Source organism: Bubalus kerabau, chromosome 19 (genome assembly GCF_029407905.1).
Source record: "Bubalus kerabau isolate K-KA32 ecotype Philippines breed swamp buffalo chromosome 19, PCC_UOA_SB_1v2, whole genome shotgun sequence".
Classification (NCBI taxonomy): domain Eukaryota; kingdom Metazoa; phylum Chordata; class Mammalia; order Artiodactyla; family Bovidae; genus Bubalus; species Bubalus kerabau.
This window is the reverse complement of record NC_073642.1, coordinates 14,912,856-15,050,745: the sequence shown is the minus strand read 5'-3', so window position 1 is coordinate 15,050,745 and position 137,890 is coordinate 14,912,856. Positions and strand designations below refer to the sequence as shown.

General features: G+C 45.2%; 6 long non-coding RNA genes and 1 pseudogene across 8 annotated transcripts; 3 read left to right on the top strand and 4 right to left on the bottom strand.

Moving 5' to 3' along the window:
* Window positions 1–72,379: 72,379 nt before the first annotated feature.
* LOC129634555 (uncharacterized) lies at window positions 72,380–121,273 on the bottom strand. Its single transcript, XR_008705744.1, has 3 exons — window positions 121,112–121,273; window positions 75,886–75,982; window positions 72,380–72,687 (listed from the first exon to the last, which is right to left on the bottom strand). It is a non-coding gene; the product is annotated as an uncharacterized LOC129634555 (long non-coding RNA).
* On the top strand, window positions 102,428–104,094 carry LOC129634551 (uncharacterized). Of its 3 annotated transcripts, none has more exons than XR_008705740.1 (2): window positions 102,428–103,343; window positions 103,821–104,094. It is a non-coding gene; the product is annotated as an uncharacterized LOC129634551 (long non-coding RNA). The 3 variants fall into 3 exon arrangements; XR_008705738.1 differs by having other exon boundaries at window positions 103,817–104,094; XR_008705739.1 differs by having other exon boundaries at window positions 102,428–103,719.
* Window positions 104,075–110,810, bottom strand: LOC129634554 (uncharacterized). Its single transcript, XR_008705743.1, has 3 exons — window positions 109,207–110,810; window positions 105,863–105,930; window positions 104,075–104,211 (listed from the first exon to the last, which is right to left on the bottom strand). It is a non-coding gene; the product is annotated as an uncharacterized LOC129634554 (long non-coding RNA).
* On the top strand, window positions 110,866–115,350 carry LOC129634550 (uncharacterized). The gene is made up of 3 exons (XR_008705737.1): window positions 110,866–111,174; window positions 112,528–112,835; window positions 114,051–115,350. It is a non-coding gene; the product is annotated as an uncharacterized LOC129634550 (long non-coding RNA).
* A 3,367-nt stretch (window positions 121,274–124,640) lies between the features above and the next one.
* On the bottom strand, window positions 124,641–125,977 carry LOC129634493 (BTB/POZ domain-containing protein KCTD2-like; annotated as a pseudogene).
* A 1,682-nt stretch (window positions 125,978–127,659) lies between these two features.
* LOC129634553 (uncharacterized) lies at window positions 127,660–134,298 on the top strand. Its single transcript, XR_008705742.1, has 3 exons — window positions 127,660–127,965; window positions 129,660–129,771; window positions 133,738–134,298. It is a non-coding gene; the product is annotated as an uncharacterized LOC129634553 (long non-coding RNA).
* A 492-nt stretch (window positions 134,299–134,790) lies between these two features.
* On the bottom strand, window positions 134,791–137,496 carry LOC129634552 (uncharacterized). The gene is made up of 3 exons (XR_008705741.1): window positions 137,264–137,496; window positions 135,535–137,138; window positions 134,791–135,172 (listed from the first exon to the last, which is right to left on the bottom strand). It is a non-coding gene; the product is annotated as an uncharacterized LOC129634552 (long non-coding RNA).
* Between the last annotated feature and the right edge of the window lie 394 nt (window positions 137,497–137,890).

Here is a 137,890-nt window from a genome sequence, read left to right as displayed (position 1 = left end):
TCATGGCTTCGCTATTTCAGACATTTTGCACCTCTGCTTCTGAACTGGATTGTGCTGCGTGCTAAGTAGCGTCAGTCGTGTCTGATTCTTTGGGACCCTATGGACTGTTGCCCACCAGGCTCCTCTGTCCATGGGTTTCTCCAGGCAAGAATACTGGAGTGGGTTGCCAGAGGATCTCCTCCAGAGGATTATCTTCTCAACCCAGGGATCCAACCCAGTTCTTCCGCATTGCAGGTGGACTCTTTACCATCTGAGCCACCAGGGAAGCCCAGTGTGCATTCCTGCCTTTGTACCTTTGCTGTAGAGTAGTCTTCCTGCAGTCCATGGGGTTGCGAAGAGTCGGACATGACTGAGCGACTTCACTTTCACTTTTCACTTTCATACACTGGAGAAGGAAATGGCAACCCACTCCAGTGTTCTTGCCTGGAGAATCCCAGGGACGGGGGAGCCTGGTGGGCTGCCGTCTATGGGGTCGCACAGAGTCGGACACGACTGAAGCGACTTAGCAGCAGCAGCAGCAGCAGCCGCAGTCTTCCTCCTAGGTTGAAGTTTCAGCCCCCAGGGAGTAATTGGCTTGCTGCCTCTGGTTTGTAAGCTAGATGATATTTCGGTAGAGAAAGATAGTTGTGGATGTTCCCGTGTGAGGCCCAAAGGTGGGACCTGATGGAGGTCACAGAGGGCCTTCCTGGATCGCTAGGACCTATCCTGCAGGCCTCCACCTTTCAGCATGAGGCTGGATCCTGGCCAGAAGCTGGTGATATGACCAGCTTCTCTGGTGATATGACAAGTATTCAGTGACCTTACACAGCTCACTCCTGGTCCTATTTTATAAAAAATCAACAGGTAAATAAAATACAGTACAATGTATCAGTTTGCTATTGCTGCCTAACAAATTATCCCCAAATTTCTCAGCTTAAAACACACACACATATTTTATCAGGGTTTCTGTGGTTTAGGAATCTGAGCATAGCTTAGGGTCCTCTGCTTCAGGGTCTCTCACAAAGGTGCAGTCAGTGCTGGTGGCTAGAGTCTCATCTGAAGGTTCAACTGGGGAAGGATCTGCATCCAAGCTCAGTCAGTGGTTTTTGGCCAGATTCAGCTCTTTATGGACTACTGGACTGAAAGCCTCAGTTCCCCACTGGCTATTGGCCAGAGGCTGTCCACCGTTCTTACCATGTGGGCCTTTCCAGCATGGCGGCTTGCCTCATCAAAATGTGCATGTCTAGGACTTTTTTGGTCCAGTGGTCGAGAGCCCACCTGCCAGTGCAGGAGCCACAGGTTCCATCCCTGGTCTGGGAAGATCCCATGTGCCGCAGAGCACCTACACCCATGTGCCACAACTACTGAGCCCAAGCTCTAGAGCCTGCAAGCCACAACTGCTGAGCCCACATGCCCTAGAAACCATTCTCTGCCATAAGAGAAACCATTGCAATGAGAAGCCAGAGCACCAGAACTAGAGAGCAGCCTCCAGTCACTGCAGCTGGAAAAAGCTGGTGTGCGGAACAAAGACCCAGCATAGCCATAAATAAATAATTTTGTTTTAATATGTAAGTCTAGAAGGCAATGGAGAAACTCTGTTAGCAAGACTGAAATCATTGTCTTAGGAAACCTGACAACAGAAGCAACATCCCAACACCTTTGCTGTATTCTGTCGGTTGGAAGCAAGTTACAGATCTCATCACAAGGGGAAGGGGTTATACAAGGGTGAGAGTATCAGGAAGAAAGGATCATTGGGGACATCTAAGAAGCTGCCAGGAGACCCGGGTTCAAAATCTGGGCTGGGAAGATCCCCTGGAGAAGGGAATGGCTACCCACTCCAGTATTCTTGCCTGGAGAATTCCATGGACAGAGGAGCCTGGTGGGCTACAGTCCATGGGGTTGCAAAGAGTCAAACATGGCTGAAGACTAACACACACACACACATACACACACACACACACACACACACAAGCTGCCTGTCACTTATAATGTGATACATTTTGATTTACTGGGATGAACAACAAGCAGGCTATCAGAAGTTAACACCCAGGAGGTACTATTTGAAATGCATGCTGAATAGTCCAGCATGCCTCAGTGGTGAGAAATTTGGACAGATCACAAGCTTTAGGTCTCTTCCAACTCTCTAAAATACCACTTTCTGTCAAAAAATGGTGTGTTGATAGAGAGCCAGCATTTTATCGTATCATCGTGATAGAATTCAGAAAAGAAATTTCTTAAAGAACCACTGCTGACGTCCATGATTTTGCAGGACTGCCCTCTAAGGCATAAACCTCAGATATCACAGGCTTAGATTTTTGTCCTTATCAGAAATCCCTCCATGGAGAGTTAAAGAAGTCCTGGGTTTTGGAGCCTCTATTCAGGGTAAGAGGTTTGACCACTGAATGGCCTTGGCTGAAAACTTACCCACAGAATCCAAGTCTTTAATGTCTAAAGTGAGGATGGCCATACTGAGCTCAGAAAGGTCACTGGAAATGTCCCTAAGAAGGAAGAAAACATTTGTCTCCTTATCCTTCTTTTACCACAATTCATGGACTGGGGTAGACTCGCTTGATTGTTTAACACCAAGAATTACATAACTTAACACCAAGAATGTACATAACCTACCACCAAGAATGTACAACACCAAGAATGTACATAAATGTTAGATTATTTTAGTAAAGTGAAACTTTAGAACCTTTCCTTCTTCCTGATTACTCGCTGTGCAAATCATCACAACGAAGAACTTACTTATAAACTGCCCTAGAGTTCTCAAACATTTTTGAATCAACTGTTGACTTAAAAAATATTAACAACCTAAAAGTTGAGAGTTATGTTTTATTCAGTGGGAATTTTTAGGACCTCAAGCCCAGGAGACAGCATCTGAAGTGACCCTGGGAGAACTGCTCTGCTGCTGCTGCTAAGTCACTTCAGTTGTGTCCAACTCTGTGTGACCCCAGAGACGGCAGCCCACCAGGCTCCCCCGTCCCTGGGATTCTCAAGGCAAGAACACTGGAGTGGGTTGCCATTTCCTTCTCCAATGCATGAAAGTGAAAAGTGAAAGTGAAGTCGCTCAGTTGTATCCGACTCTTAGCGACCCCATGGACTGCAGCCTACCAGGCTCCTCCATCCACGGGATTTTCCAGGCAAGAGTACTGGAGTGGGGTGCCATTGCCTTCTCCTAACTGCTCTGAAGAGGTAAGGGAAGGAGCCAGGTTATATAGAGGTTTTGCCATGACGTGCAGGTAGTCTGAACGTCACAAGATGATGATTAAAGAAAACCAGATATCCCAAGTTAAGGAATTTAGCACTTCTCTATGTATGGGAAGATGCAAGAGTCTAGGCTCGCTGAAATCATTCCTTTCCTATGCACCTCGTCTCTCTGGGGCCAGTATCCTATGTTTTTTCCGTCCTGGGCTTCCTTGGGGCTCACTGTAAGGAGTGACTGCAGACTGATGCCTGCCAGGTAGCACGTTTTCTTCTCCTTCCTGGCTGTCCTTAGGGCTCAGCAGCTCATATTGCTGCTGCTGCTGCTGCTGCTAAGTCGCTTCAGTCGTGTCCAACTCTGTGCGACCCCATAGACGGCAGCCCACCAGGCTCCCCCGTCCCTGGGATTCTCCAGGCAAGAACACTGGAGTGGGTTGCCATTCCCTTCTCCAATGCATGAAAGTGAAAAGTGAAAGGGAAGTCGCTCAGTCGTGTCTGACTCTAGCGACCCCATGGACTGCAGCCCACCAGGCTCCTCCGTCCACGGGATTTTCCAGGCAAAAGTACTGGAGTGGGGTGCCATTGCCTTCGATTGGAGGGCTGCAATTGCTGATGACTGTGACATCCTTATTTACCAATATGGCAGGAAATGCTTCATTTCTCACAACTAACCACAAACAATAATCTTTTTAACACGGAACACTGGTGAGTGGCAACAGAAAGCAACTTGGGCTGATTTCAGGAAAAGAGTTTATTGGAAGCATGTTGGATTGCCTCTAGAATCAACGGCAAGCTAAAGCAGAAGTTCTAAAGGTGTGGTCTGGGGCTCCTGGGGTCCCTGAGACCCTTCCAGGAAAAATGCAAAGTCAAAATGAATTCTGTAATAACAGCAAGATGTTATTTAGCTTTTTCATTGATGGTGCAAAAGCTATAGTGATGAAAACTGATGCTTTAGAGTGTATTAAGACAAACTATACTTAAAGCTCAACATTCAGAAGACGAAGATTATGGCATCCGGTCCCATCACTTCATGGGAAATAGATGGGGAAACAGTGGAAACAGTGTCAGACTATTTTTCTGGGCTCCAAAATCACTGCAGATTTTGGACTGCAGTGACTGCAGCCATGAAATTAAAAGATGTTTACTTCTTGGAAGGAAAGTTATGACCAACCTAGATAGCATATTCAAAAGCAGAGACATTACTTTGCCAACAAAAGTTCGTCTAGTCAAGGCTATGGTTTTTCCTGTGGTCATGTATGGATGTGAGAGTTGGACTGTGAAGAAGGCTGAGCGCCGAAGAATTGATGCTTTTGAACTGTGGTGTTGGAGAAGACTCTTGAGAGTCCCTTGGACTGCAAGGAGGTCCAACCAGTCCATTCTGACGGAGATCAGCCCTGGGATTTCTTTGGAAGGAATGATGCTAAAGCTGAAACTCCAGTACTTTGGCCACCTCATGCGAAGAGTTGACTCATTGGAAAAGACTCTGATGCTGGGAGGGATTGGGGGCAGGAGGAGAAGGGGACGCCAGAGGATGAGATGGCTGGATGGCATCACTGACTCGATGGACGTGAGTTTGAGTGAACTCCGGGAGTTGGTGATGGACAGGGAGGCCTGGTGTGCTGCGATTCATGGGGTCACAAAGAGTCAGACACGACTGAGCGATCTGATCTGATCTGATCTGATACTCATAGTAATTGCATTCTTTATGACCATGCACAGCAGGAAAAAAAAAGAGTCACTTTCACTTTACAATGTCCTTGATAGAGTCATGAAATGATTAAACCTTGACCCTTGAGAAGGAAACATTTTACTGTTAGATGTGATGAAATGAGAAGTATGCATAAACCACTATTTCTGCATTATGAGCCATGATGACTGTCTTGAGATAAAGCATGTGTGCGATTCTTAGAGCTGCAAACTGAACCAGCCACTTTTTTCATGGAATGTCATTGTTAATCAAAAGAGTGCCTGACAAACTTCAGACCTGGTCCTTGGCAGTGCCTGCTAAGTCGCTTCAGTCATGTCTGACTCTTTGCAACCTACAGACGAGCCTTCCAGACTCCTCTGTCCATGGGATTCTCCAGGCAAGAATACCGAAACAGGTTGCTATTACCTCCTCCAGGGAATCTTCCTGACTCAGGGATCAAATCTGCATCTCTTATGCTTCCTACATTGGTGGGTGGGTTTCTTTACCACTAGCGCCACCTGGGAAGAACCAGGTCTTTGGGGAGCACTTTCTCAAAAAATGAACAAGAATGAGTCTGTCGTTTCAATGATAGTTACTGATAGTATTGTAAGCAATGATAAAATTCAAACCTTCAAGCTAAAATCTGAATTTTGAGGAAAACCTTGTCAATTAGGACTTTCTGCTGTGAGCTGAGCAGCTTCCTAATACTGCAAGACTTTTCTGATGAGCTTGGTGGTGTTTTTGATATTATATAATATAAATACGTCAAAATTTGGAAGATGTGCTTAAATCAGCAAGCCAGTTCTTTTCTACATGGCCAAAGCACAGTGTTACAAAATTATGTCTGGCTGAAAGTTCCATTCAAAGTGCAAGATAGACCAATGGATTTCAATGAAACAGAGTACAAAATTTCCTTGATATGGTTCCAGACTTCACAGTGCAACTAATCTTTAAGAAACTTCTTTAAGAAACTACTGCTCACAAATTTTGGTGTGAAATTAAAGGAGTATATCCATACTATCTGAAAAGATTATAAAAATCCCCTTCCCTTTTCTAACTGCATATTAGGGCAAGGCTGAATTTTTTTTTTTTCATTTTTCAACCAAAACAACAAATTGTAACACAATGAATTCAAAAGTGAATGTGAAAACCTACCTATTTTCTACTGTCAGACATTAAGGAGTTTTACCAAAAAATGTTAAAACAATGCTACTCTTCTGTGTTTTTAAAGAAAATATAGTTATTTTCATAACAATGTGTCAATGTTACCTTATTTATTATTTTGTTTCTATTTGAATTAATATTTTTAGGATGTTGTTGTTGTTCAGTCACTAAGTTGTGTCCAACTCTTTGTGACCCCATCAACCGCAGCATGCCAGGCTCCTATGTCCTTCACTATCTCCCAGAGTTTGCTCAAAGCCATGTCCATTGAGTTGGTGATGCTAGCTAAACATCTCATCCTCTGCTTTTGCCTTCAGTCTTTCCCAGCATCAGGGTCTTTTCCAATAAGTCAGCTCTTCACATCAGGTGGCCAAAGCGCTAGAGCTTCAGCTACAGCATCAGTCATTCCAGTGAATATTCAGGACTGATTTCCTTTAGGATTGACTGGTTTGATCTCCTTGCAGTCCAACGGACTCTCAAGAGTCTTCTCTAGCATCACAATTTGAAAGCATCAGTTCTTCAACGCTCAGCCTTCTTTATGGTACAACTCTCACATCCGTACATGACTACTGGAAAAACCATATTTTTGACTATACATACCTTTGTCAGATATGCAGATGACACCACTCTTATGGCAGAAAGCAAAGAACTAAAGAGCCTCTTGGCGAAAGTGAAAAAGGAGAGTGAAAAAGTTGGCTTAAAACTCAACAATCAGAAAACGAAGATCATGGCATCTGGTCCCATCACGTCATGGAAAATAGATGGGGAAATAATGGAAACAGTGACAGACTTTATTTTTCTGGGCTCCAAAATCACTGCAGATGATGACTGCAGCCATGAAATTAAAAGATGCTTGCTCCTTGGAAGGAAAGTTATGACCAACCTAGACAGTGTATTAAAAAGCAGAGACATTACTTTGCCAAAAAAGGTCCATCTAGTCAAAGCTATGGTTTTTCCAGTAGTCATGTATGGATGTGAGTTGGACTATAAAGCTGAGCACCAAAGAATTGATGCTTTTGAACTGTGGTGTTGGAGAAGACTCTTGAGAGTCCCTTTGACTTCAAGGAGATCCAACCAGTCCATCCTAAAGGAGATCAGTCCTGAATATTCATTGGAAGGACTGATGCTGAAGCTGAAACTCCAACACTTTGGCCACCTGATGCAAAGAACTGACTCATTAGAAAAGACCCTGATGCTGGGAAAGATTGAAGGCGGGAAGAGAAGGGGACAACAGAGGATGAGATGGTTGGATGGCATCACTGACTCAATGGACATGAGTTTGAGTAGGCTCCGGGAGTTGATGATGGACAGGAAGGCCTGGCGTGCTGCAGTCCATGGGGTCGCAAAGAGTCATACACAACTGAGAGACTGAACTGAACTGAATGAACCTTTGTCAACAAAGTGATGTCTCTGCTTTTTAATATGCTGCCTATGTTTGTCATAGCTTTCCTTCCAAGGATGAAGTGCCTTTTAATTTCATGGCTGCAGTCACCATTTACAGTGATTTTAGAGCGCAAGAAAAGAAAATCTGTCACTGCTTCCACTTTTACCCCTTCTATTTGCCATGAAGTGATGGAACCAGATGCCATGATCTTAGTTTTTTCTTTAGTGCTGAGTTTCAAGCCAGCATTTCCACTCTCCTCTTCCACTCTCATCAAGAAACTCTGTAGTTCCTCCTCACTTTCTGCCATTATAGTGGTATCATCTGCATATCTGAGGTTATTGATATTTCTCCCAGCAATCTTGATTCCAGCTTGTGCTTCATGCAGCCTGGCGTTTCTCATGAAGTACTCTGCACATAAGTTAAATGAGCAGGTGACAATATACAGCCTTGATGTACTCCTTTCCCAGTTTTGAACCAGTCTGTTGTTCCAGGTCCAGTTGTAACTGTTGCTTCTTGTCCTGCATACAGTTCTCTCCGGAGGCAGGTCAGATGGTCTGGCATTCCCATTTCTTGAAGAATTTTCCACAGTTTGTTGGGACCCACACAAAGGCCTTAGTGTAGTCAATGAAGCAGAAGTAGATGTTTTTCTGGAATTGTCTTGCTTTCTCTATGACCCAATGAGTGTTGGCAATTTGATCTCTGGTTCCTCTGCCTTTTAGGAACCCAGCTTCTACATCTGAAAGTTCTTGGTTCACATACTGCTGAAGCCTAGCTTGAAGGATCTTGAGCATTACCTTGCTAGCATGTGAAATGAGATCTCTTGCAGTGTGAAGTCAAGTGGGCCTTAGAAAGCACTACTATGAGCAAAGCTAGAGGAAGTGATGGTATTCCGGCTGAGCTGTTTAAAATCCTAAAAGATTATGCTGTTAAAGTGCTGCACTTAATATGCCAGCAAATTTGGAAAACTCAGCAGTGGCCACAGGACTGGAAAAGATCAGAGAAACTATAAGAGAAGTAATTTAGTCCCATAAACCTGTTATGCCTCCATTTCCTCACCAATAAAATACATATAATAAGAGAAACTGGCTTATGAGAGGATTTTCAGAACTAAATGAGTTAACACTTAAAATATGCTTAACACAGTATCAAAGAAATGGCACATGGTCAGCAAATGTTAATTATTAAGATATCAGAACAATGAAGAAGGAACGTGGCAATAACTGAAAATACTTACCTATAAAATTGATTTTCCAACCTTCAAGTCTCACCAATATGCAAGGGAGAGAGTTTCCAATACCCTGCATGGGACACCTCCAGGGACAGCTGCTGCAGAGCAAAGCTCACTACCTGAGTTAATCATCTAGATTCCTTGGATTCAGAGCAGGAACAACCATGGTCAATCGGCACCTACTCTTGGTTTCACATGTCAGCCCTGAGGAAATGGATCTCAAGCAAGTAACCTAATCCTTCAAAAGGTCTACGTTCTCTTTTCCCTGGGATGAACAGGGCTTCCCAGCTGGTGCTAGCGGTAAAGAACCCACCTACCAATACAGAAGACATAAGGGACATGAGTTCGATCCCCGGATCAAGAAGAATCCCATGGATAGAGGAGCCTGCAGGCTGTAGTCCATGGGATCGCAAAGAGTCGGACATGACTGAAGCGACTTAGCATGCATGTGACAGCTGACTTAAAATGTAAGGATGCTCAAGAAAAATGATTAGAAGGAAATATATCAACATGTAAACAGAAACTATCCTCAAGTGTGTGGTCAGTGTGAAAGTGAAAGTGTTGGTCGCTCAGTTCTGTCTGACTCTTTGTGACTCCATGGACTGTAGCCTACCAGGCTCCTCTGTCCATGGGATTCTCCAGGCAAGAATACTGGAGTGGTTGCCATTCACTTCTCCAGGGGATCTTCCCAACTCAGGGATCAAACCTGATCTCCTGCATTGCTGGCGGATTCTTTACCATCTGAGCCATGGGGCATTTATATTTTCTTCCTTTCCTTACCAGAAATATCCTAGTCTCTGCAGTAACCTTGTATTAATTTTGCATTTATTTTTTAACTTGTAGTATATATTTTGAATCTGAACTATTTTGTTGCCTAAAATGGAAGATGATATGAATCCTCTTCTTAATATAACTCTGAGGGAAAGGTCTATAAAGGTGACCAAAGATCAGACATCAGAGTGTGAGTAAAGGAAATGGGAAAGGTGGACTCAAGAACCCCAGAGCAGTCTCTCTCCGTTTCTGCCTCACACCCACACTTGACACTCTTTATCAGAAATAATTTTTAAGGACAGACTTAATGGGAGTAAAGAAGTTCCAGGTAATAGTGGCCAGTATTCACTGAGCTTTACTTGCATAATCACACTTAACCTTCCAACTCTATATTACAGATTGGAAATGGGGGCTCCCAGCAGTTTCTCAGTCTAGGGACTTGAGAAGGATACACGAGCTTGGGCAATGGGAAGAAGGACTGGCTTGGAGAGGGGTCCCTATAGGCTTTGGGGGGTATTTCTACTCCAGTTTGCAGAAGCAGGTGACCAACCATCTTCCCAAAGGGCACCTGAGGCAAAGAAGTGCAGGCAACTCAGCAAGAGATCCGGAGGGGGCAGGGGGGCGACCCCACAGTGACTCGGCCCATCTTCCATCTTTTCCTCATTATGTCTCCTGGAGGGCTTCTTGCCAGAGTGGCAGTTATTTCACGGGCTGGGCACCGTGGGGAGGGAAGAAGCACGTGACACGTGGCCTCTGGTCTTAATGAAAGCCACTCTGATTTGCAGACAAAATCTACTGCCTGGTAATCGAATCACTTGTAAACAAAGTTTCCAGACCCAAGACAAAAGGGTCAGGGAGAGTAGGGAATGGATTTTACGTGTACCATACAATCATTACTGGAGAGGTTCTGACAGGGAACTGATGTTTACACAGTGCCTGCTGTATGCCAGGCTCCACCTCACACATGGCATTTCTTCAGTCCTACCAGCAACCCTCTGTGGTCTGTTTCCCTCCCCCTAGGCCTGAGAAATGCCCTGTTCTCGGCACAGTGCTCTGAATCTCAGAATGCATTGAAAAGAATAGTGCTGGCTTAGACAGAGAAACTTCTGGAAACCTGTTCCAAACCTCCTTTGTACTGGCCCTGATCACTGCAACAAAACATACTCCTGAAATACCAGGGAAATGCTACATTCAAGACAAATTCTAAAATGGGCTCCTTTAAAGCTAAAAAGAAATGATACAAATGAACTTATTTACAAAGCAGAAACAGACTCACCGACTAAAGAACAAACTTACGGTTACCAGAAAGAAATAATGTCATATGCAGCAGAATGGGTGCACCCAGGGATTGTCATACTGAGTGAAGGAAATCAGACAGAGAAGCAAAAACATCATACGACATCCCTTATATGCAGCATCTAAAAAGACGTGATACAAACGAACTTATTTACAAAATAGAAAGAGACTCACAGACCTAGTGAAGGTACCTATGGTGACCAGGAGGCGAGGAAGAGAGCAAGGGATAGTTAGGAAGTTTGGGATGGACATGTACACACTGCTATGTTTAAAATGGGTAACCAACAAGGACCTCCTGTATAGCACAGGGAAGTCCGCTCCATGTTATGTGGCAGTCTGGGTGGGACGGGAGTTTGGGGGAGAATGGACACATGCACTTGCCTGGCTGAGCCCCTCTGCTGTGCACCTAAAACTATCACAACATTGTTAATTGGCTACACTTCAGTATAAAATAAAAAGTTAAAAAAGAAATGAAATAAAATGGGGTTCTTCATACACAGTTTCTGCCATCCACATAATAAAGGGAGTTGTATTTCTTCCCCTTTTCAGTGTTTGCACCGTTTCCTCCCATTTCTCCTAGGTCGGCTGGGAAGTCTGGAGGAAGCCCCCCGAGGGAAGGCCGGGGGCAGGTGGCCAGACTGAAGGGACGCCTCACTTCTCGGTCACTGGTCACATAGTCCATGACCAAGTGGCCAGGCAGGCGGAGGGGGTCCCGCAGAGCTGGTTCCCGGCAGGCTGTCCCCTTCCCTTTCTGTGTGCCAGGCAAGTGAGTGTCCTTGTAACCTCACACGTGCTGGAGCTCTGGCCCCGAGACACAGGCTCTGATGAGAAGAGGGAAGACCAGAAGAGGACAGAGCCAACCCGATCTGACTCAGGAGGGCGATCAGCCACCAGTGAGGCTGCTCTGGAGGTTCCCACGGTGCGGGGCTTTCTGTTTTAAGTTTATGTATTTAGCAGTGCTGGGTCTTCATTGCTGTGCAGGTGTTTCTCTAGTTGCAGTGCTCAGGCTTCTCTTTGCAGTGGATTCTGTTGCTGTGGAGCACGGGCTCGTGGCTTGTGGGCTTCAGTAGCTGTTGGTCCCAGGCTCTAGAGCACAGACTCAATAGTTGTGGCGGACCAGCTTAGTTGCTCTGCAGCAGGTGGGATCTTCCCAGACCAGGGATCAAACTTGTGTCTCCTACATTGGCAGGTGGATTCTTCACCACTGAGCCACCAGGGAAGCCCAGGACTTTCCATTTTGAAACCAAGTAACTATATAGTGATGGATGGAAGCTAAATTTTTGGTGGTGAGCACACTGTAGGGATGAGGTAGCAATATAATGTTGTACATGTGAAACTTATAAGCTAATGTTACCTCAATGAAAAACAGTTCTGATGTAGAATGAAAGTTAAAAAAATAAAAAATAAACCAGTTGGTCCTGGACAAACCAGGAAGCGCTGGTCACCTTACCCACCCTCTCCCTGTCCACGGGCTGTGATCTCTACCCACGAGCACACCCATCCTGTGTGTTCCCAGCGGCAGGCTCTGATAACAGCTAATGTTTATCGTTTGCTCATTGTCGGGCGCTTTCCATATCCGTCCCCTTTACTCCTCATCACAGGCCTAGGGAGAAGATATCATTAGCACCTCCTTTCACTGATGAAGAAACTGAGGCTGACAGAGGGTGAACAACTTGAATTCACAGTTCCATAAAACCAGCTTGCTGACCACACTTGAGTGTAGGAAGGATTTCCCTACTCTGCTTTCTGAAGTTTGGCCGAGCGAAACGGAGGGAAAGAGGGAGGAAATGGAGGAAGGAAGAGAGGGAGGGAAGGGGAGGGGAGGTGCGGGGGAGGGGAGGTGGAAAGGGAAGAGGGGGGAGGGGAGGGGCAGGGGGAGGGCAGGTTGGGGGGAGGGCAGGTAGGGGGAGGGGAGGGGCAGGGGGAGGGCAGGTTGGGGGGAGGGCAGGTAGGGGGAGGGGCGGGGCAGGGGGAGGGCAGGTTGGGGGGAGGGCAGGTAGGGGGAGGGGTAAGATGGGAGGCGGCCAGGGAAGCAGGAGGGAAGAAGGGAAGGAGGCTGAGAGAGCACGAGTGAGGTGGAGAAGCACTGACGGTTCTCGGGATCACACACCGCATCTCAGCCGCCAGCAGCATCCTCAGCGCGCTCCGGCTCAGCTCGCCTGCGCATTTTACTCCCCGAGAGAACTGAGGGTATTATCATATGATATTCATGCCTATTTTCATAAATAATTCGCCTTTTTCTTTTCTTTTTTTTCTTTTTTTGCACGAAAGTAAAACAGCCTGAAGCTAGAACATTTAAAAGGAACGCTGGTGCCTTATTCATAAAATAATAATGTGCTGGTTTGCCAGTTTGTAAAAAGTCCCGAAGCTAAAATACGCCGAATTCTAGGTCTATTTTTAGCCTGGAAAAGGCCTCCCTGTGTCTTTCTCAGTTCACACTTGATAAGGGCAGTTGTTCTGCTGTCTCTGAAACGGGGCTTTCCCAAATCGGTTGCATTTGCACAGGGAACTCTTAAAGATAACTTGGTGGATAAACATATTTATGAAATTCGAACACCCGGGACACAAATGCTTTTTTTAACCATACAAAAATAAATTGTAAACAAAAGGATAATGGTCAACCACACCTATGGGAAATGGGGCCACAGAGTTCACCGTTTTCATGACATTTTTCCCCAAGCCTGGCAGGGAGATTTCTTTTGCAGAGGAATAGCAATTCCAGGGCTGGAAATGCTTAAAAATAACGCTTAGAGGATAAGAATTGTGCCTCCGTGTTATTATGGTTTCCTCCTTTCTCAACATTATGCGCTAGTTGTTTACAACAGCTTTGTCACCTGTGATGATTTTTTAAATAGTAAGGTCACTCTTGTCAAATTACATACCTCTAGAAAATCCCATGGATGGAGGAGCCTAATAGGCTGCAGTTCATGGGGTCTCGAAGAGTCGGACACGACTGAGCAACTTGACTTTCACTTTTCACTTTCATGCATTGGAGAAGGAAATGGCAACCCACTCCAGTGTTCTTGCCTGGAGAATCCCAGGGGCGGGGGAGCCTGGTGGGCTGCCGTCTATGGGGTCACACAGAGTCGGACACGACTGAAGCGACTTAGCAGCAGCAGCAGAAGGACACACAACAGACTCATAATGTCAGCTATGCCTGTGACATTGGGTGACCAACCAGTTGGCTAAGGACTTTCAAGGCTAAATCAGAAAGCCTCAGACAGACCAGGGCTTGCTCTCCCCGCCTTTGCAGAGGGAGCCTGACTCACTGGGACAAGTCCAGGAGGAAACGGTGACTCCATATCCCTTCCTGTGTGGGTGCACTTAGTCGCTCAGTCGTGTCTGACTCTGCAAGTCCATGGACTGTAGCCCACCAGGCTCCTCTGTTCACGGAGATTCTCCAGGCAAGAATATTGGAGTGGGTTGCCATGCCCTCCTCCAGGAGATCTTCCCAAACCAAGGATCCAACCCAGGTCTCCCACACTGCAGGAAGATTCTTTACCATCTGAGCCCCCAGGGAAGCCTTTCATCTCTTTGGAATATTAAACCCTGTGAGTTTTCTACCTGTTCAAAAAAAATTACATTAAAAATATTCTGTCGGATGAATGGATAAAGAAGATGTGAGATATATATGTGTGTGTGTATACACGTATACAATGGAATATGTATGAATGTTGTTATTGTTCTTGTTCAGCCAGTCAGTTCAGTCACTCAGTTGTATCTGAGTCTTTGTGACCCCATGGACTGCAGTACGACAGGCCTCCCTGTCCATCACCAATTCCTGGAGTTTACTCAAACTCATGTCCATTGATATTTTGGTGATGCCATCCAACCATCTCATCCTCTGTTGTCGTTGTCCCCTTCTCTTCCTGCCTTCGATCTTTCCCAACATCAGGGTCTTTTGAAAAGAGTCGGCTCTTCGCATCGGGTGGCCAAAGTATTGGGAGTTTCAGCTTCAGCATCAGTCCTTCCAATGAGTATTTAGGACTGATTTCCTTTAGGATGGACTGGTTGGATCTCCTTGTAGTCCAAGGGACTCTCAAGAGTCTTCTCCAACAATTCTTCTGCACTCAGCTTTCTTTATAGTCCAACTCTCACATCCATACATGACTACTGATAAAACCATAGCCTTGACTAGACGAACCTTTGTTGACAAAGTGATGTCTCTGCTTTTTAATATGCTGTCTAGGTTGGTCATAACTTTTCTTCCAAGGAGCAAGAGTTTTTTAATTTCATGGCTGCAGTCACCATCTGCAGTGATTTTGGAGCCCAAAAAATAACGTCTGTCACTGTTTCCACTGTTTCCCCACCTATTTGCCATGAAGTGATGGGACCAGATGCCATTATCTCAGTTTTCTGAATATGGAGTTTTAAACCAACTTTTTCACTCTCCTCTTTCAGTTTCATCAAGAGGCTCTTTAGTTTTTCTTCACTTTCTGCCATAAGGGTGGTGTCATCTGCATATCTGAGGTTATTGATATTTCTCCCAGCAATCTTGATTCCAGCTTGTGCTTCATCTAGCCCAGCATTTCTCATGATGTACTCTGCATATAAGTTAAATAAGCAGGGTGACAATATACAGCCTTGGTGTACTCCTTTTCCTGTTTGGAAACAGTCTGTTGTTCCATGTCCAGTTTGAACTGTTGCTTCCTTACCTGCATACAGATTTCTGAAGAGGCAGGTCAGGTGGTGTGGTATTCCCATTTCTTGAAGAATTTTCCATGGTTCATTGTGATCCACACAGTCAAAGGCTTTGGCATAGTCAGTAAAGTAGAAATAGATGTTTTTCTGGAACTCTTTTGCTTTTTCCATGATCCAGTGGATGTTGGCAATTTGATCTCTGGTTCCTCTGCCTTTTCTAAAACCAGCTTGATATTGTTCTTGTTGTTTAGTTGCTAAGTCATGTCTGACTCTTTTGCAACCCCAAGGACTGTAGCCTGGCAGACTCCTCTGTCCATGGGATTTCCCAGGCAGGAATACTGGAGTGGGTTGTCATTTCCTTCTCTAGGGGATCTTCCCAAACCAAGGAGTGAGCCCCAGTCTCCTGCATTGGCTGACAGATTTTGTTTTACCCCCGAGCCACCAGGGAAGCCCACCATGGAATATTACTCAGCCATAAAAAATAATGAAATAATGCCATTTGCAGCAATGTGGATACACTTAGAGATTATCATACTAAGTGAAGTAAGTCAGATCAAGACAAATATCATGTGTCACTTACATGTGGAATCTAAGAAAATGATACAAATGAACTATTTACAAAATAGAAACAGCCTCAGAGACACAGAAAACAATCTTATGGGGAAAAAAAACAAAAACTATCTGATAGTTACCAAAGGGGAATGGGACAAAATTAGGAGTTTGGGATTAAAAGATGCATACCGTTATATGTAAAACAGATAAACATCAAGGTCCTACTGATTGCACAGGGCACTAAATTTAATATCTTATAATAACCTACAATGGAAAATAATCTGAAAATTTTATATATATAAAAACATTGCTGTACACCTGAAACTAACACAATGTAAATCAGCTATACTTAAATTTAAAAAATATATTCTGTCTATATCAGGTGAGAGGATTATTTACTTAAGTTAATAGATCTCTAAGAATGACAGTCTATTAGATCCACATGAGATTAACATCAGTACATTTAAGTTCTGCTTTGTTACTTATTTCATTTGTTTCTAAAATATGCCCTCCAGGGCTTCCCTGATGGCTCAGAGTTAAAGAATCTGCCTGCCAGTGCAGGAGACACAGGTTCAATCCCTGATCTGGGAAGATCCCACATGCCACAGAGCAACTCAGCCCGCGGGCCACAGCAATTGCCCGCAACTACTGAAGCCCGTGTGCCCTAGAGCCTGCGCTTCTGCAACAAGAGAAGCCACCTAAATGAGAAGCCTGCACGCTACAACTAGAGAGCCGCCCCAGCTCACCGCAACTCCGGAAAAGCCAGCGCGGCAATGATGACGCTAAGTCACGTCAGTCGTGTCCGACTCTGTGCGACCCCGTGGACGGCAGCCCACCAGGCTCCCCCGTCCCTGGGATTCCCCAGGCAAGAACACTGGAGTGGGTTGCCATTTCCTTCTCCAATGCATGCAAGTGAAAAGTGAAAGTGAATCGCTCAGTCATGTCCGACTCTTAGCGACCCCGTGGACTGCAGCCTACCAGGCTCCTCTGTCCATGGGATTTCCCAGGCAAGAGTACTGGAGTGGGGTGCCATTGCCTTCTCCAAATGATGACGCAGCACAGCCTAAATAAATAAATAAACAAAATCATAAACTGTGCCCTCCAAAGGACTTTACGATTACTCTTTATTCAAGAACTCAAAATTTTGCAAACTTCTTTAACTGCTCATTCTCACACCAGGAGGTAATTAGAGCTCCTATTGTTGTTCCACTTCAAAGATGAGAAAAAGGGAAAGGGGCCGGAAGGAGGTTATCTAAGCTGTCCAGGGCAGGACGTGAGTGTGTGAGGGTCTCTGATCCCCCGGGGCAGGCCTCCCCTTTGCTGGTCCACTTTGCATCTGGTTAGTGTTGTCAAACCATGGAAACAGCCGGCTGTTGCCAAAGAGAAATGTTTCTATCAACGTTTCTCAAGTGTCCCTGAGGAGCCCCCGCCAACAACCAGTGATGACATAATGTTGGCTGATGAAGCCCTCCCGGCCAATCAGGCTGCGGAAACAGTGCCACCCACGGAGGAACTTTTTATGGGATTTCATAGGAAACAGTCCTGAGGCGCACACGGGGCCAGCTCCCGGCTCTGAGCGGAGCGCGGACTGTCCGCAGCTCCTTCTGCAGTTCTGGTATTTGTCTCCTACACATCAAAGTCACGTTCACTCGTTTTCTTCTCAAAATGGAGATTTTGAGAGGCAAAGACCAGCTGGGCAGAACTAAACAGAATCCAGGCTGATTTCCTCGGAAAAGCTGAAAGGGCGGGGCAAGCGGGCGGGGCGGGGCGCAGTTCACCCTCCCCATGGTGGTCGTTAAAACACAGCGAATGGCACGCCGAGTGCAGCCTAGCCTGGTGGAAACACACCAGCTGTTGTCTCTGCGGCGCAGGGCCACCCCCGTGTCCAGAGACATCCCCTCCAGGTCTGCCCCGCTGTGACCCCACAACTGGAATCCTCAGCGTCTCGGTGAAGGCCAGAGTTCAGGCTGAACTGGGCTTCCCTGGTGGCTCAGCAAAAAAGAGTCTGCCTGCCAGTGCAGGACACACAGGTTCGATCCCTGGGATGGGAAGATCCCCTGGAGGAGGGCATGGCAACCCAATCCAGTATTCTTGCCTGGACATTCCCATGGACAGAGGAGCCTGGCGGGCTAAGTCCATGGGGTCACAAAGAGTTGGACACAGCTGAGTGACTAACCGCCCCCCACCCCCACCCCACACACACACACAGGTAATCAATAGGCATTAGATGGAGTTGCTGCTGTACTCGGCATTCTTTCCTGGCCTCGGTTCTCACCTGTATCATAACCATCTTCCAGTTGTAACCCCCACCCTGCTCTCATAACCAGCTTCATCTTTTTGAGTGCAGAATCAAGCATAATTCTCCCTTGCTGAAAACCCTTTTGATTTGTTTTATTAATTGTATTGGGGTATACTTGTTTTACAAAGTTGTGTTAGTTTCTACTTTCCAGCAAAGTGAATCAGCTGTCCGTATATACATATATCCCCTCTATTTTTGAAAGGCAGCTGTGTTCACCACTATACCACCAATGCCCACCATCTCCTGTTTTTTGGATTTCCTTCTCAGGTAACCCTACTCAGTGCTGAAAACTCTTAAGGTGAACTCTTTGCCTCTAGAATCCCAGTTCCTTAATACTGCCCCAATTCCCCCATCGCCAGCTTCATCAACCCCACACCCACACACCCCAAACTCTAACTTTACTAAATTACTTGCTATCCCTCCCCTCCAAGGCTGAGCTCCTTCCTGGTTCTTCCACCAGGAACACTCTTCCCTGGCCCCCTTGCCTCCATTTTTGACCTAAAGAACTCCTAAGCCTTCTACAGAGAGACATAACGTTCTTTGTGAAGTTCCTGATCTCTTCTCTACGAGCTCCCACCATCCCATACCAGCCCCAGCCCACACACAGTGCTCCGTAACATCCAGGGTGACCAAATGTCCTCATTCGCCCAGGACTGAAGAGTTGTCCAGAATTAAGGATTTTAGTGCTAAAACCAAAGAATCTTGGGCCAACAGGGGTATTTGGTCACCCAATAGCATTGATCACATGGTTTGGGAATTAGCTGTCTTTTGATAAGATTGGAGAGCAGAAATTTTCCCTTGTTCATCTTCACATCCACAGTATCTACCCTAGAGTCAGGCACATATAGGGCTTCCCAGGTGGTTCAGTGGTAAAAGAATCCACCTGCCAATGCAAGAGATGTGGGTTTGATCCCTGGATCAGGAAGATCCCCTGGAGGAGGAAATGGCAACCCACTCTATTATTCTTGCCTGGAGAATCCCACGGACAGAGGAGCCTGGTGGACTGCAGTCCATGGGTTCGGAAAGAGTTGGACATGACTGAAGCGACTAAACAGCAACAAGAGGCACATATATGGTCCAGTCAATAAATATTTGTTAAATGCGTTGAGATAGCAGTTAGTTGCATCAACAGAAGAACTAAAGGCAGTGGTTCACATCCAGTCCCCCTACAAGACCTTGGGCATGTAATTGCTTTCATTTACATATTTATGTATTTGCCCTTGAAAGATTTGAGGCAAATTCCTTGGTCTTAATGAGCCTGCATTTGTAAAAGGGAGATAATAATATCCATTTCACAGAGGTGTCGCGAAGGTTCAACGGATGTCAAGTGGTTAACACAACCCCTGGCATATAACAAGTTTTAATAAATGCTAGCTGCTATTACTATATATTATTATTATTATTTAAATAGTGAGCAGTGCAGTCAATAAGGGTTGGCTCCCTTCCCCCCGTTAAAGAAACGAATACAGGGGGCCTTAAATGTAATTATGCCGTAGAAAAAGCTTCCCTTCAAACACTGATCGGCCACCTTGCCCACACATTAGAATCCCCCAGGGACCTTTTACAAAGCCTGATGCCCAACCCCGACCAATTAATTCAGATCTCCAGTGATGGATGCATGCATCAGCTCCTTTAAAGGGCTCCCCCAGTGATGCTCACAGGCGCCCAGGTTGAGAACCTCTGCCTTAGGGCACTGGGTTAGCTGCTTTTTAATTCTTAATTGCTGCCCTGGGTCTTTCCAAACAATTCCCCTCCCACCCCAATCTAGATGTTGGAACAACAAGTTCTTAATTCCCTTTGTCCCCCCAGCTTTGTCATCATGGCAAGAACTGGAGAATTCTCAGCCCACCTGAGGGGAACCTTATTGCCTCTCCTCTTCATCATTCCAGGCTGGGACCCTCATTCCTAAAGCCCTTACCCCCGCGGCTCCCTGCCTTTCAGAACCTTCACTGTATTCTCTCTGGAATTTGGAGAAATGAGAAATAGATCACTTCATCTGTGTCTCCCTTAAGGGTACAGATGTTTCATTTTCTAGCCAGTGTTTCTCAAACTGGGGGCTACAGACACCATAGGGATCCACCTGGATCTGCGTGACAACTTCCTGTCTGCATTTTCGGTTTGCCAATATACGACTATTGTACATTATGTAGTCGCCACCTATTGTGCTTGTGTTTTGTAGCACAAAGGCGCTCAGTGCACATATGTGGATTTTGAAGGAGTCCAAACAGAAGGACCAAAGCACAAAGCAGGAGAAGCCAATAGATTCAAAGTGACCAGAACGTAGCCATTCGTGTCAAAATAACTGCAGAAACAGCTTGTGTGTCCTGTCTACACATAACAGTTTGCATGCATCCGTGTGCTTGCACAGTTGTGCCCAGCTCTTTGTGACCCCATGGACTGTAGCCCACCAGGCTCCTCTCTCCCTGGGATTTCCCAGGGCAAGAATACTGGGGTGGGCTGCCATTTCCTCCTCCAGGAGATCTTCCCAACTCAGGGATCAAACCTGAGTCTCCCGTTTCCGGCATTGGCAGGCAGATTCTTTACCAACTGCACCAACTGGGAAGCCCTAACAGTTTGCAGGAAGTAGTAAATATACACTTGAGACATTTTCTTCTGTCTCTCCAAAAACAGTAGGAAGGGAGACCCCATTTAAAGTACATTCTAATAAGGCTAACCATATCATTTTGCAAATGTGAGTGAACATGAGTATCTACCAAGGTTTGGGGGACTTCCCTGGTGGTCCAGTGGTTAAAACTCCATACTTCCAATGCACAGGCACAGTGGGCACAGGCTTGATCTCTGGTCAGGGAATTAAAATCCCACATCCTACGCAGTGTGGCCAATAAGTTAAAAAAAAAATAGTAAAGTGAAATAAAATCAGCACTTGGAAATTACTCACTGGCCAAATTTTGGTCATATAGTGCCTGATGGCCCAGCATTAGCAAATACAGTCGTGATGTTATAGATACCATTTGTGCCCCTTCTCTATGAGAAGAAACATCTTTGATTAGTATTATTAAAGTGAAAATACAGAAACAGATTCTCAAACAAGACCCCAATCGACATTTTTCCATTATTAAACCAGCCATACTGACATATTTTTAGTGGCACGTCACAATCGTCATAAATCCCATCAAAATAACGCTGTTTATTTAGATGTCATTCCCATGTATGTCTTTGGCTCTTTTTCTAATTTTTTTCCTTTTGGTAGGTGTTTAAGACCAACAAGCATAAACAGTGTATACCTCGTTTTACTAAATCCCTAATTAAGAGATTATATAGTGCTTCCCTTGTAGCTCTGTCGGTAAAGAATCTGCCTGCAGCGCAGGAGACCCGGGTTCGATCCCTGGGGTGGGAAGATCCCCTGGAGAAGGAAATGGCAACCCACTGAAGTATCCTTGCCTGGAGAATCTCATGGGCAGAGGAGCCTGGTGGGCTTCAGTCCATGGGGTCGCAAAGAGTCGGGCACGACTGCACGACTAACACTAATAGTGCCTGACAGCCTAGGAAGTCAAGAGGAACCTGGAGTAACAGGCAATTTTGGCCTTGGAGTACAAAATGAAGCAGGGCAAAGGCTAACAGAGTTTCACCAAGAGAACGCACTGGTAACAGCAAACACCCTCTTTCAACAACACAAGAGAAGACTACACATGGACATCACCAGATGGTCAATACCAAAATCAGATTGACTGTATTCTTGCAGCCAAAGATGGAGAAGCAACAAAAACAAGACTGGGAGCTGACAGTGGCTCAGATAATGAACTCCTTATTGCAAAATTCAGACTTAAAATGAAGAAAGTAGGAAAAACCACTAGACCATTCAGGTATGACCTAAATCAAACCCCTTACGATTATACAGTGGAAGTGACAAATAGATTTAAGGGATTAGATCTGATAGTGTGCTTGAAGAACTATGGACGGAGGTTCATGACATTGTATAGGAGGCAGAGATCAAGACCATCCCCAAGAAAAAGAAATGCAAAAAGGCAAGATGGTTGTCTAAGGAGGCCTTACAAAAAGCTGAGAAAAAGAAGAGAAGCTAAAGGCAAGTAAAAGGAAAGATATACTCATCTGAATGCAGAGTTCCAAAGAATAGCAAGGAGAGATAAGAAAGCCCTCCTCAGAGATCAATGCAAAGAAATAGAGGAAAACAATAGAATGGGAAAGACTAGAGATCTCTTCAAGAAAATTAGAGATACCAAGGGAACATTTCATGCAAAGATGGGCACAATAAAGGACAGAAATGGTATGGACCTAACAGAAGCAAAAGATATTAAGAAGAGGTGGCAAGAATACACAGAAGAACTGTACAAAAAAGATCTTCATAAGCCAGATAACCATGATTGTGTGATCGCTCACCTAGAGCCAGACATCCTGGAATGCGAAGTCAAGTGGGCCTTACAAAGCATCACTATGAACAAAGCTAGTGGAGGTGATGGAATTCCAGTTGAGCTATTTCAAATCCTAAAAGATGATGCTGTGAAAGTCCTGCACTCAATGTGCCAGCAAATTTAGAAAACTCAGCAGTGGCCACAAGACTGGAAAATGTCAGTTTTCATTCCAGTCCCAAAGAAAGGCAATGCCAAAGAATGTTCAAACTACCACACAATTGCACTCCAGCTCACACGTTAGCAATGTAATTCTCAAAATTCTCCAAGCCAGGCTTCAACAGTATGTGAACCATGAAATTCCAGATGTTCAAGCTGGATTTAGAAAAGACAGAGGAACCAGAGATCAAATTGCCAATATCCACTGTATCATCTAAAAAGCAAGAGAGTTCCAGAAAAACATATACTTCTGCTTTATTGGCCACACCAGAGTCTTTGACTGTGTGATTCACAACAAACTGTGGAAAATTCTTCAAGAGATGTGAATACCAGACCCCCTAACCTGCCTCCTGAGAAATCTGTATGCAGGTCAAGAAGCAACAGTTAGAACTGGACATGAACAACAGACTGGTTCCAAATTGGAAAAGTAGTAAGTCAAGGCTGTATATTGTCACCCTGCTTATTCAGCTTATAAGAGTACATCATGCAAAATACTGGGCTGGATGAAGCACAAGCTGGAATCAAGATTGCTGGGAGAAACATCAATAACCTCAGATACGCAGATGACACCACCCTTATGGCAGAAAGTGAAAAACTAAAGAGCCTCTTGATGCAAATGAAAGAGGAGAGTGAAAAAGTTGGCTTAAAGCTCAACATTCAGAAAACTAAGATCATGGCATCTGGTCCCATCCCTTCATGGCAAATAGATGGGGAAACAATGGAAACAGTGACAGACTTTATTTGGGGGGCTCCAAAATCACTGTAGATGGTGACTGCAGCCATGAAATTAAAAGATGCTTGCTCTTTGGAAGAAAAGCTATGACCAACCTAGACAGCACATTAAAAAGCTGAGACATTACTTTGCCAACAAAGGTCCATCTAGTCAAAGCTATGGTTTTTCCTGTAGTCATGTATGGATGTGAGAGTTGGACTATAAAGAAAGCTGAGTGCCAAAGAATTGATGCTTTTGAACTGTGGTGTCAGAGAAGACTCTTGAGAGTCCCTTGGGCTGCAAGGAGATCCAACCAGTCCATTCTGAAGGAGATCTGCCCTGGGATTTCTTTGGAAGGAATGATGCTAAAGCTGAAACTCCAGTACTTTGGCCACCTCATGTGAAGAGTTGACTCATTGGAAATGAGGAAATGCTGGAAGGGATTGGGGGAAGGAGGAAGAGGGGACGCCAGAGGATGAGATGGCTGGATGGCATCACTGACTCGATGGACATGAGTTTGAGTGAACTCCGGAAGATGGTGATGGACAGGGAGGCCTGGCGTGCTGCGATTCATGGGGTCGCAAAGAGCTGGACATGACTGAGTGACTGAACTGAACACACGTATATCTTAAAGTAACACCTCTGTCCCCTCATAGGAGTGAGAGTCTGGGCAAGTTTCTTGATGGTCTGACTCTGTTTCCCCAGTTGATAAACCTTCCTCATGGAGTTGAGATGATCATAATAATAAATCCAAAGTTCCTGGCACACAGTAGGTGCTCACAGAATAGACTATAGTTCTACTAATTCCTCTAATCAAGACACAGGTCACCCATGTCCTTGGAATTCCATTCCCACCGTTACAGAAGGCTGTAGCATTTAAAATATGTAGGAGGGACTTCTCTGGCGGTCCAGTGGTTAAAACTTCAACCTCCAATGAAGGGGGTGTAGGTTCTATTCCTAGTTGGGACCTAAGGTATACTACCACATGCCTCCAGGCCAAAACACCAAAACATAAACATCAGAAGCAATATTGTAACAAATTCAATAAATATATGTAGGATATCTAGAGAGATGGTCATTTTCATTTGACTCCAGAATGAATGATTTACAAGACTAGTAGAAAGGATTTCAGCCCACTAACAAGTCTAAAGCATTGTTCATGGAAAGTACTAGCCAAGGAGAACCAGAGTGATTAGCAATAGCAGTGCCGATGCATAGATTCCCCCAACTTTCCACTCAAACTTCATACTGTCAACAATCTCACTGAGGACACATTTTTAAAATAAGCTCTCATGATCAAGCTCTCATGATGGTGGTGGAGAATCTGAAGTAAGTTGAATTTCCATTATTCATAGAATGGATAAAGAAAATGGACTCTACAGCCAATATCTTGTGATAAACCATAATGGAAAAAAATATGAAAAGTATATATATATATATGTATAACTGAATCACTTTGCTATACAGTAGAAATTAACACAACATTGTAAATCAACCATACTTCAATAAAATAAAATTTTTTAATTTTAAAAAATTTACAAAATGAATTTCATTTGTTTGAAACTGATGGGCAGTTATTGAAAGTGAAAAACAGTAGTGTAAATATCAGTGTTTTATTTAACCCACCTACTCTGGTGAGGAAAAAACAATGACCTGTTATTTATCATACATGAAGTTTTTATTTGTTTATTATTTGGCTGTATCAGGTCTTAGTTGTGGCATGTGGGATCTTTTTGTTTCGGTACAAGGGCTTCTCTAGTTATGAAGTATGGGCTCTAGAGCCCGTGGGCTTAGTTACCTTTCAGCAAGTGGAATCTTAGTTCCCTGACCAAGGATTGAACCTGTGTCCCCTGCTTGGAAGGAAGATTCTTAACCACTGGACCATCAAGGAAGTCCCTATCACATGCAGTTTTAAATTGTATATAGTAGCATTGGTCTACTACCAATGCTTGGGCTTTCCCATGTGGCTCGGTGGTAAAGAATCCACCTGCCAACGCAGGAGAACTGGGTCTGACCCTGGGGGTCGGGAAGATCCCATGGAGAAGGGAACAGCTACCCACTCCAGTCTTCTTGCCTGGAGAATCCCATGGACAGAGGAGCCTGGTGGGCTAGTCCATGGAGTTGCAAAGAGACAGACACAACTGAGCACACACACATGATAAATGCTTAAAGAATTATAAGTGATATAAATCATTAATAAACTCTAAATTTTATTCAATACTTTTTTTAAAAAAAGACACAAATCATTTGGCAATGTTCTTTATTAAATTCAGTTTTTAATTACATTAAGTAAGGGTAGTAGCTTCTCTAATTGTTGATACATGCCTGCACTGGCAAGATGCATGTGGAAATACTGAAAAGTGGATTGCCAACAGTAATTATAAACACTCTAAGGATGTGATTTCACAGTGCTGATTCTCAGGAATTTTTTTTAATATAGCAAATATTGGTTCTTCTCTTTTTTGTTTTTTAAATTATGAAAGTACAATAACACATTTACAGGAGACTTGGAAAATACAAACAAAATTACATATAGTTCCACTGTGCATCATGCTAAGTCACTTCAGTCGTGTCCAGCTCTCTGTGACCCCATGGACCATAGCCCGCCAGGCTCCTCTGTCCATGGGGTTCTCTAGGCAAGAACACTGGAGTGGGTTGCCATACCCTCCTCCAGGGTATATTCCCAACCCAGGGGTCAAACCTGTGTCTCTTATGTCTCCTGCACTGACAGATGGATTCTTTACCATGAGCACCACCTGGGAAACCCAGGAAGCCCATAGTTCCACTATATATTACAATTATTTTTTAAGCAGATAAATTAAGATTTTTAGTTGGAGTTTCAATATCAAACTCTCAAAAATTAACAGAGTTGAACAACAGACAAGTTTAAGGATATATAGACCTGAAAATCACCATGAACCAATTCAACATAATTAAGATTTACACAATTTTCACACAACAGAAGGATACAAATTCTATTCAAGTTCTCATAGACTGTAAACTAGAGGGAAAAAATTTTTTTCTTGCTCTATTTGGGTGGAAGTATGTTTGCAGTGACAAGTTAGTAATAAAAACCATCCTTGAAAACTATTCTATTCTATTCTTTGATGGGTCTTTTCTCACAGCTGATGGCTAGGATTTTAAATAACAGTAGCCCAACTTGGATAGATTTTCTCTTCCGCACAGAACTGGGTGATTTTGCAACCCCCTTAGTGATGTCATGCTGAACAGAACAACAATAAACATGATTGGTCCCAGGGTGCCCGCTCCTCACGGCGCCTGATGGATGGGTACAGCCGTGGAAAGGGAACTTGATCCCCTTCACAGACTGTACTGATTCCCTCATCTCAGCGTTCCCCCATTCCCACCCCGGGATCCTGAGCTGGAGGATTGTTTCATATATGAACTGCACCACAGTGTCTTTAGAGTGGAACTGTAGAATTATAGCTTTAGAAATTACCTTCCACATCAACTCTCTGTATTCCTACCACCTACACCAGCTCCACAAACATAGAACAGAGGAGGCATAGACAGAATCATTAGGGATTTCAAAGCTTCTGGGAAGTACGAGCTATAAGGCTACCTCCATAAGGGGACTTAGCATTAGTTCAGTTCAGTTCAGTCGCTCAGTCGTGTCCGACTCTTTGAGACCCCATGAATCGCAGCACGCCAGGCCTCCCTGTCCATCACAAACTCCCGGAGTTCACTCAGACTCACGTCCATCGAGTCAGTGATGTCATCCAGCCATCTCATCCTCTGTCGTCCCCTTCTCCTTCTGCCCCCAATCCCTCCCAGCATCAGAGTCTTTTCCAATGAGTCAGCTCTTTGCATGTGGTGGCCAAAGTACTGGAGTTTCAGCTTTAGCATCATTCCTTCCAAAGAACACCCAGGGCTGATCTCCTTCAGAATGGACTGGTTGGATCTCCTTGCAGTCCAAGGGACTCTCAAGAGTCTTCTCCAACACCACAGTTCAAAAGCATCAATTCTTCGGTGCTCAGCCTTCTTCACAGTCTAACTCTCACATCCATACATGACCACAGGAAAAACCATAGCTTTGACTAGACAGACCTTTGTTGGCAAAGTAATATCTCTGCTTTTCAATATGCTATCTAGGTTGGTCATAACTTTCCTTCCAAGGAGTAAGTGTCTTTTAATTTCATGGCTGCAATCACCATCTGCAGTGATATTGGAGCCCCAAAAAATAAAGTCTGACACTGTTTCCACTGTTCCCCCATCTATTTCCCATGAAGTGATGGGACCAGATGCCATGCTCTTAGTTTTCTGAATGTTGAGCTTTAAGCCAACTTTTTCACTTAGCATTATTCTATCATTAATTCCCTTGCGAGGTAATAAAATCCATATACGCGCTGGCCTCGGCCCTAGTTCCTAGCACATGGCTCTGGAAACTCTGGTGATTTTCTGGGTGATAGGAGTGTCTTTTGTTCTAAAGAAGTGACTCTGAGTGAGCTCCTGGGTGACTCCTGGAGGGGGCTGGTCACTGGAAAAACCAAGCCTTGATTAGAAGCTTGGAATTTTCAGCCATACTCCCCAAGTCTCTTGAGGAGGAAGGAGGATAAAAAATAGAGTTCACAGTCGATCATGTCTCCATAAAAATACCAAAGGTGTAGGATTTGAAGAGACTCCAGGTGGGTATACACATCCATACCAGGAGGGTGACACAAGCCATTCCCATAGGAATAGAAGCACCTACGCTCAGGACCCTCCCAGATCTCACCCTGTATATCTCTTCATCTGACTGTTCCTCTGTATTTTTTGTTTCCCTGAGTTCTGTGAGCTACTCTGGCAAATTAATTGAACACAAGGAGGGGATCATAAGAAACTCTGATTTACAGACAAGACAGGCAGAAATTTTGGCTGACCTGGGACCTGTGACTCATGATTGGCATCCCAAGTAGGGAGCAGTCTTGTGGGACCAGGTCCTTAACCTATGGGATCTGATGCTACCTCCTGGAAGATAGCATCGGTATTGAGTGACATGGAACACCCAGCTGGTGTCCCAGATTTGCTTGGTGGAGGTAAACCCCCACATCTGGTGTTAGCAGTGTTAGGAGTATGACAGTCATATGAGAGTAAAGGGGGACACACACAGGATGGGGCTGTTGCCACTACATCTCCCAGTGACGTCTGAGATGGCTAGCAGCAATAATAACAACAAAGTCACCAATAAGAGTTGTTGAGAAAGCACATCATAGCACTTACAAGCCTAATCTTAAGTCAGAAAATCTCTTTAAATCTCAGCCAGGTGGTGCTAGTGGTAAAGAACCTGCCTGCCAATGCAAGAGACATAAGAGACACGGGTTCAATCCCTGGGCCAGGAAGATCCCCTGGAGGAGGGCATGGCAACCCACTCCAGTATTCTTACCTGAAGAATCCATGGACAGAAGGGCCTGGATGGAGGAGTCCATAGGGTTGCAAACAGTCAGACACAACTGAAGTGACTTAGAACACACATGCCATTGTCTTAACTTCTCTGTGCTTAGGTCTCTTTGTCCATAATATAGGAATAGTAATCCCACTACCTCAAAAAGCCATGGTGGGGATTAAATGAGATAAGGCAGGTGACACGCAATATCAGTTATAAATTATCTTTAGCTGCAAACAACACAATTTAATTTTTCTCATGAAAAAAAATACCCAGAGTTCAGTGAGAGTTAGGGCTAGTTCAGCAGCCTAAGATGCTGGAATTGAGGCTTCTAGGACGCCTTCTCCCTGTAATCCCAAAAGGGCTGTTGTCCCACCGGCCATCACATCCAGATTCCTGGCAGGAAGTAGGGGAGTGGGGCTAAGCAAGCCCCACAGTGGAGTCATTCCAGTCCCTGTAAGCACCTTCCCGGAAGCTTCTCTGTTCCTTCTCACGTCCCACTCTCTCTTCGACTTCACCAGCCCAGCTCCTTACCGGAACAGCGCTTCCTAAACTTACTCATGACTTAACATTGCTCAATTTAGCAGACATCTTTCAGTCCTCATCTTTCCTGACCTCTTTCTCTCAGGAAAGCAAGATGCCCTGCTTGAAATTCATTCTTCCGGTGGCCTCCATGAATGACGCCGCGCTCTCTGCAACTCTCTCTCTCTGCATCTCTAGTCTCTCCTTCTGTCCCCTCTGCATGTTCATTTTCCTCCGCAGAGCCACTAAATGCTGGTGTCCTCAAAGCCGGGCCAGGCCCTGTTCTCTGCTCCCCTGACATCCCTCTTCGGGCATCTCAGCCACGTTGCAGTTTAACTCCCACTTATGTGCTAATTTGCCCAAGTTTCCTTCTTCAACTCAGACATCTCCTCTGAGCTCCAGACTTGTGCAGCCACTCCTCACTCAAATCTAAGACCCAACGCCACCAAAAATAAATATTTTTTTTAAAAGATTCTCACACAGATGCTTAAAAGGACTCCTTGTGTTGTCTGTGGCAGCGGGGAGCTGGTAGCATCTTGGTCTCCGTCGTTGGAGAAGCAGGTTCGCACAGAGTAAAAATGCTCACAGTGGAATGTGGCACAGAGTCAGGAGAAGCTGACAGGAGGAAAGCGCACATGGCAATATGGATAAAGTGTGAAAACACAGCGCTCCTAGCACCCAGGCTGTGGCATCTAAATGTGGTCTCCCACTGATCAGAACCAGGGCTCCCCGAAGAAACGGCTGACTCCACATCTACGGCAATAAATTCATAATACGAGCCAGGACCTTCTGATTCTACCAGCAGCAAGAAAGCATCAAAGAGTAATGAGGTGGGGACTTCTCTGGTGGTCCAGTGGTTGATAATCTGCCTTGCTATGCAGGGGATGTGGGTTCGATCCCCAGTTGGGGGACTAAGATCCCGCGTGGTGCAGAGCAACTAAGTCTGTGTGCTAAAGCTAGAGAGTACATATGCCACCAGGAAAGACCCTGCAGGATGCAACTAAGACTCGACAGAACAAATAAAGATTTTTTTAAAAAGACAAAGTGATGAGGTGAGTCCTTTTGTAGTCAAAAAGGATAAAAAAAAAAAACCCAAATTTTAGAGGCTCCCATTTGACAAAGATAGGACAATTTAAGAACCCAGATGGGTAGCAGCAAACAACTGAATTAATCAATGAAATTCATGAGTTAAAAATCTTATTTTTAAAACCTTATTGATTTATCTTTAGGGAAACTAACTCATTATTTTGGAAACTAATAGAAATCAAGCATTTCTCTTGCCTTTCCTATACAATCTCTATGTGAAAGTAACTAAATTTTTCTTTATAGAAATATTTTAACTAATAAATGAAGGAATGATAGAATTAGATTATCATCATTTGAGGGACTCCCCTGGTAAGTGGCTAAGACTCTGTACTCCCAATGCAGGGGGGCCCAGATTCGATCCCTGGTCAGGAAAGTAGGTCCCACGTGCTGAAATTAAAGATCCTGAGTGCTGCAACTAAGATCTACACAGACAAATAAATAAACAAAAAAAATTTTTAAGATTATCATTTGAAAACTCCGTAATGAACTCGCTGATTATTATCACTGCTAATATCACAAAAAGAAATAGCCAGGTATATATATACACAGACACACACACACACACCATTGAATCACTTTGCTGTACAGCTGAAACTAACACAACATTGTAAATCAGCTATATTTCAATAAAAAAAAAACCAATCAGACACTAGGTGCCTCCTGATAAAAGTCTGTAACTTCACCTATGAAGTGTTTCTTGCAAAAAAATTTAACCTGAATCTGATCACATTTCTAGATCTCACGACCAATTTACAGGAAATATACAGGACAGAGGAGCACATTTTAAAAAACACCACAGGGCTTCTCTGGTGGTCCAGTGGTTAAGAATCCACCTTTCAATGCAGGGAACACCAGTTCGATCCCTGGTCCAGGAAGATGCCACAGGGCAATTAAGCCAGCGCACCACAGCTACTGAGCCCACGGCTGCAACTACAGAAACCCACGCCTAGAGCCTGTGCTCCACGACCAGGGAAGCCACCGCGGCAAGCAGCCTGAGCACCACGGGAAGAGTAGCCCCTCTTACCGCAGCTAAAGTCCACGAACGGCAGCCAAGGCCCAGCACAGTCAAAAATAAATTAACTAATTTTTTAAAAAACCTTACTAAACACCACGAAGATACAGTTAGCAAAATCCAGACTGAAAAACTCCTCGAAGATAAACGATCTAATCTTCAATAAATAAATTTTTAGGAGTGGTAGACCTACAAATTAAAAGAGACAAGAAACGTATCAACCAATCACAATCTATAAACCTTATTTGAATCTTGATTCAAACTAAAAATATGTGAAAATAGGGAAAATTTGAACACTGATTGAATGTTGTTGATATAAATGATTATTTCTAATTTTTAGGTATGATAATATGCTATAATGATTATGTATTATAATGATTTTATTTTAGAGGTTCATAGAAAAATGTCTATTGATGAAATAGTATGATGCTGTTTCAGAGTAATCTATGAAGAATAGGAATGGGTGGGGTGTAAGTGAAACAAAATTGGCCTCCAGTTTACATTTGACTTTGAGTGACGGGTACACTGGAGCTCATGATACTATTCTACTTTTGAAAAAGCTCCAAATTTTTCCATAGGAAAATGTTTTTAAAGCCAAGGTGAGTGAAAAAAAAAAGAATGAAACAGGGTATCTACTACACCATTTATGTAAGTTTAAAATGCAAACACACACATACAAATACAAATAAAAGGACATACATTAAACTTATGAGACTGACTGTCATGAAGATTGGGAAATGGACATAGAGAATAAGATAAAAACGTATAAAGATAAATGAAACAAGAAAGGGACATTGCGCTGACCAATCATGAGGTGTCTAACTCAACCCTCTGTCTCTGAGATTAAAAAAAAATCCACAGGTGTGAGGATTAAATAAGGTCTGTGGGCATTATTCTTGGCACATCATGTTCCTTAATAAATGTCCGTTCCTCTCTGTCCCCTCCACTTCCCATCCTTGCTGCCTTGCATCCATCTCCCCGCCTTGCTAAGAGATAAAAATGATCTGTTAATTTGCTTTAACATGCAAGACAGTGCTCACAGCTTTACCCTTCCAGCTCCTCAGCAGATGGGCTTCCCAGGTGGTTCAGTGGTAAAGAAACTGATTCCCAAAGCAGGAGATGCAAGCTTGATCCTTGGGTCTGGAAGATCCCTTGGAGAAGGAAATGGCAACCCACTCCCCTATTCTTGCCTGGGAAATCCCATGGACAGAGGAGCCTGGAGGGCTATAGGATCACAAAAGAATCGGACATGACTTGCTGACTAAACAACTCCTCAGCAGATGCTTTTCAGAGAGAGCAATACTTAAGAAATGAATCTCTAATCAGTGAAACCCCTGCATTGCGCCTCAGTGCCAAGCCTTCAAACAAGAGGGCTCAGGTCCGCCCTCCAGCCCACAACCCTCCAGAGTGGCAGTCTGGGTTTGTTCCCATCTTCTCAATCAAACACACCAACACTAAAAAGCCCACCACCTGCTAGTTCGTGCCAGGAATCAGAACTCCAGGTTGCAGCTTGGACTCAGATGTGAGCCCAAAGCATCAGAGTGAAATATTTATATGCTGATCTCTGCCCTTCCACCTCACTGGGAAGATTTCCATTTTACACCCCACCTAACGACCACCAGAAGCCACCCTCTACCATCTCCTCCTCTGCCTCTAAGGACCATGACTACCACGTTCCTTCCAAGAAACATGTGAACTTTTAATTCAACATCACATTTCAGGTGACTGGCTCATTGGAAACCACTTCCAGACGGGGCCAGTGACTTACCCAGAAAACTGGAGGGCCAGAAATTGCCTTGGAGTCAGTGGCACCTGACAGCTACTTGGCAGCTGAAGGAGAAAAGCAGAATTCTAAATGGGGCTTATAATAGACAGTCCTGGTCCATTTTATAGGAGCTGTTGAAGTGAAAAGCAATCAATTAGCCGTGTTCCTGGGCTACAGCTTGGCCTCAACAGGTCAACGTTAAGGTCAGTGGTGAGCAGAGGGAAGGACATTTCACCAGCCCGTGCACACGGCTTGAACTAGCATATTCTGCTTGTCTGTCACCATGCTGGAAGACACTGAGAAAATTCACTCTAAGACTTCCACTTTTGAAATTCTAATAACCTTGTGAGGGATATAGAAAATTATGTAGAACAAAGTGAGATAATACAGCTAAGGAACCACTATAAAACTAGTTGGTATTCATCTCTTTCTGAAATACCTTTTATCATCTTACTTGGTAGACCTGAATCCAACAGGTGCCCAGATGCCACTCCCTACACGGAATCCTTCTCTGGCAACTTGTCTTGGCACTCCTCTTTCTTGTTGTTGTTTTTTTAACTGGAGTACAAGTATTAGTTTCTGCTGTACAGCAAAGTGAGTCAGCCCCACATTCACATATAACCCTTCTTCCTTGGATTTCCTTCCCATTCAGGTCACCGGAGAACACTGCAGAGCTCTTTGTGCTACACAGTGGGTTCTCGTTAGTTACCTATTTCATACATAAAATCAATAGTGTGCAGGACTTCCCAGGTGGCACTGGAGGTAGAGAACCCATCTGCCAATGCAAGAGAGGTGGGTTCAATCCCTGGGCTGGGAAGATATCCTGAAGGAGAAAATGTTAACCCACTCGGTATTCTTGCCTGGAAAATTCCTGGGACTGAGGAGCCTGGCAGGCTACAGTCCATGGGGTCGCAAAGAGACATGACTGAAGTGACTTAGCGCAACACAGCACACACATCAATAGCATATGTCAGTCCCAGTCTCCCTGTCCATCCCATCACCTGGCACTCCATTTCCTGTCCAATCCCTCCCAGGTAGTGGCCTGGGGCCCCCAGGATACACAGACCCCCTGCCCACTAAAACCAAGCCTTAACCTTAGCAGATCCCTCATGTGTTAAAGTGGAGAAGGCAATGGCACCCAACTCCAGTACTCTTGCCTGGAAAATTCCATGGATGGAGGAGCCTGGTGGACAATTTCACTTTCATGCATTGGAGAAGGAAATGGCAACCCACTCCAGTGTTCTTGCCTGGAGAATCCCAGGGGCAGGAGAGCCTGGTGGGCTGCCGTCTATGGGGTCGCACAGAGTCGGGCACAACTGAAGTGACACAGCAGCAGCAGCAGCAGCAGCAGCAGCATGTGTTAAAGAGGAAGAGGAGAAAGGAGTCAAGGTGGATTCTGATAGCATCTCTATGCTGGGGTGGGAGCTGGTGAAGTTCCCTGTCCAGCTTCCTTGCTTCCTGAACCCAGTGTTATTCTGGGCAGATGGCCCCGTGCATTCTCAGGAGTACTGACAGTAACAAGCAACTGACAAAACCATCCAGCATCGCAGGCTAGGAGCGTTGACTTACACGGCCAGACCCAGACTACATTCCTAGTCATTAATCCCCCTGCCAGCCGGTCAGGCTTAGACTCTGCAGCGTCGGGCCCACTCGGGCACATTCGTATTCCTGGGAACACTGCCACAGCTGCACAGCTCAGAGGTCTACCTGTCACCAGCTGTTCCTGGATTCATCCTTCTCTCCCCTCCTTCCAAGCCTTCTGAGCAATGAACGAGAGCTTTCAGCCGTAAGTGGTGGATTAACCCCACTAAACTGACCAGAAGAGGGTGGAAGCAAACAAAATAAAAGCTACAATTTGAATGTAGGCGGAGGACACATACAGCAGGGAATGGCTTTTCAGCCTGAGAAAGCCAAAGGTAGATGTTAAGAAAATTAACTTGGGTACTTTTCTTGCATCAGGGGCTCCGTGTTAGCCAAAAGAGCACAGTATCTTGGATGGGACATTGTCTTTAGAGACAGTGAATGCAAGAGAATTCGGGACAACCTAGTGTGGATATGTGACAAAGACTATGAATCTGTCTTCATGCTAAGCCATCTTGTTTTTGAACACTGTGATGAAGTACAACAAAAACAACAATTTCACTTAAAAAGTCCATTACTTAGGATAACTGCTCTACCAGTTAGAGTGTTTGGTGCAAGTAAGAAAAAACAACAGACTGGTTCCAAACAGGAAAAGGAGTACATCAAGGCTGTATATTGTCACCCTGCTTATTTAACTTATATGCAGAGTACATCATGAGAAACGCTGGGCTGGAAGAAGCACAAGCTGGAATCGAGATTGCCAGGAGAAATATCAATAACCTCAGATATGCAGATGACACCACCCTTATGGCAGAAAGTGAAGAGGAACTAAAAAGCCTCTTGATGAAAGTGAAAGAGGAGAGTGAAAAAGTTGGCTTAAAGCTCAACATTCAGAAAACTAAGATCATGGCATCTGGTCCCATCACTTCATGGGAAATAGATGGGGAAACAGTGTCAGACTTTATTTTATTTGGGCTCCAAAATCACTGCAGATGGTGATTGCAGCCATGATATTAAAAGACGCTTACTCCTTGGAAGGAAAGTTATGACCAATCTAGATAGCATATTGAAAAGGAGAGACATTACTTTGCCAACAATGGTCCATCTAGTCAAGGCTATGGTTTTTCCTGTGATCATGTATGGATGTAAGAGTTGGACTGTGAAGAAAGCTGAGCGCTGAAGAATTGATGCTTTTGAACTGTGGTGTTGGAGAAGACTCTTGAGAGTCCCTTGGACTGCAAGGAGATCCAACCAGTCCATTCTGAAGGAGATCAGCCCTGGGATTTCTTGGGAAGGAATGATGCTAAAGCTGAAAGTCCAGTACTTTGGCCACCTCATGCGAAGAGTTGACTCATTGGAAAAGACTCTGATGCTGGGAAGGATTGGGGGCAGGAGGAGAAGGGGACGCCAGAGGATGAGATGGCTGGATGGCATCACTGACTCGATGGACATGAGTCTGAGTGAACTCTGGGAGATGGTGATGGACAGGGAGGCCTGGCGTGCTGCGATTCATGGGGTCGCAAAGAGTCGGACACGACTGAGCGACTGAACTGAACTGAACTGAAGAAAAAACACCTCTTTAAACAAAATGGAACAGGCCTTTCCTGGTGGTCTAGTGGTTAACACTCTACACTTGCACTGCAGAGGGCACAAGTTTGATCCCTGATCTGGGGATGAAGATCCTACAAACCACACGGAACAGCAAAATGAATGAGAATCTGTTGGAAAGAGACAGGATGGTTTGCAAGATGGAGTGTAAAGCTGCTCCACTGGGCCCTGCAAGGTGAACATTTCTAATTGTGGTGTAGGGGAAGACTCTGGAGAGTCCTTTGGACTGCAAAGAGATCAAACCAGTCAATCCTAAAGGAAATCAACCCTGAGTACTCATTGGAAGGACTGATACTTAAGCTGAAGTTCCAAAACTTTGGCCACCTAATGCGAAGAGCCAATTCATTAGAAAAGATCCTGATGCTGAGGAAGACTGAAGGCAGAAGGAGAAGGGGATGACAGAGGATGAGATAGCTGGATGGCATCACTGACTCAATGGACATGAATCTGAGCAAGCTCCAGAAGATAGTGAAGGGCAGGGAAGCCTGGCATGCTGCAGTCCATGGATGGGGTCACAGAGTCAGACATAACTTAGTGACTGGAGAGCTGAGGTTGACTGACAGCCCATGGGGGCCACGCTGCAGAGATAAATATGGAGCCCAGACATTTCCCCTGTGTCACTCCTACTCAGGATTCAGGGTTCCCAACAAGAGGGTCTGACTACCCAGCCTGGATCGTGTGCCCACCCCTCGTCCAGGATTGGTTTGGGCACTTTGATGGACAGCCTTAAAAAGCCAACACACACTGGTGGGGAGGGAGGCATTCCCCGAGGAAATCTGGGTGCCATTACCCAAGAAAGAGAAAAGGAAAGGAAGTCAGGAAGGCAAACATAAGCCACTGTACTGTCTCTTACCAAATCTCCTGCAGCAGAGACAATGAGGTCCCAGAGTGTGTTTTTATATGATTTCATGTTCAAATAAAAAAGACTGTTCTCCCTAAATGGTTGTGTTTTTAAAAGACACTTATCCTCCTGGAGAAGCAGTTTCCTCAGCTACAAATGAGAAAGTTGAGCCAAACAACTTTCAAACTAGAAGGACCGCAGGCAAGAAAAAAACTACTGATTAATTACAAATTAATGTATTAATTTGATAAATTTATTAATTTAATTAGTTTGTTGAGGATCTGGCTTCCCCGGTGGCAAGGTGGTAAAGAGTCAGCCTGCAATGCTGGAGATGCAGAAGACTCGAGTTCTGATCCCTGGGTCAGGAAGATTCCCCTAGAGAAAGAAATGGCACCCCACTCCAGTATTCTTGCCTGGGAAATCCCGTGGACAGAGGAGCCTGGCGGGCTACAGTCCATGGAGTCACAGAGTCAGACACAACTTAGTGTCACTTAATGACTGAACACAGCACTGGTTGGATTTGCATCTTGACAGGTGACTGGGTCTGCCCTGGGGATTCAGCTGAAGGGGGAACCAAGTGAGTGCCTGGAAGCAACATGGAGGCAAAGGCAGGAGAACCTTAATGGAGACATTTCTCTCCCTGGCCCATCTCCTGGGAGACACTGTCTCCAGCTATTGATGGAGCATCTTCTCAGAGCCCATCCCCAGTGCCTCTGAGGTCTACGGAAGATGAGAGAGTGTGGATGTGGGCTGCTCTGCGCCCTGGAGCCAGGGCGGCCTGTGGGCTGCTGTGCCTGCTCCTTTCTGGAGCTTCCCTCACAAAGCAGGCCCTGGTGTGGTTTTGTGATCATTTTGCTCTTCGGCTTGGGGGATTTGGGGCCACACTACTTGCAGGATCCTCGTTCCTCAACCAGGGATTGAACCCAGGCCCATTGCAGGGAAAGTGCCGTGGGAGTCCCAACCACTGGACTTCCAGGGACATTGCCAGCCCTTGGTTTTTGCTTGCCATGGCTCTAGATGCAACACTCCCACCCCCGCCATTCCCCACCCCTCTCTTCAGTCCAACCATGATCATCGCCTTTCCCCGGTCAGCTCTATCTTTACCTTGAGGGCTCAGTGTAGCCACAGGAAGGGAAGTGAGCCCTTCCTGTGTCAGTCGGAGAAGGAAAATGCAACTGAGGGTGGAGGAGGCTGGTGTCACAAGACGTGTGCCTCTGTGGCCACGGCAACACTACTGCTCATTCAGTAAGAGATCGAGGCTGCTGTAGGGGTTTGGGGGTCTGTAGAGTAAAAGCATATACATACACATGTATGTTTTATATATTTATAATTATTTGCATATTTATTTGGGCTTCCCAGGTGGCACTAGTGGTAAAAAAAAAAAAACAAAAAAACAAAAAACCCACCTACCAATGTAGGAGACATAAAAGACACAGGTTCGATCCCTGGGTCGGGAAGAACCCCTGGAGGTGGGCATGGCAACCCACTCCAGTATGCTTGCCTAGAGAATCCCATGGACAGAGGAGCCAGGCGGAATACAGTCCATAGGGTTGCAAAGAGTGAGACACAGCTGAAGTGACTTACCACGCATGCACATATATATTTATATATTTTAATATGTGTGTGCTAAGTCACTTTAATCGTGTCCAACTCTATGCGACCCCGTGGACTATAATCTGTCAGACTCCTCCATCCATGGAATTTCCCAGGCAAGAATATTAGAGTGGGTTGCCGTGCCCTTCTCCAAGGGATCTTCCCTACCCAGGGATCGAACCCATGTCTCTTATGTCTCCTGCATTGGCAGGTGGGTTCTTAACCACTAGCACCACCTGGGAAGCCCATGTATTTTAATATATCCTTATGTATATGGGGGCTTCCCTGGTGGCTCAGCTGGTAAAAGAATCAGCCTACAATGTGGGAGACCTGGGTTAGATCTCTGGGTTGGGAAGATCCCCTGGAGAAGGGAACGGCTACCCCACTCCAGTATCCTGGCCTGGAGAATTCCATGGACAGTGTAGTTGGGGTTGCAAAGAGTCTGACATGACTGAGCAACTAACACTTTCACTTTCATGTATGCTGCTGCTGCTGCTGCTGCTGCTAAGTCGCTTCAGTCGTGTCCGACTCTGTGCGACCCCATAGACGGCAGCCCACCAGGCTTCCCCGTCCCTGGGATTCTCCAGGCAAGAATACTGGAGTGGGTTGCCATTTCCTCCTCCACTGCATGAAAGTGAAAAGTGAAAGTGAAGACGCTCAGTCGTATCCAACTCCTAGCGACCCCATGGACTGCAGCCTACCAGGCTCCTCCATCCATGGGATTTTCCAGGCAAGAGTACTGAAGTGGGTTGCCATTGCCTTCTCCGACTTTCATGTATATTTTAGTGCTATTTACATGAATCCAAGTTTAATAATTCAGATTGGATGAAGAGGAATCAAATTTCCTGGGAGACGTGGGGAAGTTCAATGCTGGAGGGAGAAAAGAGGATTGAAGAAGTTCAAAGTGAAGTGAAGAGAAGTGAAAGTCACTCATTCATGTTTGACTCTTTGTGATCCCAGGGAGGTACTAAGAAATCATGCCCTTCCTCTGGCCTGCAAGACTTGCTCGCTCACACGTGCGCCTGCTTCTATTTCCACATTCCCAGCCCCTACCCCTTTACAGGTCCCAAGTCAAGTTACATCTCCTCTTCTACAGTTGCTTTTTCTTCACATACACAGGCCATCTATCAGCGTTTCACCACTGTTATTGATTTCATTGTTACTCATGTTTTAGATTGAAAACATGAGTTTTCAATCATGTTTTCAAACAGTTGAAAATTGTTTCTGCAAAATAAATGTTTGTAAGTCAGCCCACTTTCCCGTGGACTCCTATTGCCATTTCAGAGGTATGATCCCACAGACCACAAAACTTGAACATGTGGACTAAAAACCACATATGGAACCTACTGTACCCTTAAAAGAAGATGCATCGTTTGTGATTCTCCCTTTGACCTCTGCAAGAAAAGCTAATCAAACAGGCGATCAATTACAAAGAGTGCTCCAAGCTAAAAGTGTATTCATTTTTTATTAACCACCTTTCTGGATTGATTGGCTTCTGTTTTATTGGTTTTTCTCAATGATGAATGTCAATTGACTAATTAATCATTCACGCTTGAAATCGTTTGTCTGGATATTCAATGGAAACCTCCTGAGCGCCCGCGGGGCAGCGCTGACTACAAGCAGCTCCTCAGTACCCTCCCCTTCCTCGTGGTCACTGCGTCCTGACTTGTCCTACACTCCCCCACCCCTTAATGACTCTGCTGGTTATGAGAGCCCTCTCAAGACTGACCTTGTCCTCAGCCAAAAGTCACATTTACTCCTGGAATTATATATATTTCTGCCTCTTCCTGCCTTGTGTTTCCCCAGCACTGGCTCTTCCACCTGTTTGGCCCTGAGGTCCATACATTTATTTATCGAATTTTCAGAGCAAAGTAGTAAAATGTTACTCTTTCTTTAAAATCGTATGTTAGCATTTTGCCGGCAGCTAGTAGCAATGATCTTTTTAGTTCTAGCCTTTCTAAGCAGGGATACACAGTCTTCTTGTTCTTGTTTTTTTATTGTATTTTTTTCAAGTCCAATATTGTAGGCACATTGCAGGTCCTACCAACTGTGAGGTGCATTCCTGCTTTGGATTATGAGATGTGCAAGAAAGACATGTCTCAACAATCTGTCCCTAAAATCCAAACTCCTTGAATCCCATGTGAAAGCCCCTAATGATGCTTCACAGTGTTCAAAAATCCACGTCGACAGGGTTGGAAATCTGCTCCCCAGCCAAGCAATAGCTAGAGCCTGGGAAACCAAAAAGGTGGCAGACACTCATCCAAAGTTTTGCTGAACAGTACTTCTCTTTTCTGTGCTTCGATATGATCTACACTCTTCTAATTCATTTGCAAAAACTGGCTGCGCCCATTGAATGGATGTCCCTACGGGGGTGCATCCCATGGTTTGTGTAAGTGCTGGCTCCATAATCCTGGCTGAAGAATTAAAGCTAGAAAATGCCCCCCATTGGCAGGGTGGGGGCTGAGCGGGGAAACACTGAAGGCCTGGGACTGGACCCCCGCTTTCCTGCCTGCCGCCCTACTCATCGCGGAGGACAAAGCACTTAACCTCGCCGCGGCTCACTTTCCAGCTTACAACAGGTTCTGCTGCTCTGTCCCACTCAAGGACAGGACACAGAGGGAGCCACTGAGATGAAAGAAGTGGAAAAGACTGAAGTGCCGCCCAGCTTCAAGGCAGGGATGTCCGCAGCAGAGGGAAAAGAAGCCACAGGATAAGCTGCTGGTTTCCACATGCTGTTCCTCTTCAACTCAGCGTGGCTGAGACTGAAACCAAAAAGAGGAAGGACATGAGGGAGACCGACAGAAAAAGACAGGATGGAGCACCCGCTGAAATAAGCATCACACTGTTGGCCAGTGATTTACACCTAGTGCCAGCAACCAAGAACTAGTGGCTCAGTGGCTCACACTCCAAGAGCATCACAAAATTTATATATGTGCTGTATATATTATATGTAAGATTGTATACGCTATCTTTACACTGTGACTACATACTATATATACTATTGTATAGTACACATTTCGGAGAAGGCAATGGCACCCCACTCCAGTACTCTTGCCTGGAGAATCCCAGGGATGGGGAAGCCTGGTGGGCTGCCATCTATGGGGTCGCACAGAGTCGGACACGACTGAAGCGACTTAGCAGCAGCAGCAGCAGCACACATTTATATGTACTATACACGAAGGGCTTCCCAGGCGGCTTGGTGGTAAAGGCTCAGGTTCAATCCTTGGGTTGTGAAGATCCCCTGAAGTAGGAAATGGCCACCCACTTCAATATTTTTGCCTGAAAAATTCCACGAATGGAGGAGCCTGGTGGGCTACAGTCCATGGGATCTCAAAGAGTCAGACATGACTGAGTGAGCACGTAGGTACTACATACAATACTATATATATATTTTACATATACATACACATGTATAATACTATACAAAAGATACAATGTAAAAGCAGTATATATAATATACTAGTATATGATATATAGTATAATATGTATACAATACATAGTATAATATAATGTATGAAGTGGGAAGTATTAGTCACTCAGTCATGTTCGACTCATTGTAACCCCATGGACTGTAGCCTGGCAGACTCCTCCATCCATGTGATTTCTCAGGCAAGAATATTGGTGTGAGTTGCCATTCCCTTCTCCAGGGGAATCTTCCAAACCCCGGGATGGAACTCCCGCATTGCAGGCAGATTCTTTACCATCTGAGCCACCAGGGAAGGCCCAATATAATATATAGTGTGTGTATATTTATGTATATGTATAATACATACACTATAATTTATATTTTATAAATACAAATGTATATTTATATATATATATACACTATATATATTTATATTCTAATTCTCGTGCTGCAATTCATGGGGTCGCAAGGAATCGGACATGACTGAGTGACTGAACTGAACTGAACTGAACACTATATATATTTATATTCTAATTCTCAGAGGCTTTGTTGCCAGATTTCCTCATAGCATTACTGGTGCTGAGAGTCCCGTCTCTCTCATGATTCAGGAGCTCGCAAGAACACTGGCATATGTTTGGGGACAATCTTCCTCGCACATGCAGGAAGGATCTTGGTGTGTGTTCCATATTACTTGATCTGACTCCCACTGTCCACCAAAGAACACTTCTAACTGGGCCAGATGATTCAGCAACCTGTAAGCCATTAGCCACCATGTATATAAGCGTTCTGAGAAGCAAGTCCTAGCCCAACAAGACTTGCAGCTGAATCTCCTTTACCCTGGAGATTTTAAAACCCAGTGCCTACAAGGAACCAGGCGTAAACATGGAGAGAGGGGCCATATGTAGAAGCATATTTGTCACCCTGGAGTCCTGGCCTACATCCCAACGGTGTGTGCTCATCCGCTCCTTCTCAAGGGGGCAGCGGATGCCCAGCTCCAGACAAATGCTGGCCTGTGTTGCCAAATCTTCCACTGTCCCAAAATACGTTTCAAAAAATCTGGATATTTTTTTCTCGAAATTACCTGATTCTTAAATGGTCACTCAATTTTTTTTAACAACCTACAGGTTAAAGAAAACAGCAGATTCAGCCTGTGAACATCCCATTAAGGGCCTCTACATTTTACTCAAGGTGCTAGTGGTAAAGAACTCACTTGCCAATGCAAGAGATGTAAAGAGACATGGGTTCAATCCCTGGGTCGGGAAGATCCTCTGCCGGAGGAAATGGCAACCCTCTCCAGTATTCTTGCCTGGAGAATCCCCTGGACAGAGGAGCCTGGTGGGCTACAGTCCATAGGGTCAAAGAAGAGTCAGACACGACTAAAGCAACTTAGCACTTTTTTCTCAAAAAATCAGAGTTGATTTTTTTTTTTTTCTATTACACTATCTCATTAAAAGGTGAAAAGCAAATTAGTAGTGAAGTTCACCTAGTGTCTTGTCTTTGGACTTCCATACCACATTAGCCATATCCTCTAAGAAGCAGAGCCTGAGACAAGGACTAAGATGTTTACGCTTCATTCAGGGCATGCTGTCCCTGGGCTTTAAGGTGGGGCAAAGGGAAGGAGTGGAGGGAGGGGGAAAGCACCGCAGAGTGTTGCTGCAGAGAGACACACAGGTCGCCAGGCAGGTGGGGTCACTTGGCACATGGAGATGAAGACTTGCTGTGGGAGAAACCAGCTCTTGAGAGCAGGCTGTGGGAGAAAGGAAGCAGGGGGTTCACTCTGCCAACTCTGGGCAGAGAAAGGAGGAGGTGGGTGAAACACGGGCTGAAGGTGCGAGACCCAGGCTGAGGGCAGGCGCCTCCTTACTCTGGGCCTTCGGTGCCTCAGTCTCCTCGTCCTCGTTCTGGTTCTGGCCAGCTCACTTCTGTCTCCCATCAGTGTTCCCCTCATGGGGTGACCCTCCCCTGCAGCCACAGATCTTGGATCTCATAACTACAGTGGTGCCTGCTGTTTATTCAAATCCAGAAACTCGGCGTACGGCTACTTGGCCCAGTTGCCTAGCAGAGGAAACGGGGAGGTCCCAGTGCTCTCAGGGCAGGTGACTGGTTGGCTGCAGTCGTGGCTGTTGTTAACCCAGGAGGTCCCTTCAGAAGAAAAGGAGGCAACTGGGAGAATCTAAGAAGGTACAGATGTGGGAACTCACTGGCAGTCCAGTGGTTAGGACTCCACACTTCCACTGCAGGGGGCACAGGTTCAATCCCTGGTCGGGGAACTAAGATCCTGCAGGCTGCACGGCACAGCCAAAAATAAGAAGATGATACAGATAGCTATAGGACCATGTGTGTGTGTTCAGTTGCTCAGTCATGTCTGACCCTTTGCGACCCAATGGACTGTAGCCCGCCAGGCTCCTCTGTCCATGGGATTCTCCAGGCAAAAATACTGGAGTGAATTGCCATGTCCTCCTCCTGGGGATCTTCCCGACCCAGGGATTGAACCCATGTCTCCCATGTCTCCTGCATTGCAGGCAGACTCTCTACGACTGAACCAGCAGGGAAGCCCACAGTATACGTGGACATAGTCAAGGAATAGTTATATCAAGAACCATTAAGTTAGTTATCAGAAATGAGAGACAGGAGGTGATCCCCTGGTGGGCCAGTGGTTAGGCCTCAGAGCCTACACTGCCAAGGGCCCAGGCTTGATCCTTGGTTGGGGAACTAAGATTCCCCAAACTGTGTGGCTCTGCCAGAAAAGAAAAAAAAAAAAAAATGAGAAGAGGGACATCACTGCAGATCCTGCAATTAGCAAAAGGATAATAAGGAAGTGTTAGAACAACATTATGCCAATAAATATATCTTACGTGAAATAGACAAATTCCTTGGGGGAAAAAAATGATTACGTTGACACGGCCCAATGCTGTAGCACAAATCTGAAACTTCAATTATACACCGAGGGAAAACGCCACTATTCACACATCTACACTTACACTTCCGCATTTTCTCAAAATCATTCAAATCAGAACATTCACAAATGTAGCAAATAATTTAAAATCATATAGCAAAATTCTCTAAGCCAAGGTCTTAGACTTCAAGTGGAAGCTCACCGGCTAGGCTTAATATGAATACAAAAAGAAGGTTAATCCACCTACTCAAGGGAGTGGAGGGAGTGACGCAAAGCTGGAGAATAATTGAAGATTACTAGAAAACATGCCCACACTGCTCCAGAAAGCTTAATTCAGAAAAATGCTGTGACGACAGCTGGTTGCCAGATTCCCATCAGAGATGGCAAGCAGGAATGCCAACGGGGCCGGAGAGCAGCTGGGGGTCAGGGAGAGGGGTGGTCAGACGCTGACACGCTCCTTGCAACACCAAGGCTCCATCTGGTTTTGCAACTACAAGTGCGGTCAGGGACTCCAGATTTTCCAGATTGTTATTTTAAATCCCTCAGTGTTTAAATGTTGGCTCAGCTTGGAAGGAAAAAAAACAAATACTGTGTGGGCCAAACACATCAGCAGAGCAGACATAGCTGCACTCCATCCGTCGTCTCTCCTTCGTGTTCCACGTTCAGGGGGCGGCGGGTGCAGAGAGGGGGCTGGGGGGCGTGTGCTTGCTTGTCTGTTTGTTTGGACTTTTTCTTATTTTGAAAAGCTAAAGACTCAAGCTCTGGACACTGTTTTTCCTCCTTTGTCATGGCCCTTGGAGCACAGGGACTACACAGCAAAGGGAGACAGCCACACCCTGACTCAGCCTCGCTCCTTCTGACTCCTGCCCCCTGGATCCAGCAGATAAGGAGCTAAATCCCAGGATCTGAAGAGGCCAGGTGTCTCCTCTCCCCTTCAAGGCTGCCACCAGCTCACAGTCCCGCCTTCAGTTTTTGAAACGCAGTGGTGACTTGTGTTTACCACTGTTTCCATACGGCCAAGGTGGGAGGGGGCATGGCAAGGGCAGACACCCAGGCTTCGTTTTACTCTAATGAGATGTTATCCTGTGTCAGGAAACAAGATGGAAAGCAAACGTTCCTGAGCTTCCTGAAAAAGCTGACTACTTTGGGCCTCCGAGCCCAGGCCCTGGTGTGAGAGTTTGGCTGTCACGGCCACCAGTTCGCGCTCTAGTGACCCAAGCCGGGGTAGCCGTGCCCGCTCCGGGAGACGCTTCAAACAGGCAGGGCAGGCTCCGTGGAGAATGCCTGGCTCTAATGAGCCAGCACCTGCCAGGCATCCGGCCTCCCGGCAGGAATAAGACTTTCCAGCAGCACCAGGAAGCACAGTGGCTCCAAGGCAAGCATGAGATGAAAGGGCTCAGGAGGGCAGAGCGGAAGGCCCAGCCTCTCCCAGCCCGTCAGAGAGGAGGCTGGATGGTCAGACACTCAAGGACTAAGGGCACTGGAAGGGCCCATCAGAACGCAGACAGACGCTGAGAAAGTGTCCTCAAAGCTGCTCTCCCAGGGCACTTTGATGGGCCCAGCCCCAAGCCCCGCAGAGCAGGTCCGAGCAGTTCAGGCTCCAGCTGCCCATGTCCTTTGGTCGTCTCCATCAAGGCCACCGCAGCCACGACTTTCAGCAATATTCATCAGTGAGCTCGGAGCAACAGCCTCCCTTTTCACACCAGCTCACACAGAAAACAGAGGGTTTCCGAGGCGTCCTGTGCTGCTCCTTGTCTTCCTGGGCTGTCTTCAACTTTCCCAGATTCACGCAGGAGAGGCTGGACCCGCCTGGGACTTGAACAATTCCACCCAAGCTGTGCATGCTTAGTCGCTTCAGTCGTGTCCAACTCTCTGCAACCCGTGGACTGTAGCTCGCCAGGCTCCTCTGTCCATGGGCTTCTCCAGACAAGAATACTGGAGTGGGTTGTCATTCCCCCCTCCAGGGGATCTTATTCCACCCAGGCTGTACCTGGAGGAAACAGGGGAGCATGGCTTGACGGGACAGGCTGGCAGGGGGCCAAGGGGGTTCTTCGGGGAAATTCAGGACTCTGCAGAGACTCAAGGTGTTGAGAAACAGCCCCACACACACACACATAACCCCTGCCCAGCCACCTGGAGGCCAACATCCCCTGAGTGAGGAACCTTTGTTCCAGAATAGTCTTCTCTGGAAAAATGAGAGCACATTCAGAGAACAAGCCACCTTAACACTCTAGGAAAGAAAGAACTGAAAGGGGATACAAGCAGAGAAGTAGTCCTACTTGTTTAAAGGTCTTCCCAAATCCTGGAGGAAGTTTTGCCAGAATCAAACAGTTGAGTATTTATAACAGGAAAAGTATCAAAGTACTTTGATCAAAAGTATCAAAGTCCAGGCAAATTACAGCATCTCACATTTAGAATGCAGGCTCTGTTTTAAGCATTAGATATATGAACTTTTTGTACCCTCACAGCAATCCTATGTGGTAGGTACTTACACAGCTCTCCATCAACTAATGCAGAAACTAAAGCACAGAGAGTTTAAGTAACTTGCCACGGTCACACAGCTAATAAGCACCAGAGCTGGTATCTGAACCTGGATAGTCTGAGCCACTATGCATGACTGCCTCCTGCAATTTGATGCTATAAATGAGTGATGACAAAAACATAAAGAGCATGTTCTCAACAAAACTATAATCCGAAAAACTGCACGCACCCCTGTGTTGACTAGCAGCAAGCACTGTTTGCAATAGACACGATATGGAAACAATCTAAATGTCCACGGACAGATAAACGGATAAAGATGTGGTACTTGGAATATTACTCGGCCATTAAAAAGAATGAAATAATGCCACGGGCAGCAATCTAGAGGGACCTAGAGACTCTCATACTAAGCAAAGTAAGTTAGAAAGAGAAAGAAAGACATCATATACCATCACTTATATGTGGAATCTAAAATATGACACAAATGAACATATCCATTAAGTAGAAACAGTCTCACAGAGAGAGCAGAGCTGTGGTTGCCAAGGGCGGGGGGAGGGCAGGACTGGGGTTAGTGAGGTTAGTGGATGCAAACTATTACATATAGAGTGGGTGAAAGACAAGATCCTATTGTGTGGCACAGGGAACTATATTCGGTATCCTGGGATAAATCAGAATGGAAGAGAATGTAATATTAATAATATAAAAATATTTTTAAAAGAATGTATATATGTGCATAATTGAGTCACTCTGCTATACAGCAGAAATTAATATAACATTGTAAATCAACTATGCTTCAATAAAACTTTTTTTAAAATGAATACTGATCAAACTTTGAATCTATAGTGAGGTCAAACCATAAAATAAAGAAAATCAATCTGGATTTGCATCCCTTGAAGATGGGGGTGGGGGGAAGCGGATGTTCTAATTAGCAAAGTGCTTTCACTGGGTTATTCATTCCCTCAAAACATTTTTGTTTGGCATCCACCAAATGTGGATCCCTAGAGGTAGAGTGGTGAGCAAGTGATACCCAGGCTGTGCCCTCATGGGGCTTCTCCTGGAGCAGCAGGGACAGACCAAGTCAACCGCTCCTAAAATTAAACATAAGGGCTGCTGCTGCTGCTAAGTCGCTTCAGTCATGTCCGGCTCTGTGCGACCCCATAGACGGCAGCCCACCAGGCTCCTCCGTCCCCGGAATTCTCCAGGCAAGAACACTGGAGTGGGTTGCCATTTCCTTCTCCAATGCATGAAGTGAAAAGTGAAAGTGAGGTCTCTTAGTCGTGTCCGACTCTTTGCGACCCCATGGACTGAAGCCTACCAGGCTCCTCCGTCCATGGGATTTTCCAGTCAAGAGTACTGGAGTGGGGTGCCATTGCTTCTCCGGGCAATGAGTGCTAAAAAAAAAAAAATGAATATAAAGGTCATCACTTTCTGAAATAAACAGTATTTTCCTGATTTTACAGATAAGGAGACTGGGCTTTCAGAGTGAAATACAATAAAACCAAAGAACACACTAAATGTTTACATTTTATTTTTAGTAGGTCCTCAATGTATCCATATGATGTGACATTCAAAAGACATCAAAGGGTGTACAGAGAAAGTTTCCTTTCCACCGGACTCCAGCTTCCTAGAGGCAATCCGTGCTGGGTCTCCAAGCAATTGAATACACACATAATTTTTTCTTTACACAAATTATAGCACTGTTCTGCCCCTTGGGGTTTTCCTCCAACAAATAAATAGACCATACACCTCTTTGTTTTCTTTTCTTTATTTTTTTGGCTGCACTGGGTCTTTGTTGCAGTGTGTGGGCTTTCTCTGGTTGCCCCAAGACATGTGGGATTTTAGTTTACTGACAGGGCTCAAACCTGCGTCCCTGGCATTGGAAGGCAGACTCTTAAACACCAGAACACCAAGGAAGCCCCCACTTCTTTACTTTCTTATGGCCACAAGGCATTTCATGACCTGCTTTAGCCAGTTGCCTATGGATGGTCACGGAGGCAATTCCCAGTCTTTTTAGCACAGACAGTACTTCAGGGACCACTAAATATACAGACTGCTTCACACACATGGGAGTATATCTACATGACAACCTCCCAGAAGGGGAATTTCTAGGTGGACAGCTATGTGCATTTGTAATTTTGACAGTAACCATACTGTCCACCAATGATATGTCCCCAGCGTACACTCTTCCAGCAGCAGGTGGGAGTGCCTGATCACCAAACCCCAACCCACGGAGAACACAGTGCTTGAGAATCAGGGGACCGGGAACCCACTCCATCCCTGGCTAACTGTGGGCCTTTAGCCTCTCAACTTCCAGTTCCCGAGAACCTCACAGAAAAAGTGGGCTCAGGAAGGACCCCTGCCCTGTGTTCCTGAGGCGTCCAAGCCACAGCCCAGTGGAGCCAAGGAGGGAAGCCCTGGTACTCCCCAGGAGAGCAGCTCACTAGAGATGGTCTCAAGGTCAAGGCCAAGAGAGCCAACTGCACTGAGACAGCAGCAGACAGGACACATCGAAGCTGACATCAGCAAAACAGCTCCAGCTCTGCAACCAGAACGGCCACTGCCCGGGCTGCATGACCTCGGCAAGCTGCTTCCTCTCTGCTTTCCTCCCCCGTAAACAGGAGGCAGGCGAGCGTGCGAAGCACTGCCCACACAGCAGCAGCTCCAACTCGGGGGCCCAGCGCCCACATTCCTGAACACACCAGCACCTCCCTCCTGTGACCAGCTGTGGCTCTCTGCCCTTGAAGGAGGCACAGCCCTCGACCAGTGCAGGAGAGGAGCTGCGATGGAGCATCCAGCTTCGCTGTCCTCCCCTGCGTGGGGCCGGGACGCAGGGAGGCTATATACAGTGTGCTTGGCACCACCTCCCAGAAACCCTCGGGGGGCTGCACCCAGGTGCCCACAGCGATAATGGGCTCAACAACCTGCTCTCTTGACTCGCTTCCCTGTCTCACCTCTGACTCCCCACCAACACCTCCTGAAAGTGGAAGTGTTAGTCATTCAGTCACGTCCAACTCTGTGCCACCCTGTGGACGGTAGCCCACCAGGCTCCTCTTTCCATGGAATTCTCCAGGCAAAAATGATGGAGTGAGTTGCCATTCCCTCCCCTAGGAGATCTTCAGGACCCAGGGATCAAACCCACACCTCCTGCAGATTCTTTACCATCTGAGCCATTGGGGAAGCCCAACACCTCCTGGGACTGCCCTTCCCCCACTCAAAATCAACCACTCGAACTCAGGCTCTGCTTCTGAGGGAGTCCAAGCTAAGAGCACCGTCACCCCTGAGCAGAGGAGGGACGGACAGATGAGGAGGGAGCAGTGGTGGGACATAGAGGAAAGTTTGCAGGACAAATGTAATCGCCAAGGTCGGAAGTAAGAAAGCAGTGAGAGGAGAGTATGATGATGATGAGACACTGTAACGTCCTCACGCCGTCCACAGCCAGTGTGCCGGGACCGCCACTGCCACTGCATCTCTTTGCTGAGGCTCTCTCCAAGCTGTAACAGTCAGCACGCATGCAGGTCATCAATACTCCAGTTCTCAACCAACCACTGACAAGGTGGAGTATAAACACCCCAGCTCCCTGGCCCCTTGGATGGGGTAACCCTCTATTGCAGCCCGCATTCCAATACCCAGCTGCCGACAGTGGGAGGTGGCTTCATAACAGCCCTCGCTGGCTGCCTGCCCTGCCTTGTCTCATTTCCCCCAAGTCCTGACAGTATGCTCCAGGTTTTGCTTCCAGGGGATCCCAGACTAAAGCACTGGGCATCCGCTGTGTGCCAGGCACAGGCTGTGCTGGGCACAGTCGCTCAGTCGTGCCCGACTCTCTGTGAACCCATAGACTGTAGCCCACCAAGTTTCTCTATTCATGGGGATTCTCCAGGCAAGAATATTGGAGTGGGTTGCCATGCCCTCCTCCAGGGGATCTTCCCAACCCAAAGATCGAACCCAGGTCTCTGCATTGCAGGCGGATTTCTTTACCGTCAGAGCCACCGGGGAAGCCCAGGCACAGGCTAGCAGCTTTTTATGTGTTGTGCAGATCTGATACAGCGTCTGTCAAGAAAACAAAGAACACAACACTGTCCGTACACAAAACGAAAGGCCAGGCCTTTGTTTCAAAACAAATGTCCAAGATGACAACAGGGAGAGTGATCCAGTTCAAAGCCAAGCCAGCTGTGAACAAAATGTGGCCAAGCAGATCTTTTTTGGGTCATGAAAGCTCTGGCAGAAGAAAAATAAGGCCAGCAGAGAAAGCCAGGTTTCCAAACCATATCATATACATACCCATTGTCTGGGGGTTATGTCTTTGCTGAGAACGCATTCCTTGGGGAAATCGTTTTGCCAAAGTAATTGGGGTTTAATCAGCCCAGCTTTTGCAAATCTGCCCCTTGCTCCAGGGTTAGCCTGAATTCACCACAACAGGTTAGAGAAAGGGGTGGGGGGAGTTTTCTGTACTTCTTCCAGGAAACACAGAGTGAACTCTAGTTAAGTTTGAGAGCTGGATCATTAACATCTTATTAATGACTCTAAACTCTCTGTAAGCGCAGAGAAGGCACAAAAATTCACCACCTAAGCCACAAGCTCTAATTGCTGCTGTCCTTCTAAGCAGGCAGGGAGGGAAGCAGGCAGGGAGGGAAGCGGGCAGAAACAGGCCATGCTTTGTGGCTTCTCTCAAACAAAAGCCCCATTTGTTAATGAGGTTTCTTCATTTAGGGCAGGAGAAAACTTTTGGGTTATTATTAGGCCACAAATGAAGGCTTTTGTTTCATTTAACTGCCCCACTTAACAAAGGAAACTTTGCTTTGGTAATTAAAGAATTATTTTTAAGTGTTGAGGCTTCTGGATAACCTTGAATGAAGCCTCAAATGTGATGAGGCTTGGTGCCCCATCTGTAAATTTAACCAACTGGGGCAAACGATCCCAAAGACTTGGTCCAGCTCTAACCATATCTGGTTCTGTTCATCTCACCGCCTTCCCCTCATAGCATGTGTGTGCTCAGTTATGTCCGACTCTTTGCAGCCCCATGGACTGTAGCCTACCAAGGCCTCCTCTGTTTGCAGAATTTTCCAGACAAGAATACTGGAGCGGGTTGCCATTCCCTTCTCCAGGGGATCTTCCGGATGCAGAGATCCAACCTGCATCTTCTGCATTGGCAGGAGGATTCTTTACCACTGGTGCCACCTGGGAAGTGCCACCCTTCAAAATGCACGTGTTAATGCTACCTGTTCTTTCTAACCCTTAGGGTCTCTGGATACTGTTGGAGATCACACCATCTCTGGTCAATCCCGTTGTAGCTTCCTCAGAGGATCCCATCTATGGACTAACATCTCCCCTCTGCCACCCATGGAAAAGAAAACAAAAGATAATGGCCTTTGTCAGTTTCATATGTTGAGTCATCAGGTATCGTCTGAGGTCTTCTCCTGGCTGAGTGAACAACACAAATCATCACCCCAGGAGGAAGTTCATGGCTCCTGGAGAAGGGCAGCCCCATTGTGAAAGCTTGAAAACCCATACTCGTAAAATGTGGTGAGGAAATTCATCTTTGAGGTTTATGGCCAACGAAATCTGCGATATCTCTTTTATGGATGCTTTTAATGTTCTCTGCAGAGCAATGAGCCACTGACCCGGGGAAGTGTGGTTGAGCTGCTTCCTGAGTGAAAACGAGAGGTAGTAATCGTGTGTCCGCCGTCAGTGACCCTGCCCAGGCTGGTAAACCAGACCCCAGGCTCCAAGGGGTAGCTTATCCTAGAGCTTCTCAAGATGCCAGTTGTTGGTCACCATTTAGTCGTGAAGTCATGCCCGACTCTTTGAGACCCCATGGACTGTAACAGAGTCCAGGCTCCTCTGTCCATGGGATTTGCCAGGCAAGAATGCTGGAGTAGGTTGCCATTTCCTTCTCCAGGGATCTTCCTAACCCAGGGATTGAACCCACGTCTCCTGCATTGGCAGGTGGATTATTTAACACTGAGCCACTGGGGAAGCCCCTGTGGCTACACACAAAATGAGGTGGGTTAAGTTCCTCCATTCAGGGCTTGGGGTCTTGCCCTTGGGCATTTGTCAGGGAAGGGGTGTGAGTAACCCCGGAATGACCATCTACCCTCATGGATTCTCTGTCTGTGGTTGCCATGGAGATAACTAGGATGCTCTTTGGGAGCTCTTATGACATTTGTTCTCCTTGCTATTAGCTCTTGACTCTGAACCTGCCCACCATTCCCAACACATACCTAAGCTCCCGCAGGAGCCTGGGTCAGCCCCTGGGGAGCCATGTGAGGCCCCATGTGCCCTGAGCCAGCCCTTCCCTTGGCCTCTCTGCTCCTGTGCATCAGCCTGGCCCTCCTGTTTCTGCTGCTCCCTAATTGCCCTGGGCAGACACTATCTCTGCCTGTAAGGATTGTTCCTGCACAGTGAACAGAAACCTCCTGGCCAAGCTCCAAAAACCAACCGTCCTGAATTCATCACCAGCTCCTCAGAAGAAAAAAGCCCCGTGTCCCGCCCCAGCCACTCTCCTCCCAAGCTTCCTGACTTCAGGTGACCTTGCCGCATTCCATTTCAAAACACTTCTCGCTCTGGCCGAATTGCAAAGGGCGGACACATTTAATGAAGTTCGAGCTGACCCATTTTTCCTCCAAGCATCCCTCCACGTTTCTAGTCATGGCAACGCTTTGTCTCCTCGTGAAGCCTGCCAGCTCATAGTCCTGGAGTCAGCAGACCCTTCCTGCCCCAGGGAGGAGTCTTCGCAGGGGAAGCTGAGCTGAGCAGATGGAAGTTCCAGGTGTCATCCCCACGTGCTAGTCAGTCTGCATCCAGCTGAGCTTCCAGGGCGGGAGCCCAGGCACGCAAGTCATCATCTGGAAGGATGACTGTGGTCCAAGGGTTCCAAAGGGCTCCCAGGATCCCAGGGAGATGCTGGTGACAATGAACTCTTCCACCTGAGACTCGGGAATAGGCTCAGTGACCTCCAGTGACAGTCTTAGACTCCAGTATCAAGAAAGAGCCTCGAAACCAATTAGTGCAGTGCTCAGAGGGGGCTCCTCTCTGCTAAAGATGCCTCACACAAGAACAAGATTTGAGGGAAAGCAAATATCGAGGAAGGTCTTCTCTGGTGTCTCAGTGGTAAAGAATCCGCTTGCAATGCAGCAACCACAGGAGATGTGGGTTGGATCCCTGGTCGGGAAGATCCCCTGGAGGAAGAAATGCAACCCACTCCAGTATTTTTGCCAGGAGAATCCTATGGGTCGAGGACCCTGGTGGGCTACAGTCCATGGGGTCATGAAGAGTCAGACACAACTGAGTGACTGAGCATGCACACCGATACAGATGAAAGGAACTGGAAGGCTGTCTGTGGCCAGATCGACTTAAGCACCTTCCTGGTTAACTGAGTCATGCACTGGGCTTGTGCATTCATGGCTACCCCCTCTGAACGTTTATTGTGTGCAGAAACCATGTTGAAAGCTCCTTGTGCCTTACCTTGTGTCTTCCTCCAACCAACCTGTGTGGAAGGAATTATAAGGAACCCTCTCTGTCAGGTGGAGATACTGAGGCTCAGAGCAGCTGGGACTCGCTGACATCACAGAGCTGGGGCACTGAGAATCTCCAGGGCTCACACACTGGACCCCACGGTTTTCACCACTGCACAAGCTCGTGACTGAACAAAGGCTGTGACTTCAAATAAGTAAATAAAAACCAATTTCTCTGGGAAACACAAATCAAAACCACAATGAGAGACCATTTCATGCCAATTAGGATGGCTATTATAGAAAAGAAAGGCAGGGAGCTTCCTCAGTGACCTAGTGATTAGGAATCCGCCTGCCAGTGCAGGGGACATGGGTTCAATCCCCAGTCCAGGAAGATCCCAGGCGTCACAGAGCAACTTAGCCAGTGCACCGCAACCACTGAGCCCACACTCTGCGGCAAGAGAAACAACCGCAATGAGAAGCCACACACAGCAATGAAGAGGAGCTCCCATTGGCCGCAACTGTAGAGAAAACTTGTGCACAGCAATGTAGACCCAGCACAGCTAAAAATAAATACATCTTTGAAAAAAAGGTGAGGGTGAGGGGGATTTCCCTGGTTCCCTGGCGGTCCATCGGTTAAGACTTCACTGTCGGAGTACAGCGGCTGTGGGTTCAATCCCTGGTCAAGGAGCTAAGACCCTAAATCCCAGCCAAAGAAAACCAGAACATAAACAACAGAAGCAACATTATAACAAATTCAATGAAGAGTTTTTTTTTTTTTTAAGCTGAACCTCAACTAGATTAGCCTTTAAGGAGAAAAAAACAACAACAGAGACTAACAAGTGTGGTGAGGAGGTAGAGAATTTGGAAACTTTCTACATTGCTGTAAGAATGTTAAACAGTATAACCACTGTAGAAAACAGCATGGCTATTTCCCGAAAAATTAATCATAGCATTTTCATTGGATCCAGCAATTCCACTTCTGTGTATACCCTCAAAAGAAGGGAAAGAAAGCACTCAAAGAAATATTTGTATACACATGTGCATAGCAGCATTATACACAGTGGCCAAAAGCTGGAAAAAACCCAAGTGTCCACTGATGGATAAATGGATAAACAAACTGTGGTACACATATTAATACAATGGAATGTTATTCAGCCTTAAAAGGGAGGGAAATATCCTGCTACAATATGGATGATCCTTGAAGACATTATGCTCAGTGAAATAAGCCAGATACACAAAGGATAAAGGCTGTATGATTCCACTACACGAGGTCCCTAGAGTCATCAGATTCATCCAGACAGAAAGCAGAATGGTGGATGCCAGGGACAGGGGAAGAGGGGAGTGGGGAGCTGCTGGTGGATGGGTGCATAGCTTCAGTTTTACACAATGAAAAGAGATTTGGAGACGGTGATGGTGGGCTTCAGCATACTGTGAATGTGCTTAATGCCACCGAACGACATACTTTAAGATGGTAAACTTCATGTTCTATATTTTACCATAATGAAAAAGGTTTTTTGAAAAAGATGCAAATGTTGTTTTGCTGTGTATATTTTACCACAATTTCTAAAAAAAACGAAGCTCTCCATACTTAAAAAATGTGGGCCTGGGACTTCCCTGGTGGTACAGTGGTTAAGAATCCACCTTACAATGTGGGAGGCGTGGGTTCAATCCCCAGTCCAGGAACTAAGATCCCACATGCTTCAGGGCAACTGCGCCCAGGCACCGCAACCACTGAGACTGCTGTTGCTGGTCAGTCACTTAGTCACGTCTGACTCTTTGCGGCAACATGGACCGCAGCACGCCAGGCTCCTCTGTCCTTCACCACCTCCCGGAGCATGCTCAGACTCATGTCCACTGTGTCAGCGATGCCATCCAACCATCTCCTCCTCTGAGCCCGCTGCCACAACAAAGGATCCCGCATGACGTGTGCTGCAACAAAGACCCAACGCAGCCTAATTAATCAACTAATTAAAAGTGGGCCCGCGAGGAGACATGACCTCTGCTACCCCATGAGTGGCTGCCCCTGTTCCCCTCCCCCGCCTGCGTCTGTGGCCACCAGGAGGCAGAGACTTGCCGGACATCCCCCATGACAGGTGCTGCCCACTCAGGAACAGCCTGGCAAGCCGCTTCTCTGCTCTTCACAGCCTTCTTCTCCCTCTTTCTCCATCTTCTGCTCACGGACGACTTGCCTCTTCCACAGGTTTTGAGGGTCTGAGAATGGGCACCAGGGCTGAAAAGTTTGTGCAAAGCTGTGGAAAGGCTTCCTGAAGACAGCCAAGGTGGCGAGCGTGGGCAAAAGAGGGTGCTCCCCTGCCTCATGACACCCTGAGATGCCATCTCTCAGAAATACCCCCCACCCCCAGGCCACCCCTTTCCACTCAAGTCTTTCCAGTCCCTGAACGCAAATCCCTTTCCACTTCAGCTCTCTGGCACCATCTTGTGTTAGCTTTTAAACAGCTGCTGGGCTGCGCTTAGTCTCAGTCGTGTCCAACCCTTTGCAATCCCATGGACTGTAGCCCACCAGGCTCCGCTGTCCATGGGGATTCTCCAGGCAAGAATACTCAAGTGGGCTGCCATGCCTTCCTCCAGGGGATCTTCCCAACCCAGGGATGGAGCACAGGTCTCCCGCATTGCAGGTGGATTTTTTTTTACCATCTGCACCACCAGAGAAGCCCAAGAATACTGGAGTGGGTAGCCTATCTCTTCTCCAGGGGATCTTCCAAACTCAGGAACTGAACCGGGGTCTCCTGCATTGCAGGTGGATTCTTTACCAGCTGAGCTACCAGGGAAGCTTTAAACAGCTACAAAGATTTTTTTTTAACTATTTTTAAAAAAACAAATTAGTTTTCTTATTTTCTTTTTTTTTTAAAAAACAATTTGTATTTTATATTGGATTATAGCCAATTAACAATGTTGTGATAATTTCAGGTGGACAGCAAAGGGACTCAGCTGTACATATACATGTAACCCATCTCTTCCAAACTCCCCTCCCACCTAGGCAATAACAAAATAGTTTTCTTTATTTTATTGAAGAAGAATTGTATAATATTCTATAATAACATAACAAAACAAGAGTAATACTAAATAATATTCTAGAAGAAAATCAGCTTCACTGATTGTTTTAGCAGCAAGCAGTCAAAGCCTTTTTATCCTTGAGCATACTCATACATATTTCAAAGATAACCTTAAATGCAGAAGTTTGTTTTACTCATCCTGCCTTTGACAGAGATACTACCTGTGAAATAAAAAGGAAGGTGTGTTTTATGTTCAAGTTTTATCAGGAATTCGAACAGCAAGCGGCCGGGGCGTCCCGGCCCTCCCCGCCTCTGCCCCCGGACCCACAAAATCTAGGAGCCGCGGGGCCGCAAGTCCGAAACACCAAGGAGGCCGGGCCCCGCGAGCCCGGCTCCGCCGCCCGCCGGCCGGCCAGCCCTCCCGTCCGTTTGCTCGCCGGAGACATGGAATCCTGAAGGAGGGCCGAGCTCTTCAGAAGACCGCACACCTGCTGTTAAAGACCCCCTTCTGCCGCCTGGCAAGAGAAATCTGCGTTCAGTTCACTCGCACTGTGGTCTTCAGCTGGCAAGCCCAGGCCCTGTTGGCCCTACAAGAGGCGGCAGAAGCGTTTCTAGTTCATCTCTTCGAGGATGCCTATCTGCTCTCCTTACACGCCGGCTGCATCACACTCTTACCGAAGGATGTGCAGCTGGCCCGGAGGATCCGAGGCATTCAAGAAGGGCTGGGCCGAGCTCTGGCCACCCGCCCTGAGTCTCTGGTTAATACCAGAGCCTCTGCCTGTAGCCAGGACCAGATCCAGGGAGTACAAGGTGTTGCCTGGACTTGCTCTCTTGGAGCGGAGCAAGCGAGTTGCTTTCCTAGTTAGTTTTTTTTTTTTTTTTTAGAAGACTGCATGGCTTTCCTCTGTAACAGAGGTAATATATGAGAGAATCAACACATTCCAGAAATCCTGAGAATAATTTTCAGATGAAGAGACTCTAAGGTTGACTTGACTTTGCAAATTATTCATGTGACTGATGATTTGGAAGACATCAGATTTTCTAGGTTATGGGCAAAAAGGATATTAACTGATTATTTTAAATCTTCTTGTACCAATTAAATTTTTTACCATATATATATTTACTTTTATTTAAAACATGATGGAAAAAAATAAGAGAAGACCAGTCAGTTGCATGGAAGAGCCTGGAGCATCCAGCGTACAAATCTCTGTCCTTCAGCTTGACTTCATCATTAACAGCAGAAGAAAGTTTGTATGTGGACTGTACCTGTCAACAGATTATACAGCTTTTCAAAAACTCAATTGGGATGAAAATATAAAATTGTTAAGGTTTGATGTTCTGGCTCCTTCTGGTAAATTCCTTCCAAAATCATTCAGAAATTCCAACTCATAGAATTTATTTTATTCTTTATTTGCAAATCATAGAAGATGTATCATAATTTATACTTCAGAATTTTTCATTCCAGGATTTTAAAGAGCCTTTTCAATGTTTTTACAGGTATTTTTATAACTTCCTTGTGGAGAGATAATAAAAATAATTCTTAATGAAAAAAATTTGAAGCAAAGTTACTGTTATACATAGATTATACTGTGTTCTTTGTGTGTTAGCATTAAAGTCTTCATTTGGACACTTTGCCAACAGCCACAGTTTAAACAAGAGAATTGAGGGGTGGATCTTTGCCTCCAGTGGAGTAGAGTATGAGCCGATAAAATCCTTGCCCTTCTCTTATAACTGAAAGCGGTTTAAGAGACTTCCAGGGAAATAGGAAGTGCCACCCGAAGATGTTTAGATAGTGTGCGTGATGAAAATGATTAGTGAGGGCGGATACTAATAACAATGCCTCAGCCAACTGAATTCAGACTAAAGGGAAGGACCAAGTTCTGCTGTTTGATAAATTTTAACCTTTTGTAAAAACCTTTTCCTGTTCCACATCAACTCATTTTTATGTAAACATTGGAATAAGCATTATCTATGAATACATTTTTAAAAAATAAAGTTTTATCAGAGCCCGAAGAGGAACATTGTAAGTAAAAGATATTATAAACCCTCATCTTTACCTGGTGTCTCAGCTCCACACACTCTTCAACAGATGATAGAAGAACTGTCTTGTTCACATAAAGCAAAGGCAGTCCAGGGACACTCCTTAGTGACTGACTCTGAACCTACAGATCTATAGGTCTATGCAGTGGGTGATGTTGCTAAAATAAAAACTGATACCTCAGAGGGGAGGAAGAGGAAGGAAGAGAAATCCATCATTGGTTAATCTAGCTTAATCTAGCAAGATCTAACATCAGGATGGTAAGCACCTGCTCCTCGGCAGGTTCCTGAGCCTTTCTTATTCTGGTGGAATTGCAGACAAAGTTGCCCTCGCTCCACAAGGCAATTGAGAAATGAAGGATGCGTCTGGGGACTTCCCTGGTGGTCCAGCAGTTAAGAATCCGCCTTGCCAGATGAATGGATAAGGAACTTGTACATACACACAATGGAACATTACTCAGCTATAAAAATGAATGTGTTTGAGTCAGTTCTAATGAGATGGGTGAAACAGGAGCCTATTATACAGAATGAAGTAAGGCAGAAAGAGAAACACCAATACAGTATATTAATGCATATACATGGAATTTAGAAAGACGATAACAATGATCCTACGTGCAAGACAGCAAAAGAGACACAGATGTAAGTAACAGACTTTTGGACTCTGTGGGAGAAGGTGAGGTTGGGATGATTTGAGAGAATAGCACTGAAACATGTATATTGCTAAGTTGCTTCAGTCGTGTCCGACTCTGTGCGACCCAATGGACAGCAGCCCACCAGGTTTCCCCATCCCTGGGATTCTCCAGGCAAGAACACTGGAGTGGGTTGCCATTTCCTTCTCCAATGCATGAAAGTGAAAAGTGAAAGTGAAGTCGCTCAGTTGTGTCTGACTCTTCACGACCCCATGGACTGCAGCCTACCAGGCTCCTCTGTCCATGGATTTTCCAGGCAAGAGTACTGGAGTGGGGTGCCATTGCCTTCTCCAGAAACATGTATATTACCATAAGTGAAATAGATGACCAGTGCAAGTTTGATGCATGAAGCAGGGCACCCAAAGCTGGGGCTCTGGGACAACCTAGGATAGGATGGGGAGTGAGGTCGGGGCGGGGGGGATTGAGGACAGGGGGACACGGGCAGCCGTGGCTGATTCATGTCGATGTATGGCAAAAACCAGCACGGTACTGTAAAGTAATTAGCCTCCAATTAAAATAAATAATTTAAAAAAAATCAGCCTTGCAATGCAGGGGACAAAGGTTCAATCCCTGGTTGGGGAATTAAAATCCCACATGCTGCACAGTGAGGCCAAAAGAAATAAAATAAAGTTGTTTCTGGCAAACCACACAGGAAAAAAAAGCACTGCTTTGGAGTTACAATCCCACCTCGGGTTACCGGTGTCACTGAGAGGGCTTTAAAACATCCGCTCTACTCACAGGAGACCCTAAGCTGCAGGGAGCCTCACACACTTGGATTTTGTTCACAAGATCCAGACCTTTTTCCACTGACCGACTTCACCACGCCTGTGGAGTTCAAACAGAAAAGAGAGGCCAAAGGACAGGACCCCGGGAGAGGGAAGGAAGCTGGGGCCTTCCACATTGGCAGCCAAGCCATGGCCAATATATATTTAATGTATAAAAGTAAACCCTTACAATGTGAAGTAAAGTAAACCCTTACAATGTGAAGTAAAGAAAAGTCTCCAAAGGAAAAAAACAACACTTCCCCGGCGAGGAGGAACGCAGACAGAGGCCTCATTTTTTTCTTTTCTTTTATGTACATGTCACATTTCTCATCCCTGCAGTAAAAGGAATTGGGCTTGGAGGTCAGAAGGGCTGCAGTTAACTCTTGACTGACCACGGGATTTTTGCAGAAACTGACGCTTGTGGCCGGTGATTTATTAGGTAAGTGAATACTGAAACACTCCAGTCAATAACATTTCGAGACCCTGATGCAGGGAAAGATTGAGAGCGGGAGGAGAAGGGGGAGACAGAGGAGGAGATGGTTGGATGGCATCATCGACTCAGTGGACATGAATCTGAGCAAACTCTGGGAGATGGTGAAGGACAGAGGAGCCTGGCACGCTGCAGTCCATGGGGTTGCAAAGAGTTGAACACAGCGTAGCAACTGAACAGCAGCAACAAAAGACATGTTAACATGTCTTTGGTCAATACTGTGTTACAGCCAGCCTGAGTCTCTGTGTGACTTTGGACAGCTTCGGCAGCAGCTCTGGGCCCCAAAGACCTCATCGTGACCCCAAGGTTAATACTATCAGCCTTGGGGGACTGACCTGAACACAAGAGAAGTGTCCCTAAAACAGAGGCTGGCCCAGGCAGGGGCTCAACAAATGAAGCTGGCATCTTGATGGTGGGATGATGATGGCCCGCCTACTGCTTCCCTCCTCCTGGATCGCCATCCTCCCAGACACAAGCCTGCCTCCTTTTCCAACTGGCCGTCATGTTAACTTTGTAGCAACGACACTGAAAGTGTTAGTTGCTCAGTCATATCTGACTCTTTGCAACCTCATGGACTGTAGCCTCTGTGCATGGGATTCTCCAGACAAGAATACTGGAGTGGGATGCCATTTCCTTCTCCAGGGGATCTTCCTGAACCAAGGATCAAACCCAGGTCTCCTGCATTGCAGGCAGATCCTTTACCATCTGAGCCCCCACTGAGAACTTCCTATGTTCCAGATGCTGTGCATTAAATCGTTTCACTTAATTCTTATGAAGGTACTCATCATAGCTATTGAGAATACCCAACTTTCCAGGTAAGGAAGCAGGTTCAGAGAGGTTGGTTCATGTATTAGAGTAGGCTGACTGCTGTTACAAATAACCCCAGCACTTCAGTGACTTAACCTGATGAAGGCCTCTGTCTCCTCCATGTTATTGTGGGCAGAGGGCATGGGATGAGGGATTCACTCTAGACGTCGTTCAGGGACCCAGGCTCCTTCCATGCTGTGACTCCACCAGCTCCTGTACCCGCGTCCACCTCTGGCTTCTCTGCATCTGGCTGGTAGGCGAGGAGGAGAGAGTGAGAACACCCACGTCTCTTACCTGCCTCGACGCAAGGAGACACATGGCACTTCCGCTCTCACTCCACCAGCTAAAACTAGTCCCTTTGCCCCACCAACATGAAACGGGCTGGGAAATACTGTACCGCTGTTCCTAGGAGGAAGAGAACAGAGATGGATACCGACAAGCAACAGTCGTTTCTACCACAAAGAACTTGCCTAAAGTCAGACAGTCAAGGAGAACGGACGTGAGATGTGACCCCCTCTATCATCTAGGGAACTGCAGCAGTTTTAAAACAGAGCCCCCCAACTCTCTACCATTCCTCCAATTGTGAGTTGGTGCCAATGCTGAACCTGGGCTATGTTAGTCCTCGGCCAATAGAGCAAAGATGACAATATAACTATGTCCAGGCCCTCGAGACATCTACTTCCTACCTCCTGGGATGCTCACTCTGGGAACCCAGCTGCTGTGCTATAGGAAGCCCAAACTAGTCTATTCAAGAGACCACATAGAGGGCTTCCCTGGTGGTCCAAGAATCTGCCTGCCAGGGCAGGGAACACAGGCTTGATCCCTGGTCCAGGAGGATCCTGCATGCCTTGGAGTGACTAGACCATGTGCCCCAGCTGCTGAGCCCACGTGCTGCAACTACTGTTTCATGAACGATGACGTGCCCGTGTGCCTAGAGCCTGTGCTCTGCAACAAGAAAGGCCCCTGCGACGAGAAGCCAGTGCGCTGCAAGGAAGAGCAGCCCCGCTTGCTGCAACTAAAGAAAGCCCACATAGAGAAGAGGACCCAGTGTGGTCATAAAAAAATGAACCAAAGAGAGCACATGGAGAAGTCACTTGTTCTGTGGGAGAGGTCCAGTCATCATCCAGAATCACTGACTAGATGTGTGAGTGAAGATGCTGCCTCTCTGACTGGTATGAGGTGGTCCCTCATTGTAGCTTTGATTTTCATTTTCTCATAATCAGTGATGCTGAGCATCTCTTCATGTGCATGTTGGCCATCTGTGTGTCTTCCTTGGAGAAATGAAATACTACTGAGCCATAAAAAGAAAGAAACGATGCCATTTACAGCAACATTGATGCAACTAGAGATGATCACTCTAAGTGAAGGAAGTCAGAAAAAGAAAGACAAAGCCCACGTGATATCACTCATATGTGGAACCTGAACACCAGCGAACCTACCGATGAAACAGAAACAGACTCACAGACAACAGACTGGAGGTTCCTAAGGAGGGGTGGGGGGTCGATCAGGAGTTTGGGGTTAGCAGATGCAAACTACTCTATATAGAATGGACAGACACACAGGCCTATTGGGTAGCACGGGCTTCCCTGGTGGCCTACCGAAAAGTAAAGAGTCCTCCTGCAACACAGGAGACCCAGGTTCAATCCCTGGGTGGGAAGGATCCCCTGGAGGAGGAAATGGCAACCCAGCCCAGTATTCTTCTCTGGGAAATTCCATGGACAGAGGAGCCTGGCGGGCTACAGTCCATGGGGTCGCAAAGAGTCAGATGGGACAGAGTGACTCAGCACATACACCCTGTGTAGCACAGGGAGCTATATTCAATATCCTGTGATACACCATTATGGAAAAGAATATATACACATACGTATAATGGAATCCCTTTGCTGTGCAGTAGAAATCAACACAACTTTGTAAATCAACATTTTAAACGACTCACCTGCTGCTGCTAATCACTAAGCCCCACCAACCTCTGTGTACCGCTGTCCCCTCACTGCCAGGAAAACGATATTTGGTCCACACTGAAGCTGGGTGGCTCTGCAAATCCCAGACGGCCTTGTGGCTGTTCCAGTACGTCCTTGCTTATTTATTTTATATACACAAGTGTGTATCTGATAATCCTGTACTCCTAATTTACCCCTCCACTTTCCCCTGGAGTAATCAACTTGTTTTCTATGTTTGTGGGGGTTTTTTTGTTCTAAAAATAAGGTCATCTGTATCACTATATGGATTACACAGATAAGTGATATTATTATTTGTCTTTGTCTGACTTACTTCACTTCCTATGATGATCTCTAGGGTCATGCATGTTGCTTGTTGAATTTTTTTTAATGAAAACATACAGACATTCAAGTCCACCATAGGTTAATTAGCTATTTGGTGTTAGTTCCAGCATTTATATGTTTTATATGTGGAAATACTGCTGAAATCCTAAAATCCAATGATATAAAGGAACATGTACAGTACAGTCACTTCTTGAATTTCACATCCTTACACTCTACTGTTTTTTAAATGTTTATTTTTGAAGCGCCAAAATAACTATTTTGTCATGTAACAGCTAAGCAGTATCCCCAGATGAAGAAAATGTATGAAACTGCAGCTTCTGTGGCTGCAGGGATGAGGCCAGAGTCCAGCTATTCAGCCTCCTCGTCCCTCCCTCCTGATTTCCTGGCTTCTGCTGGAGACCCTGGGGCTCCCTGGGATGCAGTCAGTTCAGTTCAGTTCAGTTCAGTTGCTCAGTAGTGTCCAACTCTTTGTGACCCCATGGACTGCAGCACACCAGGCCTCCCTGTCCACCACCAGCTCCCAGAGCTTGCTCAAACTCATATCCATTGAGTCGGTGATGCCATCCAACCATCTCATCCTCTATCGTCCCCTTCTCTACCCACCTTCAATCTTTCCCAGCATCAGGGACTTTTCCAAGGAGTCAGCTCTTCACATCAAGTAGCCAAAGTATTGGAGTTTCAGCTTCAACATCAGTCCTTCCAGTGAATATTCAGGACTAATTTCCTTTAGGATGGACTGATTGGATCTCCTTGAAGTCCAAGGGACTCTTAAGACCCTTCTCCAACACCACAGTTCAAAAGCATCAATTCTTCCACGCTCAGCTTTCTTTATAGTCCAACTCTCACATCCATACATGACCACTGGAAAAACCATAGCCTTGACTAGACAGACATTTGTTGGCAAAGTAATGTCTCTGCTTTTTAATAAGCTGTCTAGGTTGGTCATGACTTTTCTTCCAAGGAGTAAATGCCTTTTAATTTCATGGCTGCAGTCACCATCTGCAGTAATTTTGGAGCCCAAGAAAATAAAGTCTGTCACTGTTTCCACTATTTCCCCATTTATTTGCCATGAAGGGATGGGACCAGATGCCATGATCTTCGTTTTATGAATGTTGGGCTTTAAGCCAACTTTTTCACTCTCCTCTTTCACTCTCAAGAGGCTCTTTAGTTCTTCAGTTTCTGCCACAAGGGTGGACCCAATATTGTTCAGAAATTAATCTGCATTTTCAAGATTGAACACTAGAGGGCCCGCCACTGAGTGTCTGCTGAGCTCTCCATTCATTATTCAATTTGTGCCCAGGATGATAAAGATGCCTGTTGCAAACCCCTCTTTTTATTATTTATTTATTGGGGGGGGGGGGGGGAGCTGCTCTGCACAACAGACAGGATCTTAGTTCCCTGACCAGGGATAGAACCCAGGTCCCCTGTACGGCAAGGCGGGAATCTCAACCACTGGATCCCGAGAGAAATCCCAGTATCTAAAGAATCCATTTTCAGAACATAAAGTTTAATTTCTTTTGGAAATACAGGTCTCCATTGAAAAACATTGAAAAACAAAAGTTGTAGAATGCCTGGGAAAATTAAACATTTGAGTAAAACCATCCTTCAAGAGATCAGACTTCTGCAAACCTCAAGTCATGAAACATCTAAAAAATATATTCAATGAGAAAGCAATACACATGGGCCTTTATGAGGTATAAAACATGCACAAGCTCAGAGAATAATTTTTTAAAAACATAATAAAATAATTATATTAAGTCTTCAAACATAATGACACCATCTCATTAAGCCTAAATTAACTTAAAGGTCAACAATGCATAATCTATATAGGCATAAAATGTATTATGTCAATGATTAAACCATTATCTCCTTTTTCTTATCTCTATCCTATTAACACTAAAAACACTAGAACCTGGTATATTTTATGTGATATGAACAAATTTAAAAGGTATCAGATTTTCTTAAGGTTATTTCTGATAAAAATAATGATAATAATAACCCAAGCTGCTCAGACACCTAATTCATTGACGTTTTATCACATTCCACAGTGTGTGTCCCAGGAGATCAGCATTGTAAGGAAAGGGCTGTAGGGAAGACTCTATAGGAATAAAGAGATATAGTCCAAGATAAAACATGCCAGTTTCATAATAGCCAGGAACTACCCTAGACATGTTGTCAGTATTAAGGAGCTGAGCCTGTATGAGTCCCAGTGGAGAAAAATTCACTTAGCATTCATCTATGCCAAGTCCCAGGAATACAGATGTGAACAAAACACCAAAAATCCCTGCCTGCATGGAACTTACATCCTCGTGAAGATAGACAGTTAATTATTAAGTTGACTGCAAGCACGATGAAGATAAAGTAAATTAGGGGAGATGGTGAAAAGACTGTAAAGGGCTTCCCCGATGATCCAGTGGTTAAGACTCTGTGCTCCCAGTGCAGGGGGCCTGGGTTCGATCCCTGGTCAGGAAAATGCTGCCACTAAGAGTCTGCATGCCACAACTAAAGATCCTACGTGCTGCAACTAGGGCCTGGTGCAGCCAAAACAATAAATATTTTTTTTAAAAAAGACTGTGAGAGTAGGTAGGGGTGTTGGGATTTACAAGTTTAAATAGGGCGGAATCCTATTCCAGGAAAAGAGAACAAAAATGGAAATGGCCCCAAGGCAAGTGCAAGGAATAGGAAGAGGATCAGTTTAGCAAGAACAGAGTGATTAAAATGGAAAATCATGGGGCACCAAGTCAGAGGGATAAGACAGAGTCAGGGTAGGGGATACAATGAGGGCTTTGCAGCTGACTGCAAGGACTGGAGCTTTATTCTGAGGGAGATGGGCTGCCAGTGTTTGGCTTATAAGGAAAAGAATAGCATCATCAGATTCAATGTTTTAACGGGATGACTTAACTGAGGTGACACAGGCCATAGGAGCAAGGGTACAAGAAAGCATATTTTAAAATACAGGTAAGAAATAATAAGTTATGACCAACCTAGATAGCATATTCAAAAGCAGAGACATTACTTTGCCAAAAAAGGTCCGTCTAGTCAAGTCTATGGTTTTTCCAGTGGTCATGTATGCATGTAAGAGTTGGACTGTGAAGAAAGCTGAGCACTGAAGAATTGATGCTTTTGAACTGTGGTGTTGGAGAAGACTCTTGAGAGTCCCTTGGATTGCAAGGAGATCCAACCAGTCCATTCTGAAGGAGATCAGCCCTGGGATTTCTTTGGAAGGAATGATGCTAAAGCTGAAACTCCAGTACTTTGGCCACCTCATGTGAAGAGTTGACTCATTGGAAAAGACTCTAATGCTGTGAGGGATTGGGGGCAGGAGGAGAAGGGGATGACAGAGGATGAGATGGCTGGATGGCATCACTGACTCCATGGACTTGAGTCTGAGTGAACTCCGGGAGTTGATGATGGATAGGGAGGCCTGGCATGCTGCGATTCATGGGGTCGCAAAGAGTTGGACACGACTGAGTGACTGAACTGAAATGAACTGAGGGCAAGACTACAAAGAGCCCAAGAGGAAACAGCTGGAAGAACTAAAGAGCCGAGCTGAGGTTTCAGGACATGCCCACTACAGGGAAAACAGTTTGTAGATCACGTCCTCCCAAGATAGAAGAGCTTTTCATTGAAACTTTATAAAGACCACATGTAGGAATAAAGACCACCTCCCAGGACAAAGGTATTCACTTGAAAAGCAACGGTAAAACTAAAACAGACCTGCCCTAACAAGTGCAAAATCAACCCTCCAAAAGATTATGGTGATGTAAAGTAATTGCCAGGCTGGATGAAGCACAAACTGGAATCAAGACTGCCAACAGAAATATCAATAACCTCAGATATGCAGATGACACCACCGTTATGGCAGAAAGTGAAGAGGAACTAAAGAGCCTCTTGATGAAGGTGAACCAGGGGAGTGAAAAAGCTGACTTAAAACTCAACATTCAAAAAACTTAAGATGATGGCATCTGGTCCGATCCCTTCATGACAAATAGATGTGGAAACAATGGAAACAGTGACAGACTTTATTTTCTTGGGCTCCAAAATCACTGCAGATGGTGACTGCAGCCATGAAATTAAAAGATGCTTGCTCCTTAGAAGAAAAGTTATGACAAACCTAGACAGCATATTAAAAAGCAGAGACATTACTTTGCCAACAAAGGTCTATCTAGTCAAAGCTATAGTTTTTCCAGTAGTCATATATGGATATGAGAGTTGAACCATAAAGAAGGCTGAGCACCAAAGAATTGATGTTTTTGAATTGTGGTGCTGGAGAAGACTCTTGAGAGTCCCTTGGACTGCAAGGAGATCAAACCAGTCAATCCTAAGGGAAATCAATCCTGAAAATTCATTAGAAGGAGTGATGCTGAAGCTGAAGCTCCAATACCTTGGCCACCTGATGCAAAGAGTCGACTCCCTGGAAAAGACCTTGATGCTGGGAAACATTGAAGGCAGGAGGAGACGTGGATGACAAAGGATGAGATGGTTGGATGGCATCACTGACTCAATGGACATGAGTTTGAGCAAGCTCTGGAAGTTGGTGGAGAAGGCAATGGCACCCCACTCCAGTACTCTTGCCTGGAAAATCCCATGGATGGAGGAGCCTGGTGGGCTGCAGTCCATGGGGTCGCTAAGAGTCAGACATGACTGAGCGACTTTACTTTCACTTTTCACTTTCATGCATTGGCGAAGGAAATGGCAACCCACTCCAGTGTTCTTGCCTGGAGAATCCCAGGGACAGGGGAGCCTGGTGGGCTGCCGTCTATGGGGTCACACAGAGTCGGACACAACTGAAGTGATTTAGCAGCTGGGAGTTGGTGATGGACAGGGAAGCCTGGCTGACGTGCTGCAGTCCGTGGGGTCACAAAGAGTTGGATACAACTGAGTGACTGAACAACAACAACAAAGTAATTTCACTACCTTCTAAAACAAAACTCAACATTCTTCAAAGGTGGAAGACAGATTTGAGATTCTCTACAGTACGTCCCCCACAAAGTCCAGTATCAATAAGAAAAATTATTAGGTGAAAACAAAAGAAAATGAGACATAAAAATAAGATAAATAATAAAAATAAGAGATCTAATTAAATCTAAATAAGAAACTAATTCCAAGATGACTCAGAAGTTGGCATTAGTAGACAAGACTTTAAATTAGCTACTATAAGGCTTCCCTGGTGGTCCAGTGGTTAGGATTTGGCAGTTTCACTGCCATGATGAAGGTTCAATTCCCTTCCCAGGTGGCACTAACAGTAAAGAACCTGCCTGCCAATGTGGGAGGCAGAAGAGACACAAGTTGGATCCCTGGATCAGGGAGATTCTCTGGAGGAGAGAATGGCAACCCACTCCAGTATTCTTACCTGGACAATTCCATGGACAGAGGAGCCTGGCAGGCTACAGTCCACAGGGTCGCAAAAAGTTGGACACAACTAAAGCAACTTAGTACACACGCACATAAATATGTTCAAAGACTTAAAGAACAATATGATCATGATGAATGAATAAGTTAAAATATGAACAAAGGAATGGAAAATCTAAAAAGTAACCAAATGAAAATTCTAGAACTGAAAAATGAGAAATCTGAAATTGAAAAAACAGGAACCACTGAATAGTTTACGTGTAGACTGGCTATAACAGAAGGAATCATCGTGATCCTGAAAATCAGTCAACAGAAATCATACAAGCCACAGTTTGACCAAGTTCCCAGAATAATCAATAAAAGGGGACTCATACAGAACCAGTGGAGAATTCAATCGTCATGACCATTCCTAGATCTAAAGAGGGGAGGGGATGTGGTATCAGAACCCAGAGAGAGTTCCAGAAGGAATAACAGCACTCTCCTGCCCCTGATCTTTTCCCACACCTTCCAGTGGCCCAACCAAGCAGATGCTCAAAGGCATGGGAGTCAGTTGGTTCCATGGGCAGAAATCCCAGGGCCGAAGCAGGCTAGGGGAAATGGAGACTGGATCTAGAGGGAAAACAGGGAATATCTAGATCACACATCTAAATATATCCCAGTAAGTGATTTAAAAGACGAAGGAAGACTTCCCTGGTGGTCTAGTGGCTAAGAATCCACCTGCCAATGCAGGGGACAGCAGTTCAATCCCTGGTCCAGGAAGATCCCACATGCCACAGGCAACTAAGTCTGTGTGCCACAACTATTGATCATTCGCTCTAGAGCCCTCGAGCCACAACTCCTGAAGCCCACGAGCCCTGGAGCTCATGCTCTGCAGCAAGAGAAACCACCGCAATGAGAAGCCAAGCACCGCAACTAGACAGCCGCCCCCTGCTTGCCTAGAGAAAAGTCTGCTCACAGCAACAAAGACTCAGCACAGCCAAAAATTTAAAAAAATTTTTAATTAATTTTAAAACAATAAATAAAAGACAAAGGAGAGAAAAAAAAAAAAAACACTCCAGCATAAATCCTAGGTCACTTACAAAGGAATATAACTCACACTGCCCAGAGTTCCTGCAGCAATAGCAAGAAGTCCCAAAAGACAACACAGTAATATCTCCTCAATTTTGAGCAGCAAGGTTGCAAACATTTATCAACCTAGGTAAAAGGTTTTTCATGTGTAAAGGCAACAGAAAGTTATTCTCAGATGTCTAAGGATTAGAAAACATATCCTGCATGTTGCTTTGTGAACAAATTACTTGGCCAGCTAAGGCCAAGTATGTATGTATGTGTGTGTGTATATATATATATATATATATATATATACACACTCACACACATACTTGGACAATTGTCTTTATATATATATATAGTATATATATAAATATACAATTGTCTCTATATATATATAGTATACATCGGAGAAGGCGATGGCACCCCACTCCGTACTCTTGCCTGGAAAATCCCATGGATGGAGGAGCCTGGTAGGCTGTAGTCCACGGGATCGCTAAGAGTCAGACACGACTGAGCGACTTCACTTTCACTTTTCACTTTCATGCACTGGAGAAGGAAATGGCAAGCCACTCCAGTGTTCTTGCCTGGAGAATCCCAGGGACAGGGGAGCCTGGTGGGCTGCCGTCTATGGGGTCGCACAGTGTCGGACACAACTGAAGCGACTTAGCCGCAGCATATAGTATATATATAAATACACTAAGGCCAGCTGAAATAAAAGTCAAAATTAAGAACTCAAAAACAGAGAATTTATGGTATAAAATAATTTCTGTAATGATTCAATTACACAAGGAAGGGCTTATGCATTAAAATTATCTTTTTCTTTTTTAATTTACAGTTGAACAACATAAGACAGATGATGTATGCATCAAATCCACAGCCTGCTCCTAGGATGGGAGGGAAGAGTGAGAGGCTTGGAATCTGCACGGAGACAGGAAGTTTGAAGAAATGGTCCAAAAGGTAGGATCTTCCTTGCCTCCGCTGGGCACCAGACTCACCAATCCCATTAGACTATGTCCTATCGGATGGAATCTGGAGCTTGGGGCAAGGCTTGGCCCTGCGTGCTTTACTCAAGTGTTTCCATTCTGGATCTGATCTTCGCCCACTGCTATATTCTTCACCCTGCAAAACATACACTATTTGACTTGATTCCTTGAAACATTTAACTGACTGTCGTCTTTCCCCACGACGTTCTAACAATGGCTAAACTTCTCAGAGGATTGAGACACAGTGCAAAGAATCACTGAATAATCTTCACAAAAACCTGGTGCTAATAAGGAATCACATAATGGCTAATTTCATTATAAAGTAACTTGAGAAACGACTTTTCTCATTGAGTGAAGGAAAAAAATCTGGTAGAATATATGTCAGACCAGTAACAAAGATTATTTCTAGGGGTTGGATTATGGCCAATTTGGACTTCCTACATTAACAACTGCAATTCTATAATTTTTTAAAATTTCTTACAATAATCATGCTATATATTTAAACTAGAAAAGTGTTTAAAGAAATCGTTTTAAAAGAAAATAAATTTCCCTGTGCTGTACAGTATTTTTAGTCATTTCAGTTGTGTCTGACTCTTCGCAACCCCATGGACTATAGCCCCCAGGCTCCTCGGTTCATGGGATTCTCCAGGCAAGAATATTGGAGTGGGTAGCCATTCCCTGTCTTTTTTTATGATGTCTTTGTCTCATTTTAGAATCATAGAAAGAATCTGAATAATTTTCCCTTATGCCCTTGAGAATGGCTTCCACTTAGTCAAACGGGCTTCCCTGGTGGCTCAGATGGTAAAGAATCTGCCTGCAATGCAGGAGACCTGGGTTCAATCCCTGGGTTGGGAAGATCCCCTGGAGAAGGGAAAGGCTACCCACTCCAGTATTCTGGCCTGGAGAATTCCACAGACAGAGGAGCCTGGTGGGCTACAGCCCACGGGGTCACAAAGAATTGGACATGACTGAGTGACTTGAAAAAAAAGGAGTTCACCAGTGAAGCCTTCGAAGCCTTCAATGCCTGGGCCTCTCTTTGTGGGAAGTTCTCTGACTATTAATCTCTTCACTTGTTATAGGTCTAGTCAGATTTTCTACTTCTTGTCAGTTTTAGTGGTTTTTAATCTTTCTAAGAATTTTCCCAATTCATCTGCTGCTGCTGTTGCTAAGTCACTTCAGTTGTGTCTGACTCTTCACGACCCCATGGACTGCAGCCTACCAGGCTCCTCTGTCCATGGAGACGGAGTACTCCAGGCAAGAGTACTGGAGTGGGTCGGTCGCCTTTGCCTTCTCACCCAGTTCATCTAGTTTATCTAACTTATAGGGATACAATTGTTCATAGTACCTCCTTTCAGATTCACTTTTTATTTCTGTAAGATCACTCATAATGTGTCTTCTTTCATTCCTGATTCTAGTAATTTGAGCTCTTTCTCCTTTTTTTTTTTTATCAATCTTGCTATAGGTTTGTGGATTTTATAACTATATTAATGAGATTAGAAATCAACATTTGCACTCCATGGGAAACAGGAACAAGGGTAAAACCTAAGAAGTCACGTAAAAGCCTCAGAGTGATCCATTTGGATTGCAAGTGTCAGTATTAACACATTATTCATTTTTATTTTGCCACTGCAAAGGGTTAGGAACAATGAAAGATCCTGAACACTAGCATAGAGTATGGTACCTCTCAGACGGTGGCATCTAATAGCCGTTCCCCACAAACGTAACTAGAGATCATGCAAACGTTCTTGGTTCTAGGTCTGCAGAAGGACATGTCAGGGACACCTGTGCAGAAAGCAGGGAGGCTATCTAAGAAAAATGGGGTCATTTCAAAATGACACAAAAGCCAACATAAAGGATCCTCATTGGCTATAGATGGTACAATGTGAGTATCAAAGGCATCAAGGGCTTTACATGAATCAACTCAGTTGATCCTTACGTCAACCCTGTGAGTTATCTCCAGACTAGAGACAGAGAAACTGAGACACAGAAAGAGGTTAAAAGTCACTTGGCCCCGCGACCCACAACTACCGAGCCCAAGTGCCGCAAGTACTGAAGCCGCCCCGAGACTCTGGAGCTCTGAAACAAGAGAAGCCAGGGACTCCCCTGGTGGTCTGCTGGTAAAGAATCTGCCTGCCAACGCAGGGGGCATGGATCAGGGACTCCCCTGGTGGTCTGCTGGTAAAGAATCTGCCTGCCAACGCAGGGGGCATGGATCTGATCCCTGCTCCGGGAAGACCCCACGTGCCGCAGAGCAGCTGAGCCCGTGCACCGCGACTACTGTGCCTCCCTGCGCCCCGAGTCCCGGCTCCACAAGAAAAGCCGCTGCAGTGAGAAGCCCGAGCTCTGCATCTAGAAAGCAGACCCCACGAGCTGCAACCAGAGGAAGTCCACATACAGCGAAAAAGACCCAGCGCAGCCACAAATATAAATAAATAATAAATCAATAGAAATTTTGAAAAACACAAACAGAAGTCACTGCAATGAGAGGCTGGCACACTCCAACTAGAGAGTAGCCCACTCGCTGCAACTACAGAAAAAGGCCACTTGCAGCAGTGAAGACCCAGCACAGCCAAAATAAATTATATATATATGTTTAAGGAAAAAAGGATTACTGTTTAAAAAAACAAAAGGTCACTTGGCCCCTTTCTGACTGTTAGGAAGTGGTGGACCTGAGCTCAAACCCAGGTCCCCAACCTCAGAATGTGTACCTAACTCCCATTTTTATCTGCCTGTCAATAGTTATTATTTTATCTTCAGAAAAAGAAAGTGCTGTTTTTAAACTCTCTTATCATACACTTACTCTGTAAGTTTTCTAGAGTTGAAATTAAGAAACTGGTGCTGACATTTTAGATTTTAAACTTGGCTCTTTGGGTGAAATGCCTCAGACTAATAGCAGAGGCGGAGCATTCTTGAAGATCATGGCTCTCACATTCTTTGGCTTGGTAGGCAGAGCTGGGCTCCCGCTCCCAAGTGCTGTCTGGAGTTTGCCCAGTTCTGTGCTGGCGGCTTTTATATAGATAGATACATCAAGTGTCAGATATTCAATCCATGGCAGCTCTTATTAATAGGAAAACCCCATTTGCAAAGGGCTTTCTCTACCCCATTGAATTGGCCCAGTAAAGTAATCCTGTTGAAAACAAAGACATGTCTCCAGAAGCCCAGGAAGAGTTGCATGTTATTTGCATAGATTTGCATATCAATGCATAGCTGGTGGAACTCCTCATTAAGGGATGGATTATCCCAGGCTCCTGAAATCCTAGGAAGAAAATATTTTTCAACTAATCAGTTCAGTAGATTAGAAGTAGCCTCTCTCTCCCTGCTACCAACCTCTCACCTCCAAAAAAATAATAATAGTAAGTCTTCATCCAAACCCAGGTTTTCCATGGAAACTCTCTGGGGGTCGGGAGCTGGATGGCCATTGGATGAGGATTCTGAAGGAAGGAAGTGAGAAACACTTCAGGCCAGGAGTCAGTTCAGCTCCAAAGTTAGCATCCTTCTCTGAGATTCAGAGCCTGCAAAGGAAGCCCAGACCAAGAGCAGGAGCCCAGGCTTCTCTACACCATCTCTTTTCTCTGGTGCTCCCTCTCAATTGCCTCCTCTGATTCTCCTCTGCCTACATCCAAAATTCCTTTAGTTCCACCCTTCCTCTCCCTCACATCCTTCCCCTCATCTTCAGCGTCCCCCTCTGGCCTCAAGAATTAAAGAGGGGAGGCTTAGTTCTATACCTTCTTTCCTCCGAAAGAGTTATTGAAAGATAGCATCTGTGGCTAATTTAGGATACAAATTTAGATTCTTTTTGGCTCACATCTTGTTTGACATAGAAGTTTTTGATTCAGTAATCACTTTTGAATAAAAAGAAAAGTTAGGAATATAATAGATATTACTTTCAAGAAGTATGTGAAGAGCCTGATGCAAAGAGCCAACTCATTGGAAAAGAGCCTGATGCTGGGAAAGATTAAAGGCAGGAAGAGAAGGGGCTACAGAGGATGAGATGGTTGGATGGCATCACCAACTCGATGGACTTGAGTTTGAGTAAGCTCTGGGAGTTGGTGATGGACAGGGAAGCCTGGCATACTGCAGTTCATGGGGTTGCAAAGAGTCAAACACGACTTAGCAGCAACTAAACAACAACAACTTTCAAGAAAATAGCTAATGCTAATCATGAAGATTAAAATCTAAGTGGCTGGGATCATATTGAATCTGCACAGCAAATCATGGGTATTGGACATCTTAACACTATTGGCTGACACTATACTGCACAGAACAATCAAGAAATGTTATCTGTTTGTCTGGGTTGCCAAGTGTTGCATAAAAAACTACTGTATTGGACTCCCCTGGTGGTCCAGTGGTTAAGAATCCGCCTGCCAGTAGAGGGGACATAGGTTCAATCCCTGGTCCAGGAAGATCCCACATGCCAAGGAGCAACTAAGCCCGCAATATCACAACTACCGAAGTCCACACAGGTAGAGCCTGTGCTCCACAAAAGAAGCCACTCCAATGAGAAGTCACAACAAAGACCCACTGCAGCCAAATAAATAACTACCCCATGACTTAACTGGCATAAAACAAGCGCTCTGCCTGCTCTAGATTCTGTGAGTTGGGAACTCAGAGAGGGCTCCGGGGTGGCTTTTCTGCTCCACACAGCATCTCCCAGGGTCATCTACTCAGCTGAATTCATCTGGGTCTGAACTGGAGGGGAGTTTTCAAGGCTTCACTCCTCTGCGTTTGTTCACGTGGCCCCTCTCTTTTCACACAGCTAGCTTGGGCTTCCTCACAGCATGGTGGTCTCAAGGTATTCGGACTTTTTACAGTTTGATTCAAAAGGTGGCATTCTGAATGAGGCTTCAAAAGAAAGCATTCCAACGATGAAAGCAGGAGCCAACCTCTGAAGGCCTCACCTCCAAAGTTACACAAGGCCACTTTCATTGCCGTCAGTCGGTCAAAATGAGTCCCAAAGCCAGCACAGATTCAAAGAGCAGGAAAATAGGTTCTGCCTGTTGATGGGACAGCAGCAGAGAATGCGCGTCCATCTTTTTAATGCATCTCACTGTTGTTTGGCAGTGGTGTCCACATCAATGCTTGAACTGTGTGACTATCTTCTAAAGCTTTTTCCATGGCCCTGGGAGTTCTCTCAAACCTGAGATCACAGCCCTTTCCAAAACGCTGACTTAAACATGTCATCCTCTCTCTCTCTCAAATTCCTCTAGGATCCCACTGACTTTGGGAGAGAAAAACCTTGCATAAATTGCTGTGCTCTACAGACTAACAAGCAGGCTTCCCTGGTGGCTCAGCAGTAAAGAATCTACCTGCCAATGAAGGGGAGGTGGGTTCGATCCCTGGGTGGAGAAGATCCCCTAGAGAAGGAAATGGCAACCTACTCCAGTATTTGTAATTGCTGTTGTTCAATAGCTCGGTCAGGTCCAACTCTACAACCCCACAGACTGTAGCCCACCTCTGTCCATGGGATTCTTCAGGCAAGAATACTGGAGTGGGTTGCCTTTTCCTTCTTCAGGGGATCTTCACGACACAGGGATCGAAGCTGAGTCTCCTGCTTGGCAGGTGGATTCTTTATCACTGAGCCACCCGGGGTATTCTTGCCTGGAAAATCCCATGGACAGAGGAGCCTGATGTGCTGCAGTCCATGGGGTTGCAAAGAGTCAGACACAACTTAGTGACTAAATAGTAATAACAATGGCCTAACACACGCACACCTATTTCCTCCCACAGACAACTCTCACACAAACAAGCACACAATATACAAACTCAAACACACACATGCTGGTGACTGCCGACCTCCCAGAAGGACCACCAGAACAGCTTGGGCATCACACAGCCATGATCTTTCCCTGACCACAGTCACAGACAGCCTCCCCAGCCTGACCAACCCCAGAAGTCTCAGAACGGGGAGACCAGGGCAGATACAAACATGGTTTTGGTGTCTGAGCTCAATTGGTTCAAGACTGAGCAGAGGGACTTCCCTGATGGTCCAGTGGCTAAGACTCTGCACTCCCAACGCAGGGGGCCTGGGTTCAACCCTGATCAGGGAGCTAGATCCCAGATGCTGCAAATAAAGATCCCACATGCTGCAACTAAGAAAAAAGAAAAATTCCATATGCTGTAACAAAGATCAAAGGTCCCGGGTCCATCCTGCAACTAAGAGCTGGTGCAGCCAAATAAGTAAATAAATAATTTTTTTTTTAAAAAAGACTGAGCAGAGTTCATGAAGTTATAGTTTAGGACTGGTGGCCATAGGAAGGCAAGGGCCCTAGAGCAAGTGTCTGTTAGTAAACAGCTGTTTGGCTAGTGGTGGTTTTGCTCAGGTGAGCAGCCAGTTGTTCTGAGAATGGGGCTATGTGCCCCAATGCACATGCCCTTATTTGAATAAAGTGGTTTTCAGGAACTTCGAAACAAACAGTGAAACATCGAATGGCTTACAGTGCTTTCTTCCTGGGTAAGACCTTTCTGGAATGCACAGCCATCTTGTTGACACAGCTGACTCCTGTCTTTCATCCTGAGCGCGCCCCCACGCACACCTCAGGCCTGAGCACACAGTCGGACGCTGAGTGGTCCTGCTCTCCCTCTGGCTTTGCATTTGCACATCCTCACCCTCTTTCCTAGCAAAGTTTATTTTCTCTCTTCATAAGTGCCACGTGTGCTCATCACTGGGAAGTTTGAAAAGAAAAAACGGCTAGAAGAAGTCATAATGTACACACGGGGGTTAATGGATGGAGATGCCGTTGTATCAGTGTCCTAGGGCTGCTGGTAACACTGCCACGACCTGGGGGACTTGAATGTACTCTCTCACAGTTCTGGAGGCCCAAAGTCTCAAGTCTAGGTGTTGGCAGAGTTCTAAGAGAATTTGTTCCATGCTTCTCTTGCAGTTTCTGGTGGATCCCAGAAACTCTTGGCAGTCCTTGGGTGGGGCTGTGTTAGCTCCAGTCTCTGCTCCACAAAAGCCTGGCCTTTTATGTGTGTGTCTCTGTGTATATTTTCTCCTCTTCTTACAACACCAATCCCTGGATTTATGCCCCACCTTAAATCCATGATAATCTAATCTCAAAATCCTTAACTCAATTACATTTGAAAAAACTCTTAGTATATCCAAGTAAAGTGAACACCATTCTAAGGTTCCAGCGGACATGAGTTTTGGGAGACCACTATTTATCCACTACATGGGTATAAGAGACCTAAATTTTCACCTACCCTATCAGGAAGCCAACAGATAATGTCTAAAATCAATAAACCAAGAAATGGCGACTTAAGCATGCTATTGTGAGGAGGGGTGGGAAGAATTAAAGGCTTGAACAGTGTTGCTAAGGAGAGGAGGGAGAAGTTGGAAGGGGGACCACTCTTTTTCACACTTTTGTTTTCCAGTACTTCTATTTTTTTTTGGCTGCGCTGGGTCTTATTGCTGGGAGTGCTCAGTAGTCGTGGTGCACAGGCTCCGTTGCTCACCAGCCCGTGGGATCTTCCTGGACCGGGATTGAAACCATGGCCCCTGCAATGGCGGGTGGACCTCCCGCTTTAACCACCAGACCTCCAGGGAAGTCCTTCCAGTACTTCTTGACTCTGAATTATCAAATGACTTTTTTTGGAAAACCCAAAACTAAGAAGAAAATGTGCTTTTTCTTCCTTATGCTTTTCCACACTTGTCTAGAAAAAAAATTTTTATTTCCAAATGAATGAAAATTCTTTTTATCCAGTGGTATTATTATAATAATTATAGTTAGCATGTTGGTATATATATACTCTCTCCAAATTTTCTAGGTTGCTCAGACTATGCAATAGTGAACCCAGTTTAGTTCCACCTCACTTCATAATATAAACATATCTCCATATGACCTTTGTATTTTAATGAACATTATTTTTATGGCTATGCAAAATCCATTATTTACTTTAAATCAGTCCCTATTTTTTCACATTATTAATAACAGTGAAATATATATATATATATATCTTTGAGCAGTTTTTTGTTGTATTCAGATGACTTCCTTGAAACATATTCCAGTTTCTAGAAGGTTCTATCACAGGGGCATAGCTGTTTTGAAAATTCTGGATATATTTGCTGAAGTATTAATACATTTTAGGGGAGAAAGAGTTAACAGTGTGTCCTATAACAGCTCATATAAAATACTGGTCTTTCTTCTCATCTTCTCTTCTCAGTGAAAGCTTGTATTACAGGATTTTTGTTTATTTATTTTTAATTGAAGGATAATTGCCTTACAGTCCTGTGTTGGTGTCTATCAAACATCACCATGAATCAGCCATAGACTTACCCACGTCCCCCCCACCTGAACACTCTGTGTTATAGGATATCGAGCCGCTTGGTCTGCTGCCCCCCAGTTTTACTTACAGTCCCAAAGTAGAGAACTCTGAGATTACCCTCAGGGCTTGCTAAAAAGTAGACAAACTGTCCTTCGATGCTCACCTCCAGCCAAGAGGGAGAAAACCGAAGTCCTTTTGACGGATCTCCACCCACTTTTTGGTTTTGGTTTCCTTCTGTTCTATTTTTTGGCCACTTTTTTACTTCCTGTCATTACAAGATGCTCCAGGATCATCTTATAATTTCCCTACCACAATCCTAGAATCAATGGTATTTCCAAGGGACCCTCGTCCCTTTTATTGGGGAATGGGATTGAGAAACTAAGATGCAGGCTTTGAGCGTGCTCTTCATTACTGGGGTGTCAGTCTTTCAGGCCCCCTCAGCAGAAACAGCTAGGAAGTATGTGTATCCATGCCACCTTTTGTCATTAAACCAGTTTATGGGGTTTTTTGCTTTCCACTGACAAACTTTGGGTGCTGAGGAAAACATCGGGGCTAGACCCATCCTGAATTTTCTCTATGCAAGAAAGCAATTTACTAGGGGAAAAAAGGGACTCCAGCAATTTTTTGTTGCATGCACTACTGGGGTAGGTTTGCTAGATAAAACACAAGTCCCCCAGTTAAAGTGGCACTTTTGGATAAATGACAAATACATTTTTAGTGTAAGCATATCTCCTGCCAAGATTCTTTATCTGAAATTCCAATGTGCCTGGAGTCTTGTATTTTTATTGGTCAATTCTGGCAACTACACAGTGGGGGCAGAGCTGAAGTGGGGGTTATAAGAACTTGGCTAGAGGAAGCATCAACACACGAGAGAAGAACAAAGACCGGAGTTCCTGCCCAACCTCTGTACCTGCTCCCAACAGAGCCTGTCATATAAAGGGCGTCATTAGCCAAGAAAAATCTATAAGCGACACCAAGGTCAATAAACTCGGTACGCCTAGGTGTCCTTCAAAAGGCAGCTCAAATGTCACACCCTCTTTGAAGTTTCTTTAACTCTGCCCTATGCCAAACAAACCATGACTTGGCTGTGTCTCTCCAAAGCCCCACGCCCATGGTCCTACAGAGGCCTGCGCAATCTAAAGAAGAGGCGGGCATTGTTCTTGGACCATCCAGGCAGTTGCTCTGCACGTCTCTGAGCTCGCTGTGTACACAGCTCTCACTCTGTCCATCTCTGTAGAAGCAGTGTCTACCATAGCTCCAGAAAGAGTCTGCAGAGGCTCTATCGACATTTGCTCAATGAACAAGTGAACAAATGAACGTTCGCTCCCATTTTAGAGATGGAGGAAACAAGACCCAGAGAAATTCAAGTCAATTTAAGTCCACACATTCTGTGTGTGTGTGTGTGTGTGTGTGTTTCTATTTTAATGAGTCCGCTATGAACAAGAATGATAAATGATGTTTCAGAGAGTGGAGGGCCCTGACATATTCTGATGGGCAGAGACATCCTCTGTGAAGGACACTGAGCCCTGCCCTTCCTAGCCTGGGGCCAACATGGCATGGAAGGTGGCAGGCCAACGGCTGCCTTTTGGACTGAAGTCAAAAGCTCCATGTTCCATTCCGACTCTGACCTTGGACAATCACTTTGCCTCGGTTTTCTCCTCTGCAAACTGCCAGGAATGATCTAAACTAAGCAATCTCTGCAGTGTTTTGAGCTGGTTTCTCTGTCTATTCACCAACTAGGATCTGTTGAGCCCCTTCTGTGGTACCCTTCTGAGGGTACAAATTGAAATGCAATCCCTGTCCTCAGGGAACTGGAAAGGCAGAGAAGTGAAACTGACTGGGCTGAAGTACGGTTGGTACCATGGGATTAAAAGCAGTGCCCTCCGCTTATTTGGCGGGCACACTCACCAAGTGCCGGCCACAGCGCCAGTTCCCACTGTTGCCTTATGACTGGGTGTCATTTCAATCCCCGTTTAGGGAGGCAGCATGACTTGCTCAAGATCACTTCGTCAGTGTTAGAGCTGCCACTGAAACTCAGGTTTGTCTGACTCAGAAAACCAGCACTCATAACCAGGCAGCTATGCTGCTTCCCTGATAAAGGTATACAAAAAGAACAACAGAAGGGGAACTTCCCTGGTGCTCCAGTGGTTAAGAATCCTCCTTCCAATGCAGGGAACGTGGGTTCAATCCCTGGTTGGGGAGCCAAGATCACACACAGGCAACTAAGCCCATGCACCGCAACTAGAAAAAGTCCACACTACAGCAAAGACCCAGCACAGCCAAAAAAAAAGAACAACAGAAAGTGCAAAGTAGGGCATAAGAAAAGTTTTTAAGGCCTTTCTAACTATGACACAAAATCCAGGAACCATTAAATAATAATTTAATGTCACTCAGTCATGTCCGACTCTTTGCGACTCCATGGGGCTGCAGCACGCCAGGCTTCCCTGTCCATCACCAACTCCCAGAGCTTGCTCAAACTCATGTCCATTAAGTCAGTGATGCCATCCAACCATCTCATCTCATCTCATCCTCTGTCGTCCCCTTCTCCTCCTATCTTCAATCTTTCCCAGCATCAGGGTCTTTTCCAAGGAATCAGTTCTTCGCATCAGGTGGCCATTGCACTGGAGCTTCAGCTTCAGTATCAGTCTTTCCAATGAATATTCAAGACTGATTTCCTTTAGGATTGACTGGTTTGATCTCCTTGCAGCCCAAGGGACTCTCAAGAGTCTTCTCCAACACCACAGTTCAAAAGCATCGATTCTTCGGTGTTGAACTTTGTTTATAGTCCAACTTTCACATCCATACATGACTACTGGAAAAACCATAGCTTCAACTAGATGGACCTTTGTTAGCAAAGCAATATCTCTGCCTTTTAATATGCTGTCTAGGTTGGTCATAGCTTTTCTTCCAAGGAGCAAGTGTCTTTTAATTTCATGGCTGCAGTACCATCTGCAGTGATTTTGGAGCCCCAAAAAATAAAGTCTGTCACTGTTTCCACTGTTTCCCCATCTATTTGCCTTGAAGTGATGAATTTAAATAATAATAGGTATCAAACATAGAATTTACTATGTTATACAGAGAGCATTGTTAAGAACACTTTAAATATATTAAGCATTTAATCTTCACAGAAACTGGTTGAATAGTGTTCGGCACATCCATATAATGGAATACTTTGCCCTCTAAAAAGATTGTGGAAGCACTTTACAGATTGAGGCAAGACAATTTCAAGATACGTAAAAAATTAAAAAGCCATATACGGTTAGTACTACGATCCCCATTTCAAAGAGGAGGGAGACGAAGCACAGAGAAGCAAGCGTCCAAAGCCACACAGCCTGTTTATGGGCAGAGCCAGATCCTGAAGCTAGACAGTGAGGCGCAAGAACCTGTGCTCTGATCCATTACGCTACACTGTCAAAAGTCAAATGTAAAAATGACAAACTGAGTGAAAAAAAACTTTGAAACTCATATCACAAAGGGCTAATCTCCTTAATATGTTAAGAGTTCCCTCTAAGAAAAAAGGCCAACAACACCACAGAAAAATAGGCAAAGCCTCTGAACAGATGGTGGTGGTGGTGGTTTAGTCGCTAAGTCGTGTCCAACTCTTGCAATCCCATGGACTGTAGCCCGCCAGGCTCCTCTGTCCATGGGATTCTCCAGGCAAGAATACTGGAGTGGGCTGCCATTTCCTTCTCCAGGGGATCCTCCCGACTCAGGAATTGAACCCGAGTCTCCTGGGTTCAATTGCAGGCAGATGATTTACCCACTGAGCTATGAGGGAACCCTTCTGAATGCTAAAATTAAATACATACAAGAAAAATGCAGATTGTAACCCTACCGAGATACCATTTCTCACAGACCAATTTGGCACAAACCGAAAAGTTTGACAAGAACTCCATGAGGCTGTGAGAAACGGCTTCACATCCCTTACTGATGGGATGCAAATGAGCTCAAGATCTATGTATGGCACTTTAAAATGACAAACCTATACACCTGGTAAAGCTACATCTAGAAATTATTCTCCAGATAACTCACACATGCAAAATGGCATTAAGCTAAGGCTCATCTTTGCAACCTTCTTTGTGATGGTAAAGTCTTGAAAACAGCCTTAACGCCCACCAACAGAAGCTGCTTGACTGCATTTGGCACATTTGTATAATGGAATACTTTGCACTTTAAAAAGATTGAGGAAGCACTCTACAGATTGACATGAGACAACATCAAGATTCATGATGGAAAAAAGCAAGGTGCAGAACGGTGTGTGTGATACATTATTCTTTTGTGTATATTATATATTCTTTTGTGTAAAAAGAAAAGGGAAAGGAATAGTTCTTGTATTGACTTGTACACACATTAAAAAATATCTCTGGGGCAAGACAGGAAAAAGGCAGATGGAGAGCAATGATGAGAAAGACAGCTTCCTTTATAACTTTTGCATTTTTGAGGCTTAAACCACATATTTGCATTACGTGGTTTTAAATTTTTTATATAATTTAATTTTAATTTTTTTATTGTTGGCTATGCTGGGTCTTCATGGCAGCCTGGGCGTTTTCTCTAGTTGTGGGAGAGTGGGGGCTACTCTCTAATCGTGATGCATGGACTTCCACTTTGGTGGCCTCTTGTTGCGGAGCACAGACAGGCCCTAGGTTCTTGGGATTCAGCACTTGTGGTGTGTGGGCTCAATAGCTTTGGCTCCCAGGCTCTAGAGCACAGGCTCAATAGTTGTGGAGCATGGGCTTAGTTGTTCTGCAGAATGTGGGATCTTCCTGGACCAGGGATCGAACCCATGTCTCCTGCACTGGCAGGTAGATTCTTTACCACTGAACCACCAGGGAAGCCCTGATTTTTTTAAGGAAACAAAGACTATTTAAATGAAAAAAAAAAAAGGCCTTTCAGAGAAGGAGTCATTTTAGAACTCTCTGGCTCCAAGATGACAACTCAATGATCCTGCAATGAGATAGACTCTTCACGAACCCACTGGGGCTAAAAATAGAATATAAAAGGATATTAAAAGATCCCCATGGGTCCAGCAAGATTCTTTCATTCTAAAGCACTCATACAGCTCATATTGCCTTTCCCCTTTATGCTCCTGAGGCTCATTCAAAGCTAAGACTCAGGCACCACTGACATCTGGTAACATAGGTAACCGTGGGCAACCAGGCTTCCCTTGTGGTTGTCATGGCAATGGTGATGTTCCTACAGTTGGGTTTTCATTGGGAGGTAATTATCAGGCCTTGTGGTGGGCTCCTCCACATTTGCTGCTATTTCCATCAATGACAGTTATGAATGAGCTTAAATGAGATGCAGTTTCAATCGAACTGTTAAGAGACGCTGTGAATTGAGTCAGATTTACATATCCTTCCATCAAGGCGGGCAAACCTTTTGAATTGTTTGATTAGCACAGTTCAGAGACGGGGAGCCACTTGCACAGCAGCCATCAAGCCCAGGGATGGCCAGAGACCCACCACGTTCCGATCCAAGAAGGGCAGTCCTTTCTCTTCCCTCCTTTCCTCCCCATCCACCACAAGTCATAGGAGCAGACCCAGCAGGCTCTTGGTTTCAACAGAACTTTGTTAAACCCCTGCATGCGTGCTCAGTCGCTCAGTCATGTTCAACTCTTTGTGACCCCATGGACTGTAGCCCACCAGCCTCCTCTGTCCATGGGATTTCCCAGGCAAGAATACCAGCATGGATTGCCATTTCTTCCTCCAGGGGATCTTCCTGATCTGGGGATAGAACCCCACGTCTCTTGCATTGGCAGGCAGATTCTTTACCACTGAGCCACCTGGGAAGCGTTGCTCAATCCATAGCCCTATATAATCAGCTCCACTTTACACTGGAAAAAAATCTCAAGTTCCTGCTGTGCAGGAACTTGCTCAAGTCTCTGCTGTGCAGAGTGTCTCTCCTGGAAAGTGATGGGCCCAGGGTCATCACCACATCTCAGAGCTCCTTCCACTTTAAGTACCTCACTCAGGGGCTGGGGATGACAATTTTTTGTGTGTTTGAAACGTGAAACCGAGTTTCACAAAGTTCATGTGTCTTAGTGGACAGAACAGGTGCTTCTGCATCTATAGGCTAAATATCAGTAGGAAGTGGCTTGGTCCTGATTGCCAAAGATCCCAAGTGTCTCTGACAAGCTCCCAGTGACTCTTAACCCCATACAGACCTGTAACCCCCTGATTTGAGTGGATACATTATACTCATTGTCGACTGAAAACAACTGCACAATCTAAAAGTTGAGAACTATACTTTATTTGGTGGACTTAGTGGGGACTTAATTCTGGGATGCATACATCATCTGAGGGACTATTCTAAAGAGGTAAGGGAGGAGCTAGAATATATAGGTGGAGAAGGCAATGGCACCCCACTCCAGTACTCTTACCTGGGAAATCCCATGGATGGAGGAGCCTGGTGGGCTGCAGTCCATGGGGTCGCTAAGAGTCTGACACGACTGAGCGACTTCACTTGCACTTTTCACTTTCATGCATTGGAGAAGGAAATGGCAACCCACTCCAGGGTTCTTGCCTGGAGAATCCCAGGGACAGGGGAGCCTCACGGGCTGCCGTCTATGGGGTCGCACAGAGTCGGACATGACTGAAGCGACTTAGCAGCAGCAGCAGAATATATAGGAGCTTTTGCAAAATAAACGAACAAACAAACGGGGTTTGCCTTCTCAGTGGTAAAGAATCCACCTGCCAATGTAAGACACACGAGTTCGATGCCTGATCTGTAAAGACCCCACATGCCTCGGAGCAACTAAGCCCACGTGCCACAACTACTGAGCCCACACGCCCTAGAGCATGTGCTCTGCAAGAGAAGCCACCGCAGTGAGAGGCCCGTGCACTGCAACTGCCAAGTAGCCCCCGCGCACCGCAAATAGAGAAAGCCTTCACAGCAATGCAGACCCGGCCCAGCCAAAAATAAACTAAAAAATGTTGCTAATGAGCAAACAAAAACACTCAGGTAGTCAAACATCAAAGATTACTGCTAATTAAAGAAAAATCTCAAGTTAATGAATTTAGCACTTTATGTATGGGAAGATGCAAGAGTTTGGGCTTAGTGAAATTATTCCTTTGATACACACCTTAGCTATCTAGGGCTGTATTCTGTTTTTCTCCATCCTGAATCCCCTCAGGGTACACCATCGAGGCAGCTGCAGTGGCTGATGGTTTGATGGCAACAACTTCCTCTGTTTACTAATATGACAGGCGGCCATTCTTTGTCCACATCACTGACATTCAAACACATCACTATCTCTTCCTGTATCATTCAGTTCCTATGCTATGTACTCCCTTAGAAGTGAATCCATTTTTACAGCCTGTCATTGAAATACAGTTAAAGGAAGTGTTGGGGGAAACCACTGGCTGAAACTGCCCACCCTGGCACCACTGTTACCATCTGCATGAGTTGTTTTACCAGGAGGTGCTGGTAATGAACATGAAACTAACAAGCCACCACCAATGGGAAGAATTCAGGAAAGGTCAGAAGGAGACAGGAGACACCAGTCCCTATGCCGTACCAGCCTCCCGGAATCCTTCTCATTGGAATCCATCCTTCTCAATGCATGTACCACCAGGAAGGACCAGGAGTTAGAATGATGGGCCAGAGACAACCCGGAAATGAATCCCACCACCATAAAATCCAAGCCACTGTGAGCCGCGTGGCAGAGCAGTCCTCATGGGTTCCCTCACCCTTCTGCTTGCCCCCTGGGTACCCTTTCCCAATAAAGTTTCTTGCTTTGTCAGCAAGGGTGTCTCCTCAGACAATTCATTTCCGAGTGTTAGACAAGAGCCCACTCTCGGGCCCTGGAAGCAGTCCCCCTTCCTGCAACAGAAAGAAGAAGGAGAGAGGAAGTCTCTGGTGTTTTTCATCTGCTTGTTTTTAGCTGCGCCACGCAGCACGTGGGATCCTAGTTCCCCGGCCAGGAATCAAACCTAAGTCAGAGGAAAGACTGGCAGATGGGCCTGCCTTGTCCAGGCATTGATGAGACAGTGATACAGGTGATGGTGATTAATGCAAACAGGCACGTAAGTCATGAACAAACATTCATCCTGCAGGCAGGCCTATCCTTTACCCCCATTCGGAGACCATGGCCCCTTTGGCCCCAGATTATCAAATTCATCTCAAAGCAGGTCTCCTTGCTGCTTCACATGGCTTTAAAGGAGCAGTCGCTCAGAAACCTGCATTAAACAGCTACTGAGGGGGGCTTCCCTGGTGGCTCCATGGTTAAAGAGTCTGCCTGCCAGTGCAGGAGACACGGGTCTGATCCCTAATCCAGGAAGACCCCACAAGCCTCGGAGCAACTAGGCCGGTCCACCACAACCACTGAGCCTGTGTGCACCACGGCCTGGGCTCCGCAACAAGAGAAGCCACCACAATGAGAAACCCGCACACCACAACTAGAGAACATCTCACACAGCAACGAAGACCTGGCACAGCCATAAATAAATAAAAAAATAAAGTCTTTTTAGAAATGAAAGAAAGAACAGCTACTGAGACACACAGGGTTGAAAGCTGAAGCTTTGTCCTTAAATTCACCTGGATGGAACTTTTTCAGGTCAATCACATAGATCTGATCGCTATACCATTGCTAAGATTCAGTTACGATCAAGTTCCTGAGGTGGTCAAAGAATTAGATCCATGGTTCCTCTTTGCTGAGAATCAAGAGAATTGACTAACCAAGTTTAACTTAATTTGGGACTTTCTTATGGACTTAGTAATTTTTTGTCAGCATAAAGCCCCCTTCATCGTGTGAGATCTACAGGGAACTAAGCACCTCTACCTCCGGACAAAATTATTTGCTTTCTTTTCAACGCTCTTATTTAATAACACATAACACCTGGTACAAAATGCAAATGATACAAAACAGCGCCTAGAGAAAAGGACATCGTCGAGTCCCGCCCCCCAGAGGCGGCCTTGGCAACCGTGGAAGGCACGTGTCTGTGCGCCTGCCCTGCTTCTGTTCTGTCAGGGTCATATACCAAAAGTAGAGCGGTCTGCACAGCGTTCATGACCTTCATAGTCTATCGTGGTGGCTGTGCCCTGTCAGGACGGACGGAGAGGCCCATTCTTTATCACGGCCACACGTATTCCACTGTACAGTTATTTTAAATCACTGATTCCCTACACATGGACAGTTAGATGGCTTCCAACCTTTTGCTATTGCAAACAATGCTGCAAATTAAATCCTTGTACAAAAGTCCATTCTCTGGGGACTTCCCTGGTGGTCCATTGGCTAAGACCACCAAGCTCCCCACGCAGGGGGCCTGAGTTCAATCCCTGGTCAGGGAACTAGATCCCAAATGCTGCAACTAAAACCCAGTACACTCAAAGAAATAAATATCATTAATATATTTTTTAGAAAATCCATTCTCTGTATGAAAAGATAAACAAGATAAGGTATATACATACAGTATAATATTGTGTGTTCTTAGTCACTCTTTGCAACCCCATGGACTGTAGCCCGCCAGGCTCCTCTGTCCATGGGATTCTCCAGGCAAGAATACTGGAGCGGGTTGCCATTTCCTTCTCCAGGGGATCTTCCAGACCCAGGTCTCCTGCATTGCAGGTGGATTCTTTACTATCTGAATGTACTTAACCTAACATACGCTAAAAAATAGTTCAGAGGGTAAATTTTATATTTTACCATAATTTTTAAAAGTCCATTTTCTGTGTTCTTATTTATTCATCCACGCATTTGTCCAATCTTTCCATAAACCTCTGTGTGCCAGAATCACGCACAGTTATGTAAGAACTATCCTTGGACTAAAAGAGACAAAAAGGAATTCAACAGGCAAAGATCTGACATGAGGACATTCCAGGCAGAAAGTTCAGGATGCCAGAAATCAAAAACCTGCACTAGTGAAGAGAATGGAGAGACAAGCCAGACATAAAGACGTCAGGCACCATGCTGCAAAGAGGAGGCTTTATTCTGTAAGAATAAGTAAATACTCTGAAAGGTTTATGCAGATTATCAACCTAACCCGTGTATTATGAGGGCTCTGGCTTCTGTGTAGAGACTGGACTTGAGGGAGCCAGGCAGGAGGCCAGACCCAGAGGAGATGGGCGCAAAACCTTGGGGAGAAATGGTGACAAAGGACTTTCCTGGTAGTCCAGTGGTTGAGAATCTGCCTTCAGGGGGACTTGGCTTTGATCCCCTGTAGGGGAACTAAGATCCCACAAGCCTCAGACCAACTAGACCCTCGAGTCGCAATGAAGACCCTGTGCAGCCAAAAATTAGTTAGTTAATTAATTAAATGTTCAACTCTTTAAAAAAGGAAAGAAATGATGACAACCTCCACCAAAGGTCTTAAATGCACACATCAACAGCAGGCAGGCACAGACATTCCCAGAACCTCCACGTGAGCCAACACCATTGGACCAGAGGACCTCCCGAGGCCACCGGTGAGAGATCCTCAACTGGCCACAGCAGAGGTTATCAGTGAAGCCTCCAGAGCATCAGGGGAGCCAGCCCAGGGCCACTGACCGCTGCCAGGTCAGAGCCATGGAGACTGAAGCTGGAAAGGAATCCCTCTGTCCTGCTTCCCTCTAAAGGGGGTAGAGGAGCAATGAAGCTTGGGGAATCCTGACCTGTCCAAAGACAGAACACAGGAAACAGCAGTAAATTAGGGTATAAGTCACCACTCCAGTGGGCTTCCCTGGTGGCACAGCAGTAAAGAATCTGTCTGCCAACGCAGGAGACATTGGGTTCAATCTGTGGGTGGGGAAGATCCCCTGGAGAAGGAAATGGCAACCCGCTCCGGTGTTCTTGCCTGGAGAATCCCATGGACAGAGGAGCCTGATGGGTTATAGTCCATGGGGTCACAAAGAGTCGGACACGACTGAACAACTAAACAACGATAACACACTGCTCTAACGATAACACTCTGCTCCGATGATAGCACACTGCTCTAACGATAACACACTGCTCTAACAATAACACACTGCTCTAACGATAACACTCTGCTCTAACGATAACACACTGCTCTAACGATAACACTCTGCTCTAACGATAACACACTGCTCTAACGATAACACTCTGCTCTAACGATAACACACTGCTCTAACGATAACACACTGCACTAAGGATAACACACTGCTCCACTGCTCCGATGATAGCACACTGCTCTAGCTGTCACAGTGCGGTCCCTGGAATAGCCACATCAGCATCCCCTGGGAGCTGGTTAGAAATGCAAATTCTCAAGCCCACGGGGATCAGAAATCAGGGCCGGGGCCCCAGCGAGCGAGGCGATGCTGATGCAAGCTCAAGCTTAAAACCCTATCCCTATAACGTAATTCACCACGGGTGTCTTTTAAACAGCACGTTTCTTACTCCTCCACCCAACTTGCTGATTAAAGTTAACACTCTGGCTCCTTTTTTTCCCCATTTCTTTCTTAAATTTTAATATTGGAGTATAGTTGCTTTACAATGTTGTGTTAGTTTCAGGTGTGCAGCAAACTGAATCAGTTACACATATATCCATTCTTTTTCACTTTATTTTTTGGCCACGCCCATCAGTACATGGGGGGTATCCCAGTTTCCCGTGCTGCGTGGCGTGTGGGATCTATCTTAGTTCCCAGACCAGGGATCAAACCCACATCAGCTACACTGGAAGTCTTAACCACTGAACCACCAGCAAAGTCCCCATCCACTCTTTTTTCAGTTCTTTTCCCAGAGGCCTTTACAGACTACTGAGTAGAATTCCCTGTGCTATACAGGAGATCATTTTTAGTTATGACTTTGGCTCCTTTGGGCTTCCCTTGTGGCTCAGCTGGTAAAGAATCCACCAGCAATGCGGGAGACCTGGGTTCGATCCCTGGGTTGGGAAGATTCCTTAGAGAAGGGAAACGCTACTCACTCCAGTATTCTGGCCTGGAGAATTCCAGGGACACTATGGTCCATGGGGTCGCAAAGAGTCAGACACAACTGAGCAACTTTCACTTTCTTTGGCTCCTTTACTAACTCCTTTGGCTCCTCAGTAAGTGCACAATTTACTCAATAGATAGAAAATGTTATCAAATTTACCCACTCCTCCAAATTTACTTGCATAAACTTTCAAGAACATAAAGCAAAGAACTACTGTTTTATACACTTTACGTATGTTCTATCTTGTTTCAAAAAACATTGGAGGTAGATCTGTTTACCACAGATCTCAAAGGCAGTTTATGAAGATGTTAAAAAAAAAAAAAACTTAACTCCTAAAAGACCTGAAACTTTGTAGAGACTTGAAGGCCACAGTTGCCCAGGCCACAAAGTCAAAAAGCCTAGGAAAGCGTTGTCAAGAAAGACCTGTGAACCATCCAGAAATACTGTATATCAAGTTGTTCTGGGGCTTTAAAATGAGAGCCCTCGCTGGCTGCAGCATAACCAGTTATTCACAGCGTTTGTCTGTGAATTCAGACGTGTTATTGAACCACGGGAGCCCCCTAGAAGCCTCTCTGGCTACAAAATATATTTTCTGCCATTTAAGGGAGTTTTGTTCAGTCCCTCTGCAACCACGACAACGATTGCAGTTTTCTTATGCGTAGGTTCCATGTAATAAATAACAGAAACACAGCAGTGGGCACAGCGGAAAAACGCAGCCTCTCCACCCTGGTGTTGAATTCCAGGTCTCCTTCTTAGCCTGAGACCTTGGGAAGGCCGCTTACACGCCCTCTGCTGAGGAATCAGGCAGGCAGTGTCCTGAGTGCCTACTACGATACAGGAAACAAGGCAAATTCTCAACTAGGATCCATTATTCATGCTTTGATTCCCTTCGGGAGCACTGTCAAGGGCCGTCAAGACAGAGAACGGGCCCGACGGCATAGTAACATCAGTCACCACTAGATGGCGACAACGGCGCTGAGTAATTGGTTATTAACGCTGGTCCTCAGAACCCAGCTCTACTTCCGTCGCTGGTGCTGACTCATTCATTCTTTCGACAAGTGTGTATTCAGCGCCTGCTCTGTGCCTGGCACCACAGGTAGGATACAGGGATCGATGAAGGAAGATATCAACCCTGTCTATGGACCTGATGGTCTTAAGTGAGGATACAGGCAGAGCATCACATCAAAATAAAATAGCGTACCTATCACTTACACACAGTCAGTGCTGTGAGAGCGCCTGGGGAAGAACCAGCCTGGAGTGGGGAAAGCGTCCCTAAGAAAGGGATGAGGAAAAGACGGAGGAGTCGAGATCCCAGGAAGAACAGCAGTTGGTAGGTGAGGGGTGGGAAGGCAGTGCTCAGGCAGAGGGATGGGCCTGTCAACGACTCCTAATGAGCAGGACGGCTGTTAGGCCACTTGGCTGGAGCCCAAAGAGCAGGGCGGCAGGATGGGAGCTGCCCATCCCGGAGGGACCAGTGGGAGGCAGGCCGTGCAGGGCCTTGTTCTTTGGGGGGATGCGGGTCTAGATGCAAAGACCAGCAGGAACCCACTGATGGTTTTAAAGCCCAGGAGAGGACAGAGCTGGGTGACCACGTTGGATCTGTACTTGACAAGGTGACTCAGCAGGTGAAGAATCTGCCTGAAATGCAGGAGACCCAGGTTCAATCCCTGGGTCGGGAAGATCTCCTGGAGAAGGAAATGGCAACCCACTCCAGTATTCTTGGCAAGAAAATCCCATGGACAGAGGAGCCTGGCAGGTTACAGTCCATGGGGTCGCAAAGAGCTGGACATGACTGAGTGACTGAGCACACACACATCAGATTTGCATTTTCACAAATGAACTGGGCCTCCCCTGGGGATTCAGCCAAAGAGGGAGCCAAATGGACACCTGCAGAGCAGTTTGAGAACTACCACTGGAATCCAGGGAAGAAAGATTTGTCTTGGATCAGGGTAGGGACATGGAGATGAAAGGAAAGGATTCAGAGGTAGGAAAAGGACCAGAACTCAAAGGCTAGGGTTCGTGCAGGAAAAGAGGGTGCCAGAGATGCCCACCCAGTGTCTGCTTCAGACAGGCCAGCAGGTGGAAGGGAAAACGAAGGGAGAAGGGGTCTCAAATGGTAGCTGAGTAGCAGAGACAGTTCTGAGTTCACTTTTAGACATGCTGACTTTGAGAGGGTTTTGAGAAATCCAAGCAGAAATTCTAGAAGGCAAAGGACACTGTGAGTCTAGAGTTCAAAGACAGAAACAAGTAAGTCGGTTGGGCTGGGATGAGACCAGACCACCAAAGCCTGAAGACAGGAAAAGAAGGCCACCCGGATGAGGCCACTGGGCACAGAAATCCAGCAACTGAGCACGGAAAGATGGATATGCTGAGGGAGGCATTAGGAATCTAACAGAGACTGGAACAGAAATAGGGAAGATGTCAAGAGAATCGAAACATAAAAAGAGGAACTCCATGTTCCCAATGCAAGGGGCCTGGGTTCCATCCCTGGTCAGGGACCTAAGATCCCACACGCCCTGCGGTGCGGCAAAAGTAATTAAATAAATAAACATTAAAACAGAGTTGCCTTGTGGAGTAAAGGATATGCAAAGTACCAGCACACAGTTCTGTGCTTTGTTTAGTGGAATCTTAGTCCCTTCCCATTTATATTCCCACTTGCTCTTCCGCCCTAGGGGACAAAGGTTGCCTAACAGTGCAATTTTCTTTTCAGATTTTCCATAAGACGGACTTTGCTGGTTTGTTCTTTTTTTTTTTTTCATTTCGAAACATCTGAAAATTGCTGATGACTAGTTGAAAGTTCTGCACAATTCTTGGATTTAAGGACAAGACAGCTGAAAGGACTTCCCTTTCTGCAGACATACCTACCCAAAGCCACAAGAATGCTGGAGGAGTTGGGAGGGGGATAAATGGAGGAAGACAGAGGTCTCCTGCAAGTGTACATTCATCCCACACTGCTCTGGCCAAGCTCTTAAGGTTCCAGGGTTTCTTCCTCCGGGCTACACGGGGTGGGGAGGGCGTGCCTGGCATCTCTGCTGAGAAGTAGCCCACCCTAGTTTGAAGGTGCAGGCTCCCACTTGTCTTTCCTACCTCATCTGTTTCACCCCTCTTCCATCGCTCCACGTTCCAGCCACATTAACCTACTGGCAGTTCCCAGCTGGACTCCATGGTCATGTTTTTGCCCTTGACCATGCAGTAGCTCACACCTGGAATACCCCTCCCAGTGTTGCCCTGGCAATCCTGCTTTTCCACTCACCAGCTGGGTGCAATTAAACAAGCTGCTTCACCTTCTAAGGCTCCCTTTTCTAAGGGGATATTAATACCGTCCTCCTAGAGCTGGAGGATTAGGAGAGATGGCATAAAGAGAGGGCACTTAGCACCAAGAAACGGCTCGACAAATATTATTACTTGACACTTAAGAATGTTTCTGCTTTTCAATATGCTATCTAGGTTGGTCATAACTTTCCTTCCAAGGAGTAAGCGTCTTTTAATTTCATGGCTGCAGTCACCATCAGCAGTGATTTTGGAGCCCCAAAAAATAAAGTCTGACACTGTTTCCACTCTTTCCCCATCTATTTCCCATGAAGTGATGGGACCGGATGCCATGATCTTCGTTTTCTGAATGTTGAGCTTTAAGCCAACTTTTTCACTCTCCACTTTCACTTTCATCAAGAGGCATTTTAGTTCCTCTTCACTTTCTGCCATAAGGGTGGTATCATCTGCATATCTGAGGTTATTGATATTTCTCCTGGCAATCTTGATTCCAGCTTGTGCTTCTTCCAGCCCAGCATTTCTCATGATGTACTCTGTGTGTAAGAGAAATAAGCAGAGTGACAATATACAGCCTTGACATACTCCTTTTCCTATTTGGAACCAGTCTGTTGTTCCATGTCCAGTTCTAACTGTTGCTTCCTGACCTGTATATAGGTTTCTTAAGATAGCATATTGAAAAGCATAGACATTATTTTGCCAACAAAGGTCCGTCTAGTCAAGGCTATGGTTTTTCCAGTGGTCATGTATGGATGTGAGAGTTGGACTGTGAAGAAGGCTGAGCGCCGAAGAATTGATGCTTTTGAACTGTGGTGTTGGAGAAGACGCTTGAGTCCCTTGGACTGCAAGGAGATCCAACCAGTCCATTCTGAAGGAGATCAGCCCTGGGATTTCTTTGGAAGGAATGATGCTAAAGCTGAAACTCCAGTACTTTGGCCACCTCATGCGAAGAGTTGACTCATTGGAAAAGACTCTGATGCTGGGAGGGATTGGGGGCAGGAGGAGAAGGGGACGACAGAGGATGAGATGGCTGGATGGCATCACTGACTCGATGGACGTCTGAGTGAACTCTGGGTGTTGGTGATGGACAGGGAAGCCTGGCGTGCTGCGATTCATGGGGTCGCCAAGAGCGACACAACTGAGCAACTGAACTGAGCTGAACTGAACTGACACTTAAGAGACTGTACTGAAATGATCCTATTCCTGCATCTTTCCCTTGATAGACTGTAGGCTCCCTGAGGACAGGCGATGTAGCTATTCATCTTCTTTGTATCTCTGCTGCTGCTAAGTCACTTCAGTTGTGTCCAATTCTGTGTGACCCCATAGACGGAAGCCCACCAGGCTCCCCCGTCCCTGGGATTCTCCAGGCAAGAACACCGGAGTGGGTTGCCATTTCCTTCTCCAATGCCTGAAAGTGAAAAATGAAAGTGAAGTCGCTCAGTCGTATCCAACTCTTAGCGACGCCATGGACTGCAGCCTACCAGGCTTCTCTGTCCATGGGATTTTCCAGGCAAGAGTACTGGAGTGGGGTACCATCGCCTTCTCCGTCTTTGTATCTCTAATGTCTGTAATAACGATGGAAGGACATGCAAATGTGCAAGAAATAATAGGAAGGTTTATTTCCTTTTTGTTTCAAAATACAGCTTCCTAAGACCCAGACCTACTGTAGAAGGGGTCCTGATTTGTACGCAGCAGGGACAGTCAAGGGATGAATTTCTGTGATGTTTATCCGTAGCGACCCTTATCTCTAGCATGGATCTTTGCTAAATCGTATGTCAAGTGCTACTTCAAAACCAGTCTTCTACTCTGTATTAGTTTCCTACGGCTGTGGTGACAATTTACCACAAACTGGCGGGCTTAAAAACAACAGAAATTTGTTCTCTCACAGTTCCAGAGGTTAGAACTCCAAAATTCAAGTGTTGGCAGAGCCGGGCTCTTTCTGAAGACTCAAAAGGAAAATCTGACGCAGACATAAAGAACAGACTTGTGAACACAGTGGGGGAAGAGGGTGGGATAAACTGAGAGACCCGTATTGAAATATACATATTACTGTATGTAAAAGATAGCCAGTGGGAATGGGCTCAAATCCTGTGCTCCGTGACAGCCTAGAGGGGTGGGATGGGCTGGGAGGAAGGTTCCGGAGGGAGGGGACATAGGAACTTTCTGAGGTATGGAAGAAATCAACACAATATTGTAAAGTAACTATCCTCCAATTAAAATAATTTAAAAAAAAAAAGGAAAATCTGTCCCACTCTTTTTCTCTCTGCTTCTGGGGAAGACTAAATCTCCCCCCTCATCTCAGGATCCGTAACTTAATCACATCTGCAAAGCCTTTTATTGTTTTAAACAAGACGAAGTAACAGTCACAGATTCCAAGGATCGGGATGTCTTTTGAGGGGACCCGTCATTCAGCCTCGCACACAACCAAACACCATCAATATAGACTGAAGCAAATTTTTAAGTTTAGAATCCCATGTATTCTAACGTAGATGTGAAAACCACTTAGATGGGCACTTAATATTGGTTTGTTGAATGAATGAATGAACAAATGCCTTCCTCTATTGTAGAAAATCCCCTCTTCTTCCATCCGCCTGCTTCCCTGACTTTAGATATAGCCCTCCAGGCAGAGACCCTCCTACCTATAATACTCCACTTCCAAAAAGGTCTAAACACAGTTTTTGGAGTACTCAACTCCAGAAACACAGACACTCCCATTAGGAAGACTATGCCCCGCCACCTCCCCCCACCCCCCACCCTTTTAACCGTGCAAGTTCCGTTTTGTTAAGGATGCAAGCTTCTTCAGGAGGGTCAGTCAGCTGCCCAGACTGCTCAGTTTCTCCTTCGTCCCAGGAAATAACTTCGGCAATACTGGACTGACCCAGAAAAACTTGTGATCCACCCTTTGTTTCTAGTTTGGTTTAAGAGACTACAGCTGTTGGAAACACTGGCCCCAAGACCACTAAGGGACTGCTGAGTCCAGGCACACTGTAACCCTGGGCAACCTGAGCGGGGCTAGGTACCCCGTCTGGGCTTCTCCCAGCAGCGATAGTGGGGTGGCGGGCTGTGGTGTGCTGATACATGTTTAATAAGCAGTTCTCCAGCAAAAGCCTTGGATTTGTAGTGTCCACCTATTTCTCGGGAATAAATCATTGCATTGTCACCAAATTCAAGCTGCCATCATGATGTCACTGAAAGTGCGCCTTCATCCCCACCGGCCGATCCCAGCATGTCACTGCAGCTCCCAGCCGTGGGTTTACTGGAAACTGCAGTCTCCTCTTGGAGAGAAGTTGCAGGCCTAGGAGCTGGACAATGTAGCTTTTAGAGAATCACTGCACACACACCCATGCCCTCCTCCAGGGGCTCTTCCCCACCCAGGGATGGAACCTGCGTCTCTTAGGTCTCCTGCATTGTCAGGCAGGATCTAGCACCACCTGGGAAGCCCTTAGAGAATCACTACAAAGAGCCAATTTCCTAATTTCAGGGACCAAATGCCACTGCTAGGAGCAAGTGTCTACTCACACATCTTTACAAGCCCTTCCAACAATAAAGTTCTAGGCACAGAACAGTTCTAGGCACCTGGCTTTCCAGGTGACACAGTGGTAAAGAATCTGCCTGCCAATGCAGGAGATGCAAGAGACACAGGTTCCATCCCTGGGTCAGGAAGATCCCCTGGAGTAGGAAATAGCAACCCACTCCAGTATTGTTGCCTGGAGAATCCCATGGGCAGAGGAGCCTGGCGGGCTACAGTCCATGGAGTCACAAAAAGTAGTACGCAACTGACCACGCGCGGAGACACAGATCAAACACTAATATCTTCCTCCTCTGAACTGTCATCAAGCTGTATTTCTACCTCTCTTTTTTTCCAAGTAGAAACGCAGACATAGAGGACAGACTTTGCATGCAGCGGGGGACGGGGAGAGTGGGATCAATTGAGACAGCAGCACTGAAAACGATACACTCCCTTGTGTGAAAAAGATAGCTAGTGGGAAGTTGCTGCATAGCACAGGGAGCTCAACCCCATGCTCTGTGACAACCTAGACAGGTGCGGTCGGGTGGGGGTGGGTGGAGGCTGAAGAGCGAGGGACCATACATATAATTATGGCTGATTCATGTTGCTGTATGGCACAGACAAACACAACATTGTAAACCAATTATCCTCCAATTTTAAAAAAACATTAGCAGAATAAATGATCAATCTTTCCAAACCCAGGATGTTCTTCATATAGATACAGATTCATGAAAAAATAAAAAGCATTATTTATACATAATTAATTTTAAGTGGAACCTAATAGATATAAAATATACCGATAAAATTCTTCCCAGTGACTAGTCTTGGGAATAAGAGCACTTTGCCATTGCTACTAAAAGAGATCCAATCTCTTGGCAATTGTCAATTAATGATAACATGAATATTCCTCGGAGTCTAGGTATTACATTTATGGTCCGTTTTACGGTTATTGTACAGCTGTTACTCGTAATCAAAATAAGAACAATTTCACCCACCAATGTGTCATGCACGTTTGGACCAGGGTCACAGAGAGTCATTTTTCAAAGGTTAAAAACAGAAAGTAAATTTCTAACTAATACTTCATTATTAAAAACACCACCTCAAATTTATACAGAATTTTATGTTTAAAAGTGCGTCAGGTGTAGTCAATAGATCACTGGGATTCAGTCAGATCTGAATGCAGATACTGGTTTCCATTCTAATACTATTCTGAATACCAATTTTCCATTTAATTTTATTTGGAATAAGATACAGATTCATATTGATGAAATAAAATTCATACCTTAAAGCAAGACAAGAAAATTTAAATGTAAGTTTTTTTTTTCCTCTGCCCGCTTGGGCCTCCTCCATCGAAGTGTATCAGTATATGACTTGCATTAACCAGACATCCTTAGGAGATAACATTCCTTCTTCATCTTATAAAAGGTCATAATTCCCTATAAGATAACCATCTTTCTTCATCTGGTAAAGGGCCATACTGACCCACGACCCATGACTCACTTTGTACACATAGATTTAGAGTTTGCAAACGGTCAGTAATAACACGTCATTTGACAAATTACCCTTTTGCCTCAAAAACTTACATAACTGTGCTCTGACCTCTAACAGGTGGAACAGTCCTCCCAGCTTTCTGAATGTCTTCCAGGTCGTAACCCTCAGGTTGGCTCAAATAAAATTTCCAGTTCTTTTCTTACACCAACTACTCATTAATTTTTCATAAGCAATGTGGCAGACATTCAAAATTTACCAAGACTTACAGAAGAAGAAGAAAAAAAACTCGTCCCAACTCAGTCCTTCTGGCAAACCGCTTCCTTTCCTTAGAGGTAAGGCACTATCAACAACTTCTTGATCTCCTCCTAGGGATATTTTATGCATACAAAGTACAAGCAAATACAGTAGCACATGTAAGCTTATACCATTTTGCACAAATATTAACATTTTACACACAAGGGAAGTTTGCTGGTTCAGCTTCCTGTAAAACGGCGTTGGGGAGGAATACATCACATAATTAGGAAAATGCCTAACCCTAGTGCCTGGCACGGAGTTCGCACTAAAAAACAGATTCTCTTTCCTTACCCTTAAAAAGGCTACGAGGTAAGGTATTTTTAGGGTGCCTCAGAATCACTAAGTGCTTGTTAATTAAGATCGTCACCAGCCCCTCCGGGGTTTCCAATTCAGCAGGTCTGGTAAACGCCTGGACATCTGCCTTTCCAGCTAAGCCCACAGTTGCTGTACATACTACAGTTCAGAGCCATCTGACCATCTAAAGGCTTAGTGGGATCTAAGACGGCCCAAATTGCAACGCAGGCTCTGCCTCTGGACCAAATTACTCTCCCTGGGCTTCAATTCTCTATTTTTTTAAAAAATACAACAACTCTCATCTCAAAGGCTGCTGAGCAGGTTAAGACACAGCAGATGCAGGAGCCTTTGTCAAGGCAAACGCTCAAGAACCGAAACGTGAAAGCAACCTGGGGCCGAGGGGAAAGTGGAGACAGCCGGGAGCACCAGAATCGGGGCGCCCCAGCCCGCACTTGGCTCCCCATCCCGCGTCCGGGAACCCGCGGGGCGGTGCACGCGCTCAGGGCGGACCCCGCTCGGACTCAGTTGCGCCGGCGGAGGGCAGAAGCCGCTTCGGAAAAGCGAGGTTCGAGGTTCCCGTTTCAAAGTCCTGAAACACAAGACACCGCGTGCCAAAACCTCGTAGCTGCGGCCGCACGAGCTTACAGTTTAAACTTCGTGTAAAGACGCCCGGGACCCAAGCGGAAGCCCTGGGAGACGGGCCCGCCCCGTGCCGGGTGCATCGGGAGCCCCGCCCCCGGGACGCGCGGCGGCGCACATACGTGCGGCGGGCCAGGAAGGGAATGGCGAGGGCCGGGCGGGGCGGGGCGGGGCGGGGCGGGGCGGGGCGGCGCGCGGCCGGCCGCCAGGGGGCAGCCGCGCGTCTGCGGGCCGCGGCCGGCTGGAACCGGTCTGGCCGGAAGTTGGGGCGGTGCCTCGGCTTCCGCTGGGAGAAAGTGCCACGTGGCCGGCCGGAGGGAGGCAAACAACAAGATGGCGGCGGCAGGGGGCGGGGTCCGCTGGGAGCCCCTGAGGCCATGGGTCCCGCAAAGGGCGGCGTTCGCTGGGTGGGGTGGGCGAAGTGGTGCGAGATCCCTTTATTCGAGCGTCTGAGGTTGCCCGACCAGACGTAGACAGGGGCGTGGGCCCAGCGCACACCCTGCGTCAGCTTGACCAGAGTCACCGCCGCGCGTTCTCACGAACCCGCCGGCCAGCTTCTCATTTGCGGCCTGTTTCCATTTGTCCCCGCGTTTGTCGCTCCCTGCCAACAAGGACGGCAGAAACGCCTTTCTCCGGGCATTTTCGTCCTTTGATTAAGTGCGGCACATCGAGCCAGGGAGTCCTAGTTGAATCAAAGCGCATTCTTTTTGCTACCATTTTTGGTTACCGTTTCCTGCCTTTGTTCAGAGACTTAGCACGGCTTCCTTTCTGATGGAGGCAAAAAAAAAACCCTGGATAATCTGGACTTTTAAGTAGATTCCCAATCCTGTCCAATCGTGGTGGGAGTTTGACTTGTACACAGGAGCTGCTGTGGTATCGCCAGCGTCTGGCAGGGTCCGAAGTTCTGTTACTTTATATCTGCCACCTTGTACGTGTTTTCAGAAAAAAAAAATATAAGTGTGGATTGTTGCAGATTACAAGGTGAAGGAAATAAAGCAAAATCAACGAGAGTTGGTGGCCTTTCCATAAAGGCCCGCAGTTTCCCCTTAGCTGTCCAAGGATCTAGAACTGGAATACGGAGTCTTTCTACCTTTGCTTGGCCAACCGTCGGGCTCCGTTTGCTTTCTTCATCCAGTTTCGTTTTACTTGAGTTTGACGCAGCAGACCAAGTGTGGGTAAAAATAGTTAACACAGCCATTCGGCTTGCGGTGGTATATTTAGAAGAAAGGAGAGACGTTAGTCCTTGTTTTTGAAATATATTCCTCGTTTTTGAGAGTTAAGATTCAGATTCTTCTCGCTAATTTATGAGACTGTCGACAAGTCTGAAAGGAAGCGACTAAACTTGTTTTAAAATAATGGAACTCGCTTCCCAAAGGTTTGGGAGTTTAAAGAAAATTTTCTGAATGTAAAAAGGGCCCTGCTACACTGACAAAGCAGGACACTAATTTCTCTATGAAGACGCCCTTAACAGTCCTCAGTCTGGTGGGGATTGAAAAACTTGGGCTGTGATCAAAACTGCGTTGCTGTTACGTGATAGACTAGAAACGGTATAATGGGGTCGGGCCGGGAAAAGGGGAAGGGGAAAAAAAAAACAGCTTAGTGTATTTTAAGGCTTAAATGCGTTTTTTTTTTTTTTTTTTTAAGCCAGAGATTTGAGAGAATCTCCCTTCACCCACTCCTGTTTTGTAAGCGCGCCTTCAGAGGTGTCACTACGGACTTGCCCATCACTTGGCAGAAAGCGGGCTGGAAGAAGTTTTTAAAGGATCTTTTTACCTGGAGGGGTTAGAACCGACCCTTCCCTAAGCCTGGGAAAAGAATGCAAATCCTTCAGAGCAAATCCTTCCTTTGTTCTACTAAAGGAGGCAGCCTCATTGTGTCCTAACGTTTTGCAGTGATTACCTTCTTCTCTGTCTCCTTTTGTACTTACAGATAAAAACTTGGGCAACTTTCTGCAAATCCCCCTGTTACTCAGGAGCACAAGAATTAGCATCCTCGAGCCTTCAGTTGTTTGCCTCCAGAATTTCACTAGCACTGCCTTCCTGTTCAAAGGAGAAAATATATTTAAAATTTTTTAATATTTCATGATAGCACATTTGATTTTTTTTTTTTAAGGGAATTAAAAGAACTTGTAGCCTAGCAATTCAGAGACAACTTGTAGACACAGAAGGAAGTTTGTTTGGGGGGATTATATTTGTACAACTTGGTACCTTCTTCACTTGACTTTTTCAGATACGTTTTTAGTTTACATTACTTAAATTATGTTCGACACAATATAAATAATACAGACAAATACAAAGAACAAATCACTCAGAATGCCATTATCAAGGAAGAACCACTATTAAACAGCTTGTCTCTAGTTGTCCTAATAGAGCACTAAACCTAGTTTGTAACTGATGTTTTGCATTTTATCACTCAGTCGTGTTGGACTCTTTTCGACCCTGTGGACTGCAGCCCTCCAGGCTCCTCTGTCCCTGGGATTCTCCAGGCAAAAATACTGGAGTGGGTTGCCATTAGCCACTTGTAATGTATGTTTTCTAAGGTCAAGTAAGAATCTTTGTGATTTTTAGAGCCTGCATGATATACTATCAGTTCAATATACCACAATTAACCACCAGCCTTTCTCTTACTACTGAACACCAAATTTGTTGTTTTTTGCTCTTATAAAAAACTCTGGCATGAGTACTTTTGTACAAAAAGCTCTTCCTGTATTTCTGTAGAATACAGCTCACAATGAATCTGAGCTTTGTAATGTGGATTGATATATATTTGACTCACCAGATTGTTGAGTCCATGGTGTTTCATTTGGACCCTTCAAATGACTGCATCAGCTTTGTTTACCCACACTTTTCTAAATTTTTTAAATTATAAATCATATATTCTTAGTATATTTTTCCAAGTTTTTAAAGAAGTATACTTGAGTTACATTGCTGTGCTTTGTATATTACTCTTGATATGAAGCTGTGTCTAATAACTGTCAGAGATGGATATTTAACCTTAAGTTAAATATTTAAAAGGAACCCTTTCACTGTCAAATATTAACAATACAGAAACCTCTTTTTAACAAGTTTTTTTTTTTTTCCTGTGTATAGATATGGTACAAAAGAAACTAGTTGTTGACATTTTCTTTCCTATGTGCAGCAAGTATAAAAACTTTTAGTTCTCTAACAGACTTATGAACACAGCTTTGTGGGGAGGAAGGAGGGGGGGTACATATGGAGAGAGTAATATGAAAACATCACTGCCATATGTAAACTAGATAGCCAATGGGAATTTGCTGTATGACTCAGGGAAGGAAAACTTAAGAACCTAGAGGGGTGGGATGGGGAGGGAGGTGGGAGGGTCAGCATTCAAGTTGACCTTTGGAGATTCATGTTGATGTTTGGTAGAAACCAACACAATACTGTAAAGCAATTACCCTTCAGTTAAAATAAATTTTTAAAAAAACTCTGTAGTTCTCCAAAATTGTCTAGTATAAATGAACTTTGGGGGTGGGTTTTTTTGTTTTTTGTTTTTTTGTAGGGTAAGTGTCTCTAAATCATCTGTCATCATTTAATTTACCATTTTCAATTGTTTTATTGTGAGTATGCTACTAAGACTATCCACAGGACAGGAAAGACAGCTCTCTTCAAGCTGACCAATTAATTCTGTTTCTGCTCTGTGTTAGTGTAATGGTACTTGGAGACTCCTTACCAGGGAACCATTTCATAGCCCATTCCTCCAAAATGAAACTCTGTTTGCCAGAATCTTCTCTCTGCTCTCTGAAAATAATTTTGCAAACACAGAAAAGTAAAGATGAAAAAGGCAACACATGAATGATGGAGCAACATCAGCAGCCGTTCCGTGGACATCTTAAAATCACCTCAGAAAAATGTGACCCCCCCTTTTCCTGGGGTAATGTTAATTTTGATCACCACCTATAATTTTTTGTTTTGTTTTGGCCACAGCATGTGGGATCTTAGTTCACTGATCAGGGATCAAACCTGGGTCTCCTGCGCTGGAAGCACAAGTCTCTACCACCTACACTTTTAAAGCAATCCTATGTGTTAGTCTCTCAGTCGTGTCCAGCTCTGTGCGACCCCATAGACTGTAGCCCACCAGGCTCCTCTGTCTGTGGGATCTCCCAGGCAAGAATACTAGAGAGGGTTGCCATTTTCTACTCCAGGGGATTTTCCCAGACCCAGACCTGCATCTTTTCTGTCTCCTCATTGGATTCTTCACAACTGTGCCATCTTCAAATGAAGTCCTTCTAATTAATATACTTGGAATAAGATACATTCCATTAAAATGGAGAACATCATTTAAGAATATTCAAAAGGGCTTGGGGATTCAAGAGCTATTGTATATAGTAATCATTATTATTCTGTAATAGACTTGCTTTTAGTGACAATACAGCAGTGCTGAGGCTTGTCTCTGGAAATATAGCATTTGAGGCCAGTTACTAAATAGTCTAACCGTACAGATAGACAGCAGTAAGCATGAAAAGATTTAATAGCTACATCAGCATTGTGCATTAGATTACAATCTATATATTATCAAAGATTCATTCACCGTCATCCTCTCAAAACAGCTCTAGATTTGTTTATCATTTAGATTTCATAGCTAATACCTAAGTCAGTACATGGATGAGTATGTTTCATTTTAGTTCTTAATTTAAGGGACATTGACTTTGAACAGCTTTTGGAAGCTATAACACTTAGAAACCTGTCTCCTAAGAGCTGAAGTTTAAAAATCTACTGATAAAAATGAAGAAGTTGGGGGAGAAAAAAATTATTTTTTATTTGTAGAGCCTTTGAAAACATCAAGATTCCATTCTCAGCAGGAGAAGAAAAGTTCTTGCAAATTGACCCCTTAACTCAGCACTACCGGAAATCAAAGAGGGAATCTCGGTTGTCTCCTGTCCTAGACTGTCTTGGCTGCTGTGTTGGCAAGTTGTGGGCACGTTCCAACAGGATCAGGGCCCTGGAGGTCTCAGCATCACTACGCTTTAGTCTTACTAGTTGCCCCTTCTTCCCCATAACAAATACCCCTAATGCCCTCCTCTCATCCTTTCAAGGTCCCTTGGAGCAGCAATTAGAAACTGGGGCTTGAGAGTCAGAGGAAATCAGAGTTGTTTCTAGATCCGTCATTTACTAACTCTGTGATCTCTGGCAGGTCAACATCTCTGGGCCTCAGTATCTCCCCCCAGATATCGGGGATATCTCTCTCTTTGTTGTGAGGATGGTATAGTGGACAGTATGTGATGCTTAGCACATCGTGTGTATGTGTACACTAGCAGGCATTCAGTCACTCAATCATGTCTGACTCTTTGAGACGCCCACGGACTGTAGCCTCAGGCAAGAATACTGGAGTAGTTGCCATTTTCTACTCCAGGGGATCTTCCCAATCCAGGGATCAACCTGCATCTCTTGTGTCTCCTACATTGGCAGGTAGATTCTTTACCATTGTGCCATCTGGGAAGCCCTGCTTAGCATATTGCCTGGCACAAATAATCTCTCAATGGATGGGTGGTGGTGTTAACACTTCTGCTTCCTTAAGCTGCTTTTTACCTGTGCTCGGTCCCTCATTCTTTGGTTAGTTGCCTCCTCTTGGGTCTCCACCCCTTCAGCCTAGATCCCTGAGCTGCTGGCTATTCCTTGTCCCATCTTCCTTTTAAACATGCTCTTTGCTCTCTTATCTGCCTCGTAAATACCTCCTCATTCATCAAAACTCAAACCTTACTATCCGGATGATGAAAGTATAAATTGGTATAACTTCTTTGGAGGGAAATTTTTGCAAAAATTATCAGAATTTAAATGCACCAACTTACAGATCCAGGAATTCTACTTCTAGGAATGTATCTTATGATAATCTCACACATGGACAAAGAAGAAATATATACAAAGATAGCAAGACTGTAAAATCTTACATGTCCAATGGAACGCTAGTATAAAATTTTTTATTTATCCCTACAATGAAATAGGGCTACTAAGAATAAATGAGCAGTTCCATATGTACTGATTTCCAAAACATATTGTTAAATGAAAAAATCAAGTTAAAAAAGCCTAGTAGAAAATGCCCCCATTTGGCTGAAGAGGAAGGAGTGATATATTTATATTATGTTTACATTAATGGGATGGTGGTGGTGACCCTTGATGATCAGTCAAGGATCTACATGAGGAAAGATTTCCTTTTCACTGTATACTTTTTGCTCTTTTTGGGAAAATGTCTTAACTATTTGCATAAAGTATTAAATTTCTTTAAATTAAAAAAATATATACCCTAACTCCAGCATCTCTTCATTTTGGGAAGACTTGGCTGACCCTCTCCCACCCTTCCCAGGAAATTTCTGCCTCCTTCCTACTTTCTGAGTTGCCTTGTGTTTGGAATGTAACTTTAAATCCCATTGTATTGAATGTAACTGTCCACATGACTGGTTTCCCTCAAAACCCAGAGCATCTGTCTAGAAAGTAGAATTGATATTGTATTCATTTCTATGTTCTAAGAATACAGCACAAGATGATACACACACACACAGTTTTTTTTAGAAAGAATGAATTAAAAACGTCTCCTATCACAGTCTCTCCCACCACATCCCCGATCCTATTCTGGTTGTCCACAAGAGAATCTGAGCTCTGTCTAGCGTATAATCTGGCCCATCCTTTATTATTGGGCATTCCCAGCAAACCCTCTTTTAGCTCCTTCTGTTGTTTACTTGCTCAGCTGTGTTCAACTCTTTGGGGACCTCATGGACTGTAACCAGCCAGGAGCCTCTGTCCATGGGATTTCCCAGGCAAGAATACTGGAGTGGGTTGCCATCTCCTCCTCCAGGGGATCTTCCTGACCTAGGGATCCAACCTGCATCTCCTGCGTGGATTCTTTAGCACTGAGACACCAGGAAATCCTTGTACCTCTTGCTACACCTAACTTTTCATTTTTTAAGTTGTTGTTAGTTTATCCTGTCTGGTTGGTATTTTGTTTTTCTTTTTTTAATGGACAATGTCTTCACACTCCTTGCCTTTGCATATGTAGTTCCCTTAACGAATGTCCTTTCCTACTTCTCCAGTTTAGTTGCCTTCATTTAAATCACTTCCTCTTTGAAGCCTTCCTGTTCTTCTTGTGTCTTAGGCGATAAACTTAATGTTCCCATGAGTCTCTGATCAAACTTGTAATCCCTGGTATTTACTGCAGTTATTTTACATGTTAGTCCATCTGCCAAAAATATAGGACTTTTCAAAGACAGATTTTTAGCTTGTTTATCTTACTCTTCCCAGAATTTATGCCTGGCACAAGGCAGGTACTCAATCAACACCGTTAGTTGGATGAATGAACAAGTAAATGCACATGGTATTTTGAAGGGCAGCATGTGGTGGCCATCTACAACTTATTCAGGGTGATATACTTGTATGCTGTTGTGTTACATTCACATCTCAGCCTGGCCCCTTGAGACATTAGAGTAATGCAGGTGGAGAAATCTAATTACACGCGCCCTCTTTAAGGCCCTTAAAGCACAATTGCTAGATTTAACAACTAATAATAATACAAGTTACTCAATTAAATTGGAACTTCCCAGAAACAACAAACAAGATTTTAGTGTAAATGTATTCCAAATGTACTTTTTTTTAAAAAGTATTCATTGTTTATCATAAATTTATACCTGACTGTTCTCCTGTATTTTATCTGGCAGCCCTACCTCAATGACCAAATTCCCAAACCTCGTCTTCCCGCATTCTAACTCAGTAATTCTTAGAAAATGTTACAAACTATGCAGTCTTATCATCTTTATTAAATGTAAGCAACCAAAATCTACCAACTCTGCTTACTAAAATTTAGTGCATATTTAAACACTTTGTCTTCTTCCAAAACTTTTATTTTTAACCATTAGAGTTAGATTCTAATGTATATGAATTTAGCCTCTTAGCCACTTTAGAATTGGACCTGAGACGGAAAATCCAGATGACTTTACATCTGAAGTCTCTCTCTCACTCTCTCTTTTTTTGTTGTTGCTCTCCTCTCTACTCCTCAGTAAATTTTAAATAACAGGAGATTACCCCGGACTCCTGTAGGGCGGTTAGGGAAGGCTCTCAGCCATTAGAAACCCTGCAGAGCTCTTTGGTCTGTAAAATACCATTTCCCTGCAGAGCTAAGGGGGTAGCCACACTACCCAGCGCTGGCACCTGCACCAACCAGCCCAGCAACCACTAAGTATTGTTACAGACTTTCCACGAAAAGCCTATTTTAAAAATTAGAAGCATCATCTAATCTGAAATGGGGCGTTTCCCAATTTCAGTTTCTTGGCATTTGTAAGTATTCTCGCAGTGAAAAAAATTAAGGCACAAAACGCAGCTGCACCTATTTTTGTCTCAAAGGCACAATTCCCTTTACAGCAAATCCTATTCCCCTGCAACTTCAACATGGATGACAACTCTACACGACACAGCTTTTGGTTACAAGTAATTAATTAGTTTTCCCTGTGGTTATGGGAAGATAATGTCACAAATATATCCCTTTTTTAACATCCAAACTTGCAAATTACAGGCTAAACACCGTCCTGCGTGTCTAAACGCACGCAGAACATCTGCTTAGAACTCCAACGTCACAGCTCTGCGTTCTGAAAAATAAGAAAGGTTCATCAAAAATTACTAGGAAGTGGCGACTGGAAAGTGAGGGATTAAAAAAAAGACGTGTTAAAAAGGGGACAGGAGTGAAGACATGGCTTAACAGGGCCGCGAAGCAGAGGGAAATAGCTCTGTTGGGAGTGGAAAATCAATTTGCCAGGGCCGTGATAAGTCTGGGACATCACCTACACCTTCGTGAGAATCCACCCTGACTCCCACGCTACTGTCCGCAGTCAGAGCGTGAGGACAAGAGTAGAAGGTGGGTACTCTCACAACCCGAAGACCACCGAGCTAACCGTCTGAAACGAACTGAAGAGAGTTAATGTGTCAAGAGCTTTACTTCCGGGAAGACCAACATCTCTATTTCGCCCAGTTGTTTCCAGGATGGCTTCTAGAAAATATTGCTTGGTAAGGGGAATCGTTTCCGAGCCACAGATTGTATCTCAGATGTTCACGTTATAAAAATCAAATTGTTATTTATTCTTTCATAAAAGTAAGCCAGCGATAAACTATCGCTTAATCTGAAAATCAGAAAAGCTTGTAACATGGAGAAAGTTCTTTGACGACTAACAGCCAGAAAAAAAAAAATCTCCCTGATTATCTTTTATACTGTAAAAGCCGATCTACAAAGAGAGGATAAATTTCCTGATGCCCGCTAAACCTATCCTGTTGCTTCTTACACGTTTATTCTGGTTTTTGGTAGTTTTTAATAGTTATAATTTGTCAATCCGTTTGTAAAAAACGGGTTTTCCTTGCTTCGGAACCTAATCATTTTTAAACTGGTTGACAGTCAATGTGACTATTTACGAAGTTGTTTCTTGCGTCTCGTTCCTGTGTTAGTAGCCCTTTCTGCACCAGAGTTCGATATATAAGATTTTTAGTTTTCTTAACTTGATTAAGAAAATGCCTGTTCATTCCGACTTTACTTGCCTAAGTATAAACTAGTACTGGCCTGGAAATTGTGAACTGAATTTTACTACATCTAGGAAGATAAAATGGAGACCCCCACTTCACATTGTAGCTTACAACGGAGATCAGCGACAGGGTCAGGCAATGTCCGGGCGCCTTTAAGAGGAAGCGCGGTAATTTTCCACCGCCCCGCTAGCCCCGCCCACGCGGTAGGCGGCTGGGCGCGGCGAAGTGCGGCTGCGCGGCGCGCGCCTTCTGTTGCTTGGAAACCACCTCCTCCACCCTCGGCGCCCAAAGTCCTTTTGTTTCCAAGATGGCCTCTGAGTCCTGTCTTAAAGAGCCAGGTACAAAGCCAGTTGAACACCCTTGAGCTTAGCAGAAAGCAAGAGTCGTAATGGCTGGCTTTAAGAGTACTCTGTGCCAATAGCCAATATTTATTTGCTTTTATAACGTTAAAAAAATCCTTGTAGTTAGGTCGTCTGGATGGGGAAAAAATCAGGGAGCGTCTCAGGGTGTGTGTTAAGTCATGGACTAAGAGACGTGGTAGCGCTTTTGGCTTCAAAGTCGGTGATACATTGGCTTTTTATAAAAATTCTCGTTTTTCCTGTTAAACTAGCTCAGGAAGAAGTCTTTTTAAACTGGCTTAACCACAGAGACCATATAATTACAAGGAGCTCAATCAGGGTAATAGCCCCTGGCTGTGGCACCTTCCCCTTTAAAGTTTTTTCTATTTTTCTCTTTCTTGAGAAGTTAATTTATATTCAAATTAATGGTACTATAATTATCATAACATTGTAAATTCCTCTGGAGATAAGTAACCGTATTTTCCCCATTGCTTCCCTGGGGCCACAGATGGTATAGAATTTGCCTGCAATGAAGGAGACCTGGGTTGGATCCCTGGGAAGATCCCCTGGAGAAGGGAATGCCAACCCACTCCAGCATTCTTGCCTGGAGAATCCCATGGACAGAGGAGCCTGACAGGCTACAGTTGAAGAGTCGCACCGAGTGGGACACGACTGAACGACTAACACTTCACTTTGTATCCCAGAAGTGTTTCTGCCTATAACCTTGAAATACTTCTAATTAAACTATGGAGGCTTTATACTCTGGAAAACACTGTTCTATGAAGCCGGTTACCCCATTTTGTCTCTCATTTTCAGGTGAGAAACTAAGCCACCAGGAGGTTAAGTGCCTGAAGCAAAGGTGGAAGGGAGAGTCAAACCCCGACTTTATAAGGAGAGCCTGTGCTAGCCTGCCATTGTGCTGTACTGCTGTCTGTAAATACTGCAGAGAGTACACAGTATCTTCTAATTGTGGATCTCTCAGACAGGAGTGTGAAAATCTGTTTCTCTGAAGTCTGTTCTGCTTTGTCATGAACAGACTTTTCACATTTATATCAGGGCATTTAGATGCTTACCCATACCCTGAGCTGGAAAGACCCAAACTCAACCAACCTTGGTGGCAGGTGTTGAGGACATATAATTAAAAACAAAATCTCCTGCCAACCCCCCAAACCTCTCCACAGAAGCAGAAGAGAAAGAAAGCTGTTTTACTACTGAATAAGCATTAAACCAAAATATGATGGGCATCACAGGCAATCCACTGAGAGGCTGCAAAGATGGAAAGGAATTTCACAGCAAAGCAGATATACCCTATCATTAATACTATCTGTTCTCTAGATATACAGTAACTAGTCGGAGGGCTTGACAGTACCATTTGTCACGTATAGTTCATCCTAAATTCACCTTGGTAATTGATAGCTGCTATCTGTATCAGTCAATTAGTTTATCCAAAGAAAAGACTTCTTACATATTTACGACAGGAGGTAAATCAGAAACTTGGAAACAGGGACCTTCTGAAGTTAGATTCCTACTCTCCCAGGGAGAGTCATCTTTCCAAAGAGAGGAAATAGGGGTGTTATCTTCCTTGATGATTGCATTTCAAAGAGATAGCTCCCAGGTCTTTGAGAAAGGCATTCCTGTGTAGTAAAGCTGGCAAGAGGCTTATTTAGCTTTTAAAAAGGTTTGTGTAATTCTTAAAGGGCCAGAGAAGGAATTTACAACCATAAAATTTCTAATGTAAATGGGGAAAGAAACAGTGTTGGGGGAGAGAGGTCTCTTTCCCTTTCGGGACTAGGGAGATTTCTTATTTAATTTAGATTTGTGTTGACCTTGACACTAGATACAGGGACAACTCAGGCCAGTTCTTCCAACCAACGATTCAGTTTGCATTCAGATTTTGACTACAGGTCCATCCTTCCCACAGACATAATAGCCAAATAGCAGGAAATCAGGAGAAGAGGATTACCAAACGTTGAGGATTGAGTTTTCTATTCTAATTCAAAATCTTACATTCTGGTTTCTTTGAAATGACAGCTAATTCCTAGCAGACGCTGAGTGAATTTACATGCTGAAGCAGTCAGGAGGACTCGTCCAAGAACTGCCAACCGGACAGCTGGATTTGATGTTCTTTTGAGTTCATCTTTGGTCCTCTTGCCATTGCCTGACAGGGAAGACCTCTTTTTACCACTCGGTCTCCTGAATCTCACACTTGTATTTTAGCTTCTTTAACAAAGGCTCTGACTGCTTGTGGCCCCCACACCTTAGCATGTGCTAACACCTCAACCTGGACCACCACCTTCCTCTACCATTTCTACTAACTTGGCTCAGCTAGCAATATAACTCACCTAGGCTCATCCTCTGGAATTCTTCCCTGGCCCTCTTCCCTACCCACTCACCTTCCTCTGATTTGATTTCCTCTGGGCTCCCAGAACTCTTGGTAATTTCCCCTGTTAGAGCACACATACACGTGTGTGTGTGAACTCATATATGATGTATTTATCCATAAGCTTCATGAGAGCAGAGTTTTTTGCTTTTCTGTTTTTTAGATCTTTGTGTTCCCAGCACCTCACAGCAGAATACCTAGACGAATACGACTGAGATCTCAAACTGGTGACCTACAGGCCTTACCCAGCCCACCAAATTAATTTTGTTTGGCTCTTTTCTCAAATTTATTTTTTAAAATGTCAGGTCACATTTTAAAATCTGCATTTGCATACCGATCAGGGTCTTTGACTTCTCCTGAAGAATGATCTATGCCCCCAGGCCCCGCCCCCAAACCTGTTTCCACGTGGCAGCAGGCACCTAGTGCAGAGATGGGCCCCTTTGACCAGATGCCAGCACTTCACGTTATTGTAGCCTCTGCCACTCCCTGTTGCTTCCTCTCTGAGGCTCCGTGTAAGGTGTCATTTATATTCAGTGTGCACTAATGTTTTTCTTGCAGTTAACTCTCTCCTAGTACCAAAAGAGAGAACAGGCTAAAGCATCTTTCAAGAATAGTGGGAGAGAGCTCATTCATTTCTTGGAAATGAAGAGTTGCCTCTGTGTTTATAGGGCACATAAAATGTGTCTCTCTCCATTTTTCTCAAATTTATCTGCCTTTTTTTATTTACATTATCTTCTTGGTTCCTATAGATACTTGAGGTTTTGACCCTGAGAATAGATACGCAAAAGCTGTTTGAGGAAAGAAAAGCCATTAACTGCAAATGGTTAAAATTTCAACACTTTTTAAGTCCAGCTACTTAAACCAACTTCCCAAACTACCACCTTTAGCCAGTCTTTCAATATCACCCTGAACATCTTTTTTAACGTGTTGCATTTTGGTTGGGTGTGCACATGACACTCAGATTCCTATAGCAGCTACCTTATCAAAAACCAGTGAGGAAAGTTCAGCTCTGTGCCCTTTGTCCTTAATGACTCAACAGGCATAGAATGCACACAACCAAAACAAGTTTAGTCTATGCAGGTAATTTTCCACAGCACCTTATATATGATAGACAGTGTTTGATGCATAGAACTGAAAACTGTTTTTTAAAAAATAAAATGAAGAAATGGTTAGTCCTGTCGCTGTCAGTGATTATATCAAAATGAGCATCTGAATAAATACTACCTTCAAAAAGATGCATGCACCCCAATATTCACAGCAGCACTATTTACAATAACAAAAATATGGGAGCAACATCAGTGTCCATCAACCGATGACTGGATAAAGAAGATGTGGTATATTTATACAATGCAATATTGCTCAACTATAAAAAAATGAAATTTTGCCATTTGCAAGGACATAGATTTGGAGGGCACTATGCTAAGTGAAATAAGTCAGAGAAAAACAAATACTGTATGATATCACTTATATGTGGAATCTAAAAAGAAGTAGTGACTATAACAAGAAACAGATTTAGAAAACAAACTAGTGAGGGGAGGGGTGCGGGGGAAGGGCATGATCAGGGTAAGGGATTAAGAGGTAAAAACTACCATGTCTAAAATGAATAAACTACAAGGATATATTTTTGAGCACAGGGAAAATAACCAATATCTTATAATAACTATAAATGGAATATAACCTTTAAGAATTGTGAATCACTGTTCATCTGAAGCTATAATATGGTAAATAAAAAAAAAATACTATGTTTTCTCTCAACACTAGTGAGACAAGAAGTACTGATGCATGTACAAAGTAGAAGGATATTATTTATTCTCTCTTGCATGAAACATACCAAGAAAAGATTCAAGAAACATACCAAGAAAATTCATATTCAAGAAGTTATAAATGTTTTGAATCCCAGAGTTTTGTTTAATGGAGCTTCTGTTTTCAAGGAAAGGTTTGAAATTATTATTTCCTTCTAAATTCTCATAGCTTAGGGACTTCCCTGGTGGTCCAGGGGCTAAGACTCTGCACTCCTAATGCAAGGGGCCTGGATTCCGTCACTGGTCAGGGAACTAGATCCCATATGCCCCAATTAAGACCTGGTGACTAAGTCAAATAAGTAACTAAATAAATATTTAAAAAATAAATTCTCATAGCTTAGAGTCACCTTATTTGAATAAGAATCCTGTCTGCTTTAGTGGACTGGAAAATTTTTCTGAACACCTGCAATGTCCTATAATACTGAGTGTGGAGTGATAATGTGGAGTCAAGACAAAGTGTTCCCTCTGCTCCGGACCTGCTCTGACATCATGAAATATATAGTCCAGTCATCTGTCCCCTTCTTCTTGCCTGGGGTTTTAGAGTCATTAAATTACTGTTTTGCCTGGCCTTATTAGTCCTTTCCAAATATGTAGAGTTATTAAGGCAGGGGATTCCCTGGTGGCCCAGCGGTCAGGAATCTGTGCTTTCACTGCCACAGGCGCTGGTTCAATCCTTGGCCTGGGAATTAAGATCCCACGTGCTGCAAGGTGCAGTCAAATAAATAAGAATTAATAGGGCCATCAGTTGGGGGTAGGATCAGTTAGGAAAAACTCACAGTTAATTGTGCCATTGTTGTTCAATCACTGTCATGTCCGACTTTGCAACCTCGAAGACTGTAGCATGCCAATAGTATGCTCCTCCGTCCTCCACTATCTCCTGGAATTTGCTCACATTCATGTCCATTGAGTTGGTGATACTGTCTAACCATCTCATTTTCAGCCATCGCTTTCTTTTTCTTTCAATCTTTTCGAGTATCAGGGTCTTTTCCAGTGAGTCAGCTCTTCACATCAGGTAGCCAAAGTATTGCAGCTTCAGCTTCAGTCCTTCCAATGAATATTCAAGGCTGATTTCCTTTAGGATTGCCTGGTTTGATCTCTTTGCAGTCCAAGGGACTCTTGAGGGACTTCTCCAGCACCACAACTTGAAAGCGTCAGTTCTCCAGTGCTCAGTCTTTATGGTCCAGCTCTCACATCCATACATGATTACTGGAAAGATCATAGCTTTGACTATACAGACCTTTGTCAGCAAAGTGCTGTCTCCGCTTTTAATATGCTGTCTAGGTTGGTCATAGCTTTCCTTCCAAGGAGCAAGTGTTTTTAATTTCATGGCTGCAGTCACCGTCCGCAGTTAATTTTGGAGCCCAGGGAAAGGAAATCTGTCACTGCTTTCACTTTCCCCCCTTCTGTTAGCCATGAAGTGATGGGACCAAATGCCATGATCTTAATTTTTTTAATGTCAGATTTCAAGCCAGCTTTTTCACTCTCCTCTTTCACACTCATCAAGAGGCTCTTTAGTTTCTGCCATTAGAGTGGTATCATCTGCATATCTGAGGTTGTTGATACTTGGCCGAGCAATTTTGATTTCAGCTTGTGATTCACCCAGCCTGGCATTTTGCATGATGTACTCTGCAAGTAAAGTCAAATAAGCAAGGTGACAATATACAGTCTTGTCATACTTCCCTTCTCAGTTTTGAACCAGTCAGTCGTTCTGTGTCCGTTTCTGTTTCTTCTTGATCGACATACAGGTTTCTCAGGAGACAGGTGAGGTAGGTGGTCTGGTATTCCCATCTCTTGAAGAATTTTCCACAGTTTGTTGTGATCCACACAGTCAAAGGCTTTTGCGTAGTCAATGAAGCAGAAGTAAATGTTTTTTTCTGGAATTCCCTTGCTTTCTCTATGATCCAATGAATGTTGGCAATTTGATCTCTGGTTCCTCTGCCTCTTCGAAACCCAGCTTGTATATTTGGAAGTTCTTGGTTCACGTACTGTTGAAGCATAGCTTGAAGAATTTTGAGCATAAGCTTGGTAGCACGTAAAATGAGCCCGATTGTAAAGTACTTTGAACATTCTTTGGCATTGCCTTTCTTTGGAATGAAAACTGACCTTTACCAGTCCTATAGCAATAGGACCAATAGTCCTGGCCACTGCCAAGTTTTCCAAATTTGCTGATATATTGAGTACAGCACTTTAATAGCATCATCTTTTAGGATTTTAAATAGCTCAGCTAGAATTCTATCATCTCTACTAGCTTTGCTTGTAGTAATGCTTCCTAAGGCCTACTTGACCTTACACTTGTGGATTTCTGGCTCTAGGTGAGTGACCACACTGTCGTGGTTATCTGGGTCATTAAGACCTTTTATGCATCGTTCTTCTGTGTGCTCTCGCCACCTCTTCCTAATCTCTTTTGTTTCAGTTAGGTCCTTACTATTTCTGTCCTTTATTGAGCCCATCCTTGCATGAAATGTTCCCTTAATATCTCCAATTTTCTTGAAGAGATCTGTAGTCTTTCCCATTCTATTGTTTTCATCTCTTTCTTTGCATTGTTCATTAAGAAGGCCTTTTTATTTCACTTGCTATCCTCTGGAACTCTGCACTCCGTTGGGTATATCTTTCCCTTTCTCCCTTATTTTGTGGTTCTCTTCTTTCCTCAGCTAATTGTAAAGCCTCCTCTGACATACTCTGCCTTTAAACGTCTCCCCTCTGACCCCCCGCCGTCAGTTTTCCTTTTAGGCACACTTATAAACAAGTCACAGAAAGACAGTGGAGTTCTCAAGGGAAAGGTACATCAGGTAGTTTTAGATCTATTAAACTCATGCTAAAGAGTTCTATGCAGGAGGAGAAAAAACAACTATGCAAATTGCTTTTCTTTTGGACTTGAGAAAAGAGGATGAGCCCACCACCCACTATAAAGGACTTAAAATCAAGTTAGAGTCCTGAGGCCCGTGTTTTCATGAAGAAACTCAGTAGGGTTGGGATGATGGCTGTACCAATGAGAAAATGGAGATGTCTCCTCTCTCAGAGCTTAGAAGCTGTCCCTAAGTTTAAATTCCAGTCTCTGTTGAAATGAGACTGGTGACTCTTCCTTGGTGGCTCAGAAGGTAAAGAATCTGCCTGCCATGCAGGAGACCCAGGTTCTATCTCTAGGTCAAGAAGATCCCCTGGAGAAGGGAATGGCTATCCATTCCAGTATTCTTGCCTGGGAAATCCCATCCATGGACAGAGGAGCCTGGTGGGCTACAGTGCATGGGACTGCAAAGAGTCAGACATGACTGAGTGACTGACAGATACACATGGTGTTGGTACAAGAACCACAAGGGCTTCCCAGGTGGTACTAGTGTGAAGAACCAGTCTGCCAATGCAGAAGACATAAGAGATATGGGTTTGATCCCTGAGTCAGGAAGATCCCCTCGAGGAGGAAATGACAACCACTCCAGAGGATCGTGGTGGGCTACAGTCCATAGGGTCAGAAAGAGTTGGACACAACTGAAGCGACTTAGCATACACTCACGTGCAAGGACCACACAACCTCTAGTAGGGAAGGAAGCTTATTGGTAAATAGATTAATTGTATGTGATATAAAACAGACTCATTCGGAGAACTACATTTACTTGCGAGAAACTGAAGCCTTGATTACTGCCATTTCTCTAAGCAAGCTGCAATGGTTGTGTCTTATCTACAAAAACAGAATACTTAAATACTTAATCTTTGCAGGTTTTCATTTGCTTCAAAAAAAGGTATTGCAAATACTTTGGTCCATGACTTTAAATCTATTCAGGACTGTTACTTTATTTGATGAGGAAAACACTCTGCTGCATGCTCACCTCCCAGTTTGAGTCAGAACTCAGTCGTGCGTCTACACAGGACTTTTCTCCTGTCCTTTCTGCATTTGTTTCTTTTTTTTTCTCACATGTTTTTGAATAGTTTCCTTTAAACACCCAAGAATGTAGGTAAGTAGAAGAAAGAGGCCAAAGAGTTCAAAATCTGTTACCTATGACACACTTGCAGGGCCGCATGATGCGTATGTGCTCTGTCGTGTCTGACTCTGTGACCCCATGGACTGCAGCCCACCAGGCTCCTCTGTCGATTTCCCAGGCAAGAATACTTAAATGTGTTGCCATTTCTTCCTTCAGGGCATCTTCCCAACTCAGGGATCTAACCTATGTTTCTTTTCGCCTTAAATGCGTGGTCTGTCTCTCAAGCTTTTGGACTCAGATGTCTCATGAAGGCAGAAGATCCCGCAGCCCAGGAAAATCTATTGACCCAGTTTCCCAAGAAGAGTAAAACTCACAGATATCAAGGAGCGGTTCCGTACATGAAAAAGTGAGGTGAGGCGTGATGAATTCTACTCTTTTCTAGAACCAGGAATGGAAGACTACAAGTCTTAAATTTAGCCACAGGAAAGGATCGGTGAGAATTTCCATATATACAAATCACGGGTAATGTAAGATCTACCACACAGGCCACAGGCTTAGGCAAGCTAGAGGTTTAAACTAAGTTTGCTTCATTTTGTAAGACTGTCTGTCACACAAGCTCTAAATCAGAGGACCTCTGGCTCTGGGCCCCTTTTTGTTTGTGGACAGTAAATTTACATCCTTTGTCCCCGGAAGACAAACTCAAAGCAGTAACCTTGGCTACCGTTGCTGCACATTTCCAGTTCTACACTCAGTTTTAGAAAACGGGTTAGGGGGAAAGGGGGGGAAAAACCATTTCGCTCTGCCTCAGTTATTGACACCGAGAAGGAAGCACTCCTCAGACTGTTCAGAGGGGAAACAATGAGTCATTCATGCTGTCAGCCCAGGTGGTGCATGAATTCCAGACAAGCCACTGAGTTAACCCCTGCAGGCCTCCTCTCCACCCTGGGCTCCTTCCCGTCACCAACCCCCCCACCCCCACCCCCACCCCTCACACACCAACCCTGAGGCCTCCAGGGAAGAGGGGGCGGCAAGGGGGCCGTGCTGGGAGGAAGTCCTAGCGGTAACCAAGGCACTGCCTCTGCTGTGTCAGTCCCGGGAGCCTCGAGCTGTTTCTCACCATGTGACTGGCTCCAGGAGAGGGTGGGGAAATGAAAACACTCTGCCGGGATATATTTAGTTGAAGTGCAGCTGGGGAAGCGCTTAAACAAGGGAGCTTTTGTCCTCATGCTGAAGTGTTTTTCTTAACTCCCCAAGGCTGAAAAAACTTAAGCCACTGGACTGATTTTTCTCCCCACTCGATTGTCTCTTCTTTGGGGGATGTTCTTATGCTGAAAGTTTAGAATTACCTGGGGTTTGCTGAGCAAATTTGATGCGGAACTGACACAAAAATCTCCACAGTTAAGAGCTTAATTAAAATGCAGATAATTTCTGAGCACATATGCGGTTTGTGTGTGTGTGTTCATCGTTCAGTCGCATCCAACTCTACATGCAACATGGGCTGTGGCCTGCCGGGTTCCTCTGTCCATGGCATTCTCCAGGCAAGAATGCTGGAGTGGGTTGCCATTTCCTTCTCCAGGAGATCTTCCTGACTCAGGGATCGAACCTGAATCTCCTGCATTGCAGGCAGATTCTTTACCGTCTGAGCCACCAGGGAAGCTGGTACCTTCTTGCAATTAATTTACTGTTGATTCACCCTAGAAGTTAGGTATTTTCAGATGCCTTTACTGGACAATGTATGGAGTTAAAAACGTAATTAAGTTTTATAAACTGACAGAATCCTGTTTCCCTTGAATTGATTCACATTTTCCAGTAATGAAAGATTTACTTCTGTGCTGATGAGCACAGCATCTTTGCAACAGATTACTGATGAGCCACGTTCATTGGTTCTCGTTCACGACCTCCTCCAAAAACCACTGTGAACTGCCACCTCGCTACAAGGTTTTTCAGCCACTATGTCAGTGTTGTATATCAAGGGCACACTGTCTACTATTAAGAAGTAGCACAGGAAATATTTTACATGAAAATCCCATTTGCAGTTATGAATCCAGGGCAGAAACTGCTGGTCAAGAAGCTCGTGTTTTGGGTTGATACAAGAGAGCCAGGTTGTATTAGTCAGGATTCTCTAGAGAAACAGAACCAATGGGGGGGGGGGTGTGTGTGTGTGTGTGTATGTGTGTGTGATTGAATGAAGAGAGAGATAGACTGGTATTTTTGTTTGTTTCATGTCTTTATTGACAAGACGAGGGAAAAAAGGGTCACAGCATTTCAGACTTTATTCAAAGACACAAATGGCAACAAAGGGCACCCACAAGTGACAGTCATGGTCCCTAAGGCCCTGGCTCAAAGGCCACCCTGGAGGGTGTGGGTGACTTCTCAGCCCTTCCTCTCAGCCTCTCTCTCTCTTCCTCCTCCATGCCTCACGGACACCCCTGAGTTCAGTGAAAACTGTGCAGAAACGAAGTCACTCTAGAGGAGGTTGGGCCCTGCCTGGCCAGTGTCGCCCACACGGCAGCCCTGGGCAGCTGGAGAGTGGGGGTCACTGGTCACGTGACACCCCCACAGCCAATGGCCAGGCTTCTCTCTGAAGTGGTCAGCCGGACTCTCCCAGAGGGAGACGGCTTTCAAGAAAAAAACACCAACTTGGTTCACGAAGGGCTTGGGTAAAATGCTTTCCCAGAAACCTTAAGAAACGAATCACTCTCAGATTCCTGGAGCACTGAGCAACTGAAACGGTCACTGGCTTGCCCGGAGGAGAGATCTTGGTGAAAGGCAGCCTGCTGGTTCCTCAGAGGGCTCAGCGAGGGGCTCGGCGGTCTTTGCACCGACTCCACGGTGGACCCATGAGAAGCACGATGAGGGAAATGGCACATCCAGAGGGGCTAGGCCCCTGCTGCCCTCCAGCCTCCTCACTCCTGCTTGCTGGCTTGGGACCAGAGGCTGGTTTTCAGACAAGCCCCAGGAAAGCAGGTCTGCTTGGGCTTGAGGCCCCAGATGCCAAGGCTTCCCTCCTTTCAGTCTGAATGTGCTTATTCCCTTTGGCCAGAGTTCCTCTCCCATTGTCCTCTGTCCTGCCCAGTCGACAGCAGCTTTTCCTTGACGTGTTCAAATCTTTTTTTTTTCCTCCCCCTAAAGATGTCAGGATGGAAACCCTCCACCATTCTGCAGGGGTAACTGTTTATTGTAGGTAGCAGTTCCTCTAACACTTTATACCTGTAAAAATCCTGGGCACAGGCCAGACGTCCGTGGTACCAACGTTCATATTCACGTTGAGGTGTAGACACAGTGAGTCAGCAGGAGCCCCGGACACACACTTCTCCCCTACTCTACACACAGACATGTGAGGGCCATGTGAGGTTCCTGTCTGGGTTGGGGCAGGTCACAGGCTCAAAGGGCACTTGGCAGAGTCGATAGTCACTTTCAACAACCCTGACCCCAGACCCATGAGGTGAGCGGCTGAGCTGGTGAAGGGCAAAGGGAGCCTCAGCGTTAGGAGCAGCCATGGGCTTGCAGGGTCTTTTATGGACAAAGCACTCCCCACGGGCACCTCCCCTTCTCTGGACCACCTGCCACACTAGGAAAGTTAGCTGGAGAAAAGCCTGCGTTTTCTGGCCCCTTTGTGTTCCACGACTGCTCACCAAGACTCAAAAGCTCAGAGAGCAAGTCCAGTTACAAGCTCTGAGGCTTGGCTCCTCTGAGTGGAATAGTGTAGGATCCTCGACGCCTCGGCACCCACAGAAGGACGTAGTGGTGAGGGTCAGGGTCAGGGGAGGGACTCCTCAGCCCGCCCGGAAAGTGCACACACACCACGGTGAATGGTGCGCGCTCACCACCACTGCTGAGGTCAGAAACCAAGAAGAAACACAAATATCGCACTTTGGGTTAAAGCATTTTCAAGAAACAACCACAAAAACAATGGCCACTTTTGATACTACAACCTACCACATTTGGCAACTTTCAGAGAAAACAGCTGTCTTCACCCCAAGCCATCAGAGGGTCCAAGATCCCTTTATCCTGGGCCCCAGTTTAAAAAGTCAAGGAAGGAAGACGGACCAACGGAGGGCAAGAAAAGGCTGAAGAAGCAGTTATACCAACACCTACAGCGCCCACCAGTCTGGGTGTCTGCCTCCCTGCAAGAACCGTCTGCCTTGAACCTCTTCTTGGGGAGAAGGTGAGCTATCAGGGGGGCCCAGCTGCTGGAGACAAAGGAGGCAAGCTGAACATGGGAGCTGCCGTAGCCTCCAGAGCTGCGACCCCCAGTCTCCAACCACAATCAGGGACACCCCATCCTCCCCTCCTCAGAGGTTTTGTTCATAGAAATATGGGGTACTCTGGTGACTCTATCCTTCACGAAAACCTCAATTTAACAAGCCTAAACCAGATTCCTCTGCGTCTGTTGCATTAGTCTGGCGTGTATGGGAGAGAAATGTAGTGTGACTAAGCAGCTGCCCACGTCCAACAGGGCACACTCAGGTGAAAACGTAGCAAAGCTCAGGACAACCCTCTTGCCTGTGCTCAGCCTTCCCAGAAGTACAGCCTCTGCAAGCACCTAGGCCTTCCTCTTCCCCGCCCCCATCCCTAGATAAGCTCCATCTGGGAACCCAGCCCAGCTGCTCTTGTAAAGATACGTTACAACACTAGCTAAGAAAACAAAAGCAGGTTTCTTTAAAAGGTATTGTGCAGCCGGAAGCGGCATCTATCTTCGGGTTCCTGTGGCTGGGGGTGGGGTTCCTTTGGTTTTGACCAGAACACTTCTCCGCTGGGGGGGGGGCCAGGCTCGGCGTGGCTTTGCAGAAGCTCGGTTAGGGCGTGAGACTGAACGTCACAGAGGTGCTCGGGTGGGTCGCGCTCACGTCACCGAGGACTCCGGAGTTTACATCCGAGATCCTCTGTCCTGAAGAACCTTCGCCTTCTCGCTAGGTTGGATGACAATGCCGTTGGTCGAATTATTTAGTTCTCTGGAGACAACACAGAGGAATTCTGCCTGATCCTCGTTCCCATAAGGCAATGGCACCCCACTCCAGTACTCTTGCCTGGAAAATCCCATGGGCGGAGGAGCCTGGTAGGCTGCAGTCCATGGGGTCGCGAAGAGTCGGACATGACTGAGCGACTTCACTTTAACTTTTCACTTTCATGCATTGGAGAAGGAAATGGCAACCCACTCCAGTGTTCTTGCCTGGAGAATCCCAGGGACGGGGGAGCCTGGTGGGCTGCCGTCTATGAGGTCACACAGAGTCCGGACACGACTGAAGCGACTTAGCAGCAGCAGCAGCAGCAGCATGCTGATTAGCTGTTGGAATCTCCAACCGTCAGACATAGTGGACACCATCTGCCTGAGCGCCTCCTCTTGGCCTTGCAGAACTCTGTACACGTGCTTCGCCGGGCCCTGGGAAGCTCAGTTTTTCTTGTTGATATCGCCTCCTTGAAACCAATCGCACAAGAGATGCAATGTAAAACTCCACTTCCTCCAGCCGCCTTTTCTGCCAACTCCTTCCTAAAGATGAGCTTCCCTGACGGGGGTAGTTTAGGAGTGGACCCAAGTAGATAGGGTCCCTGTCAGTCAGATAGGCCCGCGTCTCGTGCTTGTCTGTGTCCAGCCCCGGATCCTCCTGGCAGCAGAGGCGTCAGAAAAAAGACCTGGGCTCCAGGCCTAGGGTCTGCCTGGTGGTCATGGAGTAAGGTGCTGCCCACGTTCAGGCGGACCCTGCGGGCCGACCACCGCCCCTTGACCCGGCGGCCCGAGACCCGGCTCCAGCGGCTGCGCGGCGGCCCGCGGTCGCAGGGTCCAACCGCAGCTCCTTCATCTTGGGCCGCCGCCGCTGCCCGCGCGCCCGAGACTGATTGATTGATTGGGAATTGGCTCATGGACTTTTTGCGACCCTATGGACTGTAGCCTACCAGGCTCCTCCGTCCATGGGATTTTCCGGGCAAGAGGACTGGAGTGGGCTGCCATTTTCTTCTCCAGGATTATGGAGGTCAAGTCCAAAATCTGCAGGGTGAAATGACAGGCCGGACACCCAGAAAGAGCTAGTGTTGCAGTTCAAGTCCAAAGGAGGTCAGCTGGCAGAATTCCCTCTTGTTCAGGGCAGGTCCACCTTTGTTCTGTTCAGGCCTTCAACTGATTGGGTGAGGCCCATTCACAGTATAGAGGACAATCTTCTCTACTCGAAGTTCACCGATTTAAATGGTAATCTCACCCAAAACTATCTTCACAGAACCATCCAGAATAATGTCTGACCCCGTATCCGGACACTGTAGTCTAGCCAAGTGGGTATATAAAATTAACCATCCCGTAGGCTAACGCATGCATTTTGAAAAATTCACTTGTTATAGTACAAGATTGCTTATCAGATTGAAGCTGTTGTAAGGGTATAAAATGCATAAGGTAGAAAAAATAAAAATAAATGCATAAGGTAGGATCCCCTGTTTTCAAGATCCTCCCTTTCACACTCTCTTCTGCCCTCTCTCTCTGGAGGCTTTCCTTGGGAACCCAGGCACAGTGTTGTGCAGAAGCAGAAGCCACAGAGAAGCCCCCAGCCAACACCAACGTCATCTCCCAGTCCCCAGGGGCTCCTGCCCCAGCCTTCAGTCTTCCAGCTGTGCCCAGACATGTGGTGCCAGTTTCACCCTGTCTCAATCTCTGACCCACAGAAACCATGAGAATTTTCTTTAAATTTAATGCGATTTCAAGCCACTAAATTTCGGGGTAACTTGCTACACAGTAATAGGTAACCAACATGTAAGATTATGGTTAACTTTGTAAAAAACTACCAAAGTGTTTTCCAATATAATTTTAGCATTCTGTACTCCTACCAGCAGTGTATGATGGTTCCAGGTGGCACAGAGGTAAAGAATCTGCTTGCCAATGCAAGAGATGCAAGATATGTGAGTCTGATCCCTGGGTAGGGAAGACCCCCCTTCCCCCACAGTAGGATATGGCAACCCACTCCAGTACTCTTGCCTGGGAAATCCCTTGGACAGAGGAGCCTGGCGGGGTATAGTGCATGGGGTCACACACACTTATCATCAAAGTCTTCCTAGTGGGTGTGAGGTTGTTGCTAGCTGTGATGTTAATTTTCCTGATGATGCCACACCTACTTTTGATCAGAAATATTATTACCCAACTTAGAAGCCAACCTCATTTACTATGCTGTTTCATAGTCACATGTCATAGAGCTTGTGCTGACATTTCCAATTTAACAATGATTGCTACCACATTGAATCTCTAAGGTTAAGAGTCATCTTAAGCTAACTTAAGAGGTTAAGCATTTATCTTGTTTGCATACCCCCAGAAGAATGAGGAATAAAAGCCATCTGGTCACAGGTGTGGGGCTCCTGGCCTAACAACACCATCATCTGTTGTTAATTGGTATTAATATGTTTTTTTGAGAAATGCTATGTGCCAGGCATTTCACATGTAGATGCTCACTTCCCACAACACCTCTATAACGTTCATGTTATTATTTTGAGCCTGTTCCAAAGGAAGAGGAGGTTCAGAGAGCTCAAGAAACTTGGCTGTTGTCACACACTGAATTTGAACCCAATATCCTTTTACCTGATCTAAAACAGATTTCTCAGGCTTCCCTCGTGGCTCAGCGGTAAGGAATCTGCCTGAAAATGCAGGAGACGGGTTCGATCCCCAGGTCCAGGAAGATCCCACGTGCCATGGAGCAACTAAGCCTGTGCACAACTATTGAGCCTGTGTTCTAGGGCCAGAGAGCTGAGCCCACATGCTGCAACCACTGAGCCCAGACACTCTACAGCCTGCAGTTCGCAACAAGAGAGTAGCCCCTGCTTGCCACAACTAGAGAAATGCCCACACAGCAACGAAGACTCTGCACAGCCAAAAATAGGTAAATACAATTATTAAAAAAAAAAAGATTTCTCATCACTTCTTTCTAATTTTATACCAGAATGTAAGAAGAATTTTTGGCCTAAAGTTAACAGTATAAAATATTCTAGTCTGGGAGCTGGGAGATTGAGTTTTACTCCTGGCTTTGTCACTAATCAAGGGTCCCCTCTAGGGCCAGTTCCTCTTTGGCCCACAGTTCCTCATTATTAAAAATAAAAGGTTGGGTTAAGACACTTTCCAGCTCAAAAATCACTTTATAGCAGGCACTATACTAAGCATTTTGCAAGTGTTAGCTTATTTATATATATATATATCTCAGAAAAGCCTTACGCTATATGCTGCCTGCCGCTGCCAAGTCGCTTCAGTCGTGTCCAATTCTGCGCGACCCCATGGACTGCAGCCTACCAGGCTTCTCTGTCCATGGGATTCTCCAGGCAAGAACACTGGAGTGGGTTGCCATTTCCTTCTCCAATGCATGAAAGTGGAAAGTGAAAGTGAAGTCACTCAGTTGTGTCTGACTCTTAGCGACCCCATGGACTGCAGCCCACCAGGCTCCTCCATGCACAGGATTTTCCGGGCAACAGTACTGGAGTGGGGTGCCATTGCCTTCTCCTTTATGCTATATATATAGGTGCTATTATTCTTCCCATTTTACAGATGAGTAAACTGAGGTAAAGAGATGAAATAATTTTCCCAAAGTCACAAAACTGGAAAATGGCACAGCTATGATTTATATATTTAGGGTACACTACAAAGCATGCAAGATCTTAGTTCCCTGATCAGGACTCAAGCCTGTGTACCCTGCAAGGGAAACACAGAATCTTAACCCCTGGACTATCAGGGAAGTCCCAAGTTGGTTTATCTATCTATCTACCTACCTACCTGTCTGTCTATCTATCTATTTGTTGGCCAGTATAGCTGTGATTTAAACCCCAGCTGTCTGGCTCCAGAGGATATGGTGTTACTCAGCTAGGTAGCATTTATAGAAAGCTTTTTTTTTTTTTAGGAAAGTTTAATTTTAACAATGACTTTATGATATCATGAGTTGCATTTTTCTCTCCACATCCTCACCCTCCCTCCACTTTAAAAAAAACAAACCCAAACTTTATTTATTTATTTATTTGGCTGCACTGGGTCTTGGTTGCAGCATGTGGGATCTAGTTCCTTGACCAGGGAATGAACCTGGGTCTCCTGAATTAGGAGCGCACAGTCTCAGTCACTGGACCACCAGGGAAGTCCCCCTCCTACTTTTTGAATGAAAACACTGAGCCTCAAAAAATGTATCATGTCCCAAGTCCCACAGCCAGCTAGTGGCAGAGCCAGGATGGGATGCCCAGGCAGCTTGTCATCCAAGTCTGGGGTGACGTATCCCCGGGAGTCAGAGCCCCCAGGAATGAGAGACCACGGCGTTGCTTACCCCTGGGAATCTCGCCAAAGGCGAGAAACACCTTCGCTGATCTGACAGGACCACACCTTCCACTCCAAATTCCAGCCTGGCTGGTTTGCCCTTCTTTCTCTGCCTCTACTCTCACCAAGCCAGTTGCATAGGAATCAGAAGAGCTACAAATGCCCAAGGGAACCTGCCCTGGGGCACAGATGGGTTGGGGGTGGGGTCCCAGAATTGTTCAGCTGCATGCTCCTGGGGTCTGCCCTGTAGGCCTTCACTGTGATGGGACCTGGTCTCTCCCCCTCCAGACCCAATGTTGAATTCATTGCCTGGGAGTCACAGAAGAAAAGGGAGCTTGAGCAGACTGAATACTATAGTTCTACTGCCTTGAGAGTCTAGTTTTGTTTCTACTTTTTCTAGGTAAGTTTTTTTTTTTTAATAGAAAATTACACATAATAAGAAGTCAACACAGAAAGCATATTGTAAGTAGTGAATATGATTTTTCACTTTAACCCTGCCCCGTCCTCAAACGCTATGCCAAACTTTCTTGTCCTTCCAGCCAAAGATATTCTGGCATATTTAACTATAACTATAGCTATAACTATATATATATATATATATAAACTTTTTATTTTGTATTGGGGTATAGCCAATTAACAATGTTGTGATAGTTTTAGTTGAACAGCAATGGGACTCAGCCATCATATACATGAATCCATTCTCCCTTAAAACTCCCCTCCCATCCAGGCTGCCATGTGCTATACAGAGGTCCTTGTTGGTTATCTATTTTAAATATAGCAGTGTATACAGACAGCCACAAGTTCATTCATGGAGGTATATGTTTTTAATCGCATATATTATACCTACTGTTCTGTACCCTTTTATTTTTATTTCTAATACTCAGTGTAGCTTGGAAAGTATTCCTTGTCAATACCTAAAGCACGCCTTTGCTTCTTTAAAAGAACTGCATGAAAAAAAAAAAATGCATGGATTCCTATTGTAGGGCTGAGTCATAATTTATCCAACCGGTCCCCTATGAGAGCGTTTGTTTTTGTTGTTCAGGCGCTAAGTTGTGTCCAACTCTTTGCAACCCCATGGACTGCAACACGCCAGGCTCCTCTGTCCTCTACTGTCTCCCGGAGTTTGCTCAAATTCATGTGTATTGAATTGGTGATGCTATCTAACCATGAAAGCCTTTAGGTTGCTTCTAATCAAGCTCCAACTAGCCAGCACGGTGAATCTGCTTGTGCTTTTGTTGCCAGGCCATGTGGGCCTCTCTGAGATCTTTAGGGAGGGAGGGAGGGCAGGAGGGGAGCTGATGGCACTCTCTCCCCCAGGCAACAAGGCACAAGGAACTGCTGGAGTTTCCTCCCTCGGGTTGTAGTCAGAAGAGAATTCATACGGCTACAAGGAGGCATTGCACAGAAAAAAGCATCCAGATGGCAGCTCAACTGATCTCTGAAATCTGGCAGCAGCAGCAATGAAAACATGCCACAACTTTTCCCAGCTATGTCTGGCCAGCATGCCACTGCCATCTTTTCCAGCAGGACCTGCAGTCCCGAGGACTGGGCTGATTCTGTGACCCACGCAGCTGGAGGCGCTGCTTATGACTCAGGGTCCAGAGGACAGAACAACAGGATGGGGTCTTCCCTCACTATGGTGGTGTCTCCGGATTCAGTTCAGTGCCCATATTCTCTCTGCTGCAATCAGAGCTTTGAGTAAGGCTGGTGGTTCCTCCTAGAAAAGCTGACAGCTGATGTCTGCTTCTGCTTGGTTTTGTTTAAAGATACCTTGCTTGACTGCCAGCCGTGGGTGAGCCCCTCAGATGCCATCCCTGAGAAACGCCACCCCCACCCCAAAATGCATTTGGCCAGGACAGAGGAGGAATAGCGAGTCTGGTCGGTATTTTTAATATCGAGCCTACTGCCCTAACTCTTGTCACAACCAAAGTTAGTTACAAGTGACCAACAGAAAGCCATTGATTGCCCCCCACCACCATTTCATTGTGAAAGTTTCCAAACATAAAGAGACATTGAAAGAATTACACAGTGAACACACATCTATCTGCCACTTAGATTTTGTGGTTCACATTTTGCTGGATTTGCTTTCCTTATAATACACACTTGCATCTCTCCAAGCCACTGATTTCTGCAGCTTTTTAAAATTAAATATTCAATTCATTTCCTTTTAAAACTTCAGAACTAGAAACACGCAATGCCTTGTCTGGAGCTTCCCAGGTGGCTCATGGGGTTGGAAAGAGTTGGACCTGACTTAGAGACTGAACAACAACAATGAAAGTGGCACTGTGGGAGAGAATCCCTCTGCCAATGCAGGAGACACAGGAGACACAGGTACAGTCCCTGGGTTGGGGATATCCCCTGGAGAAGGAAATGGCAACCCACTCCAGTATTCTTGCCTGGGAAATCCCCCAGACAGAGGAACCTGGTGGGCTACAGTCCATGGAGTCACAAAGAGACGAGCACAACTTAGCAACTAAACAGCAAAGAATATATACCTCATGGGGCATATATGTATGTTGTGTAGGTAAGCAGAGATGAATGCATATATGTAATAATGGCGAATTTGTGCAGTTGTCTGCCAGGCATTGGGCAAAATGCCTTATGCACTTTATCTCATCCCATTCTTGGATCAGCCCTAGAAGGTGGACTTTATCACTGGCTTCATTTTAGAAATACGGAAGCTTGAGACTCAAATTGGTGAAGTCACTTCTGCAGGTGGCCCAGCTGGTGATGGGGGAGTCAGTTTGCCTGCAGAGACCCCATGCTCTGCTGCTCCCAGCATCTTGCCTGGTACAAACCTCATAACATGTAACTAAACAGGCTGCTGCAGAGGGTTCTTGCAAAGTCAAAGACAGACATCCATGTGAAAGTGCAGAAAACCACCACGCCCTTTAATGTTTGCTGAATGACTGGATGAGCTCATCACATACTCATCATACACTTCAGCTGCTTTCTCTAAGCACTAACTCTGTGGATGCTTCCCTCTGAAGGGGATAAAAGATGAAAAATCTCCCTAATCCTGCACCCCACAAATGTCAGGTTTCAGTTCAGTTCAATTCAGTCGCTCAGTCATGTCTGACTCTTTGCGACCCCATGAATTGCAGCACGCCAGGCCTCCCTGTCCATTACCAACTCCCGGAGTTCACTCAAACTCACGTCCATCGAGTCGGTGATGCCATTCAGCCATCTCATCCTCTGTCGTCCTCTTCTCCTCCTGCCCTCAATCCCTCCCAGCATCAGAGTCTTTTCCAATGAGTCAACTCTTCGCATGAGGTGGCCAAAGTACTGGAGTTTCAGCTTTAGCATCATTCATTCCAAAGAATACCCAGGACTGATCTCCCTTAGAATGGACGGGTTGGATTTCCTTGCAGTCCAAGGGACTCTCAAGAGTCTTTTCCAACACCACAGTTCAAAAGCATCAATTCTTCTGTGCTCAGCTTTCTTCACAGTCCAACTCTCACATCCATACATGACCACTGGAAAAACCATAGCCTTGACTAGATGGACCTTTGTTGGCAAAGTAATGTCTCTGCTTTTCAATACGCTATCTAGGTTGGTTGTAACTTTCCTTCCAAGGAGTAAGCGTCTTTTAATTTCATGGCTGCAGTCACCATCTGCAGTGATTTTGGAGCCCAAAAAAATAAAGTCTGACACTCATCTTAGATGCTAGTAAAGCTCAAAATTCTCCAAGCCAGGCTTCAGCAATATGTGAACCATGAACTTCCATATGTTCAAGCTGGTTTTAGAAAAGGCAGAGGAACCAGAGATCAAATTGCCAACATCCGCTGGATCATGGAAAAAGCAAGAGAATTCCAGAAAAACATCCACTTCTGCTTTATTGACTGCCAAAGCCTTTGACTGTGTGGATCACAATAAACTGTGGAAAATTCTTCAAGAGATGGGAATACCAGACCACCTGACCTGCCCCTTGAGAAACATATATGCAGGTCAGGAAGCAACAGTTAGAACTGGACATGGAACAACAGACTGGTTCCAAATAGGAAAAGGAGCACATCAAGGCTGTATATTGTCACCCTGCTTATTTCACTTATATGCAGAGTACATCATGAGAAATGCTGGGCTGGAAGAAGCACAAGCTGGAATCAAGATTGCCGGGAGAAATATCAATAACCTCAGATATGCAGATGACACCACCCTTATGGCAGAAAGTGAAGAGGAACTCAAAAGCCTCTTGATCAAAGTGGAAGAGGAGAGTGAAAAAGTTGGCTTAAAGCTCAACATTCAGAAAACGAAGATCATGGCATCTGGTCCCATCACTTCATGGGAAATAGATTGGGGAAACAGTGGAAACAATGTCAGGTTTAACACTGCTCTTTTTTGTGTTCTGATCTCATTGATATTACAGCAATGGAAGTGGAAGTGTTAGTTGTTCAATCGTGCCCAACTCTGCAACACCATGGACTGTAGCCCGCCAGGCTTCTCTGTCCATGGGATTTTCCAGGCAAGAATACTGGACTGGGTTGCCATTTCCTTCTCCAGCTGATCTTCCCAACCCAAGGATCAAACCTGCATCTCCTATGTCTCCTGCATTATAGGTGGATTCTTTACCCCTGAGCCACCACGGTTATATTTTTGTCTGTGATCAAGTGGCAGGGCAGCAGATTACAAATGCCAGGGTCTAAGGTAAGCCCTTTTTTCTCCTGCCTGCTCCAACCTGCAATTGGAATTCTCCAGTGTGCCAAGGGCACCCCAACACCCAGGATGGCCCCAGAGAGGAGAACTGGGAGCCTCTTTACCCTGTGTGACTTTGATAAGGCCTCTCCATGGACTGCTTGCAGTGGGATGTTTTGTGTAGCTATTTTCTACCTTTGTGATTGACTTCCCTTTCAAAACTTGTAAAACAATATCCTGTGAATGTATCCATAACTACAGTGATGATAGGTAGAATAAAGCAAGATCATCTATGGAAAAATACTTGGAAACTTTCTTTAAAATTTTGATTCAAATGCAAGACTTAAAAAATCAACTCAATAGCCAAAAAAAAAAAAAAAAAGAGGAATCATCTCAATTATCCATCAGTGGCTGAATGGATAAACACAATGTGGTCTATACATACTGCTGCTGCTACTGCTAAGTCACTTCAGTCGTCTCCGACTCTGTGTGACCCCATAGACGGCAGCCCCCCGGGCTTCCCCGGCCCTGGGATTCTCCAGGCAAGAACACTGGAGTGGGTTGCCATTTCCTTCTCCAATGCATGAAAGTGAAAAGTGAAAGTGAAGTCGCTCGGAATGGAGTATTATTCAGCCTTAAAAAGGAATGGTTTGACACATGCTACAACATAGATGGAGCTTGAGGACATTATGCGTGGTGGAATAGTCACAGAGGGGCAACTGCTGTGTAATTCCACTTTAAATGAGGTATCTGGATTAGTCAAATTCATAAAGTTAGAAAGTAGGGTGGTGGTTGCTAGGGGCTGGGGGGAAAGGGGCGTTATTGTTTAACAGGTTCAGAGTTTCATTTTGGCAAGATGTTCTGAAGGTGGGTGGTGTGATAGCTGCTCTGAATTGCACGTTACGGTGGTTAAGATGGTCGACTGGGATGTCCCTGGGGGTCCAGTGGTGCTTCCCGTGAAGAAGCTGTGGGTTCATCCTTGGTCCAGAAGCTTAAGATCCCACATGCCCCATGGTACAGTCAAACAGAAAGGGAAAGAAAAAGCTCAACCCGCAGACCTCTGCTTTCAGGCAGGACCACACGAAGCCAGTGCATCCATTTTAAGGGATATGTGACGTTTTGAGAGAATCAGCGCACAAAATTCCAAGTTACGTGTTTTCAGTCCGCCTCTGTAGTTGTAAACACGGTGTGTTACCATTCTTCCTTGTTGGGGGATAAGGGGTGGGGGAATGGGGAGGCGATTATTTACAACACCAGCAAGTCTCTACAGTCTAATTTTTGTATCACAGCACGCTGTGTCACTTTCCAGCTTTTCATTTCCAAGACGAACTAATCTAGTTTTTGTGCATGTGTGTGTGTGTTTTAAAAAGGCCAACTCTTTTAGCATGTCCCTGTAACTGGTTGTAATTTCCCTTTCTGTGTGTTCAGAATTGATGTAAAGGAGTAAAAGCCTTTCCATTCCCTTCATTACTTCTTTCCCTACGGTGAAATTTAACTTCACGTTACAACATTTCCACAAGGAATGTCCCACCTGCGGATTTCCTGTACACGCTGACACCAAGTAACCGAACCATAGCCAACAGATGTCCTGTTTGCTGACTGTTGAATGTTTCCATATGCAGCAGGGAAAAGCGGGGTTATTGCAGTCAGGTTCTAGTCTGGCTCTAACCCTTCACAACTGCACAGCCTCGTGCCTCCATCATTATAAAATGGGGATGAATTAATACTTCTTTGGGATTGTAGAGAAGAAGAAATGAAATGATAGCAATACACATATATATATTTTAATTGAAATATAGTTAATTTACAATGTTATGTTAGTTTCAGGTATAACAGCAAAGTGATTCAGATATAAATATATATATATTGTGTAGAGAGAGAGGATAGATAGGTATAAACCTTTTCAGATTCTTTTCCCTTATAGGTTATTAGAAAATATTGAGTAGAATACCTAGGGCTGATTCATGTTGAAGTTTGACAGAAAACAACAAAATTCTGTAAAGCAATTATCCTTCAATTAAAAAATAAATAAAAATATTGAGTATGATTCCCTGTGCTACACAGTAGGTCCTTGTTGTTTATCTATTTTGTATATAGTAGTGTGAATGTAATTCACCCTTTTGGATTGTATTACAAGTTAATCACCAAAGGGATGTTGCCTAGAAGCTTAAAATATATATAATGGCCCATCTCTGGAAACTCTGCCTCCCAGGTAATGAGCATTAAGCTAAAACACCTTTGTTTCGCTCACAAGAAACATCCTGACCAGGCTCACCTGTGACGGCTGCAGAAGGAAGAAATTAACACATTCCCTCTGAAGGCTGATGGGAACCAGGAAGTGTTTGACTTTACTCCCTCCCTTTTTAGTATAAAAGAAGCCTGACTTCTTCAGGCAAGATGGTTCTTTGCGGGGGCGCTAGCTCACCATCTTCTCAGTTTGCTGGCTTTCCGAATAAAGTTGTTATTCCATGCCCCAACAACCTGTCTCTCGATTATTGGCCTTTCACTTAATAAGCCGTATGAGATTTGACTGGGTAACATTTATGTTAATCCCATACTCCTAATTTATCCCTCCTCTGAGATGACAGCTATAAGTGTTAGCTCCTGCCTCTTCTTCTCTCATTCTCCCTTATTCTCTGAATTTCTTCACCTTGTCTCCTTTTTCTTTTCTCTTCCTCCTTGGTACTGCCTCTGTCCCCTCTTCCTCCTCTCTCTTTCTTCTTATCAAGGGAAGCAGCAAGAAATACAGCACCCTGTTCCCTCTCCCCATGACAAGGCACATCCTTTCTATTTTACTGGGCTGCCTTTCCGGAATTCTGGCCTCAGGCTAGCGATTGACAACGTGTGATCTGTCAGTTGGTGCGCTGGGATCTAGATTCATAGGCCCACTGTTGCCAATATCTCAATCTTCATTCTTCAGTTTAATCAAATTTTCAGATTGCCCACCATCCAGGAAGTCTGTAGGTTCCCTTTCGTTGAGCAGTTGTGCAGCCAAGTCCCCTTCCACTAGCTGGGAGAACTTGGCTCACTATTTTTCAAGGAGTTGGGTCTTCCTCCTTCTCCTGCTAATAGATCTTATTAGCAGGCACCTCTGCCTCCAATTTGGTGTTTTGTACTTCACTCATCAGAGTAATTCTGTGAATTTCAGAAACAAAAGCAGATCCTTTGTTCAAAAGTTCCTTCGTTCTCTCCTTCTCTTCCTCAGGCTCCCTCCCCGCCTCCCCGCTGCAGCCCCACCTTGTATCAAATAGTAGTCATACCTTTTGGAACAGTCCTGAGCTGTCATATGCTATGCAATGCAGACAGTGCATTTTCTCATAATCTGGAGTTGCTGGCAGAGCAAAAGGAAACAAGAAACAAAAGCTGCATTTCAGGAACTTCATTTAGTGAAATACACTTCCTTGTGGTAGTTTGCCAGTGAATTTCCTCAGCTGCCAATGATATTTTGAAAGTATATGGGGGTGGGGTGGGGTAGTGAAGGGAATCACATCAATATACTAAGTCAGGTGCCAGTTTCCAATGGTGTCTTCATTCATTCATGAAACTGTAGAAAAGAGAGAAATTCACTGGTGAATGAAATTTATTACCCTTAACTACTGTGTTCCCTGGGCTTCCTTTGTGGCTCAGATGGTAAAGAATCTGCCTGCAATTTGGGAGACCTGGGTTTGATCTCTGGGTTGGGATGATACCCTGGAGAAGGGAAAGGCTACCCACTCCAGTATTCTGGCCTGGAGAATTCCATGGGCTGTATAATCCATGGGGTCACAAAGAGTCAGACACGACTGAGTGACTTGAACTTTCACTCTGTTCCCTATATTTCATATACAGGAGAATAAAGGAAAAAGAAAACAAAACTGATGATAAAAGGATTGCTATAGATTACAAAC